The sequence below is a fragment of the Papio anubis genome, chromosome X, assembly GCF_008728515.1.
Source record: "Papio anubis isolate 15944 chromosome X, Panubis1.0, whole genome shotgun sequence".
Classification (NCBI taxonomy): domain Eukaryota; kingdom Metazoa; phylum Chordata; class Mammalia; order Primates; family Cercopithecidae; genus Papio; species Papio anubis.
Genome location: NC_044996.1, coordinates 89,764,613 through 89,908,791, shown reverse-complemented (window position 1 = coordinate 89,908,791; position 144,179 = coordinate 89,764,613). Strand labels below are relative to the sequence as shown.

General features: G+C 41.0%; 1 protein-coding gene and 1 pseudogene across 2 annotated transcripts; one reads left to right on the top strand and one right to left on the bottom strand.

The window, feature by feature from the left end:
* Nucleotides 1-69,075: 69,075 nt before the first annotated feature.
* Nucleotides 69,076-138,392, top strand: NBDY (negative regulator of P-body association). Its single transcript, XM_021932545.2, has 3 exons — nucleotides 69,076-69,430; nucleotides 71,891-72,027; nucleotides 138,034-138,392. The coding sequence occupies exon 1, from the start codon at nucleotides 69,195-69,197 to the stop codon at nucleotides 69,399-69,401; it is 207 nt and encodes a 68-aa protein (XP_021788237.1). The 5' UTR covers nucleotides 69,076-69,194; the 3' UTR covers nucleotides 69,402-69,430; nucleotides 71,891-72,027; nucleotides 138,034-138,392.
* LOC100998624 lies at nucleotides 76,962-77,421 on the bottom strand (annotated as a pseudogene). The gene has a single exon (XR_641949.2). The product of XR_641949.2 is annotated as a cytochrome b-c1 complex subunit 7 pseudogene (transcript).
* Nucleotides 138,393-144,179: the final 5,787 nt, after the last annotated feature.

The following is a 144,179-nucleotide window of genomic DNA, read 5'->3' as shown; positions in this document are numbered from 1 at the left end:
GCTTTAAAGTAGTTTTTTCCAATTCTGTTAAGAAAGTCATTGGTAGCTTGATGGGGATGGCTTGAATCTATATATTACCTTGGGCAGTATGACCATTTCCACAATATTGATTCTTCCTATCCATGAGCATGGAATGTTCTTCCATTTGTTTGTGTCCTCTTTTATTTCGCTGAGCAGTGGTTTGTAGTTCTCTTTGAAGAGGTCCTTCACATCCCTTGTAAGTTGGAATCCTAGGTATTTCATTCTCTTTGAAGAAATTGTGAATGGGTTCACTCTTGATTTGGCTCTCTGTTTGTCTGTTATTGGTGCATAAGAATGCTTGTGATTTTTGCACATTGATTTTGTATCCTGAGACTTTACTGAAGTTGCTTATCAGCTTAAGGAGATTTTGGGCTGAGATGATGGGGTTTTCTAAATATACAGTCATGCCATCTGCACACAGGGACAATTTGACTTCCTCTTTTCCTAATTGAATACCCTTTATTTCTTTCTGCTGCCTGATTGCCCTGGCCAGAAATTCCAATACTATGTTGAACCGGAGTTGTGAGAGAGGGCATCCCTGTCTTGTGCCAGTTTTCAAAGGGAATGCTTCCAGTTTTTGCCCATTCAGTATGATATTGGCTGTGGGTTTGTCATAAATAGCTCATTATTTTGAGATATGTCCCATCAATAACTAATTTATTGAGAGTTTTTAGCATGAAGGACTGTTGAATTTTGTCAAAGGCCTTTTCCGCATCTATTGAGATAATCATGTGGTTTTTGTCTTTGGTTCTATTTATATGCTGGATTACAGTTATTGATTTGCATATGTTGAACCAGCCTTGCATCCCAGGGATGAAGCCCACTTGATCATGGTGGATAAGCTTTTGATGTGCTGCTGGATTTGGTTTCCCAGTATTTTATTGAGGATTTTTCATTGATGTTCATCAGGGATATTGGTCTAAAATTCTCTTTTTTTGTTATGTCTCTGCCAGGCTTTGGTATCAGGATGATACTGCTCTCATAAAGTGAGTTAGGGAGGATTCTCTCTTTTTCTATTGATTGGAATAGTTTCATAAGGAATGGTACCAGCTCCTTCTTGTACCTCTGGTACAATTCAGCTGTGAATCCATCTGGTCCTGGACGTTTTTTGGTTCATAAGCTATTAGTTGTTGCCTCAGTTTCAGAACCTGTTATTGGTCTATTCAGGGATTCAATTTTTTCCTGGTTTAGTCTTAGGAGGCTATATGTGTCCAGGAATTTATCCATTTCTTCTAGATTTTCTAGTTTATTTGCATAGAGGTGTTTATAGTATCCTCTGATGGTAGTTTGTATTTCTGTGTGGTCAGTGATGATATCCCATTTATCTTTTCTTATTACATCTATTTGATTCTTCTCTCTTTTCTTCTTTATTGGTCTTGCTAGCGGTCTATTAATTTTTTTGATCTTTTCAAAAAACCAGCTCCTGGATTCATTGATTTTTTTGGAGGGTTTTTTGTGTCTCTATCTCCTTCAGTTCTGCTCTGATCTTAGCTATTTCTTGCCTTCTGCCAGCTTTTGAATGTGTTTATTCTTGCTTCTCTAGTTCTTTTAACTGTGATGTTTGGGTGTCAATTTTAGATCTTTCCTGCTTTCTCTTGTGGGCATTTAGTGCTAGAAATTTCCCTCTATACGGTGCTTTAAATGTGTCCCAGAGATTCTAGTATGTTGTGTCTTTGTTCTCATTCGTTTCAAAGAACATCTTGAATATCTTTATTTCTACCTTCATTTCGTTCTGTACCCAGTAGTTATTCAGGAGCAGGTTGTTCAGTTTCCATGTGGTTGAGCAGTTTTGAGTGAGTTTCTTAATCCTGAGTTCCAGTTTCATTGCACTGTGGTCTGAGAGACAGTTTGTTATAATTTCTTTTCTTGTACATTTGCTGAGATGTGCTTTACTTCCAACTATGTGGTCAATTTTGGAACAAGTTTGATGTGGTGCTGAGAAGAATGTGTATTCTGTTGATTTGTGGTGGAGAGTTCTGTAGATGTCTATTATGTCTGCTTGGTCCAGAGCTGAGTTCAATTCCTGGATATCTTTGTTAACTTTCTGTCTCATTGATCTGTCTAATGTTGACAGTAGGGTGTTAAAGTCTCTCATTATTATTGTGTGGGTGTCTAAATCTCTTTGTGGGTCTCTACAGACTTGCTTTATGAATCTGGGTGCTCCTGTATTAGATGCATATATGTTTAGGATAGTTAGCTCTTCTTGTTGAATTCTTCCCTTTACCAATATGTAATGGCCTTCTTTGTCTCTTTTGATCTTCATTGGTTAAAAGTCTGTTTTATTAGAAACTAGGATTGCAACCCCTGCCTTTTTGTGTTTTCCATTTCCTTGGTAGATCTTCCTCCATCCCTTTATTTTGAGCGTATGTGGGTCTGTGCATATGAGATGGGTCTCCTGAATACATCACACTGATTGGTCTTTATTCTTTATCCAATTTGCCAGTCTGTGTCTTTTAATTGGAGCATTTAGCCCATTTACATTTAAGGTTAATATTGTTATGTGTGAATTTGATCCTGTCATTATGATTTTAGCTGGTTATTTTGCTCGTTAGTTGATGCAGTTTCTTGCTAGCATCGATGGTCTTTACAATTTGGCATGTTTTTGCAGTGGGTGGTGGTGATTGTTCCTTTAGGAGCTCTTGTAGGGCAGGCCTGGTGGTGTCAAAATCTCTAAGCATTTGCTTGTCTATAAAGGATTTTATTTCTCCTTCACTTATGAAGCTTAGTTTGGATATGAAATTCTGGGTTGAAAATTCTTTAAGAATGTTGAATATTGGCCCCCACTCTGTTCTGACTTGGAGAGTTACTGCCGAGAGATCTGCTGTCAGTCTGATGGGCTTCCCTTTGTGGGTAACCCGACCTTTCTCTCTGGCTGCCCTTAACATTTTTTCCTTCATTTCAACTTTGGTGAATCTGGCAATTATGTGTCTTGGAGTTGCTCTTCTCGAGGAATATCTTTGTGGCATTCTCTGTATTTCCTGAATTTGAATGTTGGCCTGTCTTGCTAGGTTGGGTAAGTTCTCTTGGATAATATCCTGCAGAGTGTTTGTCAACTTGGTTCCATTCTCCCTGTCACTTTCAGGTACACCAATCAGACGTAGATTTGGTCTTTTCACATAATCCCACATTTCTTGGCAGCTTTGTTCATTTCTTTTTACCCTTTTTTCTCTAAACTTCTCACTTCATTTCATTCATTTGATCTTCAATCACTGATACCCTTTCTCTGAGCTGATCGAATCAGCTACTGAAGCTTGTGCATTTGTCACGTAGCCCTAGTGCCATGGTTTTCAGCTCCATCAGGTCGTTTAAGGTCTCCTCTACACTGATTATTCTAGTTAGCCATTTGTCTCATCTTTTTTCAAGGTTTTTAGCTTCTTTGCAATGGGTTTGAACTTCCTCCTTTAGCTCAGAGAAGTTTGTTCGTCTTAAGCCTTCTTCTCTCAACTCATCAAAATCATTCTCCGTCCAGCTTTGTTCTGTTGCTGGTGAGGAGCTGTGTTCCTTAGTATGGGGAGAAGCATTCCGATTTTTGGAATTTTTAGCTTTTCTGCTCTGTTTTTTCCCCATCTTTGTGGTTTTATATACCTTTGGTCTTCGATGATGGTGATGTACAGATGAGGTTTTGGTGTGGATGTCCTTTCTGTTTTTTAGTTTTCCTTCTAACAGTCAGGACCCTCAGCTGCAGGTCTGTTGGAGTTTGCTGGAGGTCCACTCCAGACCCTGTTTGCCTGGGTATCAGCAGTGGAGGCTGCAGAATAGTGAATATTGCTGAACAGTAAATGTTGCTGCCTGATCATCCCTCCGGAAGCTTCATCTCAGAGGAGTACTTGGCCATGTGAGGTGTCAGTCTGCTCCTACTGGGGGGTGCCTTCCAGTTAGGCTACTTGGGGGTCAGGGACCCTCTTGAGGAGGCAGTCTGTCCGTTCTCAGATCTCAAACTCTGTGCTGGGAGAACCATTACTCTCTCAAATCTGTCAGACAGGTACATTTAAGTCTGCAGAGGTTTCTGCTGCCTTTTGTTCGGTTATGCCCTGCCCCCAGAGGTGGAGTCTACAGAGGCAGGCAGGCCTCCTTGAGCTGTGGTGGGCTCCACCCAGTTTGAGCTTCCTGGCCACTTTGTTTACCTACTAAAGCCTCAGCAATGGTGGGCGCCATCCCCCAGCCTTCCTCCGGCCTTGCAGTTCGATCTCAGACTGCTGTGCCAGAAATGAGTGACGCTCTGTGGGCATGGGACCCTCTGAGCCAGGCGTGAGATATAATCTCCTGGTATGCCGTTTGCTAAGCCCATTGGAAAAGCACAGTATTAGGGTGGGAGTGACCCAATTTTCCAGGCGCCATCTGTCACAGCTTCCTTTGGCTAGGAAAGGGAATTCCCTGACCCCTTGTGCTTCCCGGGTGAGGTGATGCCTCACCCTGCTTTGGCTCACGCTTGGTGGCCTGCACCCACTCTCCTGCACCCACTGTCCAACAAGCCCCAGTGAGATGAACCCAGTACCTCATTTGGAAATGCAGAAATCACCCATCTTCTGTGTCACTCACGCTGGGAGCTGTAGACTGGAGCTGTTCCTATTTGGCCATCTTGGATCTGCCCATTCTTAAAGAGAAGGAATTCCAACCGAGAATTTCATATCCAGCCAAACTAAGTTTCGTAAACAAAGGAGAAATAAAATATTTTCAGACAAGCAAATTTTAAGGTAATATGTTACCACCAGACCTGCCTTACAAGAGGTCCTTTAAAAGGGAGTACTAAATATGGAAATAAAAGACCGGCCACCACAACACGCACTTAAGTATATAGACCATTGAAACTATAAAGCAAACACAAAATGAATTCTGCATAATAATCAGCTACCAATGCAATGACAGGACCAAGTTTGCACAAATCAATATTAATCTCAAATGTAAATTTCCCAATTAAAAGGCAAAGTGACAAGTTGAATAAAGAAACAAGACTCAAATATATGCTGTCTTCAAGAGACCTGTCATACATGCAATGACTTCAACACCCCACTATCACTACTACACAAAACAATGAGGCAGACAGCTAGCAAAGATATTCAGAACTTGAACTTGACACTTGACCAAATTGACCCAACAGACATCTACAGAACTCTGCACCCCCAAACAAAAGAGTATGCCTTTAATTTTCCTTTGTTTCTTTTTTTTAACTTTTAATTTAGGTTTGGGGTTACATGTGAAAGTTTGTTATATGGTTAAACTCATGTCATGGGAGTTTGTCATACAGATAAGTTCATCATCCAGGTAGTAAGCCTAGTATCCAATAGTAATGTTTTCTGCTCCTCTCCCTTCTCCTACCCTTCACCCTCAAGTAGACTCCAGTGTTTGTTCCTCCCTTCTTTGTGTCAATGAGTTCTCATTATTTAGCTCTCACTTAAGAGTGAAAACATGCAGTATTTGGTTTTCTGTTCCTGCATTAGTTAGCTAAGAATAATAGCCTCCAGCTTCATCCACGTTTCCACAAAAGACATGATCTTGTTATATGGCTGCATAGTATTCCATGGTGTATATATACCACATTTTCTTTATCCAATCTGTAATCTATGGTCATTTAAGTTAATTCCTTGTCTTTGCTATTGTGACTGGTGCTACAATGAGCATGTGTGTGTCTTTATGTGTGTGTCTTTATGGTAGAATGATTTATATTAGTCTGGGTATATGCCCAGTAATGCGATTACTGGGCCAAATGGTATTTCTGCTTTTGGCTCTTTGAGGAACCACATACTGCTTTCCACAATGGTTGAACAAATTTACACTTGCAGCAATAGTGCATAAGTGTTCCCTTTTCTCCACAATCTTGCCAGCATCTGTTGTTTTTTGACTTTTTATTTCTAGCCATTCTGTCTGGCGTGAGAAGGTATCTCGTAGTTTTGATTTGCATTTTTCTAATGATTAGTGATATTGAGATGTTTTTCACATGCTTGTTGGCTGCATGTTTGTCTTCTTTTAAGAAGTGTCTGTTCATGTCCTTTGCACATTTTTTAATGGAGTTGTTTGCTTTTCTCTTGTAAATTTGTTTAAGTTTCTTATAGATGTGGATATTAGAACTTGGCCAGATTCATAGTCTGAAAAATTGTTTTCATTCTTTAGATTGTCTGTTTACTCTGCTGATAGTTTCTTTTGCTGGGTAGAAGTTCTTAAGAAAATTAGATCCCATTTATCAATTTTTGCTCTTGTTGCCATTGCTTTTGGTGTCTTTTTCATTAAATCTTTTCCCAATCCTATATCCTGGATGTTATTGCCTAGGTTGTCATCAAAGGATTTTATAGTTTTGGGTATTACATTTAAAACTGAAATCCATCTTGAGTTGATTTTTGTATGTAGTGTAAGGATAGGGTCCAGCCTCAATCTTCTGCAGATGGTTAACCAGTTATCCCAGCACCATTTATAGAATACGGATTCTTCTCTCGATTGCTTGTTTTTGTGAGCTTTGTTGAAGATCTAATGGTCATAGGTGTGTGGTCTTGTTTTGGTCTCTATATTCTATTTCACTGGTTTATGTACCTGTTTTTGTACCAGTACCATGCTGTTTTGGATAACATATCCCTGTAGTATAGTTTAAAGTTGGGTAACATGATGCCTGTAGTTTTGTCCATTGTGCTTAGGAATGCCTTGGCTATTCAAGCTCTGTTTTTTATTCCATATAAATTCTAAAGTAGTTTTTTTTTTCTAGTTCTGTGAAGAATTCCATTGGTAGTATGATAGGAATAGCATTGAATTTGTAAGTTGTTTGGGCAGTATGGTCATTTTAATGATATTGATTATTTCTATTCATGAGCATAGGATTTTTAAAATTAGTCTGTGTCTTTTCTGATTTCTTTGGCAATGTTTACCTGGTTAGCTATATTTGCAAGTATTTTTGTGGCAATTATGAATGGAATTGCTCTGATTTGGCTTGCAGTTTGGCTGCCATTTGCATATAAAAATGCTAGTGAGTTTTGTACATTAATTTGGTATCCTGAAAATTTGCCAAAGTTGTTTTTGCGGGCTGAAGAAGCTTTGGGGCTGAGACTATGTGGTTTTCTAAATATAGAATCATGTTGTCTGCAACCAGAGATACTTTGAATTCCTCTCTCTTATTTAAATGTCCGTTGTTTCTTTCTCTTGCCTGTTTGCTCTGGCTAGGATGTCTAATACTGTGTTGAATAGAAGTGGTGAGATAAGACATCTTTGTCTTGTGCTTGTTTTCAAGGGGACAACATCCAGCTATTGCCCATTCAGTATAATGTTGGCTGTGGGGTTGTTATAGGTGGCTCTAACTATGTTGAAGTATGTTCCTGCAATACCTAGTTTATTGAGAGTTTTTGCATGAAAAGATGTTGAATTTTATCAAAGGATATTTTTGTATCTATTGAAATATTCATGTGGTTTTTGTCTATAGTTCTGTTTATGTGATGAATCAAATGTTTTGATCTGCGCATGTTGAACCAACCTTGCATCATGCAGATTAAGCCTACTTGATCATGGTGGAATTAGTGATTACTTTTTTTTTTTTTTTTTTTTGAGACAGATTCTCACTCAACCTATCACCCATGGTGAAGTGCAGTGGCATGATTTCGGCTCACAGCAAACTCCACTTCTGGGGTTCAAGCAATTCTCCTGCCTCTGCCTCCCAAGTAGCTGGGATTACAGTCATGTGCCACCACACCTGGCTAATTTTTGTATAGATAGTAGATACAGGGTTTCACCATGTTGGCCAGGCTAGTCTTAAACTCTTGACCTCAAGTGATTCACCTGCATCAGCCTCCCAAAGTGCTGGGATTACAGGCGTGAGTCACCATGCCCAGCCTGGATTAACTTTTTGATGTGCTGCTGGATTTGGTTAGCATGTATTTTGTGGATAATTTTTGCATCAATATTCATCAAGGATATTGGCCTAAAGTGTTTTATTGTTGTTATTGTGTCTCTGCCACATTTTCATATCAAGATAATGCTCACCTCATAGAATGATTTGAGAAAGAGACCATCCTTCTCAATTTTTGGAAGAGTTTCGGTAGGAATCGTACCAGCTCTTCTTTGTACATCTGGTAGCATTTGGCTGTGAATTCATCTGGTCCTGGGTTTTTCTTGGTTGTTAGGCTATTTATTATTGACTCAGTTTCAGAGCTCATTATTGATCTTTTCAAGTAATTAATGTCTTTTGATTCCGTGTTGGGAAGTTGTATGTGTCCAGGAATTTATCCATCTCTTGTAGGTTTTCTAGTTTGTGTGCATAGAGGGGTTTGTAGTAGTTTCTGGTGCTTATTTTTATTTCTGTTGGGTCAGTGATACTATCCTATTCATCATTTCTAATTGCTTTTATTTGAATTTTCTTCCCTTTCATTTTTAGTAGTCTAGGTAGTGGCCTATCTTATTAGTTGTATATATACAAAACCAACTCCTAGATTTGTTGATTTTTTTTATGGCTTTTCGTGTCCTGATTTCCTTCTGTTCAGCTACGATTTTGGTTACTTCTTGTCATCTGCTGGGTTTGGGGTTGATTTGTTCTTCTTTCGCTAATTCTTTCAGTTGTCATGTTAAGTTATTAACTTGAGATATTTCTGTATTTTTTATGTGAGTATTCAGTGCTATGAATTTCCCTCTTAACACTGCCTTAGTGGTGTCCCAGAGATTCTGGTATGTTGTATCTTTGTTCTCATTAGTTTCAAAAAAATTTCTTGATTTCTGACTTAATTTCATTATTCACCTATAAATAATTCAGGAACATGTTATTTGATTTCTATGTAATTGCATGAATTTGAGCAAGTTTTTTTAGTCTTGACTTCTATTATTATTGTGCTGTGGACTGAGAGTGTGTTTGGTATGATTTTTGAATGATTGCAATTCCTGATTTTTTCTGTTTTCTATTATTTTGTTTTCTTTTGCCTTTACTGAAGATTGTTTTATACCCAACTATGTGGTAGATTTTACAGTATGTGCCATGCGATGATGGGAAGAATATATATTCCATTATTTTGCATGCAGTGTTCTTAGAGGTCGATCAGATCCATTTGGTCCAATGTTAAGTTCAGGCCCTCAATATGTTTGTTAATTTTCTGCCTCAATAATCTGTCTGATATTGTTTGTGAGCTCTGAAATCTCCCACTATAATTGTGTGAGAGTCTACATCTCTTTGTATGTCTCTAAAAATTTGCTTTATGAATCTGGGTGCTCCTATGTTGGTTGCATATGTATTTAAGATAGTTAAGTCTTCCTGTTGAATTAAACTCTTTATTATTATGTAATGCCCTTCTTTGTCTTTTGTTATCTTTGTTGGTTTCAAGTCTGTTTTTTCTGAAGTTAGAATTGCAATACCTGATTTTTTCAGTTTTCTATTAGCTTGATAGATTTTTCCCCACCCACTTATTGTGAACCTATGGGTGTCATTATGTATGAGATGGGTCTGCTAAAGACAGCATACAATTGGGTCTTCAATTTTTATCCAGCTTCCCCCTCTGTGTGTTTTATTTATCTATTTATTTATTTTTACAGAATATGCATTCTTATTGAAATTATCTTTTAATATATGTATCCAACAGCTGAGTGTGAGAGTATGCATTTCCCATATTATTGCCAAATTTTACATTATCACATTTTAAAATGTTACCAATCTGATGGGTAAATGTAAATGTGTACCATGGTGGTTTGCTGCTCAAATCATCCCATCACCTAGGTATTAAGCCCAGCATCCATTAGCTATTCTTCCTGATACTCTCACTCCTCCCACTGACCCCCAGCAGGACCCAGTTTGTGATGTTGCCCTTCCATGTGTCCATGTGTTCTTATCATTCAGCTCCCATTTATAAGTGAGAACATGCAGTGTTTGATTTTCTGTTCCTGCATTAGTTTGCTAAGGATACTGGCATCCAACTCCATCCATGTTCCTGTGAAAAACATGATCTTGTTCCTTTTCATGGTTGCATGGTATTCCATCATGTATATGTACCACATTTTTTTTTTTTTTTTTTTTTTTTTTTTGAGGCGGGTCTCGCTCTGTCGCCAGGCTAGAGTGCAGTGGCCGGATCTCAGCTCACTGCAAGCTCCGCCTCCCGGTTCACGCCATTCTCCTGCCTCAGCCTCCCAGAGTAGCTGGGATTACAGTACCACCTACGCCCGGCTAGTTTTGTATTTTTAGTAGAGGCGGGGTTTCACCCGTGTTAGCCAGGATGGTCTGATCTCCTGACCTTGTGATCGCCGGTCGGCCTCCCAAAGTGCTGGGATTACAGGCTTGAGCCACAGCCCGGCCTATGTGCACATTTTTATCCAGTCTGTCATTCATGGTCATTTGGGTTGATTCCATGTCTTTGCTATTAGGAATAGTGATGCAATAAACATATGCACGGGTGTGTTTTATAGTAGAATAATTTATATTCTTTTGGATATATATCCAGTAATGGGATTCCTGGGTCCAGTGGTATTTCTACTTCTAGGTCTTTGAGGAATCACTACACTGTCTACCACAATGTTTGATCTAATTTACAGTCCCACAATGTAAAAGCTTAACTTTTTCTCTGCAACCTCACCAACGTCTGTTGTTTGTTGATTTTTTAATAATCACCATTGTGACTTGCATGACATGGTATCTCATGGTGGTTTTGATTTGTATTCCTTTGATAATCAGTTATGTTTAACTTTAAAAAATATTTTTTGTTGGCTGCATGTAGTCTTCTTTTGAGAAGTGCCTGTTTATGTTCTTTGCCCACATTTTATTTTATTTTATTTATTTAGAGTCTCGCTCTGTTGCCTACTCTGGAATGCAGTGGCACGATCTCGGCTCACTGCAACCTCCACCTGCCAGGTTTTAGCAATTCTCCTGCCTCAGCCTCCCAAGTAGCTGGGATTACAGGCGTGTGCCACCACACCTGGCTAATTTTTTGTATTATTAGTAGAGGTGGGGTTTCACCATGTTAGCCAGGATGGTCTCGATCTCCTGACCTCATGATCCGCCTGCCTCGGCCTCTCAAAGTGCTGGGATTACAGGCATGAGCCATCGTGCGTGGCCCCTTTGCCCACTTTTTAATGGAGCTGTTTGTTTTTCTCTTATAAATTGTTTAAGTTCCTTGTGGACTCTGGATATTAGACCTTTGTTAGATGTATAGATTGCAAAAATTTTCTCCCATTCCGTAGGTTGTCTGTTCACTGCTGATGATAGTTTCTTTTGCTGTGGAGAAACTCTTTATTTAATTAGATACCATATGTCAATTTTTGCTTTCATTGCAATTTATTTTGATGTTTTCATTATAAAATCTTGGCCTGTGCCTATATCCTGAATGATATTGCCTAGATTTACTTCTAGGATTTTTATAATTAAGGGTCTTATATTTAAATCTTTAATCCATCTTCAGTAAATTGTTTTATGTTGTGTAAGGAAAGGGTCCAGTTTCAATTTTTTAAGTAGAGATATCCACTTCTCCCAGCACCCTTTATTAAATAGAGAACTATTTCCCCATTGCTTGTTTTTGTCAGGTTTGAAGATCATATGGTTGTGAGTTTGGGTATATTTCTGAGTTCTCTATTCTGTTCTAAATATTTACATCTCTGTTCTTGTACCAGTACCATGTTCTTTTGGTTGCTATAGCCTTGTAGTATTGTTTAAAGTCCTGTAGCGTGATTCCTCCAGCTTTATTCTTTCTTCTTAGGATTGTCTTGGTTATATGGACTCTTTTTTGGTTTCATACGAATTTTAAAATAGTTTCTTCTAATTCTGTGAAGAATATCAATGATATTTTAATGGGAATAGCATGGAATCTATAAATTATTCTGGGCAGTATGGCAAATTTCATGACATTGATTCTTTATATCTATGAGCATGGAATTTTTTATTTGTTTGTGTCCTGCCTGATTTCCTTGAGCAGTGCTTTGTAGTTCTCCTTGAAGAGGTTCTTCACTTCACTGTTTAGCTGTATTCCTAGGTATTTATTCTTTTTGTAGCAAATGTGAATGAAAATTCATTCATAATTTGGCCCTCTTCTTGCCTGTTTTTGGAATATAAAAATATAGTGATTTTTGCACATTGATTTTGTACACCCAGACTGCTGAAGTTGCTTATCAGCTTAAGAAGATTTTATCTGAGGTGATGGGGTTTTCTAGATATAGAATCATGTGATCTGCAAAGAAAGATAATCAGACTTCCTCTCTACCCGATTGAATAACTTTTATTTATTTCTCTTGCCTGATTGCCCTGGCCGGAACTTCCAATATTATTTTAACAGAAGTGGTGAGAGAAGGCATTCTTGTCTTGTGTCAGTTTTCAAGAGGAATGCTTCCAGCTTTTGCCTACTCAGTATGATATTGGCTGTGAGTTTGTTATATATAGCTCTTATTATTTTGAGGTATATTCTTTCAACACCTAGCTTATTGAGAGTTTTTTGAATGAAGGGATGCTGAATTTCATTGAAGGCTTTTTCTGTGTCTATTGAGATAATACCGTAGTTTTTATCTTTAGTTATGTTTGTGTACTGAATCAAATTTATTGATTTGCATATGTTGAACCAACTATGCATTTCAGGGTTAAAGCCAACTTGATCATGTTGGACATGGTTTTTCATATGCTGCTGGATTCCATTTGCTGGTATTTTGTTGATTATTTTTGCATTGATGTTTATCAAGGATATTGGCCTGAGATTTTCTTTTTGTTACATTTCTGCCAGATTTTGGTATCAGGATAATCTTGGCTTCATAGAATGAGTTAGGGAGAAGTCCCCTTTGTTTTCATTTTTTTGGAATAGTCACAGTAGAAATGGTACCAGCTCTTCTTAGTACCTCTCATAGAATTGAGCTGTGAATCCATCTGTTTCTGGGCTTCTTTTGGTTGGTAGGTATTTATTGCTGCCTATATTTCAGAATTCATTATTGGTCTCTTCAGGGATTCAATTTCCTCCTGGTTCAGCAGTGAGAGGATGGATGTGTTCAGGAATACATCAATTTCTTCTAGATTTTCTAGTTTATGTGCATAGAGGTGTTTATAGTATACTCTGATTGTTGTTTGTATTTCTGTTGCATTAGTGGTGATATTCCCCTTATCTTTTTGGATTGTGCTTAATTGATTCTTCTCTGTTCTCTTCTTTATCAGTCTAGCTAGTAATCTATTTTATTACTTTTTTCAAAAAAAAAAAAACCTACTGGATTTGTTGATTTTCTGAAGAGTTTTTGTGTCTCTATCTCCTTCATTTCTGCTGTGATCTTTATTATTTCTTGTCTTCTGCTAACTTTGGGATTTTCTTGCTCTTGGTTCGCTAGTTCTTTTATGTGAGATGCCAGGTTGTTAACTTGAGATCTTTCTAGCTTTTTGATGTGGGCATTTAGTGCTATAAACTTCCCTCTTAACATGGCTTTAACTGTGTCCCAAAGATTCTGATACATTTTCTCTTTGGTCTCATTGGTTTTCTGCCTTAATTGTATTATTGACCCAAGAGTCCTTCAGGAGCATGTTGTTCAATGTCCATGCAGTTGTTCGGTTTTGACTGAATTTTTTGAATCTTGTGTTCTAATTTGATTGTGCTGTGGTCTGAGAGACTGTTTGTTATGATATCAGATATTTTGCATTTGCTGAGGAGTACTTGACTTCTGATTATGTGATTAATTTCAGAGTAAGTGCTATGTGGCGATGAGAAAAATCTGTATTTTGTTGTTTTTAGGTAGAGAGTTCTGTAGATATCTATCAGGCCCACTTGATCCAGAGCTGCATTCAGGTCCTTAATCTCTTTGTTAATTTTCTGTCATAATGATTTGTCTAATATTGTCAGTGGGGGTGTTAATGTCTCCCACTATTATTGTTTGGGAATCTAAGTCTCTTTATAAATTTGTAAAAACTTGCTTTTTAAGTCTGGCTGCTCCTGTATTGGGTGCTTATATATTTAGGATAGTTAGCTGTTCTTGTTGAATTGAACACTTTCCCACTAAGTAATGTCATTTTTTATCTTTTTGTGATCTTTGTTGGTTTAAAATCTGTTTTGTCAGAAGCTAGGATTGCATTCCTTGCTTTTTGTTTTCCATTTGCTTGGTAAATTTTTCTTCATCCCTTTATTTTGAATCTTTGCATGTGAGATGGGTCTCTTGAAGACAGCATACTGATAAGCCTTGGCTCTTTATCTAGCTTGCCATTATGTATCTTTCAATTGGGGCATTTAGATCATTTACATTCAAGGTTAGTGTTGTGATGTGTGAATTTGATTCTGTCATCCTGATGTTAACTGTTTATTTTGCAGACTCGTTTTTGTGGTTGCTTCATAGTTTACTTTTCTGTGTACTTTAGTGTGTTTTTGTAGTGGCTGGTAATGGATTTTTCTTTCCATATTTAGTGCTTCCTTCGGTAGCCCTTGTAAGGCAAGCATCGTGGTGACAACTTCCTTCAGCCTTTGCTTGTCTGAAAAGGATCTTATTTCCCTTTTGCTTGTGAAGCCTAATTGGCTGCATATAAAATTCTGGGTTGGAAATTTCTTTCTTTAAGAATATTGAATATTGGCCCCAATCTCTTCTGGCTTGTAGGGTTTCCCCTGAGAGGTTCACTGTTAGTCTGATGGGTTTCCCTTTGTAGGTGAGCTGACCTTTCTCTCTGGTGCCCCTAACATTTTTTTCTTTATTTTGACCTTGGATAATCTGATGATTATGTGTCTTGGTGTTGATCTATTCATGGAGTATGTTACTGGGGTTTTCAGCATTTCCTAAATTTGAATGTTGACCTGTCTTCCTATGCTGACGAAGTTCTACTGGAAGCATGCTCTCCTGAAGCATGTTTTTCAACTTGGTTCCATTCTCCCCATCTCTTTCAAGTACCTCAATTACTCATAGGTTCAGTCTCTTTACATAATCTCATATTTCTCAGAGGTTTTGTTTATACTTTTTCATTCTTTTTTTATTCTTCTTTATTGTTGTCTGCCTGTCTCATTTCAAAAAATAATCCTCAAGCTCTAACATTTTTTCCTCTGCATACTCATTTCTACTAGTGATACTTGAGATTGCATTGTGAAGTTGTTGTTCTTTTCATCTCCATCAGGTCATTTATGTTTCTCTCAAAATTGGCTATTCTGGCTATCAGCTCCTGTGTTATTTTATTATAATTCTTAGCTTTTTTGCATTACGTTACAACATACTCCTTTAGCTCAGAAAAGTTTGTCATTACCCACTTTCTGAAACCTTCTTTGGTCAATTCTGCCATCTCAACCTCAGCCCATTTCTGTGCCCTTGCTGGAGAGGTGTTGTGGTCACTTGGAGAAAAGGGGGCACTCTGACTTTTTGAGTTTTCAGCATTTTTGTGTTGATTGTTTCTCATCTTTCTGGGCTTATCTACCTGCAACCTTTGAAGTTGCTGACCTTTGGATGCGGTTTTTGCGGAGTCTTTTTTGTTTATATTGTTGTTGTTTCTTTTTGTTTGTTTGTTTTCCTTTGAACAGTCAGGACACTCTACCAGAGAACTGCTGTGGTTTTCTGGAGGTCCACTCCAGATTCTAGTTGCCTCAGTCCTTCCCATTCCAGGAGGGATCACCAGTGAAGTCTGCAAAACTGCAAAGATGGCAGCCAGCTTCTTTATCTGGAATCTCCATCCCAGTGTGGTAGTGACATTTTTCTGGCCTGAATGCACCAGTATGAAGTGGTTGGAGACCCCTGCTCAGAATTCTCACCTAGTCAAGAGGAAATGGATCAGAGACTTGCTTAAATAAGTAGTCTGGCTGCTATGGTAGGCCAGTTATGCTGTGTTGGGGGGTACCCTTTCTTGTCTTGACCATTTATGTTCTCCAAAGCTGGCAGTCTGGAATAGCTAAGTCAACTGAATTGCAAAAATGGCAGCTGCTCCTCTCCCTGTGAGCTCTTACCCAGGGAGAGATCAGAGCTCTGTACATAGAACCATGGCTGGAGTGGCTGAAGCCCCCACAGAGAGGTCCTGCTCAGTGAGTAGCAATGAACCAGAGTCCTGCTTAAAGAAGCAGTCTGGCCATAATCTGACAAGGAATCTGTGCTACATTGTCGGGGACCCTTCCTCTTTTGGACGATTTGTATTCCCTAAAGCTGCAGGCTGAAAATCTGAGTCTACCAAACCACAGTAATGGTTGCAGCCCCTCCCCCTGGGAACTTAAACCTGTCTCAGGCAGATTCTAGCCTGTTGCCATTGGCTGGCTAGAATTCCAAATCAGAGAGTCTTAACTTGTGAGGTGCTGTAAAGTGGGGCCTGCAGAATGATGCTGCTTGGCTCCCCAGAATCAGCCCACTTTCTATGGATATGGATGGATGGATTTTTCACCTTGCCAGTGATTCTGGGGCAAGAATATGTAAAATTCCTGGGTCCCTGTGTGTGCCTGAGTGGCAGCACTACTGAGACTTTACACAGCTCTGTGTATTGCACCAAAGGCCCTGGTAGTGTGGGCTTATGATGGTATCTCCTGATCTGTGGGTTGCTAAGATCCATGGGAGAAGCATAATTTCCTGGGCTGGGTCACACAATCACTCACCACTTCCCTTGGTTGGGCATGGGGGTTCCTTTGGCTCCATGGGCCATTGCTCCCTCTGCTTTTCTCCATTATCTGTGGGTTGAGTTGTTTGCCCAATCACTTAGTAGTGTTAGGCACTACAGAGAACACGGAGTAGTATTCTCTGTATTTGCTGAATTTTAACGTTGGCCTGTCTTGCTAGGCTGGGGAAGTTCTCCTAGATAATACCCTGAAGTGTGTTTTCCAATTTGGTTCCATTCTCACTGAGAATGCAAGAACCAAAGTATATCAGTTGAAGGTGTTGAATTAACTTGCGTCTTTTTATTTCTCTCTATGAGTACCCTAGACCATAGCTAATTGGCCATCTTGCATTCTCACTCTGTTTTTAAATGGGGCATTTAGACTGTTTGTATCAAGGTTAGTATTGATAAGTGTGGATTTTATCCTGTCATTGTGTCATTAGCTGGTTTTCATGCTGACTTCTCACTCTGTTTTTAAATGGGGCATTTAGACTGTTTGCATCAAGGTTAGTATTGATAAGTGTGGATTTTATCCTGTCATTGTGTCATTAGCTGGTTTTCATGCTGACTTTTTGTGTATTTGCTTTACAGTGTCTATATGTTTAAGTGTGCTTTTGTTTTAGCTGGTAGTGGTCTTTCCTTTCTCTATTTAGTGCTCTTTTCAAGATCCCTTGTCAGTTTGTTCTGGTAGTAACAAGCATTCTCAACATTTGCTTATCTAAAAGGGATCTTTTGTTATTTTACTTTAAGTTCTGGGATACATGTGTAGAAATTGCAGGTTTGTTACATAGGTATACATGTGTCATGGTGGTTTGCTGCACCTATCTAGATTTTAAGCCCCACATGCATTAGGTATTTGTCCTAATCCTCTCCCACCTCTTGACCATCACCCCATGACAGGCCCCAGTGTGTCATGGTCCCCTCCCTGTGTTCGTGTGTTCTCATTGTTCAACTCCTACTTATGAATGAGAACATGTGGTGTTTAGTTTTCTGTTCCTGTGTTACTTTGCTGAGAATGATGGCTTCCAGCTTCATCCATGTCCCTGCAAAGGATATTAACTCATTCATGTTTATGGCTACATAGTATTCCATGGTGTACATGTACTACATTTTATTTATCTACTCTATTGTTGGTGGGCATTTGGGCTGGTTCCAAGTCTTTGCTAATGTAAATAGTGCTGCAATAATCATACGTGGGCATGTGTCTTTATAGTAGAATGATTTATAATCCTTTGGGTATATACTCAGTAATGGGATCGCTGGGACAAATGGTAATTCTGGTTCTAGATACTTGAGTAATCACCACACTGTCTTCCACAATGTTTGAACTAATTTACACTCCCACCAAGAGTGTGAAAGCATTTCTATTTCTCCACATCCTCACCAGCATCTGTTGTTCCCTGACTTTTTAATAATTGCCATTCTAACTGACATGAGATGGTATCTCATTGTGGTTTTGATTTACATTTCTCTAATGACCAATGATGATGAGCTTTTTTTCATATGTTTGTTAACCATATAAATGTCTTCCTTTGAGATGCATTTGTTCATATCCTTTGCCCACTTTTTGATGGGATTGTCTGTTTTTTTTCTTTTAAATTTGTTTAAGTTTCTCTTAGAGTCTGGATATTAGATCTTTGTCAGATGAGGAGCTTGCAAAAATTTTCTCCCATTCTGTGGGTTGCCTGTTCACGCTGATAATGGTTTCTTTTGCTGTGTAGAAGCTCTTTAGTTTGATTAGATCCCATTTGTTAATTTTGGCTTTTGTTGCAATTGCTTTCAGTGTTTTAGTCATGAAGTTTTGCCCTTGCCTATTTCCTGAATGGTATTGCCTAGGTTTTCTTTCTTTCTTTTTTTTTAAATTTCACTTTAAATTCTGGAATACATGTGAAGAATGTGCAGGTTTGTTACACAAGTATACATGTGCTGTGGTGGTGTGCTGCACCTATCAACCCATCATCTATGTTTTAAGCCCTGCATGCATCAGGAATTTGTCCTAATGTTCTCTCTCCCCTTGCTCCCCACCCCCTGGCAAGCCCTGGTGTGTGATTTTCCCCTCCCTGTGTCCATGTGTTCTCATTGTTCAACTCCCACTTATGAGTGGGAACATGCAGTGGTTGATTTTCTGTTCCCATGTTAGCTTGCTGAGGATGATGGTTACCAGTTTCATCCATGTTCTTACAAAGGACATTAGCTCATTCTTTTTTATAGCTGTATAGTATTCCATGATGTATATGTGCTACATTTACTTTATCCAGTCTATTATTGATGGGGATTTGGATTTGGTTCCAAGTCTTTGCTACTGTAAATAGTGCTGCAATAAAACACATCTTTATAGAAGAATAATTTATAATCCTTTGGGTATATACCCAGTAATGGGATTGCTGGGTCAAATGGTATTTCTGGTTCCAGATCCTTGAGGAATTGCCACACTGTCTTCCACAATGGTTGAACTAATTTATACTTCCACCAACAGTGTAAAAATATTTCTACTTCCTCACATTCTTTGTTTCAACCTTGGAGAATCTGATGATTATATGTCTTAGGGTTGCACTTTTTGAGGAGTAACTTAGTAGTGTTCTCTGTATTTGCTGAATTTTAATGTTGGCCTGTCTTGCTAGGTTGGGGAAGTTCTCCTGGATAATACCCTGAAGGTGTTTTCCAATTTGGTTCCATTCTCGCTGTTAACTTTCAGGTACATCAATCAATCGTAGTTTGGGTCTTTGTACATAGTTGCATATTTCTTGGAGGTTTTGTTAATTCTTTGTTATCCTTTTTCCTCTAATCTTGTCTTCTTGCCTTATTTCTGTAAGTTGATCTCCAATCTCTGATATCCTTTCTTCTGCTTGATTGATACGGCAATGGACACTTTGTGTATGCTTCACAAAGTTCTAGTGCTGTTTTTTTCAGCTCCATCAGGTCATTTATGTTTCTCTTGAAACTGGTTGTTCTAGTTAGCAGTTCCTGTAATCTTTTATCGAGGTTCTTAGCTTCCTTGCATTGGGTTAGAAAATGCTCCTTTAGCTCAGAGGAGTTTGTTATTACCCACCTTCTGAAGCCTGCTTATGTCAAATTGTCAATCTCATTTTCCATCCAGTTTTGTGTCCTTGCTGAAGAGAAGTTGTGATCATTTGGAGGAGAAGAAGCATTCTTGTTTTTGTAATTTTCAGCATCTTTGTACTGGTTTTTTTTTTTTTTTTTTTTTTCCCCCCCTCATCTTTGTGCATTTATCTACCTTTGATCTTTGAGGCCGATGACCTTTGGATGGGGGTTTTATCTGGATTCTTTATGTTGATGTTGGTGTTGTTGCTTTCTGTTTGTTAATTTTTCTTCTAACAGTCAGTGTTCTCTTCTGCAGGTCTGCTGCAGTTTGCTAGGGGTCCACTTTAGACCCTGTTTGCCTGGGTATCACCAGTGGAGGCTGCAGAACAGGAAAGATTGCTGGCTGCTCCTTCCTCTGGAAGCTTCATCCCAGAGGGGCCTGGCCTGATAACAGCCAGAGCTCTCCTGTATGAGGTGTCTGTTGACCCCTGTTGAGAGGTTTCTTCCAGTCAGGAGGCATGGGTGTCAGAGATGCACTTCAGGAGGCAATCTGTCTCTTAACAGAGCTTGTGCACTGTGCTGGGAGAATCCCTACTGTCAGGATCAGCTGCTCTCTTCAGAGCTGACAGGCAGTAACAATTAAATCCGCTGAAACTGCACCCACAGCTGCCCCTTTCCCCAAATGCTCTGTCCCAGGGAGATGAGGGTTTTGTCTCTAAGTCCCTGGCTGGAGCTGTTACCTATCCTGCCCAGTGAGGAGGAATATAGAGAAACAGTCTGGCCACAGATGCTTTTCTGTGCCCAGTTCAGACCTCCCAGCCTCCTTAGCACTGTCAGGGGAGAACTGCCTACTAAAGCCTCAGTAATGGTGGATGCCCTTCCCGCCACTGAGCTTGTTCCTCCCAGGTCAACTGCAGACTGTTCTGCTGGCAGTGAGAATTTCAAGCCAGTTGTTCTTAGCTTGCTGGGCTCCATGGGAGTGGGACCCACTGAGCGAGACCACTTGGCTCCCTGGCTTCAGTCCCCTTTCTGGGGGAGTCAACGGTCTGTCTCACTGGGATTCCAGGTGCCACTGGGGTATGAAAAAAAAAACCTTCAGCTAGCTGAGTGTCTGCCCAAACAGCCACCCAGTTTTGTGCTTGAAAACCAGGGCCCTGGCAGTGTAGGCACATTAGGGAGTCTCCTGATCTGAAGATTGCAAAAACCATGGAAAAAGAGTAGTAACCTGGCTGGGTAGCACAGTCCTTCATGGCTTCCCTTGGCTTGGGGAGGGAGGACCCTGGCTCCTTGCACTTCCCAGGTGAAGCAATACCCCACCCTGCTTCTGCTTGCCCTCAGTGGGTTGGATCCACTACCTAACCAGTCTCAATGTGATGAACTGGGTACCTCGGTTGGAAATGCAGAAATCATCTGCCTTCTGTATTAGTTTCACTGGGCGCTGCAGACCACAGTTGTTACTATTTGGCCATCTTGTCCCCTCCCCCTCTAAAAAGAATCTTATTTCTCCTTCGCTTAGGAAGCTTAGTTTGGCTGGATATAAAGTTTTTGATTGAAGATACTTTTTCTTTGAGAATGTTGGATATAGGCCCACAATCTCTTCTGGCTTTTAGGTTTTCAGCTAAGAGGTCTGTTGTTAGTCTGATGAGGATCTCTTTGTAGGTGACCTGCCCTTTCTCTCTAGCTGCCTTTTTCATTCTTTCCCATTCTTTCCTTCATTTCAACCTTGGAAAATTTAACTATTAGATGCCTTGGGAATGATCTTCTCATGTAGAATCTTGCAGGAGTTCTCTGTATTTTTTGAATTTGACTGGTGGCCTCCCTAGCAAGTTTGCAGTTTTCTTGGATAATACCTTGAAATATTTTTTCCACATTGTTTGCTTTATCCCTCTCCCTTTCAGAGGTGCCAATGATTCATAGATTTAGCCTCTTTATATAATCCCATATTTCTTGGAAGTTTTGTTCATTCTTCATTCTTTTTTCTTTTCTTTTTTTTTTTTTCTTTCTATTTTTGTCTGACTGTCTTATTTCAGAGATGTAGTCTTTAAGTTCTGAATTTCTTTTTCTCAACTTGGTCTGTTCTGCTGTTAATACTTGTGATTTCATTGTGAAATTCTTTTATTGTGTTTTTTGGCCCTTACAGGTTTGTTGGGGTGTGTGTGTGTGTGTGTGTGTGTGTGTGTGTGTGTGTATATATATATATATATATATATATAATTTCATTGTTCAGCTCCTGTATTATTTTATTGTAATTCTTAGTTTCCTTGGGTTGGGTTTTGCTGTCATACTGAATCTCAGTGATCTTTGTTTTTATCCATATTCCAAATTCTATTTCTGTCATTTCAGTCAGCTCTGCCTAGTTAAGATCCGTTGGAGAACTGGTGTGGTCATTTATAGGACATATGACACTTTGGCTGTTTGAGTTACTGGAGTTCCTGCATGGGTTCTTTCTCATCTGTGCATGGGGGTGTTCTTTTAGCTGCAGTGTAGATTGAGTAAAATCAATAGACTTCTTTTCTGGATGTTTTCACATGGTTAAAACTTTGTGCAGGGTCTTTATTTGAAGCTGACTTCTTGTATTTGCTCTCACTGGGACGGTATTTCAGTGAGTTATTTTTGGTGTTGAAGCTTTGGGGGCATGATCCAGTAGTTGGTGCCTAGGGTTTTTGGTCAGTTGATAGACTCTTGTTCAGCTGTGTAGCTCCACTATGTTTCCTCACAGTTGCAGCTGTATTCCATCTCAAATATCTAGAAGGGTGGGCTACTATCCCCCTTGAGTGCTGAATTAATTTTTGTGTAAGGTGTAAGGAAGGGATCCAGTTTCAGCTTTCTACATATGGCTAGCCAGTTTTCCCAGCACCATTTATTAAATAGGGAATCCTTTCCCCATTTCTTGTTTCTGTCAGCTTTGTCAAATATCAGATGGTTGTAGATGTATGGTATTATTTCCGAGGGCTCTATTCTGTTCCATTGGTCTATATCTCTGTTTTGGTACCAGTACCATGCTGTTTTGATTACTTTAGCCTTGTAGTATAGTTTGAAGTCAGGTAGCAGGATGGCTCCAGCTTGTTCTTTTGGCTTAGGATTGTCTTGGCAATGCGGGCTCTTTTTTGGTTCCATATGAACTTTAAAGTAGTTTTTTCCAATTCTGTGAAGAAAGTCACTGGTAGCTTGATGGGGATGGCATTGAATCTATAAATTACCTTGGACAGAATGGCCATTTTCACAATATTGATTCTTCCTATCCATGAGCATGGAATGTTGTTCCATTTGTTTGTGTCCTCTTTTATTTCATTGAGCAGTGGTTTGTTCTCCTTGAAGAGCTCCTTTACATCCCTTGTAAGTTGGATTCCTAGGTATTTTATTCTCTTTGAAGCAATTGTGAATGGGAATTCACTCATGATTTGGCTCTCTGCTTGTCTGTTATTGGTGCATAAGAATGCTTGTGATTTTTGCACATTGATTTTGTATCCTGAGACTGCTGAAGTTGCTTATCAGCTTAAGGAGATTTTGGGCTGAGATGATGGGGGTTTCTAAATATACAATCATGTCATCTGCAAACAGACAATTTGACTTCCTCTTTTCCTAATTGAATACCCTTTATTTCTTTCTCCTGCTTGATTGCCTTGGCCAGAACTTCCAACACTATGTTGAATAGGAGTGGTGAGAGAGGGCATTCCTGTCTTGTGCCGGTTTTCAAAGGGAATGCTTCTAGTTTTTGCCCATTCAGTATGATATTGGCTGTGGGTTTGTTATAAATAGCTTTTATTATTTTGAGATATGTCCCATCAATACTGAATTTATTAAGAGTTTTTAGAATGAAGGGCTGTTGAATTTTGTCAAAAGTCTTTTCTGTATCTATTGAGATAATCATGTGGTTTTTGTCTTTGGTTCTGTTTATATGCTGGATGATGTTTATTGATTTGCATATGTTGAACCAGCCTTGCATCCCAGGGATGAAGCCAAATTGGTCATGGTAGATAAGCTTTTTGATGTGCTGCTGGATTAGGTTTGCCAGTATTTTATTGAGGATTTTTGCATTGATGTTCATCAGGGATATTGGTCTAAAATTCTCTTTTTTTGTTGTGCCTCCTGGCAGAAGAAATTTCTAAGCAGAAAAGCATTCAAGAGGAAACAGAGCACAAAAGTTTGCAAAATGTGCAGCCTGCTGATGCTACAGTAAAGAAAAATCAATTTTCTGGGGAGAAATTCAAGCCTGCTGTAGAAATTTGCATAAGTAACAAGGAGCTGAATGTTAATCATCAAGACAATGGGAAAATATCTCCAAGCCATGTCAGAAACCTTCACTGAACCCCTCCCATCACAGACCCGAGGCCTAGGAGGAAAAAAATGGTTTCATGAGCCCAAGGCCCTACTGCTGTGTGCAGCCCAGGGACTTTGTTTTCTGTATCGCAGCTGGTCCAGTTGTGGCTAAAAGGGGCCAAGGTACAGCTCGGGTCATTGCTTCAGAGAGTGCAAGCCCATAGCTTTAACAGCTTTCACATGGTGTTGGGACTGCAGGTGCACAGAAGTCAAGAATTGAGGTTTGGGAACCTCTACCTAGATTTCAGAGGATTGTAGAAATGCCTGGACATCCAGGAAGAAGTTTGCTGCAGGGGCAGTGCCCTCATGGAGAACCTCTGCTAGGGCAGTGTGGAAGGAAAATGTGGGGTTGGAGCCCCCACACAGAGTTCCCACTGGGGCATTTCCTAGTGGAGCTGTGAGAGGATGGCCACCATCCTCTAGACCACTGTCAGCTTCCACTGTGCACCTAGAAAGGCCCAGAAACTCAATGCCAGCAAGTGAAAGCAGCTAGGTGGGGGAAATGTACCCTGCAATGCCACAGAGGCAGAGCTGCCCAAGGCCATAGGAGTCCAACTCTTGTATCGCAATGGGAGCCCACCTCTTGTATCAGCATATCCTTGATGTGAGACATGGAGCCAAAGTAGATTATTTTGGAACTTTAATTACTGCCCTGTTGGATTTTGGACTTGGATGGGGCCTGAAGCCCCTTTGTTTTGGCCAATTTCTTTCATTTGGAATGGGTGGATCTACCCAATGCCTGTACCCTCATTGTATCTGGGAAATAACTAACTTGCTTTTAATTTTACAGGCTCATTGGCAGAAGGCACTTGCCTTGCCTCAGCTAAGACTTTGGACTTGGACTTTTGAGTTAATGCTGGAATGAGTTAAGGCTTTGGGAAACTGTTGGAAGAGAAAAATTTTGTTTTAAATTGTGAGGACATGAGATTTGAGAGGAACCAGAGGTGGAATAAAATGGTTTGGCTATGTCCCCACCCAAATCTCATCTCAAACTCCAGTTACCATAATACCCACATGTGGTGGAAGGGACCCAAGTGGGAGATAATTGAATCATGGGGAAGTTATCTCCATGTTGTTCTCATGATAGTGAGTGAATTCTCCCAATATCTGATGGTTTTAGAAGGGGTTTTTTCCCTCTTCACTCTGCATTTTTCCTTGCTGCCACCATGTGTAAAAGGATGTGTTTTCTTCCCCTTCTTCCATGATTGTAAGTTCCCTGAGGCCTCCCCAGCCCTGTGGAACTGTGAGTCACTTAAACCTCTTTCCTTTATAATTTATCCACTCGCAGATATAACTTTGTAAGCAGAAAGAGAACAGATTAATACATGAGGTCCTGGCCAGTGAGGAGAAATGGAATCGGAAACCCAGACTACTTAAAAAGTAGTCTGGCCATATTTTCATAGAGCAGCTCTGTTGTGCTTGGAGTCTACTTCAGACTCCTATTTTCTCAGACTCTCCAAAGCCCAAAGACCAGAATGGCTCCATCACCAAAATAGCTAAAAATTCAAGATGGTGGCCTGCCTCTCCCCCTGGGAGCTCTGTCCTGGGGAGGTTTGAAATCTCTGTTAGCTGGAGAACACTGTCAGGGTAGCTGGAGATTCTAGCTGGGAGGTTTCACCAAGTGAGGAGAAATGGGATTAGAGACCTGCTTCAAAAAGCAGTCTGGCCACATTTTTGAAGAGCCACTGTGCTGTGCTGAGGGTTCAATTATACATTCTTCTTCTCTGCACATGGAATATACTCTGAAATCAACTACATGCTGAACCATAGGGCAATTTTCAGAAAATTAAAAAAAACTGAAATCATACTAACCACACTCTTGGAATACAGTGAAATAAAAATTAAAATCAATACTAAGAAGATCACTCAAAACCTAATAATTACATGGAAATTAACCTGTTACATAATTACTTTTGTGTAAACAATGAATTTAAGACAAAAATCAAAAAGTTGTTTGAAACTAATGAAAGCAAAGATACAACATACCAGAATGATGGGAACACAGTGAAAGCAGTGTTAAGAGTTTATGCCACTAAATGCCCACATCAAAAAAGGCAGAAAGATCTCAAATTAACAATGTTACATTAAACATAGATGGACTAGAAATACAATAGCAAATCCAGCCTAAAGCTAGCAGTAGACAAAAAAAAATAAGCAAAATCAAAGTTGAACTAAGAAATTGAGATGTAATAAACTATGTGAAAAAGTAAAAAAATCAGGCTCCTAGGTCTAATAAACAACTCCAGCAAAGTTTCAGAATAAAAATCAATGTACAAATGTAAGTGGCATTTCTATACACCAATAATACCAAAACTGAAACTCAAATCCAGCAATCCCTTTAACAATTGTCACACAAAAGAAATATAAAATATATATAAAAGAAATATACCTAGGAATATAGCTAACTAGGGAGGTAAATGACCTCTATAACGACAACTACAAAACACTGCGGAAAGAAATCAGAAATGAAACAAACTCTTAAATGCTCGTGAATAGGAAGAATCAATATTGTTAAAATAGCTATATTGCCCAAAACAATTTATAGATTTAATGTTATTTCAATTAAGCTACCAATTGCATTTTTTAAGGAGTTAAAGAAAACTTTTCAAATACACATGGAACCAAAAAGAGCCCAAATAGCCAAAGCAATTGTGACCCAAGTTAAAAAAAAAAAAAAAAAAAAAAAAACACAAAACTAAGGGCATCACATCATCCAACTTTAAATCATACTATAAGAATACAGCAATCAAAAGAGCATGGAACCAGAACAAAAATAAACACACAGACCAAGGGAACAGAATTGAGATCTGAGAAATAAAGCCACACACCTACGACTATCTTATATTTGACCAAGTTGACAAATACAAGTAAGGTGGAACCTATTCAATAAGTGGTGTTGAGATAACTGGCTAGCCATATGCAGATCAAACTGGATATCTTCCTTACACCATACAGAAAAAATAACTCAGGATGGATTAAAGACTTAAATATAAAACCTAAAACTAAAAATCCCCTTGAACAAAACATAAAACAGAACATTCTGGACATATACCCTGGCAAAGGTTTCATGACAAACATGCCAGAAGCAATTGCAACAAAAGCAAAACTTGACAAATGGCACCGAAGTAAGCTAAAGATCTTCTGCACAACAAAAGGAATTATCAACGGAGTAAGCAGATAACCTACAGAATTGGAGGTTAGTCCATATTTTACAAACATTATCTGACAAAGGTCTAATATCCAGAAACTATAAGGAACTTAAACAAATTAACAAGGAAGAAACAAATTACCTTAATAAGAAAGTGGGAGTATTAGTGAGGATTCTCTAGAGGGACAGAACTACTAGAATAGATGTATATATAAAAGGGAGTTTATTAAGGATTATTGACTCACACGATCACAAGGCAAAGTCCCACCACAGGCTGTCTGCAAGCTGAGGAGCAAGAAAGCCAGTCCGAGTCCTAAAACCTTAAAAGTAGGGAAGCTGACAGTGCAAACTTCAGTCTGTGGCCAAAGGCCCAAGAGCCCCTGGAAAATCACTGCTGTAAGTTCAAGAGTCCAAAATCTGAAAAACTTGGAGTCTGATGTGTTCAAGGGCAGGAAGCATCCAGTACAGGAGAAAGATGAAGGCCCGAAGACTCAGCAAGTCTGTCCATTCCAGTTTCTTCTGCCTGCTTTATCCTGGCCACACTGGTAGCGGATTAGATGGTGCCCACCCAGATTCAGGATGGGATTGTGTTTCCAAATCCACGGACTCAAATGTTAATTTTCTTTGGCAACACCCTCGCAAACACACAGAGGAAAAATACTTTGCATCTTTCAATTCAATCAAGTTGACACTCAATATTAACCATCACAAGTCCACCCCAGTCACTTCAACCAACACTCATCTCCTGAAATCACACATAATCTTCAGATAAAGACAATAATAAAGTCATAATTATGCCTAACATAATACACTTATCCTTTGTACAACCAGAAGCGCACTTAACCTAAATGCTATTACATAAACTTAACAACACTTAAGTGCTGATACGAAGTCTTATGTCACATGATAAATCTTATGTCACATGATAAGAAAAAGAAAGAAAATAAAATGAAGATATTTTCTAAGTACAAGTGTGTACATGCACAAACATGTTCTTAACAAAATGAGGAGGAAATACTCATGAAAATTACAGTCTTCATTTCTGCCACTGGTCACTGGTCACATGGTCATAGCTGGTACTGACGACTACTTTCTACTACCCATTCTGTATTTTCTTTGCCTTCAGCAAGCATCTCAGTGAATTGTGGTTTTTCACCTGGTGGAATGACCAAAACTTTCATTCGTGAAGGATCTGAGCCATTTGTAGTCTTGCCTGCATTGGTCTGTTGTAGTTTCCCATTGACTTTAATTACTGGGCATGGTTCTACTAAGAGACACCCCAAAGGATCTTCCGTGCATATTCTTTCTTACCTCCATTGTGGAGTAGTAGATTGATTTCATCTTGATAGTCCAGGTAAATCACCCCAGCCAACACTAACTCTTTTCTTTCCCTGTTGACCTAGAGGTAGGAAGAGCCCAAAATGGCCAGGTGGTAATCCTAATCTCCAATTTAATGGAATCATTGTTGTGTCTCCTTACGGCAGCATTTCTCCTCTGGGACCAAGACTTCTAAGTCAGCAGAACATAATGTCATGCGAACAGGAAGCAAAAATTTTGCTAGTGGGTAACTAGGGGTGATGGTGAGTAGTGCCACTTCCAATTCCACCCCTTGATTCCTGGACCCATGAATCCTAGCAATGGGAGAAACAGTACCATATATTGGACGCTGATTCAGGGCATGCACCACCCTGCAAAGTATTGTCATCTAATTGTGATTGTAACTGTCACTTCAAAAGGCCATTCCACCACTCTATCAATCTGGCTGTTTGAGGATGATGGGAAACATGGTAAGACTGATAAATTGCATGACAATGAGCATATTGCTACACTTCTTTAGCTGTAAAGTGAGTGCCTCAGTCAGAGACAATGCTGTGTGGAATACCATGACAGTGGATAAGGCATTTTGTGAATCCACGGATGGTAGTCCTGGCAGAAGCATTGAGTGCAGGATAGGCAAACCCATTGAGTGCAGGATAGACAATATACCCAGAGTAATTGTCTATTCCAGTGAGGACAGACCACTGTTCTTTCCATGATGGAAGAGGTCTAATATAATCAACTTGTCACCAAGTAGGTGGCTGATCACACCAGGGAATGGTGCCATGTTGAGTGCTCAATTTTGGTCTCTGCTCCTTGAAAATTAGGCACTTAGTGGTGGCATAACCAGGTCAGACTTGGTGAGTGGAAGTCCATGTTGCTGAGCCCATGTGTAACCTCCATCCCTGCCACCATGACCATTAGGCAATGACAGGGGTGGCTGGGGAAAGAGACTGTGTGGTGTCCACAGAACAAGCCATTCTATCCACTTGATCATTGAACTCCTCCTCTGCTGAGGTAACTTTGGCAAGCACTCACAAGGGATACAAATATATTCACAGTTTTTGACCGCTCAGAGAGGTCCATCTATATTTCTTCCCCAAATTTCTTTGTCACCAATTTTCCAATCATACTTCTTCCAAATCCATGACCATTGAAATCATTGGCTACAGCCCATGAATCAATAAATAATTGCACATCTGACCACATCTCCTTCCAAGCAAAGTGCACAACTAGCTGTACTGTTTGAGGTTCTTCTCACTGGGAAGATTTCCTTTCACCTCTCTCCTTCTGGGATGTTCTAGAAAAGGGCTATAGTGCTGCAGGTGTTCACTTTCAGGTGGTGCCTGCATATCATGCAGAACCATCTGTGAAACAGGCCCTAGCCTTCTTTTCCTCTGTCAAGTAATCATAGGGAACTCCCCATGAGGCCATTGGTGCAGGCTGGGGTAGAGAAGGCAGGATGGCAGGAGTAGAGACCATGGATATGTGAGCCACTTCCTCCTGTAACTTACCTGTGCCCTCAGAGCCTGCTTAAGGATGATCACCTACATAACACTTTCATTTGATGATAGGATGCTGCTGTGCAGTTCAATGATAAGCAGTTCAGGTCACATGGAGACTTGATGACCCAAACATTCATTTATACCAAAGCCCAGTAACAGGCCAAGAACTGTCTTTTAAAAGAAGAGTAGTTATCTGCGGAAGATAGCAGAGTCTCGCTCCAAAATCCTAGAGGCCTCCACTGTGATTCACCTACAGGGGCATACCAAAGGCTCCAAACAGCATCCCTATATGCCACCAACACCTCAAGCACCATTGGATCTGCTGGGTTAATATGGCCCAAGTGGCAGAGGGCTTGCACAGCAGCCTGGACCTGTAGCAGAGCCCTCTCCTGTTCTGGACCTACACAAAACTGGCAGCTTTTTGGGTCACTCAATAAATGGGCCAGATTAACACATCCAAATGAGGAATGTGCTGCCTTTAAAACTTAAATAGACCAACTAGACGTTGTGCCTCTTTCTTGGTTTTAGGAGGAGCCTAATGCAGCAACAAATCTTTCACCTTAGAAGAAATATCTAGACAGGCCCCATATTACTGGACCCCTAGAAACTTTACTGAGGTAGAAGGTCCCTGGATTTCAGTCAGATTCATTTCCAGTTGCCTGGCATGCAAATGTGTCACCAATAAGTACAGTGTGTTTGCTACTTCTCACTCATTGAAGCCAATCAGGATAATGTCATCCATCGGTTTTTTGTTTGTTTGTTTGTTTTATTTTTTGTTTGTTTTTTGAGAAAGAGTTTCACTCTGTTGCCCAGGCTGGAGTGCAATGGATTGATCTCGGCTCACTGCAACCTCCGTCTCCTGCGTTCAGGTGATTTTCCTCCCTCAGCCTCCCAAGTAGCTAGGATTACAGGCATATGCACCACCATGCCCAGCTAATTTTGTATTTTTAGTAGAGACGGGGTTTCTCCATGTAGATCAGACTGGTCTCGACTCCCGACCTCAGGTGATCCACCCGCCTCAGCCTCCCAAAGTGCTGGGATTACAGGCGTGAGCCACCATGCCTGGCCAGCATAATGTCATCAATGTAATGGATCAGTGTGATATCCTGTGGAAGGAAAAAACAATCAAGATCTCTGCAAACAAGATTATTACAAAAAGCTGAAAAGTTGATGTACCCCTGAGGTAGGACAGTAAATGTATATTGCTGGCCTTACCAGCTGAAGTCAAATTGTTTCCAGTGGACCTTATGGACAGGAATGAAGAAAAAGGCATTTGCCAAATCAATGGCTGCATACCAGGCATGAGGACATGTTTCAATTTGTTCAAGCAATAAATCCACATCTAGTATAGCAGCTGCAATTGGAGTCACCATTTGAGCTTATGATAATCCACTGTCATTATCCAAGATCTAGCTGTCTTCTGCACAGGCCAAACAGGAGAGCTGAATGGGAATGTGATGGAAATCACCACCCCTCCATCTTCCAAGTCCTTGATGGTGACACTAAGCCCTGCAATCCCTCCAGGGATGTAATATTATTTGTGACTTACTATTTTTCTAGGTAGAGGCAGCTCTAATATCTTTCATTTGGCCTTTTCCACCATAATAGCCCTCACCCTACCAGTCAGGGAGCCAATGTGGGGATTCTGCCACCTGCTAAATCTATGTCTATGCCAATTATCCATTCTGGCATTGGGGAAATGACCACAGGATGATTACAGAGACCAACTGGACCCACCGTAAATCAAACCTGAGCTATAATTCCATTTAATTACCTGACCTCCATAAGCCTCAACTTTAACGGGAGAACCACAATGACGTTTTGGGTCCCGCGGAATCAACATCAGTTCAGAGCCAGTGTCCAGTAGTCCCTGAGAAATCTGATTTTTCTCCTGTCCCCAGTACAGTTACTCTGGTAAAAGGCTGAAGGTCTCCTTGAGGAAAATGGAAGAAAGATTAACAGTATAAATTGTCAGTAGAGCAGTGGGACCCTACCTCAAAGGGACACTGCCTCCTCTTCATTCAAGGAGTTCTCGGTCTGTAAACCCGTTCAAGTCTGGAAATTCATTGAAGGGCCATGATTCTATATTTTTATAATTCAAATTAGTGTTTTGTTCAATCGACCTGGAAGATTTCTGCTTATACAAACTAAGTAAGAATGCAGGCTTCCTATTAATTTCATTCTAGGAACACTGTGATTAACCAGTGCCAGAGCTCTACACATGTCAGACTATTTTGATTGCTGTTTTACTTCTGCTGTCCATTATGGTAACTATGCTCATGTAGCCTTTGACAGTTGAGTACTGCCACTTTGCCTCTGCCTCCCCAGGATACAATTATTCCCATTGCACTTAAATTTTGTGGTTGAGTGACTGCAGTTCCCACTGTAAGATCTGACATACAGAGAAGAGCAATCACAGAGGTTTTCAAGGATGCAGGTGCTGCCCTCACAAATCTATTTTGCAAAGTTTGGTCAAGGCTTTGTCTTTTGGAACCACCACCCACCCCCTGCCCGGGATGAGTAGGTCTAAAGTGACTAATCCACTCCAGCATTCCAATCTCCCTAAGCCTTCGGATCCATCCCTCTACATTAAACCAAGGGAGATCAGACATTTCCAGCATGCTCACAATGGGCCATCTTTTGTTCCATATTTCAATAAATTCAGCCTGATCCATCTTTATTTCCCTTCCACCATTATTCCATATCCTTAATATCCATTCCTGTGCCTGTTCTCCAGATTTCTGCTTACATAAATTAGAAAACACAGTCACTTCCAAGATGGCCAAATAGAAACAGCTCCAGTCTACAGTTCCCAGTGAGATTGATGCAGAAGATGGGTAATTTCTGAATTTCCAACATAGGTAACTGGTTCATCTCATTGGGACAGGTTGGAAAGTGGGTTCAGCCCACAGAGGGCAAGCCAAAGCAGGGCAGGGCATCACCTCACCCAGGAAGTGCAAAGAATCAGGGGACTTCCCTTTCCTAGCCAAGGGAAGCCATGAGTGACTGTACCTGGAGGAGTGGTACACTCCTGCCCAAGTACCATACTTTTCCTATGGTCTTCACAACCGACAGACAAGGAGATGCCCTCCCGTAACTGATTCAGTGGGTTCCACCCCCACGGAACCTTACTCACTGGGATGTGGGAGCTTGGCAGGGGGAGGGGCATCCACCATTGCTGAGGCTTGAGTAGGCCGTTCTATGTTCACAGTGTACACAAACTGGCAGGGAAGCTCGAACTGGGCAGAGCCCACCACAGCTGAGCAAGGCCTATTGCCTCTCTAGATTCCACCTCTGGGGGAAGGGCATATCTGATCAAAAGGCAGCAGACAGCTTCTCCAGACTTAAACGTCTCTGCCTGACAGCTCTGAAGAGAGCATAGGTTCTCCCAGCATGGCATTCGAGTTCCGATAATGGACAGACTGCCTCCTTAAGTGGGTCCCTGACCCCCATGTAGCCTGACACCTCCCAGTAGGGGCCAACAGACACCTCATGCAGGTGAGTGCCCCTCTGGGATGAAAGCTCCCAGAGGAAGGATCAGGCAGCAATATTTGCTATTCTGCAGCCTCTGCTGGTGATACCCAGGCAAACAGGGTCTGGAGTGGACCTCCAGCAAACTCCAACAGGCCTGCAGCTGAGGAGCCTGTCTGTTAGAAGGAAAACTAACAAACAGAAAGGAACAGCATCAACATCAACAAAAAGGACATCCACACCAAAACCCCATACATAGGTCAAAAACATCAAAGACCAAAGGTAAATAAAACCACAAAGATGGGGAGAAACCAGAGCTGAATGGCTGAAAATAACAAAACCCACAATGCCTCTTCTCCTCCAAAGCAACACAACTCCTCACCAGAAAGGGAACAAAACTGGAAGGAGAATGAGTTTGACAAGTTGACAGAAGTAGGCTTCAGAAGGTCGGTAATAACAGACTTCTATGAGCCAAAGGAGCATGTTCTAATGCATCACAAGGAAGCTAAAAACCTTGAAAAAAGGTTAGACGAACAGCTAACTAGAATAACCAGTGTAGAGAAGAGCTTAAATGACCTAGTGGAACTGAAAACCATAGTACGAGAACTTTGTGAAGCATACACAAGCTTCAATAGCTGATTCAATCAAGTGGAAGAAAGGATATCAGTGATTGAAGATCAAACTAATGAAATAAACTGAGAAGACAAGATTAGAGAAAAATGAGGGAAAAGAAAGAAACAAAACCTCCAAGAAATATGGGACTATGTGAAAAGACCAAATCTACATTTGATTGGTGTGCCTGAAAGTGATGGAGAGAATGGAACCAAGTAAGAAAACACTCTTCAGGATCTTATCCAGGAGAACTTCCCCAAAGTAGGAAGGCAGGACAACATTGAAATTCAGGAAATACAGAGAATAGCACAAAGATATTCCTCGAGAAGAGCAACCCCAAGACACATAATTGTCAGATCCACCAAGGTTGAAATGAAGGAAAAAATGTTAAGGGCAGCCAGAGAGAAAGAGTCCTGTTACCCACAAGGGGAAGCCGATCAGACTAACAGCATATCTCTCTGCAGAAACTCTACAAACCAGAAGAGAGTGGGGGCCAATATTCAACATTCTTAAAGAAAAGAATTTTCAACACAGAATTTTGTATCCAGCCAAACTAAGCTTCACAAATGAAGGAGAAATAAAATCATTTCCAGACAAGCAAATGCTGAGAGATTTTGTCACCACCAGGCCTGCCCTACAAGAGCTCCTGAAGGAAGCACTAAACACAGATAGGAACAACTAGTACCAGCCACTGAAAAACATGCCAAATTGTAAAGGCCATCAATGCTATGAAGAAACTGCATCAATTAGCAGGCAAAATAACCAGCTAGCATCATAATGACAGGATCAAATTCACAAATAACAATATTAACCTTAAATGTAAATGGGCTATATATACCACAATTAAAAGACATGAACTGGCAAATTGGATAAAGAGTCAAGATCTATCAGTTGCTGTATTAAGGAGACCCATCTCACATGCAAAGATATACATAGGCTCAAAATAAAAGACTGGATGAAGATCTGCAAAGCAAATGGAAAGCAAAATAAAGCAGGGGTTGCAATCCTGGTCTTTGATATAACAGCCTTTAAATCCACAAAGATCAAAAGAGATAAATAAGGCCCATACATATTGCTAAAGGGATCAATTCAACAAGAAGAGCTAACTATCCTAAATATATAAGCACCCAATACAGGAGCACCCAGATTTACAAAGCAAGTTCTTAGGGACCTACAAAGAGACTTGGACTCCTGCACAATAATAATGGGAGACGTTAACACCCCACTGTCAATATTAGAGAGATCAATGAGACAGAAATTAACAAGGATATCAAGGACTTGAACTCAGCTCTGGACCAAGCGTACCTAATAGACATCTACAGAACTCTCCACCCCAAATCAACAGAATGTACATTCTTCTCAGCACCACATCGCACTTATTCCAAAATTGACCACATAATTCGAAGTAAAACACTCCTCAGCAAATGTAAAAGAACAGAAATTACAGCAAACTGTCTCTCAGACCACACAGCAATCAAATTAGAACTCAGGATTAAGAATCTCACTAGAAACTTCACAACTACATGGAAACGGAACAACCTGCTCCTGAATGACTACTGGGTAAATAGCGAAATGAAGGCAGAAATAAAGATGTTCTTTGAAACGAATGAGAACAATGACACAACATAGCAGAATCTCCGGGACATATTTAAAGCAGTGTGTAGAGGGGAATTTGCAGCACTAAATGCCCACAAGAGAAAGCAGGAGAGATCTAAAATTGACAATTAACATCACAATTAAAAGAACTAGAGAAGCAAGAGCAAACAAATTCAAAAGCCGGCAGAAGATAAGAAATAACTAAGATCACAGCAGAACTGAAGAAGATAGAGACACATACAAAAAAATGCTTCAAAAAATCAATGAATCCAGGAGCTGTTTGTTTTTTTAAAGATAAAATAGATAAAATGCTAGTAAGACTAAAAAAGAAAAAAGACAGAAGAATCAAATAGATGCAATAAAAATGATAAAGGAGATATCACCACCAATCCCACAGAAATATAAACTACCATCAGAGAATACTATAAACACCTCTACACAAATAAACTAGAAAATCTAGAAGACAAGGATACATTCCTGGACATATACACCATCCCAAGACTAAATCAGAAAGAAGTTAAATCTCTGAATAGATCATTAACAGGTTCTTAAATTGAAGCTGTAATTAATAGCCTACCAACAAAAAAAAAAAAAAAAGAAAAGAAAAAGAAAAAGTCCAAGATCAGATGGCTTCACAGCTGAATTCTACCAGAGGTACAAGGAGGAGCTGGTACCATTCCTTCTGAAGCTATTCCAATCAATATGAAAAGAGGGAATCCTCCCTAACTCATTTAAGAGGCCATCACCATGTGACACCAAAGCCTGGCAGAGACACAATAAAAAAAGAGAATTTTAGGACAATATCTCTGATGAACATCGATGCAAAAATCCTCAATAAAATACTGGCCCAAACAGAATCCAGCAGCACATCAAAAAGCTTATCGAACACGATCAAGTTGGCTTCATCCCTGGGATCCAAGGCTGGTTCAACATACTCGAATCAATAAATGGAATCCATCACATAAACATAACCAATGACAAAAACCACATGATTATTTCAACAGATGCAGAAAAGGCCTTTGACAAAATTCAACAGCCTTTCATGCTACAAGCTCTCAATAAACTAGGTATTGATGGATCATATCTCAACATAATAGCTATTTATGACAAATCCACAGCCAATATCACACTGAATGGGCAAAAACTGGAAGCATTCCCTTTGAAAACCGGCACAAGACAAGGATGCCCTTTCTCACCAGTCCTATTCAACATAGTATTGGAAGTTCTGGCAAGGGCAATCATGCAAGAGCAAGAAATAAAGGGTATTCAAATAGGAAGAGAGGAAGTCAAATTGTCTCTGTTTGCAGATGACATGATTTTATATTTAGAAAACCCCATTGTCTCAGCTCAAAATCTCCTTAAGCTGATGAACAACTTCAGCAAAGTCTCAGGATACAAAATCAATGTGCAAAAATCACAAAAATTTCTATACACCAATAACAGACAAACAGAGAGCCAAATCATGAGTGAACTCCCATTCACAATTGCTACTAAGAGAATAAAATACCTAGGAATCCAACTTACAAAGGATGTGAAGAACCTCTTCAAGGAGAACTACAAACCACTGCTGAAGGAAATAAGAGAGGACACAAACAAATGGAAAAACATTTCATGCTCATGGATAGCAAGAATCAATACCGTGAAAATGGCCTTACCATCCAAAGTAATTTAAAGATTCAATGCTATTCCCATCAAGCTACTACTGACTTTCTTCACAGAATTGAGAAAAACTACTTTAAACTTCATATGGAACCAAAAAAGAGCCCGCAAAGCCAGGGCAATTTTGGGCAAGAAGAACAAAGCTGGAGTCATCATGCTACCTGACTTCAAACTTTACTAGAAGGCTACAGTAACCAAAATAGCATGGTACTTGTACCAAAACAGATATGTAGACCGATGGAACAGAACAGAGGTCTCAGAAATAACACCACACATCTACCACCATCTGATCTTTGACAAACCTGACACACACAAGCAATGGGGAAATGATTCCCTATTTGATAAATAGTGTTGGGAAAACTGGCTAGCCATATGCAGAAAAGTGAAACTGGACCTTTTCTGTACACCTTGTATAGAAATTAACTCAAGATGGATTAAAGACTTAAATGTAAGACCTAGGATCATAAAAATCCTAGAATAAAACCTGAGCAATGCCACTCAGGACATAGGCAAGGGCAAAGACTTCATGTCTAAAACACCAAAAGCAATGGCCAAAAAAGCCAAAATTGACAGATTGAATCTAATTAAATGAAAAAGCTTCTGCACAGCAAAGGAAACTATCATGAGTGAACAGGCAACCTATAGAATGGGAGAACATTTTTGCAATCTAGCCATCTGACAAAGGGCTAATATCCATAATCTACAAAGAACTTAAACAAATTTACAAGAGAAAATCAAACAACCCCATCAAAAAGTGGGCAAAGTATATGAACAGACACTTCTCAAAAGAAGACATTCATACAGCCAACAGACACATGAAAAAATGCTCATCATCACTCACCATCAGAGAAATGCATATCAAAACCACAATGAGATACCATCTCACACCAGTTAGAATGGCAATCATTAAAAAGTCAGGAAACAACAGGTGCTGGAGAGGATGTGGAGAAATAGGAACACTTTTACACTGTTGGTGGGACTGTAAACTAGTTCAACCATTGTGGAAAACAGCGTGGCGATTCCTCAAGGATCTAGAACCAGAAATACCATTTGACCCAGCCATCCCATTACTGCTTATATACCCAAAGGCTTATAAATCATGCTGCTATAAAGACACATGCACACGTATGTTTATTGTGGCACTATTCACAATAGCAAATACTTGGAACCAACCCAAATGTCCATCAATGATAGACTGCATTAAGAACATGTGGCACATATACACCATGGAATACTATGTAGCCATAAAAAAGGATGAATTCATGTCCTTTGTAGGGACATGGATGCAGCTGGAAACCATCATTCTCAGCAAACTATCGCAAGGACAAAAAACCAAACACCACATGTTATCACTCATAGGTGGGAAATGAACAATCAGAAAACTTGGACACAGGAAGGGGAACATCACACACTGGGGCCTGTCATGGGGTGGGGCAGGGAGGGATAACATTAGGAGATATACCTAATGTAAATGATGAGTTAATGGGTGCAGCAACCAACATGGCACATGTATACATATGTAACAAACCTGCCCGTTGTGCACATGTACCCTAGAACTTAAAGTATTAAAAAAAAAAAAAAAAACATAAAAAAAGAATGCTGAATATAGGCCTCCAGTTTCTTCTGGCTTGTAGTGTTTCTGCTGAATGGTCTGTTGTTAGATGAGGGTTCCCTTTGTAGGTGATCTACATTAGGTATTTCTCCTAATGTTATCCCTCCCCTAGCCTCTGCCCCCCACAGGCCCCGATGTGTGATGATCCCTTCCCTGTGTCCATGTGCTCTCATTGTTCAACTCCCACTTATGAGTGAGAACATGAGGTGTCTGGTTTTCTGATCTGGTGATAGTATGCTGAGGATGGTGGTTTCCAACTTCATCCATGTCCCTGCAAAGGACCTAAGTAACAAAACTGCACATTCTGCACATGTAACCCATAACTTAAAGTATAATTAAAAAATAATAAATTAGAAAACTCAAGCAGTTATTTTGAAGTGTAGTAAACCTCCTTGTGGGTCACACTCTGAACCTCACCTCTAGGGGAATGCCAGGACTTGTGTCTAGTTATAGGTCTAGAAGCAAACAGGGGTATTGGGGTGGGTCCTGAAAAGAATCAGCATTTTCTTACTTGGCAATTGCCTCAGTGTAGGCCATCACTGTTTCACTGGGCAGTGCATGATTAAATTGTTCTCAGACAAAGGTGGATAGGCTAATATCAGCATCGTAGGGCAGGGAATGTTGTCACCAGCTTTGTCAGGGTTTTTCCACAGGTCCCCATTCCAAGTTTCAGGGTCTCATTCTTTCCCAATTAATGTTCTCACTTTAAAAGTAGACACCTGGCAAGACTGAGTGTGTACCTTTTGTTGTAGGTCAGCCACTCTAATGATAGGAGCTTGTGTCTGATTTTCCACAATTTCAGCTTTCTGTCTATAGGAGATAAGACCCTCACTAAGGACAATCTTAGAAGACTTGGAGCTCAGTATGTGCTTCTGAAGCCAGAAGTTAGAATTGCTTAGCTCATCCTTTCCTTTCTTCATTTTGTTCAGCAAATATAGGAGCAACCAACCAACTTCATTATATTTCTTGGTTTGATACATATGGTCAATAGTATTATATAGAGAGTCAGTAAACTCATTGCCTTTCATGAGTGGTGAATCAAAAGTATCAAGGGCATTTTTTTATAACTCTCTAAACAGTTCATGCCAAGGACTATCAGTGGTCTCCACACTATTTAAAGTAGAGGCGTTAACATTTTGGGGTGTAATGCTATTAAGCAGCCAACTCCAAAACCCCCACAATCAATGAAAAATCCATTTTTAAAATTCTGTCCTGGTACCAAAATCTGTATTAGTCAGGGTCTCTAGAGGGACAGAACTAATAGGATAGAACTAATGGGAACTAATAGGATAGATGTATATATGATAGGATAGATATATATATGAAAGGAAATTTATTAAGGATGATCGACTCACACAATCACAAGGTGAAGTCCCAAAATAGGCTGTCTGCAATCTGAGGAGCAAGAAAGCCAGTCTGAGTCCCAAAACCTCAAAAGTAGGGAAACGGACAGTGTAAACTTCAGCCTGTGACTGAAGGCCCAAGAAAAGGCCCAGGGTTGACGGCCCTGGAAAAATCACTGGTGCAAGTCAGAGTCCAAAACCTGAAGAACACTGAGTCTGATGTTCAAAGGTGGGAAGCATCCAACACAGGAGAAAGATGAAAGCTGGAAAACTGAGCAAGTCGAGTCCATCCAACTTCTACCTGCTTTATTCTATCCACGCTTGATAACTGATTAGATGGTGCCCACGCAGATTCAGGATGTGTCTGCGTCTCCAGTACACTAACTCAAATGTTAATCTCCTTTGGCAACACCCTTACAGACACACCCAGGAACAATACTTTGCATCTTTCAATTCAATCAAGTTGACTCTCAATATTAACCATCACAGGAACCTCTGCCTAGATTTCAGAGGATGTATAGAAACATCTGGATGTCAGGCAGATGTCTGCTGCAGGGTTTGAACCCTCATGGAGAACCTCTACTAAGGCCATGAAGAAGGGAAATGTGGAGTTGGAGCCCCCCCACAGGGTCCACACTGGGGCACTTCCTAGTAGAGCTGTGAGAAGAGGGCCACTATCCTCCAGACAGCGGAATGGTAAATTCATTGACAAATTGCCCCATGCACTTGGAAAAGTCACAGGCACTCAAAACCAGCTTGGGAAAACAACCACAAGGGCTGTACCCTGCAGAGCCACAGGAGAGGGGCAGAGGAGCTGCCTAGGGCCCTGGAGCCCATCCCTTGCATCAATGTGGCCTGGATGTAAGACACGGAGTAAAAGGAGATCATGTTGGAGATTTAAGATTTAATAACTGTTCTGCCGGATACCGGGCTTGCATGGGGCCTATAGTCCCTTTGTTTTGAGCAATTTCTCCTTTTTCAAAAGGAAACATTTACACAATGCCTGTTTCCCCCATTGTATCTTGGAAGAAAAAAACTTGTCTTTTATTTTACAGGATCCTAGGTAGAAGGATGCCTCAGATGAGACATTGAACTTGGACTTTTGAGTTGATGCTGAAATAAGATTGGTTATGATTGATTTTGAAACAGTAGAAAAAAAAACTATTTTAAAATTCCTGTGGAGCCTTTTAAAAAGCCTGAATAGCCAAGTCAATACTAAGCAAAAGAAACAAAGCTGGAGACATCGCATCACCTGACTTCAAACCACACTGTGAGGCTACAGTATTCAAGACAGCATGGTACTGGTACAATAAAAGACTTACAGACCAATGGAACAGAATACAGAGCCCAGAAATACTGCCAAAAACTTACAAACATTTGATCTTCAGCAAGACCTACATGTGGCCAACAAGCATATAAAGAAATGCTCAACATCCATAATTATTAGAGAAATGCAAATCAAAACCACAGTGAGGTATTGTCTCACACCAGTAGGAATGGCTGTTAATTATAAGTCAAAAAATAACAGATGCTAGCGAGGTTTTGGAGACAAGAGCCCACTTGTTGCACTGCTGGTGAAAATGTAAATCAGTTCAGTCATTTTTGAAAGCAGTTTGTTAATTTCTCAAAAAATTTAAAACAGAATTACCATGTAACCCAGCAATTATATTATTGAGTATATACTGAAAGAAATATGTTATTCTACCATAAAGACGTATGCATGAATATGTTCATTGAAGCACTGTTCACAATAGGAAAGACATGGAATCAACCTAAATGCCCATCGATGGTAGACTGGATAAAGAAAATGTGGTATATATACACAATGGAATATTACACAGCAATAAAAAAGAATGAGATTATGTCCTTTGTAGCAACACGAATGAAACTGGAGGCCACTATTCTAAGCAACTGACACAGGAACAGAAAACTGAATATTGCATGTTCTCATTTGTAAGTGGAAGTTAAACATTGAGTACACATGGACACAAAGAAGGAAATGACTGACACAGGGACCTACTGGATGGTTGAAATTGGGAGGAGGATGAGGACAAAACAAACCTACCTATCGGGTACCAAGCTGATTAGTTGGTTGGTAGAATAATCTGTACACCAAACTTCCATGACACCCAGTATACCTATATAACAAACTTTCACTTGTGCTCCTGAACCTAAAATAAAAATTTTAAAAAGAGATTTTCAGTTTTTTCTCAATTCAATATGATGTTAACTGTGGGTTTGTAATATATAGCCGTTATTATGTTAAGATATGTTTCTTCGTTGCCTAGTTTATTGAAAGTTTTTTATCATGAAGAGGTGTCAAACTTTACCAAATGCTTTCTCTGCATCTATTGAAATGACTATACACTTCTTGTCATTTTTTTCTGTTGATGGAATATATCACACTCATAGGAATGCATATGTGTAACCATCCTTGCATGCCTGGAATAATTTTTTAAATTTTATTTTAGGTTCCAGGATACATGTGCAGAGCATGCAGGTTTGTTACATACATAAACGTGTGCCAAGGTGGTTTGCTCCACCTATCAACCCATCACCTAAGTATTAATCCCCACATGCATTAGCTATTTGTTCTGATGCTCTCCCTCTTCCTGGGCCCCAACAGGCCCTGGTGTATGTTGTTCCCCTCCCTGTGTCCATGTGTTCTTATTGTTCAGCTCCCACTTACAAGTGAAAACATGCAGTGTTTGGTTTTCTGGTCCTGTGTTAGTTTGCTGAGGATGATGGCTTCTAGCTTTTCCTGTGTCCCTGCAAAGGACATTATCCCATTTCTTTATATGGCTGAATAGTATTCCATGATGTATAAGTACCACATTTTCTTTACCCAGTCTATAATTGATGGACATTTGGGTTGGTTCCATGTCTTTGCTATTGTGAATACTGCTGCAATAAACATACATGTGCATGTTTCTTAATAAGAATTATTTATATTCATTTGGGCATATACTTAGTAATGGGATTGCTTGGTCAAATGGTATTTCTGGTTCTAGATCCTTGAGGAATTACCACATTGTCTTCCACGGTGGTAGAACTAATTTACAGTCACACCAAGAGTGTAACAGCGTTCCTATTTCTCCACAGCCTCCCAGGATCTGTTGTTTCTTGACTGTTTAATGATCATCATTCTGACTGGACTGAGATGGTATCTCATTGTGGTTTTGATTTGCATTTCTCTAATGATCAGTGATGTTGAGCTTTCTTTCATGTTTGTTGGCTGCAAAAATGTCTTCTTTTGAGAAGTGTCTGTTCATGTCCTTTGTCCAATTTTTGATAGGGTTTGTCATTTTCTTCTAAATTGGCAAAGTTCCTTCTAAATGCCGTTTTTTATTTTATTTTTATTTTTATTTTATTTTTTTGAGGCAGGATCTTGGTCTGTCACCCAGGATGGAGTACAGTGGCACAATCTCGGCTCACTGCAAACTCCACCTCCTGGGCTCAAGTGATTCTCCTGTCTCAGCCTTCAGAGTAGCTGGGATTACAGAGGCGCCACCATATCAAGTTAATTTTTCATATTTTTAGTAGAAATTGGGTTTCACCATGTTTACCAGACCGGTCTCAAATTCCTGACCTCAGGTCATTCACACTCCTCAGCCTCCCAAAATCCTGGGATTACAGGCGTGAGCCACCACATTCAGCCCAAGTTTCTTAAAAATTCTGGATATTAGACCTTTGTTAGACAGGTATATTGAAAAAGTTTTCTCCTATTCTGTAGGTGGCCTGTTTGCTCTGATGACAGTTTCTTTTGCTGTACATAAACTGTTAAGTTTAATTAGATCCTGCTTGTCAATTTTAGCTTTTGCTCCAATTGCTTTTGGTGATTTCATTATAGAATTTTGCTCATGGCTATTTCCTAAATGGCATTGCCTCGATTTTCTTTTGGGATTTTTATGATATTGGGTTTTTCATTTAAGCCTTTAGTCCATCTTTTTTTTTTTTTTAATTTATAAGAGAAAGAAGTTTAATTGACCCACAGTTCAGGATGGCTGGGGAGGCCTCAAGAAACCTACAGTCATAGCAGAAAGGGAAGCAAACACATCCATTCTTCTTCACATGGTGGCAGCAAGGAGAAGTGCAGAGCAAAGTTGGGGAAAAGACCCTTATAAAACCATCAGATCTCATAAGAACTAACCATCATGAGAACAGGATGGGGGAAAACACCCCCATGATTCAATTATCTCCACCTGGTCCTTCCCATGACACGTGGGGATTATGGGAACTACAATTCAATATGATATTTGGGTGAGGACACTGTCAAGCTATATTATTTCACCCCGGTCCCTCCAAATCTTATGTTCTCACATTTCAAAGCACAATTATGCCCTTCCGTCAGTCCCCCAAAGTCTTAACTTGTTCCAGCATTAACTCAAAAGTCCAAGTCCAAAGACTCATCTGAAACAAGGCCAGTTTCTTCCACCTGTGAGCCTTTCTGTGTGAGAGCTGTTCATGAAAATTCTCTGACCTTCCTCCCCTAAAAGTAGGTCATAAGAATTTCATGTGACAGATATCCTGCCCTACACCATTAGATCATCCTCTTTTTTTGTCTGTTCATATTTCTCCACAATTATCCACTTCTTTCATTAGATTTGGCCTAAAATTACAGTTTTTCCTGGGTCTTTGGGTCTTCATTTCTGAAGCCTCCTATATCACATTTACTTTGGTCAAATAAATATGGTATCTTTTTCTCTTGTCAATCTGTCTTTTGTTATAGGTGTGTGTGATGGTTAATACTGAATGTCAACTTGATTGGATTGAAGGTTACAAAGTACTCATCTTGGGCATGTCTGTGAGGGTGTTGCCAAAAGAGATTAACATTTGAGTCAGTGGGCTGGGAAAGGCGGACCGTCCCTTAATCTGGAATGGGCACAATCTAATCAGTTGCCAGCTCGGCTAGAATATAAGCAGGCAGAAAAATGTGAAAAGAGAGACTGGCCTAGCCTCCCAGCCTACATCTTTCTCCCATACTGGATCCTTCCTGCCCCCCCCCCCCAAAAAAAAAGAAATTGAAATAATTTATGATAAATTTATAGTTCATACTTTATTTTTGGTAGGTTTATAGTTTTCCACAAACCCATTTGAGCATATATAAGTGATAAAAATGTGAATTATACATAAGATACCGTGATGGTTATGTAGGGAAAATAAGTGACATGTTTTTCTCATCAGTTGAAAGATTCATGCCTGACACCCTGTGTTAGTCAGGTTTCTCTAGAGAGACAGAACTAATGGGATATATAAAATATATAATTAAGTGTTGACTCACATGATCACAAGGTCCCACAATAAGCCATCTGCAGGCTGAGGAACAAGGAGAGTCAGTCTGAGTTCCAAAACTGAAGAACTTGGATTCCATCTTGAGTTAATTTTTATATAAGGTGTACAGAAGGGGTTCAGTTTCAGTTTTCTGTATATGACCAGGTTTTGCAAAGATCAGATGGTTGTAGATGTGTGGCTTTAATTCTGAGGTCCCTATTCTGGTCCATTGGTCTATGTGTCCATTTTGGTGCAAGTACCATGCTGTTTTGGTTATTGTAGCCTTGTAGTATAGTTTGAAGTCAGGTAGGGTGAAGCCTCCAGCTTTGTTCTTTTTGCTTAGAATTGTCTTGGCTATTCATGCTCTTTTTATTTCCATATAAATTTTTAAGTAGCTTCTTTTAATTCTGTGAAGAATGTCAATGGTATTTTGATGCAAATAGTATTGAATATATGAATTAATTTGGGCAGTATGGCCATTTTCATGAGACTAATTATTCCTATCCATGAGGATGGAATGTTTTTCCATTTGTTTGTGTCCTCCCTTATTTCCTTGAGCAGTGGTTTGTTGTTCTCCTTGAAGAGGTCCTGTAGGTCCCTTGTAAGTTATATTCCTGTGTATTTTATTCTCTTTGTTGCAATCGTGAATGGGAGTTCACTCATGATTTGGCTCTCTGCTTGTCTATTGTTGGTGTATAGAAATACTAGTGATTTTTGCACATTGATATTGTATCCTGAGATTTTGCTGAATTTGCTTTTCAGCTTAAAGAGTTTTTGGACTGAAATGATGGGGTTCTCTAAATATACAATCATGTCATCTGCAAACAGAGACAATTTGACTTCCTCTTTTCCTATTTGAATACACTTTATGCCTTTCTCTTGCCTGATTGCCCTGGCCAAGACTTCCAATCCTATGTTGAATAGGAGTAGTGAGAGAGGGCATCCATGTTTTGTGCCAGTTTTCAAAGGGAATGCTTTCAGCTTTTGCCCAATCAGTGTGATATTGGGTATGGGTTTGTCATAAATATCTCTTATTATTTAAAGATATGTTCCATCAATACCTGGTTTACTGAGAGCTTTTAGCATGAAGGGATGTTGAATTTTATTGAGGGTCTTTTCTCATCTATTAAGATAATCATGTGGTTTTTGCCATTGGTTCTGTTTGTATGATAGATTATGTTTATTGATTTGCATATATAGAACCAGACTTGCATTCCAGGGATGAAGTCAACTTGATCTTGGTGGATAAGCTTTTTGATGTGCTGCTGGATTCAGTTTGCCACTATTTTATCAAGGATTTTCACACTGATGTTCATCATGGATATTGGCCTGAAATTTTCTTTTTTTTGTTGTGTCTCTGCCAGATTTTGGTATTAGAATGGTGCTGGCCAAATAAAATGAGTTATGGAGGAGTCCCTCTTTTTCTGTTGCTTGGAATAGTTTCAGAAGGAATGGTACCAGATCCTCTTTGTACCTCTGGTAGAATTCAGCTGTGAATCCGTCTGGTCCTGGACTTTTTTTGGTTTTGGTTGGGGGGCTATTAATTGCTGCCTCAATTTCAGAACTTGTCACTGGTGTATTCAGGAATTCGACTTCTTCCTGGTTTAGTCTTGGGAGGGTGTGTGTGTTCAGGAATTTATTTATTTCTTCCAGATTTTCTAGTTTATTTGCGTAGAGGTGTTTATAGTATGCTCTGATGTTAGTTTGCATTTCCGTGGGACCAGTCATGATATACCCTTTATTATTTTTTATTGTGTCTATTTTATTCTTCTCTCTTTTCTTCTTTATTAATCTAGCTAGTGACATATCTATGTTGTTAATATTTTCAAAAAACCAGCTCCTGGATTCATTGATTTTTTTTTTTAAGTCTTTTTTGTTTCTCTAACTCCTTCAGTTCTGCTCTCGTCTTATTTATTTCTTGTCTTCTGATTGCTTTTGAATTTGTTTGTTCCTGCTTCTCTAGTTCTTTTAATTGTGATGTTAGGGGTCAATTTCAGATTTTTCCAGCTTTCTAATGTGGGCATTTAGTGTTATAAAGTTTCCTCTTAAAGCTGCTTTAGCTGTGTCCCAGAGATTCTGGTATGTTGTCTCTTTGTTCTCACTGGTTTCAAAGAACTTCTTTATTTCTGCCTTAATTTCATTATTTACCTAGTAGTCATTCAGAAGTGAGTTGTTCAATTTCCATGTAGTTGTGCAGTTTTGAGAAAGTTTCTTAATGCTGAGTTCTAATTTGATTGCACTGTGTTCTGAGAGACTGTTATGATTTCTGTTATTTTGCGTTTCCTGAGGAGAGTTTTACTTCCAATTATGTGGTCAATTTTAGAAAACGTCTGATGAGGTGCTGAGAAGAATGCATATTCTGTTGATTTGGGGTGGAGAGTTCTGTAGATGTCTATTAGGTCCACTTCATCCAGAGCTCAGTTCAAGTCCTGAATATTGTTAATTTTCTGTCTCATTGATCTGTCTTATATTGACAGTGGAGTGTTAAAGTCTCCCACTACTATTGTGTGGGAATCTAAGCCTCTGTGTAGGTCTCTAAGAACTTGTTTTATGAATCTGGGTGCTCCTGTATTAGGTGAATATATATTTAGAATTGTTAGCTCTTCTTGTTGCATTGATTCCTTTACCATTATGTTATGCCCTTCTTTGTCTTTTTTTTTTTTTTTTTTAATCTCAGTTGCTTTAAAGTCTGTTTTATCAGAGACCAGGATTTCAACTCCTGCTTTTTTTTTGTTTTTCATTTACTTGGTAAATATTTCTACATTTCTTAATTTTGAGCCCATGTATGTCTTTGCACATGAGATAGGTCTTCTAGATACAGCACACCAATGGCTCTTGACTCTTTATCCAATTTGCCAGTCTTTGTCTTTTAATTGGGACATTTAGTCCACTTAAATTTAAGGTTAATATTATTATGTGTAAATTTGATCCTGTCCTCATGCTAGCTAGTTAGTTGGCACATTAGTTGAAGCAGTTTCTTCATAGTGTCATTGCTATTTATATTTTGGTGTGTTATTGCAGTGGCTAGTACTGGTTTTTTCTTTCCATATTTAGTACTTCCTTCAGAAGCTCTTGTAATCCAGGCCTGGTGGTGATAAAATCCCTCAGCATTTGCTTGTCTGGAAAGGATTTTATTTATCCTATGGTTCTGAATCTTAGTTGGGCTGGATACGAAATTCTGGATTCAAAATATTTTTCTTTAAGAATGCGGAATATTGGCCCCCACTCTCTTCTAGTTTCTGCAGAGATCACTGTTAGTATCATGGGCTTCCCTTTGTATGTAACCTGACTTTTCTCTCTGGCTGCCCTTAACATTTTTTCCTTTTTTCCAATCTTGGAAAATCTGACGATTATATGTCTTGGGGTTGCTCTTCTCGAGGAGTATCTTAGTGGCGTTCTCTGTATTTCCTGAATTTGAGTGTTGGCCTGTCTTGCTTGGTTGGGGAAGTTCTCCTGGATAATAATCTGAAGTGTGTTTTCCAACTTTGTTCCGTTCTACCCATGACTTTCAAGTATGCCAATCGGTCATAGGTTGGTCATTTCACATAGTCCCATATTTCTTGGAGGCTTGTCTTCAACCTTCTTTTATTAAGTTGATCTTCTCTTCCACCTTCTTTTATTAAATTGATCTTCAGTCTCTGATATCATTTCTTCTGCATGATCAATTCGGCTATTGATACTTCTGTGGGCTTCACAAAGTTCTCATGTTGTGTTTTTCAGCTCCATCAGGTCATTTATGCTCCTCTCTAAACTGGTTATTCTAGTTAGCAGTTCCTGTAATCTTTCGTCAAGGTTCTTAGGTTTTTTGTATTGGGTTTGAACATGCTTTTTTAGCTCAAAGGAGTTTGTTATTACCAACCTTCTGAAGCCTACTTCGGTCGATTCATCAATCTCATTCTTCATTCAGTTTTCTGCTATTCCTGGAGAGGAATTGTGACTATTTGGAGGAGAAGAGGCATTCTGGTTTTTGGAATTTTCTGTTTTTGTGCCTGTTTTCCTCATCTTCATGGATTTATCTACCTTTGATCTTTGAGACTGATGAACTCTGGATCAGACTTTTGTGTGGAGGTCTTTTTTGTTGATGTTGGTGTTGTTGCTTTCTGTTTGTTTTTTTTCTAACAGTCAGGGCCCTCTTCTACAGGTCTGCTGAAGTTTGCTGGAGGTCCACTCCAGCTGCTGTTCACCTGGATATTACCAGTGGAGGCTGCAGAACAGCAAAGATTGCCGCCTGCCTGTTCCTCTGGAAGCTTCATCCCAGAGGGGCACTGACCTGATGCCAGCCAGAGCTCTTCTGTATGAGGCATCTGTCAACCCCTGCTGGGAGGTCTCTCCCAGTCAGGAGACACGGGGTTCAGGGACCCACTTGAGGAGCAGTCTGTCCTTTAGGAGAGCTGGTGTGCTCTGCTGGGTGAATCCCCCTTGACAGGATCAGTTGCTCTCTTCAGAGCTGGCAGGTAGGAAACATTTAATCCACTGAAGCTGCACCCACAGCCGCCCCTTTCCCCAGGTGCTCTGTCCCAGGGAGATGAGAGTCTTATCTGTAAGCCCCTGACTGAGGCTGCTGTCTTTCTTTCAGAGATGTCCTGCCCAGTGATGAGGAATCTAAAGAACCAGTCTGGCCTCAGATTCTTTGCCACGCTGTGGTGAATTCCACCCCGTCCAAACCTTCCAGCCTCCTTAGCACAGTCAGGGGGAAACTGCCTACTAATGCCTAAGTAATGGCAGAGGCCCCACCAAGCTCAATCATTTCAGGTCAACTTCAGACTGCTGTGCTGGCAGTGAAAATTTAAAGCCTATGGTTCTTAGCTGCCTGGGCTCTGTGGGAGTGGGACCTGCTGAGTGAGACCACTTGGCTCCCTGGATTCAGACCCCGTTCCAGGGGGGCTAATGATTCTGTCTCACTGGGATTCCTGGCACCACTGAGGGACATAAAAACTCCTGCAGCTAGCTCAGTGTCTGCCCAAAAAACTGCCCTGTTTTGTGATTGAAATCCAGGGCCCTGGTGGTGTAGGCACACAAAGGAATCTCTTGGTTTGTGGATTGCAAGAACCATGGGAAAAGCGTAGAACCCAGGCTGGGTAGCACAGTCCCTCACAGCTTCCCTTGGCTCCAGAAGGGACGTTTTCTGGCTCCTTGCACTTGCCAGGTGAAGCAACACCCCACTCACCATGCTTCTGTTCGCTCTCTATGGGTTGCACCCACTGCCTAACCAGTCCCAATGAGATGAACTGGGTACCTCAGTTGGAAATGCAGAAATCACCTGCCTTCTCTGTTGGTCTCACCTGGAGCTACAGACCAGAGCTGTTCATACTCAGCCATCTTGACACCCAAATGGAATCTTAATTAAAAAAATAAAAACCTCATGGTAATACAGAGTAGAATAGTGGTTACCAGGGGCTAAGGAGTAGGTGAAAAGGGGAATTATTAATCAAAGGTAATAAATGTTTAATTATAAGATGAATAATTTCTTTAGTGTTAAGGTACAAAATGGTGATGTTAGTTAATAATGGTGTATTGCAGCACATCAAAAAGCTTATCTGCCATGATCAAGTGGACTTCATCCCTGGGATGCAAGCCTGGTTCATCATACGCAAATCAATAAATGTAATCTAGCATATAAACAGAACCAAAGACAAAAACCACATGACTATCTCAATAGATGCAGAAAAGGTCTTTGACAAAATTCAACAGTCCTTCATGATAAAAACTCTCAATAAATTCGGTATTGATGGAACATATCTCAAAATAATAAGAGCTATTTATGACAAACCCACAGCCAATATCATACTGAATGGGCAAAAACTGGAAGCATTCCCTTTGAAAACTGGTACAAGACAGGGATGCCCTCTCTCACCACTCTCATTCAACATAGTGTTGGAAGTTCTGGCCAGGGCAATCAGGCAAGAGAAAGAAATGAAGGGTATTCAGTTAGGAAAAGAAGAAGTCAGATTGTCCCTGTTTGCAGATGACATGATTGTATATTTAGAAAACCCCATTGTCTCAGCTCAAAATCTCTTAAGTTGATAAGAAACTTAGCAAAGTCTCAGGATACAAAATTAATGTGCAAAAATCACAAGCATTCTATACACCAGTAACAGACAAGCAGAGAGCCAAATCATGAATGAACTTCCATTCACAATCGCCCAAAGAGAATGAAATACCTAGAATCCAACTTACTAGGGATGTGTAAAGGACCTCTTCAAGAGAACTACAAACCATCACTGTTCAGTGAAATAAAAAGTAGCATTTCACAAACAATGGAAGAACATACCATGCTCATGATAGGAAGAATCAATATCATGAAAATGGCCATACTGCTCAAGGTAATTTATAGATTCAATGCTATCCCATCAAGCTTACCAATGAGTTTCTTCACAGAATTGGAAATCCGTTTAAAGTTCATATGGAACCAAAAAGAGCCGTGATTGCCAAGACAATCCTAAGTCAAAAGAACAAAGCTGGAGGCATCATGCTACCTGACTTCAAACTATACTACAAGGCTACAGTAGCCAAAACAGCATGGTACTGGTACTCAAACAGAGATATAGATCAATGGAACAGAACAGAGTCCTCAGAAATAATACCAATACATCTACAGCCATCTGATCTTTTGACAAACTGGAGAAAAATAAGAAATGGGGAAAGGATTCCCTATTTAATAAATGGTTGGAAAATTGGCTAGCCATAAGTAGAAAGCTGAAACTGGATCCTTTCCCCTTACTCATAATTTAAAATTAATTCAAGATGGATTAGAGACTTAAATGTTAGACCTAATACCATAAAAACCCTGGAAGAAAACCTAGTAATACCATCTGTACATAGGCATGGGCAAGGACTTATGTCTAAAAACACCAAAAGCAATGGCAACAAAGCCAAATTGACAAATGGGATTCATTGAATCTAAAGAGCTTGCACAGCAAAAGAAACTACCATCAGAGTGAACAGGCAACCTACAGAATGGGAGAAAGTTTTGCAATCACCATTTGACAAAGGGCTAATATCCAGAACCTACAAAGAACTCAAACAATGCATAAGAACAAAACAAACAACCCCATCAAAAGTAAGGCAAAAGGATATGAATAGACAGTTCTCAAAAAGAAGACATGCATACAGCCAATAACAGACACACGAAAAATGCTCATCATCACTGGCCATCAGAGAAATGCAAATCAAACCATATTGAGATACTCATCCACACCCAGTTAGAATGGCAATCATTCAAAAGTCAGGAAACAAATAGATGCGAGAGGATGTGAGAAATCGGCATTTTACAACTGTTGGTGGGATTGTAAACTAGTTCAACCATTATAGAAAACAGTATGGTTTTATCTCCTCAAGGATTCAGAACTAGAAGTACCATATGACCTAGCCATCCCATTACTGAGTATATACCCAAAGGATTATAAATCATGCTGCTGCTATAAAGACACATGCACACGATGTTTATTAAGTGGCACTATTCAATAAATAGCAAAGACTTGAATCAACCCAAATGTCCATCAGTGACAGACTGATTAAGAAAATGTGGCACATATACACCATGGAATTATGCAGCCATGTGATGCTTGTGTCCTTTAGGACATGATGCAGTTGGAAACCATCATTCTTAGCAAACTATCACAAGAACAGAAAACTAAACAATCGCGATGTTCTCACCATAGGTGGAACTGAAACAATGAGGATCACTTGGACTCGGAAGGGGAAATGATCAATACCGCCTATCATGAGGGGGAGGGGAGGGATTGCATTGGGAGTTATACCTGAGGGAATAATGAGCTGATGGGTGCTGACGAAGATGGTTGCAGCACGCCAATGATGGCACAGGCATACATATGTAACAAACCTGCACGCTTATCCACATGTACCCAGAACTTAAAGCATACTTAAAAAGAAAGAAAAACCAGCACACCAGGTCCTATTGTGGGGAGCGGGTAGAGTGGGGAGGGATAGCATTAGGAGATATTATATCTAATGTAAATGGTTTAATTAATGGGTGCAGCACCAACATGGCACGTATACATATGTAGAAGTAATCCTGCACGTCACACAGCACATGTACCCTAGAAATTAGGGAGCATAATTAAAAAGAAAGAAAGATGAGGGCTATATTCTGATCCATGAAACCATCACCAATGCTAGCCTCTGAGATGCTGCATTTTAATATCATTCAGAGATTGCAGCTCTAGAATTGATAGAGCAAACAAAACGATATCAAGCAAAAAAAGCCTGCCTTGTGGTGATACATGTGTTAGTAAAAAAAAAAAAAAAAAATACAAAACTTAACAATAAAAAGAAGATACATTCTTTAAATAAAGCATTGTTAAATAGGCCCACCAAATTATTTAATTCTCTCAGAGAATGTAGATAACTTTGCCTCTGCTATTTGATGTTAGTTAGAGCCTAGACTCTGTGAGGTTACATGTTAACTTGCAGACTTTTGTCTGATTATAAACATTGCCCCAAAGAGCATAGTTTATTGCTCTGTAGGATTTTAAACAGTGTTGTATTTAACATAACAGATTTATTTTAACATTATTTTTTCAATGCCTATAAATACCCAGTTCTGCAAATGTACTTTGAGGCAGCTTTATCCTGCACAGAGGCAAGCACCCTGGCACCCACTAGCACCCTGCCACAGCCAACGAGTGTGCATTATGTTGTGCTTCTAAGGCTGTGCTGATGACCTGTGTGAACAAGGACAGATCCTGCTGTCACTGCACTGTGAAATGCTTTGGGTGATACCATCCATCAGAGTGTTCTCACCAATGATCTGGTAACACCTCAGTCCACACAGGACCATGATTTTTTAAACTTGAGGAGCCAAATAACAAAGTGGGGGACGAATACAACTCCTCTAGAGTTAGAGCATGCAGTCCAAGAGTTGGGAACTCAGCATTGCCCCCATAAAATCTCCCAGAAATAAAGCTAGTCAGCTGAATCTACCTTACACCACAATCAAACTCTCAAGGTTATCAAATAGGACCAAAAAAGAAGCCCATCCAAAGGTCAGCAACTTTAAAGATTGAAGGAACATAAGTCCACAAAGATGAGAAAGAACCAGTCCAAGAATCTTGAAAACTTTAAAAGCCAGAATCACTTATTTCTTCCAAATGGTCATACCACTTCTCTATCAAGAATTCTGAACTGGGCTGAAAAGACTGAAATACCAGAAATACAATTCAGAATATGGAGAGAAGTAAAGGTCATTGAGATGCAAGAGTACCTTGAAACCCAATCCAAAAATGCTAAGAATTACAATAAAATGAGGCAAGAGCTGACAGACAAAATAGCCAGAATTAGAAAAGTACATAACTAACCTGATAGAGCTGACAAACACACTAAAAGAATTTCATTATGCAATCACAAGTATTAACAGTAGAATAGACCAAGTGGAGGAAAGAATCTCAGAGCTTGCAGACTGGCTGTCTAAAATAAGACAGCAAGAAAAGAAATGAGAAAAAAAGAAGGAAAAGAACAAAACCTCTAAGAAATATGGGGTTATGTAAAGAGACAAACGTATGACTCATTGGTGTCCCTGAAAAAAGACAGGGGAGTGTAATCAGCTTGGAAAATATTTCAGGATATAATCCACGAGAACTTTGCCAAACTAGCTAAAGAACCAACAATCAAATTCAAGAAATGCAGAGAACCCCAGTAAAATACTACTAGGTTAGTGCAAAAATAATTGCAGGTTTTGCCACTGAAAGTAATGACAAAACCTGCAATTACTTTTGCACCAACCTAATACACAAGAAGATAATCCCCAACGCAAATAATGATCAGATTGTCCCAGGTCAAAATAAAAGAAAAAATGTTAAAGGCAGCTAGAAATAAACATCAGGACACCTACAAAGGAAGCCCATTAGACTAACAGCAGACCTCTCAGAAGAAATCCTACAGGCCGGAAGAGATTGGGGGCTGATATTCAACATTCTTAAAGAAAATAAACTCCAAACCAGAATTTTACATCCAGCTAAATTAAGCTTTATAAGTAAAAGATAATTAAGACCTTTTTCAGACAAACAAATACTGAGGGAATTTGTTACCACCAGACCTGCTTTACAAGAGTTCCTGAAGGGAGCACTAAATATGGAAAAGAAAGCCCATTACCAGCAACTACAAAAACACACTGAAGTACACAGACCAGTGACATTATAAAGCAACCACATAAACAAATGTGCATAATAACCAGCAAACATCATGAAGACAGGAAAAAATCCACACACATCATTACTAACCTTGAATGTAAATGGGCTAAATGCATCAATTGAAAGGCACAGAGTGGCAAGCTGGATAAAGAACCAAGTCCCATTGGTATGTTGTCTTTAAAAGACCCATCTCACATGCAATAGGACCCACAGGCTCAAAATGAAGGAATGGAGAAAAATCTACCAAACAAATGGAAAACAGCAAAGCAGGGGTTGCCATTCTAAAACAGACTTTAAATCCACAAAGATCAAAGAAGGCAAAGAAGGGTATTACGTAATGGAAAATAGTTCAATTAAAAAAGACCTAACTATCCTAGATACATATGCACCAAATACAGGATCACCCAGATTCATAAAGCAAGCTTTTATAGACTTTTGAAGAGACTTAAACTCCAACACAATGATAATAAGAGACTTCAACACCCTACAGACAGTTATTAGGCAGATTATCAAAGCAGAAAATTAACCAAGATATTTAGGACCTGAACTCAGCACTGAATCAAATGGACCTGATAGACATCTACAGAACTCACCACCCAAAAGGAACAGAATACACATTCTTCTCATTGCCACATGGCAAATACTCCAAAATCAATTACATAATCAGACATGAAAAACTCCTCAGTAAATGCAAAGGAACTGAAATTATAACAACCAATCTCTCAGACACAAACAAATTAGGAATCAACACTAAGAAATACACTAAAAAAAAAAAGAAATACACTCAAAATCATAGTTATATAGAAGTTGAATAACCTGTTCCTCAATGACTTTTGAGTAAATAATGAAATTAAGGTAGAAATCAAGTTCTTTGAAACTAATGAGACAAACAAAATAGCATACCAGAATCTCTGGATTCAGATAAAGCAGTGTTAAGGGTGAAATTTATAGCACAAAATGTCCTCATCGGAAAGTTAGAAAGATCTCAATTTACTAAGCTAACATCACAACTAAAAGAACTAGTAAACCAAGAGGAAACCAACCTCAAGGCTATCAGAAGACAAGAAATAACCAAACTCAGACCTGAAGAAGATTGAGACACGATAAATTATTTAAAAAGTCAATGAATCCAGGAAGGTTTGTTTTGAAAAAATAAAAATAAAAATAAGTAGACCACTAGCTAGACTATTAAATAAGAAAAGAAAGAAAATTCAAACAAGCAAAATTAGAAATAAAAAAGAAAATACAAACATTGACTGCACCAAAATAAAAACAACCATCAGAGAATACTATGAACACCTCTATGCACATAAACTGAAACATATAGAAAAAAATAAGTTCCTGAACACATACACCCTCCCAAGACTGAACCAGGAAGAAACAGAATCCCTCAACAGACCAATAACAAGCTCTAAAATTAAATTAGTAATAAATAGTTTACTAACCGAAAACAGCTCAGGAACACATGAATTCACAGCTGAATTTTACCAGATGTACAAAGAAGAGCGGGTATCATTTCTGCTGAAACTATTTTGGAAAATTGAGAAGAAGGGACTCCTCCCTAACTCATTCTATGAGGCCACCATTATTCTGATACCAAAGCATGGCAGACACACACAGACACCAAAAACAAAAAAACACTTTAGACCAATATCCTTGATGAACCTCAATGCAAAAATCCTCAATAAAGTATTCACAAACCGAATCCAGCAGCACATCAAAAAGATTATCCACCATGATATAGTAAACTTTATCCCTGGGATGCAAGGTCAGTTCAACATATCAAAATATGCAAATCAATAAATGTATTTCATCACATAAACAGCACTAAAGTAAAAAACCACATGATTATCTCAATAGATGCAGAAAAGTCTTCTAATGAAATTCAACACCCTTCTTGTTAAAAAAAAAAAAAAACACTCTCAATAAGCTAGGTATTAAAGAAACATACCTCAAAAAAATAAGAACCTTATATTACAAACCCACAGCCAAAATTATGCCAAGTGAGCAAAAGCTGGAAGCATTCTCCTTGAAAAGTAGCACAAGACAAGAATATCCTCTCTCACCAATTCTATTCAACATAATTTTGAAAGCCCTGGCTGGGGCAATCAGGCAAGATTAAAAAATAAAGGGCATCCAAATAGAAATAGAGAAAGTCAAATTATGCCTGTTTCCAGATGACATAATTCTATATGTAGAAAACTTCATAGCCTTGACCCAAAAGTTTCTTCAGCTGATAAAAAACTTCAGCAAAGTCTCAGGATACAAAATGCATGTACAAAAGTTACTATCATTTCTATACCTCAACAACAATCAGGCTGAGAACCAAATCAGGAATGCAGTCCCATTCACAATGGCCACAAAAATAATATAATGCCTAAAAATACAGCAATCCAGAGAAGTGAAAGGTCTCTACAAGAGGAACTACAAAACACTGCTGAAAGAAATAAGAGATGACACAAACAAACGGAGAAACATTCCATGCTCATGGATAGGAATAATTAATATCATTAAAATAGCCATACTGTCCAAAGCAATTTATAGATTCAATGCTATTCCTATTAGACTACCACTGACTTTCTTCACAAAACTAGGGGAAAAAAAGCTGTAGGCATCTCATTACCTGACTTCAAACTATTCTACAGGGTCACAGTAACCAAAATAGCATGGTACTGGTACAAAAACAGATACACACACCAAAGGAACAGAATAAAAAAACCTAGAAATAAGACCATACACCTACAACTATCTGATCTTTGACAAACCTGACAAAAACAAGCAATGGGGAAATGATTCTTTATTCAATAAATGGTGCTGGGATAACTGGCTAGTCATATGCAGAAGATGAAAACTGGAGCCCTTCCTTGTACCATATACAAAAATTAACTCAAGATGGATTAAAGACTTAAATGTAAAACCCAAAACCATAACAAACCTGGAAAACAACTGACATAGTTTGGCTGTGTCCCAACCCAAATCTCATCTTAAATTGTAGCTCCCATAATTCTCACATGTTGTGGGAGGAACCCAGTGGTGGGGGCAGTTTCCCCCATACTGAATAAGCCTGGTAGTGGTAGTGAATAAGCCTCACAAGATCTGATGGTTTTATAAGGGAAACCCCTTTCACTTGTTTCCATTTATCTCTTGCCTGCCACCATGTAAGATTTGCTTTTCATCTTCCACCATGGTTGTGAGGCCTCCTGAGCCACGTTAAACTGTGAGTCTATTAAGCCTCTTTTTCCTCATAAATTACCCAATCTTGGGTGTGTCTTTACCAGCAGCATGAGGACAGACTAATGCTATTCTGGAAATAGAAATGGGCAAAGTTTTCATAACGAAGATGACAAAAGCAATTGCAATAAAACAGAAATGGACAAATGGGATCCAATTAAACTAGAGAGATTCTGCACAGCAAAAGAAGCTATCAGCAAACAGATGACCCACAGAATGAGTGAAAATTTTGCAATCTATGCTTTTGACAAATGTCTTCTATTAAGTATCTCTGAGGAACTTAAACAAATTTACAAGGAAAAAACAAACAATCCCATTAAAAAGTGGGCAAAGGACAGGAACACTATTCAAAAAAAGACATGCATGTGGCCAGCAAGCATATTTTTTAAAGCTCAACAAAAGATTTATAAAAATGGCAGACAGAAGGGTGGACTAAATTGCAGCTCCCAGTTGGATGGACAGAGCAGCGTGCGGAGACTCACATTGTTAACTTTTGCTCCAAGAACTACTGTGGGAATATACCAGGAAAGCTGTGAGGATTAACAGACCCTTTGAAAGAAAGCAGATTGCTTCTGCAGGACCCTGGAGACAGCCCAAGTACTCTGAGTGCCCAAACTGTGAGAGTGGGAAATGGGAATTGTTTACCCTCGAATACACACCCACACTGGGGAACCTGAAGGTCCAAATAACAGAAGGACTTGACCTTACTTGGAGCTGAGACAATTTGAAGAGCTTAGCAAAATACAGGGTTAGAGGAGGCAGCAGGGAAAGCCCTGTGGGCTCTCTGGGTACCCAGGGAAGCCATTTCTAACTTGTCTCACAGGGGTCCTTGGGGAGGACTGCCAGAGAAACTGGGAAAAAAACACAGGAAGAAGAAAATCTCCAGCTGGACTTCGTGACAATTCCAACCAAATTAAGTTTCCTGGCCAGAACGTAGAAGAGGGCATGAATCTGTTGTGCAGACTTGACAGGTGAGGAAGCACAAAAGCCCTGCCAAAGGAGACAAGTTTTCAGCCTTCGTTGCCCACTGCCTAGAAACAAACTCAGTGCTGTGGAGGGTAGGGGGCACAGTGAGAGTGACACCAGCCTTTTGGGTTGTGTGGATCCTAGGTGATGCCTGTAACTGCCAGCTGTCCGCCACTTCCGGGACAACCTGTATGACACAACAGAGGCAGCCATAATTCTGGGAACATAGCTCTATTGACCTGGGAACCACAACCTTATTCCTTATTCCTCACAGCAGCCACATCAAGCCCTGCCGAAGGAGAATCTGAGCTCAGACAGGCCTAACCTTGCCTCCACCTGATGGTCCTTCCCTACCCATGCTAGTAGCTGAAGACAAGGTCATAATCTCTTGGGAATTCTAAGGACCTGTCCACCACCGAATCCTCCCCTATACTACCATAGCTGATCCTCTCTTGAAAGCACCACTTCCTGGCAGGAGGCCAACTAGTACAAAACTAGTGCATTAAACAATTACAACTAAGGAGCCTCACAGAGTCCGGTTTACTCTCCTGCCACCTCCACTGGAGAAGGTGCAGGTATCCACAGCTAAGAGACCTGAAGATGGTTCATATCACAGGACTCTGCAGACACCCCCCAGTACCAGCCCAGAGCATGGTAGCCCTGCTGGGTGGCTAGATCCACAAGAGAAATAAAAATTACTACAGTTCAGCTCTCAAAAAGATATATCCCTAGGAAAAGGGGGAGAGTATTACATCAAGGGAGCACCCCATGGGACAAAAGAATCCGAACGCCAGCCTCAAATCTCAGATCTTCCTTCAGACATAGCCTACCCAAATGACAAGGAACCAGAAGAAAAATTCTGGTAAGATAAAACAAGATTTTTAGCAACCCCCCAAAAATCACATTAGTTCACTAGCAATGGATCCAAGAGGAAATGGTATGAAGAAGAAATCCCTGAATTGTCAGAAAAAGAATTCAGAAGGTCGATCATTAAGCTAATCAAGTAGACACCAGAGAAAGGTGAAGTCCAACTTAAGAAAATCTTCAGTGAAATGGATAGCATAAATATAAAACAATCACAACTTCAGAAATAAAGGAAAAACTTAGAGAAATGCAAAATGTACTGGAAAGTCTTAGTAATAGAATCAAACAATCAGAAGAAAGAACCTCAGAGCTCATACACAAGGTTTTCAAATTAACCCAATCCTACAAAGACAAAGAAAAATAATTTTAAAAAATGAACAAAGCCTCCAAGAAGTTTGGGAATATGTTAAATGTCCAAACCTAAGAATAATTGGTGTTCCTGAGAAAGAAGAGAAATTCAAAGTTTGAAAAACATATCTGAGGGATTCATCAAGGAAAACTTCCCTAGCCTTGCTAGAGATCTAGATGTCTAAATACAAGAAGCTCAAAGAACACCTGGAAAATTCAACACAAAAAGATGATTGCCTAAGCACATAGTCATGAGTTTATCTAAAGTAAGGATGAAGAAAAGAATCCCAAAAGCTGTAAGCCAAAAGAACCAGGTAATCTATAAAGGAAAACCTATAAGATTAACCACAGGTTTCTCAGCATAAACCCTACAGGCTAGAAGGGATTGGGGCCCTCTATTCAGCTTTCTTAAACAAAACAATTATCAGCCAAAAATTTTGTATTCAGTGAAACTAAGCTTCATAAATGAAAGATAGATACAGTCTTTTTCAGACAAACAAATGCTGACGGAATTTGCCACCACCAGGCCAGCACTACAAGAACTCTAAAAGGAGCTCTAAATCTTGAAACAAATCTTGGCAACATATCAAAACAGAACCTCTTTGAAACACAAATTCAACAGGACCTAAAAAACAAAAATACAATAAATGAATAAATAAATAAATAACCAAGATATTCAGGCAACAAATAGCACAATTAAGAAAATAGTACCTCACATCTTAATGTTAACATTGAATGTAAATGGCCTAAGTGATCCACTTAAAAGATATGGAATTGCAGAATGGATAAGAATTCACCAACCAACTATCTGCTGTCTTCAGGAGACTCACCTAACACATAAGGAAACAAATAAACTTAAGGTAAAGGGATTGAAAGAGATATTCCATGGAAATGGACACCAAAAGTGAACAAACTTTAAAGCAGCAGTAGTTTAAAAAGACAGAGAGACATTATATAATGGCCTTGTCAAACAGGAAAATATCACAATCTTACATATGTATGCATCTAACACTGGAGCTCCCAAATTTATAAAACAATTACTATTAGACCTAAGAAATGAGGTAGAGAGCAACACAATAACAGTGGAGAACTTCAATATTTCACTGATGGCACTAGACAGGTCATCAAGACAGAAAGTCAACAAAGAAACAATAAATTTACAGTATATCCCAGAATAAATAAACTGAACATATATTTACAGAACATTCTATGCAACAACCACAGAATATACATTCTATAAATCAGCACATGGAACTTTCTCCAAGACAGACCACATGATAGGCCACAAAACAAGTTTCAATACGTTTAAGAAAATTGAAACTAAATCAAGTATTCTCTCAGACCACAGTGAAATTAAATTGAAAATCAACTCCAGAAGGAACCTTCAAAACCATGCAAATACATGGAAATTAAATAACCTGCTCCTGAATGATCAGTGGGTCAACAATGAAATCAAGACGGAAATTAAAATGTTCTTTGAACTGAACAGTAATAGTCGCACAATCTATTGCAACATCTGGGATAGAGCAAAGATGGTGCTAAGAGAAAAGTTTATAGCCTTAAATGCCTATATCAAAAAGTCTGAAAAGTACAAATAGACAATCTAAGATCACACCTCAAGGGAATAGAAAAACAAGAACAAACCACACCCAAACCTAGTAGGAGAAAAGAATATAATGAAGATCAGAGCAGAACTAAAAGAAATTGAAACAAAAAAATTCAGAAGATTAAATGAAATAAAAAGCTGTTTTTTAAAAAAAAATAAATAAAATTGTTCGATCATTAGCAAGATTAACCAAGAAAAGAAGAGAGAAGATTCAAATAAGCTCAATTAAAAACAAAAATGAGAGATATTACAACTGACACCACAGAAATACAAAAGATCATTCAAGACTACTATGCAAACATTTACGTGCATGAACTAGAGTACCTACAGGAGATGGATAAATTTCTGGAAATATGCAACCCTCCAAGCTTAAATCAAGAAGAATCAGAAACCCTGAAGAGACCAATAATAAGTAGAGAGATTGAAATGGTAATTTTAAAAATTACCAACAACAACAAAAAAGTCCAGGAACAGACAGATTCACAGCTGAATTCTATCAGACATTCAAAACAGAATTGGTACCAATCTATTGACACACTGTTCCACAAGATAAAGAGAAACTCCTCCCTAAATCACTCCATGAAGTCAGTATCACCCTGATACCAAAACCGGGAAAGGACATAACAAAAAAAGAAAACTACATACCAACATCTCTGATGAGCATAGATGCAAAATTCCTTAAGAAAATACTAGTTAACCAACTGCGTGCGGTGGCTCATGCCTGTAATTCCAGCACTTTGGGAGGCCGAGGCGGGCAGATCACGTGAGGTCAGAGTTTGAGATTAGAATGGCCAACATGGAGAAACCCCGTCTCTACTGAAAATATAAAAATTAGCCAGGCATGGTGGCAGATGGCTGTAATCCCAGCTACTCAGGAGGCTGAGGTAGTAGAATCGCTTGAACCCAGGAGGAGGAGGTTGCAGTGAGCCAAGATTGTGCCATTGCGCTCCAGCCTGGATGACATAAGCAAAACTCCACCTCAGGAAAAAAAAAAAGAAAAAAGAAAGATAGAAAGATAGAAAGAGAGAAAAGGAAGGAAGGAAGGAAGGAAGGAAGGAAGGAAGGAAGGAAGGAAGGAAGGAAGGAAGGAAGGAAGGAAGGAAGGAAGGAAGGAAATAGTAGATAACCGAATCCAGCAACATGTCAAAAAGATAATCCACCATGATCAAGTGGGTTTCATTCCAAAGATGCAGGAGGATGCTTTAACATAGGCAAATCAATAAATGTGATACACTACATAAACAGAATTAAAAACAAAAATCACATTATCATCTCAATAGATGCAGGAAAAGCATTTGACAAAATCTAGCACATATTTGTGATTAAAACCCTCAGCAAAATCGGCATACGAGAGACATACCTCAATGTAATAAAAGCCATCTATGACAAACCCACAACCAACATAATACTGAACGGGGAAAAGTTGAAAGTATTCCATGAGAGAACTGGAACAAGACAAGGAAGCCCATTCTCACCACTTCTATTCAACATAGTACTGAAAGTCCTAGCCAGAGCAATCAGACAAGATAAAGAAATAAAGGCTATCCAGAGCAGTAAAGAGAGAGTTGAACTGTCACTGTTTGCTGATGATATGATTGTATACTGAGAAAACCCTAAATACTTCTCCAAAAAGCTCCTAGAACTGATAAATTAATTCAACAAAGTTTCAGGATACAAGATTAATGTACACAAATCAGTAGCTTTGCTATACACCAACAGTGACCAAGCTGAGGACCAAATCAAGAACTCAACCCTCTTTACAATGGCTGCAAAATAAATAAATAAACAAAATACTTGGAAGTATACCTAACCAAGGAGGTGAAAGACCTTTACAAGGAAAATTACAAAATACTGCTGAAAGAAATCATAGATGACACTAATAAATGGAAACACATCCCAGGCTCCTGGATGGGTAAAATCTAATATTGTGAAAATGACTGTACTGCCAAAGCAAGTACAAATTCAATGCAATTCCCATCCAAATAACACCAACATTCTTCACAGAAAGAAAAAACAATTCAGCCCACATAGCCAAAACAAGACTAAGCAAAAAATAGAAATCCCGAGACATCACATTACCTGACTTCAAACTATACTATAATGCCACAGTCACCAAAACAGCATGGTACTGGTATAAGAATAGGCACATAGACCAATGGAACAGAATAGAGAATCCAGAAATAAACCCAAATACTTACACCCAACTGATCTTCAATAAAGCAAACAAAAACATAAAGTGGGAAAAGGACACCCTAATCAACAAATGATTCTGGGATAATTGGCAAGCCACATGTAGGAAAGTGGAACTGTATCCTCATCTCAGGTTATACAAAAATCTACTTAAGATGGATCAAGGACTTAAATCTAAGACCTGAAACTATAAAAATTCTAGAAGATGGCCGGTTGTGGTGGCTTATGCCTGTAATCCCAGAACCTTGGAGGCCAAGGTGGGTGGATCACCTGAGGTCGGGAGTTTGAGACCAGCCTGACCAACATAGAGAAATCCCATCTCTACTAAAAATACAAATTAGCCGAGGGTGGTGGCGCATGCCTGTCATCCCAGCTGCTTGGGAGTCTCAGGCAAGAGAATCGCTTGAAACCGGGAGGCAGAGGTTACAGTGAGCCGATATCGTGCCATTGCACCCCAGCCTGGGCAACAAGAGCAAAACTCCATCTCAAAAAAAAAAAAAAAAAAAAAAAAACTAGAAGATAACATCTATAAAACCCGTCTATACATTGGCCTAGGTAAAGAATTCATGACCAAGAACCCAAAAGCAAATGTGACAAAAACAAAGATAAATAGGTTGAACTAAATACAAAGATAATAGGTGGGAATATTAAAACAAAAACCAAGATAATAAGTGGGACTATTAAACTAAAGAGCCTCTGCACAGCAAAAGGAAGAGTGAGCAGAGTAGACAGACAACCCACAGAGTGGGAGGCAGTTTTCGCAATCTATGCATCTGACAATGGACTAATATCCAGAATCTACAATGAACTCAAACAAATCAATAAGAAAAAATAACAAACAATCCCATCAAAAAGTGGGCTAAGGACACGAATAGACAGTTCTCGAAAGAAGATATACAAATGACCAACAAGCATAAAAAACTGCTTAACATCACTCATGATCAGGGAAATGCAAATCAAAACCACAATGCTATACCACCTTACTCCTGCAGGAATGGCCATAATCAAAAACTCAAAAAAATAATAGATGTTGGTGTGGATGCCATTGAAAAGGAACACTTCTACAATGCTGGAGGGAATGTAAATTAGTATAAACACTATGAAAAACAGTGTGAGGATTCCTGAAAGAACTAATAATAGAACTACAATTCGATCCAACAATCCCACTACTACACATCTGCTCAGAGGAAAAGTCATTATATGAAAAAGATACTTGCACATGCATGTTTATAGCAGCACAATTCACAATTGCAAAACTATTGAACCAGCCCAAATGCCCATCACACGAATGGTTAACAAAATTGTTATATATATATGATGGAATACAACTCAGCCATAAAAACAAACGGATTAATGGCGTTCGCAGCAAACTGGATGGAACTGGAGAGTATTATTCTAAGTGAAATAACTCAGGAATGGAAAACCAAGCATCGTATCTTTTCACTCGTAAGTGGGGTCTAAGATACGAGGACGCAAAGGCATCATAATGATAAAATAGACTTTGGGAATTCAGGGAAAGGGTGGGAGGGGCATGAGGGATAAAAGACTACAAACTGGATTCAGTGTATACTGCTCGGGTGATGGGTGCACCAAAAGCTCACAAATCACCACTAAAGAACTTACTAATGTAACTAAATACCACCTGTTCCCCAAAACACCTATAGAAATAAAAAAATTTAAAAATTAAAAAAACTTTAAAAAGAAAAGCTAATTTTCAAAAGAAATCAAATTAATCAACCAACTTCTCAATTTAAAAAACTAAATGAAAACAGTTTACTATCACTCAAAGGTGGGTTTAGTTTTATTTTCTATTGTCATCTTTTGAGCATTGTAAGTTATGAAAGAGAGTTGGATCTATAGCACTTCCCACATAGGCCTCTATGTTCCTTCAACCTAACAGTGCCCTCTTCTGGCTTCATGATTCACATTCAGCTGATTCATTGATGTTGGAAAAATGTTTAACGTGAAGATGATGGGAAAAAAACCTGTTTTGAAACCTGGAATAACAAAGGTTTTAGGTCTCCTTTTTAATATAATGAAAACAAACAAAATTCCAGTTGCAAGTATAATAGTGATTTCCAGCAGCTGGAAGGAGGGTAAAATGGAGTTGTTTGATAGGTATGGCAAAGTTCTGGAGATTGGTTGTACAACAATGAGAATATACTTTACCTTATTGAACTGTACATTTAAAAAATGTTAAGATGGTAAAGTTTATATTATGTATGCTTTACCACAAAGCATAAAAACAAACAAACAAATAAATAAATAAATAAATAAATCTAACTGTGGTATAAATAGTCCATGTTGATAGAAGCAGCTCTAAATTGGGACTGTTTTCACCTCAAGTCAAATGTTTACCATAAATTAAACCTAGCTGGAGTTGATAAAATTTTTAATTCCTGTTACTTTACTAACTAGGTGCATATTTCTCTAAATTTGCTAAAATTATCGCTACTGAACAACTTAATTGCAACTCTTAATGTCTTTAGTCTTGAAGATTTAGAGACCTATGTAAAAAGACTGTGAAATTGTTACTTCATTTACTTTAATAAATAATAAAATATTCTTCAGTTTCTAAAAAATGAAGACTCCAAGGTCTGACTTGTATATCTGAGTGGAAGGCATAACATTTCACTGAGATGAAAGAAAAAAAAAAAAACTAGGAAAGGAGCAAATTTGGTGGATTAAGGATAGAACAATGGTTCTCAACTGGGGACAATTGTGTACCCCAGGGACATCTGGCAATGTTTGGAAATCTTTTTGGTTATCACAACTCGAGGAGTAGGGAGTAGTACTGGCATATAGTTGGTAGAGGCTTAGCTTAGGACATTGCTAAGTGGTAAACTCTGGCTACCACTACAAAGATAGATTTGGCCTCAAATGTCAATAGCACCAAGGTTGAGAAACTGGGTTAGAATCTTCTTCGCTGACTTTGACCACTTTTTCTCAGCATTTGCAGCAGACTTCTTTTCTTCTATCTGTCTCTAATTACTCAATATTCTGTTTTTAGCTCAATTATCTTTTCTTTAGATTTTCTCTTGGGAATATCATCCATTCTCTTGTTTTTAACTATCACCTCTATGTTGCTGACTCCCATATCAGTATGTCTAGTTCCAACTACTCTTCTAGCTCTAAAATATTGCCTCTCTCAATACCTCCCTCACATCTTTTCATTAAGCTACAGCTACATCTGACTTTTCTGTCTTTATTAGTAGCATTTGGTACAAAACCACGGGGTCATTTATTTCCCAAATTTTTAGAGTACCTAATTTGTGTAAAGGGCTGTGCTGGTTACTTGGAGGAAGGTAGAAGGGTGGAGATAAGATAGTTATAGTAGTAAATGCTTTACATGTATTATCCCTGGTTATGGAAACACTTTTGCAAGGAAAAAATTATGGCCTGGAAACCAAAGTTCCAGGAATTTAAATAATTACTTAAAGAGCTCAGAGCTTGTAAACAGCAGAGTTTAATAGGCACTTCTACTCTGGCATTAAGGACTAAGCTCTCTCCATTTAAAACAACAAAAAACAAACAAACAAAAAACACTGAGGACAAAGCTGAAAAAGTGTGATCTAGTTTGTCCATAGCTAAAGGGAGACGGATGTGTAGGCTATTTTAATAATGAAGGTCTAAGAAGTTCCAGAAGCCTTTTCTTCTGAGACACGTGGTACTTTCTTCTGGTTACCATAAATCATAGAATATAACATATCATCAGTGGTAAGATGGGTCATTATTTTCCATACCTACAAGAAAGGAAAAAAAAGCTGTCAACTAAAGTATAGTGTACCATCAATTGTTAGGTCGCAGAGATTTCTTAGATATTCAAATTTGGGGAAAAATATAGTAAGCCTTCAAAAATTACAAATTTGCTTAAAAAAAAAGAAAAAATGATCTTAGATTCTATGACATACGGTGAATTCGTTTTCCACATTCAATTTCCATGGTTAGTGCTAGTGTGCTATTCTGCACTTTAGTCAACTTACATGTTTGCATATTTCTTTTTAAATATTTGTAGCTATTTTCATAGCTCTGTGATGTGCATCTGCAGCTGGCTTGTAAAGCTCTTCAATAATTTCTTTGGTTACCGCCCACCCCTGCATCCCTCCCACTCATATAAGCCATTCAGAGTTTACTACTTAAAGGTAAACTTGAATTTCTTCTCATCTTAAAATTGCATAAATTATATGAAATTCTCAATAAATTTATTTACATTTGGTGGGGGTGGGGCGCGATGGAAAAACACTATGTTAAATAATAACATCGGTTTTTAACACCCATCCTAATAGAAACGTTAAAATAGAATGGGGTAGGGAGGAGGGGTGGAGGCGGAGAAGGGATGTACGTCTCAGGATACAGGAAATACGGTAAGAGCGAAACAGGAGGAAGCCAGCTCTGTGCCTGGAGGGGACCCGCCGCCATCTCAGGTCTCTTGGCTTTGCCAGGGCCCACCGGAGAAAACTGAGGCCCCGTTTCTATAATCCTTATGGGAGACCAACCTTGTGCCTCCGGGAGATCCACTCTCCCACCTGGAAACGCACGGGAAGCCAAGCCTCCAAAAAAGCGCTGCCTCCTCGCTCCGCGTTGGGATTATCCGGAAGGAACTCCCAACGGAGGTAGTACCACTCTACCCTCCGCACCTCCTCCTGCATCAGCCGGCCTGAAGTCGCACCCTCCTCCTCCGGAGAAGTAGAGAAATAAATTTCTCCCACCGTAAACCAGGTCAGATTCTTTCTCATCTAGGTCGTCTAGGCTCTTTGAAACTTATTTGTGCATTCTCACAGATATCCTTCCCCTTTTCCCTGTTTTTTCCATGATTTCAAAATAGAAGAACATGCAGGGATTAAGCAGCTCTTTCACAAAATACGCTTGAGTGAAATGATGGATATTTAATGACATTAAATAATTATTTTTAATATTTTAGATGAAATACTTGTAGTTACATTTTCTAAGAAATAGACTTGAATGTTCTGATTTGCTTGAAAGTAAGTCATTGGTGCCAAGGTGGAGGGAAGGTGTAATAAAAATGTTCATGAGTTGATAATTTAAAGCTGGATGATGTATATGTGGGGATTTATTGTATTATTCTCTCTACTTTTGCGTGCCTTGGAGAAATTTTTTATTTAAAAAAACGATGCCTGGTTCAAGACCAATAACAAGCATCTATTGAAGGCCAGCCTTCCGAAGTGTATGTCTTTCTCTGTGTAAGGCAGGAGAGTTGAATAATTTTTTTTTTTTAAAGCAACAATGTGATAGTCAAATCCAAGTGCCATAATGTTTGCTTGTTCAAGGTATTCAGGAAGGGTGGAGGATGGACAAGTCACTGCCTGGTAGTAATCATGAGCTATCAAAAAGGAGGGGGTGGGGCAGACGCGGTGGCTCACGCCTATAATCCTAGCATTTTGGGATGCCGAGGCGAGCAGATTAGGTCAGGAGTTCGAGACCAGCCTGGCCAACACGGTGAAACCTCGTCTCTACTAAAGTTAGAAAAATTAGCCAGGCGTGATGGTGGACACCTGTAATCTCAGCAGCTCTGGAGGCCAAGGCAGGACAGTCGCTTGAACCTGGAAGGCAGTGGTTGCAGTGAGCCGAGATCACGCCATTGCTCTCCAGCCTGGGAGACAATAGCAAAAAACTACGTCTCAAAAAAAAAAAAAAAAAAAAAAAAAAGGAAGGAGGAACTTTGGGTGGACCTTAAAGGTTGAGTGACATCTGCCATGTGGAGGAGCAGGGAATGCTTTTCAGTCTGAGGGTTTCCAGAGAAAAGGCAGAGTTCTTCTGGAAACAGCTTGGCTATAATTTTGAATCTACAAGAAGGACTTAGGAGGTGAAGATAAAGTGCTTCAGGGCCTTAAATGTTATGCTGAGCGTATACTTCATTCCAATATCCATCAGGCGATACTATTTGTATTTTAAGATTCCTATTCTTACTATCAGAAAAGGAATCTCTGATATTTAGATGAACTTTATAGAATGCAAAATATAAAACTGAATCTGACCCAAGTTTTATAGATCCTTTTAATTCAAAGGAGAGAAGCATCTTTTTTTCATTCGTGCAGTAAACCTTTATGAAGCCCTTGCAATGGGTAGGAATTATTCTGAGAGCTATAGGGGATGGATGGCCAAGGCCTAGTACATAATAGGAGTGAAACAGATATTTCAATAAATAAATCAATGAATGATGGGACAGCATTGGTGACCAAAGAAGTTTTAGACATTGGGTTCGTTGGTAATGCATAGAAAAAAAAAAAATAGAGCTCTATTTTACTTGAAAGCATCTCCCTGTCATTCCACACAGCTTTACTGCTCACATGTTTACAAACTCTATTCAAAGGGGTGGTGGAGTGGAGGGTTGCAGGGTGTAGGGATAATATTGCGCAGATAGAAAACAAAAGAGCAACCCCCGGCGCAGTGGCTCACGCCTGTAATCCCAGCACTTTGTGACGCCGAGATGGGCAGATCACTTGAGGTCAGGAGTTCGAGACCAGCCTGGCCAATATGGCGAAACCCGTCTCTACTAAAGTAAAAAAAAAAAAAAAAAAATTAGCCGGGCATGGTGGTGTGTGCCTGTAATCTCAGCTACTCGGCATGCTGAGGCAGGAGAATCGCTTGAACCCAGGAGGTGGAGGTTGCAGTGAGCCGAGATCGTGCCACTTCACTCCAGCCTCGGTGACAGAGCAGGACTCTGTGCAAAAAATAAATAAATAAACAATTTTTAAAAATATAAAGAAAAAAAAAGAAAAGAAAAGCACAGAACAATAAGTGCAAGAACTACGTAATTTCCCCTCCAAGTGATTCAAATCACTGAAAATTGTAATAATAGCCAATATTTACTAAAGATTTATGTGCCAATTTTCTAAAGGGCTTTGCGTGTTATCATTTATTTAATCACAACTCTACTAGAGAAGTTTGTATAGGCCAAGGGAAGTCATATGACTTGCCACAAGTTACACAGCACAAAGTGGCTGAGCTGAGCTTTGAACCCAGAACATTTGATTCCAGAGTTTATGCTCTAAACTACTATATAATACATCCTTTCTAATACTATGTATACAACTGTTTTATAGGAATATGTCATTGAAATTGAGGTAGGGGAAGGATAATGATTTGAGGAGACCAGAGGACAAAGAGATGGACAAAAACAGAAAAAATGATGTCACAATATTTTTTATTATTTTTCAGTCTTTGAACGATTGCAGTATGACTCCATTTCCCTGGTGCATTCATATAATAGTTCACCTGGTGAAAATAATGAAGACTATTTACAATGCTACCCTGCTTTTTCTGATGTCCTGCACCTGGAAGTTGTGCTTTTTAAGGTAATCTCTTTACCAAAAATTATTCGGAGGAGGAAGAGAAAAAAAATAGTTGGTTTTGACACATTTAAAAGTAGCCAAACAAAACATAAAAAGATAGCAGCAAATGATAAAATTGAAACTGTATTCTACATTATATGAAAACATATTCATAATAATAGTGTAATCTGAAGAAATGCTTTGTTAGATTCACTTGTAATTACCTTATAGTTTCTATTATTACTGTGAAATATGCCATCTTTTTAACTATATCTTCTAATTGCTTCTAGTAAATGGGAATATGATTAATATTTTTGTATATTGATTTTATATGCTGTAACCTTCTTAAATTCTATTTATTCTAATAATTTATAGATTTTCTTGGATTATCTGTTAATTAATTATGTTTTGAATCATGACAGTTTCTTTCCAATATTTCTTTAGCTTGTATTACTGTGCTAGCTAGGATCTTCGGTACAAAGAGGAACAATATCATTGGTAGAGGATTTCCTTATTTTGTTCCTAAATTCTACAAAAGTTTCACCTCTTTTAGTAGATTGTCTTTCTCAAGTTAAGAACTTTTGTTATATTCCTAGTTTGCTGAGAGGTTTTATTACAAATATTATGAAGTTTTTTCCCGTCTATATGTACTGCCATGTTCATATCCTTTTTTTCACCATTAATATCACACTGTGACCATGAGGTAAATTACAGTAATCAATTTTCTAATGTATTTCTTGCTTTTGCTTTCATCAAGCCTCATCATTGGATATTTTGTTTCCTATTTTAATCATTTTGACTTTTATTTTTATATTGAACTTTCTTCTACTTTGCTTTTGTTGTTCTTTTTCTAATTTATTGAGTTGGATCTTTAGCTTCTTAATTTTCAATGTTCTTCTGTAAAATAAGAATTTAGAACTATAAATTTTCTTCTACCACTTTAGAAATATTTCACAGGCTTTTATATATAGTATTTTTATCATTCAACATTTATTATTTTTAAATTTCTCTTATAATTTTTTTGACCCATGAGTTTTTTTTTCAATTTGTAATCATATGGGATTCCTTTTTTAAAAATTATATTATGAAATCATTACTCCCATTCTAGTTTAATTTTATCTTTTTTTCTGCTTTAATTTTTTTGATATCTATAGACTTTATTATGTGCTCCTTATATAGTCATCTGGTATGTTTAAAGAGTGAGCAATCATATAAAAGGAAATATGGTCATAACTGATTGAAGTAATAAAATCCTGAAACTAAATAACTCATAATTAATTGCACAACATATATTAGATTTCATTACATCAGTATACAGCTTAGTAGTAAGGTCTCCTAATGGCCATAAACCTCTAAGGTGTTGTCATCCTGAAAAATGAAGGAGGAGAGAGAGTTATTGGGGTGCTAAATGGAGAAATCTTCCATAGTGCTGGTGTGATGTATCCTAAGTTGTAAAGTTATAGGGCATCGCCACCTAGTGGCAGAATTTCATGCCTTAAAGGGACTTTCCTTGTTTTCCAAGGAGCAATGTGTCTTGTTCACTTTCTAACCATCCCTCTCTGATGCTGTCCTTCCTAAAATCCATGCCTCCTCCCACACAGTGTAAACCCATCTGCTTTTCATCCATCAGTCTGTCAAGGATTTGGTTATGCCAATTTTTATGTTCACCCAACTTTTTAATTCCAAGTACTTTGGTTATTTTCAAAGCTACACACAGGATGCCCATATTTTTAAAACTCCATCCTATTTGTGAAGGATCATTACTTTGGGCTTTGGCCCAGTTTTTATTCTTACTGCTGAATCTTTTCATAAGTCAAAATTAGTGCAGAGTTAATGCTTTAAAAGAGAGTCCTTAAAGTAAATAGCTAAATGAAATAATTACCAAAATGTACACTTTGGATGTATTAAGATTCTAGAATTTAAAAACAGGAAAAGGTCCCATTAGTGAAAATTCCATCACTAACCTTTTGGTACCACTTGTAGAGCATCACATAAATATTCAGACCATGATAGCTCAGTGCAGGAATGTTACCAAATATTTCCATGCAATCTGGAACTAGGACCAGAGTTGGCAATTGGGGGTCTGAAGTCCCAGCATCCCTTATGCTGCTTCCTACACCTTGACAACAGGAAAGCTGAGTGATGCTAGGTAGTGCACTACAACAGTGAACGTAAGCCAGCCATCTGTTTTTCGCAAAGTATAGTAAAATAGAAAAACAGAACATAGACCACTTCAGAGTACAAACATATCCTTCTTCAAGATTTAGGAAAACCGTACATTCAAAACCAATCTCAAACTTTAAACAATAAAAGATATCAAACATTTTAAACTGTACAAAGCAAATTAGCAAGATTTTAATGTTGGCAGTTTTAAAATGTCACCTATCCAAAACACAAAACAGGGAGATAGCCAAGTCTTAGCTCCATCCTAATCAAAGCTGTCATGCAGATCCAGTTCCACTCTTCTCATCTCCAACAGGTACTTCACTCAAGCAGGTGACACCCAAGGGGAGTAGACGGACCAGAAACAAGAGTGCCACATAGAAGGAAGAAGAGAGGGGACCTTGAACCTTAGCTACTGGTTAGCTATTCAACTTTGATGATATTCAGCATTTTCCCAAGTTATTATTTCTCGTTTCTCATCACATAATTTACATTATGCATACTATGTGCCAGAGACTGTTAGTGCTTGACATGTAGTCAGTTAATTTTCACAACTGTGTAAAGTAGGTTTCTATCATTAGCTCTATCTTAGGGCCAAAGAAACGGAAGCACAGAGAGGTTAAATTGTATTCCTAAAGCACTACACAGTTAGCAAATAGATTCAGACCTGTACAATCTAACCCAGAATTAGCTCTGAATCACTCTACCATTCTGTCTACAGGACGACAAGCCTGTGTGTTTCAGGCACTCTCATGGTGATTTTTCACACAGGACAGCTTTTGATAATAGAAAGGCCCTCTCTTTCAAATGAAAGGACTTCACTGATGGATTAACAAATTCTCACCCATTCACCTATGTGAGTGAAATACTAGATCTACTTTCTTAGTCTTCATAACAAGCAGGACGATAACCGTAATTTATAATCAATACAAAACATTGATTTAGTGTTCAAAGAACTTTTGCACACTTGTTCTCATTTAGACGAGTGAAGTAATCTGGAGACATAGAATAGGCATTCACTTTGGCTTTAGGAAGAACTTTCACAAAATCAGAGGTTGCCCTACATAATACCACACTTTTTACCTTGAGCAGGTAGATAGCCTGGGGGTTCCGTTATACCTTAATCTTAGTCCATTCTATTTGTTCCCCTGTCCTTCAGCAGTGCCCTTAGACTTGCTTTAAACATTAATCGCATTCGTAAGCATGGTTTCTAGGGTCAGAACCCAGCCTCCCTCCACCCACCCAGCTCCCTACACACCTTGACAGTGCTTTTTGAGATGCCTCAGTTCTAGTCTCCTTGTAATTGTGCACAGTACATGTCTGAACAAATAGACCAGAGTCCTGCAAAAGTGATCTTGAAATCACAATTAAAAGAACCTTTGGAGAGATCTACTCAGGAAAATTTTCTGAATAGACAAATGCTTTTAAAGGGGATTCTAGACAGTCCATCTTCTCTGCCTCCTTCTGCAAAGTAGGACTACACTAAAACCTTGTCACAGTGTGACCTGAGCAAAACCATTATCAAGTGATCTAGTCATCTTGAACCAGACAGAAGAAAATTGACATGATTTCAAGATAGGTTTAGAAAAATAATCTGACTAGCAAAAAAAAAAAAAAAGGGGGGGGGGGGTGGGATTCTTAGGGAACTTAAGAGGCTTAATATTTTAGCAAAAATTTAAAGATGCTCTTTATGATACACACATTTCTCATTGCTTTACAAATTTTAAATGTAACTCAAATTTGTTTTTCACACCGTTTTGTTATTTGAGGTGTAAGGCATTCCTGCCGCACACAGCAATGACTTGTCCTGGAAAACCAGGGAGGCTGCAGGTCCTACTGTTCCTTCTCTACTAGCTGTGGCTCCAGACTCTCACCTCCACCAAAGAAAGCATTTCAGAATTTAGGAGTGGAAATGATGACAACATTGAATAATTCTAATTTTTTCTTTTTTTTTTTTTGAGATGGAGCCACTGTCGCTCAGGCTGAAGTGCAGTGGCGCGATCTAGGCCCACTGCAACCTCCACCCCCGTGGTCAAGCAGTTCTCCTGTCCCAGTCTCCCGAGCAGCTGGGACCACAGGCGCCCGCCACCACGCCCGGCCAATTTTCCGCATCCCTCGTAGAGATGGGGTTTCACCATGTTGGCCAGGGTGGTCTCGAATTCCTGACCTCAGGAGATCCACCCGCCTCAGCCTTCTACAGCGCTGGGACCACAGGCATGAGCCACCGCACCTGGCCAGTGATTCTAATTTATATTTTTAAAAATTACCTTACAATCTTAAAACTTTTAACTGATTAGTATCCAACCCTTAAACTTTATAACAATCATTTCCAAAGTGGAAAAGTCACTGGGATATGGGGACAAGTATGATTTGTCTTTGTACTTCTATTTTTCTAGTGTCTACTTTTTATTTTCTAGTCTACATGTTAGCACAGGAGTATATATATTACTTAAGTATACCTATGTTGGGGTGCAGACATAATTTCTTTTTAAATGATAGGATGCAAAATCAAATCTATTCAGATAGCAGTGAAGAGGCTGTTTCTGAATCCTGGCAAACTAGGGGATGCATACCCCCTTCTTTTATTTAGTAGCTTCCATAAGGATGTAACTTACTGAAGTTATATCCTTCCATAAACTGATAGGCTATCTAACCAGTGAGGAAAACTGATAAAGTGTCCTCTGAGCTCCAGAAAGCACTTAAACACGACGGAAAATATCTTGAAAGTTTGGAAAACAAATTTAACAGTAAATGGATTCAGTAGTTATTCAGTATAAGGTTTGGAATTCAAAAACTCCAGCCATTACAATAGACATTTATTTAAAGTAAAACATCTGCAGACCAAATAATTCTTAACATTGTTTGTTTCAGGTTTGACCATCTTCATAACAGCTGCATCCACATACTTCAACTACTTGATTACTTCTTTGCCCATTCTTCTCTTTCTTTTCTTTCCCGAATAACCTCTTTCAGATACAGTTCAAGGTAGAAATTTTCCTCTTCATATTTGGTCCACTGCTCTTTAGGCAAGATCTGATGCTTCATGGTCAGGTCCAGTGCCCTCTTAATGTGAAACATCTTGTCATTATAAAGGTTCTCAGGAAGCCTTCTTATGGCTTGTTTTATGTCTTCATCCTCATATATTGTATCATCTCGCATTAATCTCAGTTTATTGAATCCTGCAGCATTGTAATACCATTTTTTAATACGATCCAGCCACTTGCCTGATGCTGAAATGGCCTGCTTGCCAGCCATTTTGACTTGCTTTAATTTTTTTTAATCCTTCTTATAACAAGATACAAAAATTATACATTGGCTGCTCATCCCAACAGAATTTGGCAATAGAAAACATTTTCTTTCATTAAATACATAGAAAAAGTGTGGTTATTGATATTGATGTAGTTATTATTGAATTTTGTATTCATGTTTTTAAATTTTTTATTTTTATTTAATTTCACACTTGAAAAACTGGGAATATTACAAAGAACTCCCAAAGTGCCCTTTACCCAAATTCACCAATTAACATTTTATCACGTTTGCCTTATCATTCTGTTTTTCTCTTCCTCTCCTTCTCCTTCTCCTATTTGATAGTAATTTGCAAATATCATTCTCCTTTACCTCTTAATATGTCAGTATGTATTTCCTCAGAGTGATGATTCCCTCTTATACATCCTCAGTAAATGTGTCACAATCAAGAAATTTGACATTGTTTCAATATTATAATCTACGCCATATTCCAATGTTATCAGTTGTCCCAATAATGTCTTTTATGGTTATTTTCTTTCCTTGGTCAAAGTGCTAATCCAAGATGATGCATTGCATTTACTTGTCATGTCTCTCCAGTTTTTAATATGGAACAATTCCTTGACCTTTCTTTGTCTTTTATGTGTGTAGAAAAACAAACTCAGCTTCTGTCATTATATTCTCACAACCCCACTTCTGACGCTGATTGTGTGGAAAAAAACAGTTTTTCTTTGGCTCTTGTACCACAACAACCAACACAGAAAACTTGTGACCAAATGTATTGGGATTTCTTCTCACCAACAAGCAAGTAAACAATTCTGTAGTGGACACCAGCTGAGTGTTCTCCAATCCAATTCAATTCTGAAGCTATCTTCCTGCAGAAAGTATCAGATCCCACAGACTGAGGGCTTAGTCCCACGAGACTGCCTCAACTTTAGACATCAGTTTCAAATCTGGGCCTCTGGACCTTTTAACTGACCTGCTTCAAGTTAGGGTTCCCGCAACCCTTCTCTTTAGACTCAAATAATTTGCTAGAAAAACACACAGAACTCAGGGAAACACTTACTTACATTTACCCCTTTATTCATAAAGGGTATTTTAAAGGCTACATATAAACAGCCAGATGAAGAGATACATAGAGTGAGGTCTGGAAGGGTACTGAGTACAGGAGCTTCCATTCCTGTGGAGTTGGGGTGTGCCACCCTCCTGGCATATGGATGAGTTATTTTTCACCTTTCTACAATCCTCCACAAATTCAGTTGTACTTTGTCCTCTTGTGCTTTTTATGAAGACTTCATTCGATAGGCACTAATGAAACATGAACAGCCATGTAGAAATGTGACTGGACTAAAGGGTATGATCTAATACCAATAGACTTGGTGGAGAAACCCAGCAAGGCTTGCCTGTTCAGATTCTTCTTGGCTTCTTTGTGCAGCATTCCTTCCTCCTGGGTATGGGGCAGGACTCTTTCTGAAATGGGGGTCTTATGACCCACAGTCAAACTAGATAGGTCAGAGAATTTCTTTACATCCAGCTCCAAGACAGAAAGCCGGGTGAAGATTAGAGTGTATTTTTAGTTTCTATGGCTTGCCTTTGGGAGAAAAAAAAGCAGGTAAAAGGAGGGCAGGAGAAAGACAGAGATTCTGTTTTCTGAATCCTAAAGTGCCCCAACATTATACATATATATACATACACACACACATATATATATATATATATAGACTGTCTCTCACTTTTATTTCTCTGAAGCTGTTTCAAAGCTGCTTCAGGAACCAAAGACAAAAGACCAAATACTTTAACAAAAGATGTGCTTATTATTTTAGTCGCTTAGGAAATAACAAGAGATTTGGGAGTTATGAGCCAGGAACCATGGACAATTTCAATATATATATCACAATATCACACATTGGCAATTGGCTCTTGTGTAAATATAGGACACTTATTTCATAGATTGTCCTTTAATTTAAATTTGTTTGCCATTTCCCCATTATTTAGAGTACGCATATTAGCGAAAGCACCACAGAAGTGAAATGTTGTTCTCAGGGCATCATATTGGTGGCACATGATGCTGGTTTGACCCTCTAGTAGTAAAGTTAACTTTGATTACTTGGTTAACATTGTGAATAGTTGCTAGATTAATCCACTTTACAGTTACAATTTTCCTCTTTATAATTAATGATTTTGCTGGGGATACTTTGAGACTGTGTAAATATCCTGTTCCTCATTAACTATCATCCACTAGTTTTCAAATCCATTGATAATTCTTGACTGAATCAGATATTGCTATGATGAATGCAAAATGGTGATTTTCAAATTCCATCATTTTTATTACATTTATTAGTTTATATTCTACATCAATGTAGAGCTTTTTCTCCATTTATTTGTTTATTAATTACTTTGGACACATAGATTTTTACTTTATTTTTAAAATACCCTGTTGTTATTATTTATTTTAATACCCAAATTGTCTCAGATTTAGTGACTGGCTGCCCATTTAAGTTGGCTCACCTGTCTTTTGACATGTCTCATCATTCTTAAACACACATTTTACTTACTTTAAAATTTTTTTACTTCCTTACTTTCAGGCTTGTGTTTTACTTCCTACCCCATTAATCATTTCTTTCTGGAGACAGTATTTAGAAACTAAGTCATTGTATATAGCTGTGTTTTAGCTTAACGTTTTGTTATTTTCCATTTAAGAGACAATATTGCTTATGTGATAATGATTATTTAATGTTTGTTGAAACTTGCTTTATGTCCCAGAGAACATGATCAACTAATGTTTTATGTGTGCCTGGAAAGACTGTGTATCTGATTTTTGCATGTAGTGTTCTGTTCATTAAATTTAATTGTGTTGTTTAAATCTTCTCTATTCCTAAGTTTTTTGTTTGCTGGACCTATCAGTTACCGAGAGAGTTAAAATCTCCCACTGTATTTATGGATTTGTCAAATTATTACACTTTTGACAATTTTTGCTTTGTACACTTGAGGCATTGTTAGTATGTACATACAAGTCTAGAATAGGTACATATTTTACAATTTTAGGAACTCTTTTTATCTTTTTGAATGTAAGATTTTTTGTTTGCTGGGTCTTTTAAATTCTTTTTAAACCTTTCTGGGTACCTAGTAGTTGTATACATTTATGGGATATATGAGATGTTTTGATACATGCGAAGTGTAATAATCACATCATGTACAATGGGGTGTCCATTATTTGAAGCATTTATCCTTTGTGTTACAATTTAATTATACAGTTATATTATTATTGACTATAGTCACCTTGCTGTCCTATCAAATAATAGGTCTTATTCATTCTTTTTTCCTACCCGATAACCATCCCCACTCTCCCCCACCACCCATTACCCTTCCCAGTCTCTGGTAACCATCCTTCTACTCTCTATCTCCATGAGTTCAATTGTTTTGATTTTTAGATTCCACAAATAAGTGAGAACATGTGATGTTTGTCTTTCTGTGCCTGCCCCATTTCACTTAATATAATGATCTCTAGTTCCATCCGTGCTGTTGTAAATAACTAGATCTCATTCTTTCTTATGACTGCTTAGTACACCACTGTGTATATGTACCATATTTTCTTCATTCATGTATCTGTTGGTGAACACTTTGGTTGCTTCCAAATCTTAGCTGTTGTAAACAGTGCTGCAACAAACATGGGAGTGCAGATATCTCTTTGATAATACTGATATCCTTTGTTTGGAGTATATACCCAGCAGTGGGATTGCTGGATCATATGGTAGCTCAATTTTTAGTTTTTTGAGGAATCTCCAAATTGTTCTCCATTGTGGTTGTACTAATTTACATTCCCATCAACAGTGTACAAGCATTCCCTCCTCCTCACATTCTCGCCAGCATTTGTTATTGCCTGTCACTTGGATATAAGCCGTTTTATTGAAGTGAGATAATATTCCATTTTAGTTTTGATTTGCATTTCCCTGATGATCAACTATATTGAGTACTTTTTCACATTCCTGTTTGCCATTTGTATATCTTCTTTTGAGAAATGTCTATTCAAATCTTTGTCTCAATTTTGATCAAATTATTAGATTTTTTTCCTATTGAGTTGTTTGAGCTCCTTATATATTTTGGTTATTAATTTCTTGTCAAAAGGGTAGTTTGCAAATATTTTCTCCCATTGCACCTTTACTTTGTAGACTGTTTCCTTTGCTGTGCACACACTTTTTACTTGATATGATCCCATTTGTTCATGTTTGCTTTGATTGCCTTTGCTTGTGGGGTACTAGTTAAGAATTTTTTGCCCAGACCAATGTCCTGGAGACTTTTTCCTGTATTTTTTTGTTGTAGTTTCATAGTTTGAGGTGTTAGACTTAAGTCTTTAATACATTTTGATTTGATTTTTGTATATGGCAAGAGATAGCTATCTAGTTTCATTCTTCTGCATATGGATATCCAGTTTTCCCAGCACCATTTATTGAAGAGACTGTCTTTTCCACAGTGTATGTTCTTGGCACCTTTGTGGAAAATGAGTTCTTTAGGTGTGTGGATTTGTTTCTGAGTTCTCAATTATCTTCCATTCGTCTATGTGTCTGTTTTTGTGACAATACCATGCTGTTTTGATTACTGTAGTTCTGTAGTATAATTTGAAGTCAGGTAATATGATTCCTCCAGTTTTGTTCTTTTTGCTTAGGATAGCTTTGGCTATTCTGGGTCTTTTGTGGCTCCGTATAAATTTTAGGATTCTTTTTTCTATTTCTATGAAGAATGTTTTTTTGTATTTTGATAAGTATTGCACTGAATTTGTAGATTGCTTTTTTGCAGTATGGACGTTTTAGCAATATTGATTATTTCAATTCATGAACATGGACTATCTTTCCATTTTTTTTGGTGTCCTCTTCAATTTCTTTCATCAGTGTTCTACAGGTTTTATTACAGAGATCTCCCACTTCTTTGGTTGAGTTAATTGCTAGGTATTTAATTTTATGTTTGACTATTGTAAGTGGAATTATTTTTAAATTTCTTTTTCAGATTGTCCAATGCTGGCATAGGGAAATGCTACTGATTTTTGTATGTTGACATTGTATCCTGCAACTTTACTGAATTTATCAGTTCTTATAGTTTTTTGTGAAATATTTATGCTTTTCCAAACACAAGATCAAATCCTCTGCAAGCAAGGGTAATTTGACTTCTTCCTTTCCAATTTGGATGCCCTTAATTTCTTTCTCTTGTCTGATTGCTCTAACTAGGACTTGCAGTACTATGTTGAATAACAATGGTGACAATGGGCATCCTTGTCATGTTTCAGATCTTAGAGGAAAGACTTTCAGTTTTTCCCCATTTGGTATGATACTAGCTGTGGGTCTGTTATATATGGGTTTTATTATGTTGAGGTATGTTCCTTCTATACCCATTTTTTAAGGTTTTTATCGTGATGGCATGTTGCACTTTATCTAATGCTTTTTCGGCATCAAGTGAAATGACCATATGGTTTTTGTCCTCCATTCTGTTGATGCTATATATCACCATTGTTGAACCATCCTTCCATCCCAGGGATAAATCCCACTTGGTCATGATGAATAATCTTCATGATGAATAATCTTTTTAATGTGTTGTTGAATTTGATTTGCTAGTAGTTTGTTGAAGATTTTTGCATCAATATTTATCAGAGATAGTGGCCTGTATTTTTTTATTTGTTTTTGTCTGATTTTGGTATCAGGCCTCGTGGAATTAGTCTGGAAGTATCCCTTCCTCCTGTATTTTTCAGAATAGTGTGAGTAGGATTGGTAGTAGTTCTTTAAATATTTGGTAGAATTCAGCAGTGAAGCCAACAGGTCCCAGGCTTTTCTTTACTGGGAGACTTTTTATTACAGCTTTAATCTTGTTACTTGTTATTGGTCTTCTCAGGTTTTGGATTATCTTTGTGGTTCAGTCTTGATATGTCATATGTGTAGAGGAGTTTCTCTATTTAGTCTAGATTTTCCACTTTATTGGCATATAGTTGCTCATAGTTGCCATTAATGATCCTTTGAATTTCTGCAGTATCAGTTGTAATCTCTCCTTTTCATCTCTGGTTTTATTTATTTGGATCTTCCCTCTTTTTTTCTTAGTCTGGCTAAAGGTATGTCAATTTTGTTTAACATTTCAAAACACCAACTTTTTATTTTATTTACTTATTTTATTTCTTATTGTTTTCTTCATTTCAATTTCATTTATTTCTGCTCTGGTGTTTATTATTTCTTTTCTTCCTCTAATTTTGAGTTTAGTTGGCTCTTGCTTTTCTAGTTCTTTAAGATTCATTATTGGGTTCTTTATTTTAAGTTTTACCTTTTTTTTATTTAGGCACTAAATAACTAAACTTATATATAACTAAACTTTACAGCTATAAACTTCCCTCTTTATAGCTATAAACTTCCCTCCTTTTGCTGTATCCTATAGGTGTTTGTATGTTGTGTTTCCATTATCATTAGTTTCAATAAATTTTTCAATTTTCTTCTTGGTTTCTTCATTGACCCACTGCTTATTTAGGAACATATTGTTTAATTTCCAGGTATTTGTATAGTTTCGAAAATTCTTGTTATTGATTTTTATTTTTATTCCATTGTGATCAAAGATGCCTGATATTATTTCATTTTTTTTGAATGTTTTAAGACTTGTATCGTGACCTAACATATGGTCATGTGACCTAACATAGTGGCTTTAGAGAATGATCCATGTGCTGAGGAAAAGAATGCATATTCTGCAGCCATTGGATGAAATGTTCTGTAAATATCTGTTAGGTTCATTTGGTCTATAGTACAGATTAAGTCTGATGTTTCTTTGTTGATTTTCTGTTTGGAAGACCTGTCCAATGTTTCCTTGCTGTTAACATAGTTACTCCACCTTTTCTTTTTTGGTGGCATTTCTTTTTCCATTCTTTTACTTACTCACTTTTTTTCTTTCTTTTATCTTTTACAAAATGTTCTGCCAAAAAAATCAATGCATGAATTTGTTTGTTTCTGAATTTACCGATAGAATTTATAATTAGTATTAAGGATAAGCTTTATATATCCAAACATTATCTTTATTTACTAATTTTTTATTTTATAGAATTTAAACTCTACAGAAAAGTCAAAAGATATCTTTCATATATTGTAGCGCCATTCTTATTCAAGGCAGATACTTTCCAAAATCCCCAGTGGATGCCTGACATGGAGAGTAATTAATCCTATATACACTATGTTTCTTTCCTATACATATATATGTATGATAAAGTTAAATTTATAAGTTAGGTACAATACAAGATTAACAACAACAATAATAAAATAGAACAATTATTACAATATTCACAGTTTCACGGATAGAAGACTCATTCTTACAACAGGTCTTAGCAACTTCAACATATGATTTTTTTTCTTCCCTTATTAAGTTGAAAAGTTTCTCCTTTTCACTTAAAGGAAACACTTTACAGCTTCTCTTTAGCATATGTGAACTACCAGCATTATCATTCTTACACTTTGAGGTTACTATTAAGTGAAATAATGATTACTTGAACACAAGCACTGTGATACTGCAACAGTTTATTGGATAACCAAGATGGCTAGCAAGTGACTGAAGGGTGGGTAAGGAATATAACATTGATATGCTGGACAAAGGGATGATTCACGTCTAGAGCAAACATGAGATTTCATCACACTACTCACAATGGTGTGAAATTTAAAACTTATGAATTGTTTATTTATGGAATTTTCCATTTAATATTTTCAGACTGCAGTTAATCATGGGTAACTGAAACCGTGGATGAGGGGGGACTACTTTAGATTCATCAGTGCATCAATTTGGCTACATATGGCCTATCTCTCTTTCTAAATACTATATACATATATGTATACATACATACGCACATTTTTTTGCTGAACCATTGGGAAGTAGCTTGCAGATATCATGACACTTCAACCCTAAACACTAAATCATATATCTCTTAAGAACAATTAAATTGGCTGGGCGCGGTGGCTCAAGCCTGTAATCCCAGCACTTTGGGAGGCCGAGACGGGCGGATCACGAGGTCAGGAGATCGAGACCATCCTGGCTAACACGTGAAACACCGCCTCTACTAAAAAATACAAAAAGTTAGCCGCTGTGGGAAGGGCGCCTGTAGTCCCAGCTGCTCGGGAGGCTGGAGGCAGGAGACACGGCTGGAACCCGGAGGCGAGGCTTGCAGTGAGCTGAGATCTGGGCTACTGCACTCCAGCCTGGGCAACAGGGCTTAGACTCCATCTCAAAAAAAAAAAAAAAAAAAAGAACAATTAAATTACTATTACACCCAGAGAAACTTAACACTGATACAATACTATTATCTAATATACCATCCATATCAAATTCCCACAATTTTCCTAACAATATCCTTTATAGCTTTTTATTTGTTTTGGTCCAGGATCCAGTCAAGGGTCATGCATTGTATTTAGTTGTCATGCTCCTTTTTAGTCTTTTTAAATCTAGAACAGCACCCTCCCCTTTTTTCTTGTCCTTTTTTTTGTGACATTGGCATTGTTGGTGAGTCCAGGTAGTTTTCTTCTATATGTCTCACAGTATGAAATGTGTCTGATTGTTTTCCCGTGATTAGTTTAAGCATTTTTAGCAAGAAGACTACATGGGTGATGTTCTGTCCTTTTTAGGCACAAAATGCCAGTTTATCCCAAGAGCATAGATACTTTTGGGGATTTTACAGATAGCTAGGGAGGTATTTTTTACTTGCCCATTAAAAAAGTTACTTTTCTGGACACAGGTCAAATTATGGTTTATAATTTGCACCATATTCCCTGTCTAGGTTACCTGTGTACAAAAATGCTGAGCATTAAGAGGAGTTTGTGTATCTATTCTGCCATCACATTTTCCTACCTCAGAGCATTTACTTAGTCCAGCTGGTTGTATGTCTGTATGTTCACAAACTTTCACAATCAACTCAATAGGAAATAAAGTTTTTTTTTCAGCAGCTTCATGTGCCGTCTCCTTAAGTACTTTCTCCTATGACTTGGTCACTTTTCCCCCTCTCATTGTATGAAGACTTTCTCATACTACTCTATATTGATCATTTTTAAGAGGCAAATGTGATATGATCAAGTTCCTCTCCTGTTATTCTTACCTCCTGACATGTTATCATAGCATCTGGGTCTTTTGTCTCTTTGGGGAAATAAGCCAGATTTTATTGCATGGATTCTGTATTAGTTTTATATTTCTACCATAACAAAATGATCACAAATTTAGAAATCTAAAACAACATATTTATTACACTTCTGGAGGCCAGAAGCCTGCTATGGGTCTCATCAGACCTGATGAGAAGTCAAGCTGTTGGCTGGCTGCATTCCCTTCTAGAGGCTCTAGGAGGGAATCTGTGTCCTGCTTATTTGGTTATTGGCAGAATTCGGTTCCTTGCCACTGTAGATCTGAGATCTGTAGATCTCAGTTCTTTGCCACTGTAGATCTGTAGATCTGAGATACCTTTCTTGCTGGCTATGAGCTAAGAGCTGTTCCTAGCTTCCAAGGCCACCTGAATTCCTTAGATTGTCATCTCTTTTCTCCATCTTCAAAGCCAACCATGGCAAATTGAGTCCCTCTCATACTTAGAATTTCTCCATTTTCTTTTGTCATTACATCTTTCACTGACTTAGCTGGGGAAAGGTTCTCTGCTTTTAAAGATACATGCAATTAGAGTATGCCTACCCAAATAATTCAGAATATTCTCCCTCATCTCAAGATCCTTAACTTAATCACATCAGTAAAGTTCCTTTTGCCTTGTAAAATAATATAGTCATGCATTCTTGGAATTGCGGTGTGGACATCTTTGGGTGGCCATCACTTTGCCTACCACAGATTTTATTATAGCAGCAAGCCATAACCTGACACCCAGTGTATGATTCATCCATTTTTTTATTCAACCAACACAAATATTAAAGAATACCTATTAAATTGAGCATGTATTAAATTCCAGGCATTGTTTTATGTGCGAGGGTTACAAAAATACAGCATGTAACTCATCAAGGAGTTCATAAACTGGTTTGGTAAGTTCTGTAGATAGAGATTGGCACAGAGTTCTGTAAGAGAACACAAGAAGGCATATGAGCAAGACTAGAAAAACCAGGAATGGCCTCCTGTATTAATCAGTATCTAAGCTCAGTCTTTGAAATGAAATAAGGTATTAAGTAAGGATGGATGATTGCAGATGGGTAAAGAACTTCAAGCAGTGAGAAAATAATGACCAAAGTTACAGAGTTTGAGGTAGGCTGGTTTTTGGAGGAGGTGGAGATGTATGGTAGGTAGTTTTCCCGGAGTGGAGAGATGGAGCTAGATCAGCAAGCTGAAGCATAAACATGAAGACTTTGTGCGCTACAAAGGCTCAAGATAGATCTGCAGGAAGTGGGAAGTGACTGACGATCTTGAAAGAGAGTGCTGTGTTCACATTTATATTTTATATAGGTCATACTAGTGGCCATGTGGAGGATAGTATAGTAGAACAAGATTGGGGTAAGAAGATCATTTAAGATGCTTGTATGAAAATCCTGACAAAAAGTGATGGAGGCTTGAACTCAGGCAATGGTAGTTGGGATGGAGCACAGATCAGTGGATTTGAGAAAGTTTTATGAAATATTATTGATTAGATGGTATATCAATCAGGGTTCAACCAGAGAAATAGAACCAGTGGGAGATATATATTAAGAAATGTATTGTAAAGAATTGGCTTGTGGGGGCTGTGTAGGAGAGTGGGCTTTCAGGAAGGACAAACTGGAACTCTTGGATATGGGCTGAAGCTGATGTCCGCAGGTTAAATTTATTCAGGGAAGCCTTAGCCTGGTCTTAAGATCTATCAGCTGATTGAATCAGGTCTACCCAAATTATTTAGGATCATCTCCTTTATTTAAAGCTAACTGATTATAGACAGTAATCACACCTACAAAATAACTTCACAGCAAAACCTAGTTAAATTGATAACTGGGGACTCTAGCCTAGCCAAATTGACACATCAAAAGACAATCACAGATGGGATGTCAAGGGAAGCAGAATAATAGAGGGTAGTTCTCAAGTATGTGGCTCGAGTATTATGTGAAATCACTAACTGAGTTATAGAACACAAGAGAAGGAGCAGGTTTTCAACATTTTCGGTAAGATACCTAGATGGAGGTTCCTGGCAAGCAGGTAAAGATCTGACATTGCAGGAGAAGTGTTGTCCATATAAATATATTTAGAAAACTGTCAGCATAAAGGTGATAGATGAAACCAGGAGAGTAAATTAAATAATCTAGAAGAAGGTATATATAGAGAAAAAGTTGTGGATTGAGAAGGAAATTCTGGGGACCACTAACATTTAAGGATTATCTAGAGGAAGATGAACAGATAAAGGAGTAATAGGGTGAGGGGAAAACCTGAAAAAGTTTGATGCCAATTAAGAAAAATGTAGTGAACAGCAGCATTATATACATTAGAGCGTTCAGTACTGAAAAATACTTATTAATTTGTAAATTAAGTTTATTGGTGAATTTAGCATTAACGGTTTCTGTGTTGTGAGAGCAGAGGCCAGATTACAGTGGGTTGAAGAGTTACTAGGAAGTGCCAAATTGAGGGTAGCTGGCATACAAGATGGGATGAGAATGGAGGATAAAAATCTGACAATATTTATAATTAAATGATAACTGTGAGAAGATTAAGAGCCAAATGAGTATTAAAAAATAATGGTAGGACCTTGCACAGTTTTATTGACTTAAAGTAACAAGAAAAAGGGTAGAGATTGAAGATATAGGACAGAAGAGAATTCAAAGTTACTGAGAAAGAAAAGAAATAGGCCTGGTTGTTAGAGAGGGTGCAGTGCCAAGAGAAGGACTTGTTTTATTCTTTGGATAAGACTAGGATATTGGTACTCAGTGGAGGTAGTATATTCCTGAGAGGGTGATTGGAAAGTTTGTGAAAGACATTTAAGATAATCATTATGGAAGGGCTTCCTGACATATTGTGGGCAGGGTCAGTATTGCTAAATAACCTGCAATATGCAAGACAGCCTGCACAATGAGCTTTTTCTATATCCCATACAACTTTTGAATTATATCATCGGATTGAACACCTATTTTTGTTAATCTAGACCTTGAATTGAACTCCATTCTATATATAAATAAGCAAGTTTTTAATACACACTGACATTTCCAGGAATGTAACTACCATGTAATCCAAGGTAAAAACCTTTGTTTTGTTCAGAATCTTATCAAGAATGTTTATCATTTTGGGAAATCATGATACCTACAAAAATGCTGCTCTTGGCTGTTTGAAATCCAGATGACAACACACATGCATCAGTCAGTAATTGGAGCTGCCACATTTACAGGCATTCTTTCTTTATTTTTTGCATACTTCATTGTTTTTTAGTGTTGTCATGTCCCCACATTTGCATCCTTTTTTTTTTTTTTTTTTTTTGAGACAGGGTCTCACTCTGACACCCAGGCTTGAGTACAGTGTCACAATCCCAACTCACTGCAGCCTCGACCTCCCGGTTTCAAGCAATCCTCCTGCCTCAACCCCCCAAGTAGCTGGGACCACAGGCACATGACGTCATGCCCAGCTAATTTTTGCGTTGTTTGTAGAAATAGGGTTTTGCCATATTACCCAGGCTGGTCTCAAACTCCTGAGCTTAAGTGATCTGCCCGATTCAGCCTCCCAAAAGTGCTAGGATTACAGGCATGAACGTCCGTGCCTGGCTGCACATTTACATCTTAAAATACATTGTATTTTATTATAAATTACTTTCTTGTCATTTCTATTTCATATTATAGATTTTTTTTATTTTAATATAGTAAAGTAAGCATTAAAATATTTAAGAAAGGGAGTCAGATGGAATTGGAAACCATTGGCACAGAAGAAATAAGATAAGAATGAGTGAAAATGCCGATGTTTTAAACAACAATGAAGAGATTTGTGAGAATGGCTAATGCATTATACTTTGTGGAAGAGGTTACCATAGCTCTAATTCCCAAATCCAATGACCAGATTTCAGGCTTTATCTTGATCCTTCTGCAATGTTTAAAATTCTCTGCTTTCTTCCATTCTACAACATTCTCCTCTTCTAGTTCTTCTTTTATGTATTTGACCATTGTTTCTATTTTTTTCTGAATACCTCCTCAGCCTAGATCCTTAAATTGAGTGGTTCCTGAATCTTCCTATTTCAATCCTCACTTCTGCTTGGCAGTCTCACCCACTGTCCTGGGTTAAATAAAAAAGATATATGCAGATGGCCTCCAAATCTGTATTTCTAGCACAAGCTTTCTGCCAGGCTCAAACTCGTGCAGCCACCTGTCTGCTGACTCTTTCTGTGTGATTGCCTTATCACCTTAGACTGAATGTGACCAAAACTGAACTCTTCATCACCCCACCAGCAGCACCACAAACCTCTTTATTCTTTATTGTTGGTACTAGTACTCCTAAGGCAAAAACTAGGGCATATATCATGTTTCTTCTGTCTCTCACTTCCTCTTTTTAATCTGTCACCAAGTCATAATGGTTATTTCTTCAAAATATTCCACGATTTTTTCTTCTGTTTTTCATTTCCAAAACTCTAGTCCCATTCCCCAGTTTGGACCCTCAACATTTTTCTCCTGAATGACAATAATAGTTTTCTAACTGATCTCCTGCCTCCAGTACTGCATACTGACTCTTGGTACAGCCTTTAGAATAGCCTCTAAAATAAATATCTGATCACATAGCTCCCTTACTTAAAATCCTTTAATGATTTTTTGCTTTCTATGAAGATCCTTTAATGATTTCTAGCTTTCTATGATAACGTCTAAAGTCTTAGCATGACCTAAAAGTTTCTCTGTGGCATACCTCTTACTCAAGCCTTATCTGTTGCCACCAATTCCTACACCTCATCCCAAACTCACACAACTCTTTTTTTTGTTTGTTTGTTTTGTATTTTATGCGCCACTGGGGTTTTCTTGAACATACTGTTATTTCATGCAGATTTCTTTGCACATTTGACTCCCTCTAACACCTTTACACCCTTGTTTACCTAGTGAACTTCATTCTTCAAATTCCTGCTCATTTGTTATAGCCTCAATAATTTTTTTCCTCATCCTATATCTTCAGCCTCTAAAAATAATTGCTTCCTCTTTACTATTTCTATGCCTGGTATTTGTCTGCTGTTGCACATGTCAAACAATGACTTGGTGAATGAATGTACATTGAATTCTCAGTGTGGTACCTTTCCATCTGGTTGATTAGGAATTTTAAAAAGAATTACAATGCACAACAGAAGTTACTTCATTTGTTTTTAGGTTTTTGCTTTTTATTGTGGTATGAGTCATAGTAAAGTACATAAATCTTAAATATATAGTTCAGTGAATTTGTACATATACGTATATACTAGTGTAATCAACACCTAGATCAAAATATACATCACTTCCAATACCCTAGAAAGCACATTTGTGTCCTTTTCAAGTTAACATCCACAAAAAGTAACCACTATTCTCACATCTGTCACCATTGATTGGTTTCGCATATTCTTGAACTTTATATAAATGGAATCACAGAATATGTACTCTTTTTAAAATTTTAACTATTATTTTACTTGTAGGGGCTACATACACAGGTTTATTACATGGATATATTGCACTGACATCCACTCCTTCCTGCCTCTAGTAATCTGCAGTGTTTATTGCTCTCATGTTTATGTCCATATGTGTTCAATGTTTAGATCCCACTTGTAAGTGAGAACATGTGGTATTAGATTTTCTGTTTCTGCATTAATTAATTTAGGATTATGTACTCCAGCTCCATCCATATTGCTGCAAAGGACATGATTTCATTGTTTTCTGTGGCTGCATAGTATTCCATGGTGTACATGAAACACATTTTCTTTACCTGGTCTACCACTAATGGGCACCTAAGTTGATTTAATGTCTTTGCTATTGTGAATAGTACAGTAGTGAACATACGAGTGAACACAGAGAGCTTGTGTCTTTTTGGTATAATGATCTATTTATCGTCAGTTATGTATACAGTAGTGGGATTGCTGGATCAATTGGTAGCTCTGTTTTAAAAATTTCTTTGAGAAATCTCAACTGCTTTCCACAGTGGCTGAACTAATTTACATTCACACCCCCAATGTATATGTGTTCCCATTCCTCCACAGCCTCAACAGTAGCTATTGTTTTTTTGACTTTTTTTTTTTTTTTTTTTTTTCCGACTGAGTCTTGCTCTTTCACCCAGGCTGGAGTGCGGCTCACTGCAAGCTCCGCCTCCCGGGTTCACGCCATTCTCCTGCCTCAGCCTACTGAGTAGCTGGGACTACAGGCGCCCACCACCATGCCTGGCTAATTTTCTGCATTTTTAGTAGAGACGGGGTTTCACCGTGTTAGCCAAGATGGTCTCGATCTCCTGACCTCGTGATCCATCCGCTTGGCCTCGGCCTCCCAAAGTGCTGGGATTACAGGTGTGAGCCACCGCATTTTTTGACTTTTTATAGCAGCCATCCTGATTGGTGTGAGATTTTTTTAATTGTGGTTTTGATTTGCACTTCACAAGATTGTACTCTTTTGTCAGATAGGTTTTTATTTGAAGCCTTATCAGTACCTTAGAACTCTGCGGCACCCTAATGGTATCTGTGAGAAAAGAGATATGGAAACAGCTCTTGAGGGGATGCTCCAAGAGGAAGGCAAGGCTTCAACAACTCTTCTTATTTTTATTTTATTTATTATGATTTTTTTTTTGAGATGGAGTCTCGCTCTGTTGTCCAGGCTGGAGTGCAATGGCACGATCTCAGCTCACTGCAACCTCCACCTCCTGTGTTCAAGCGATTCTCCTGCCTCAGCCTCCGAGTAGCTGGGATTACAGGTGCGCACCACTATGCCCAGATAATTTCTTGTGTTTTTAGTAGAGATGGGGGTTTCACCATGGTGGCCAAACTGGTTTCGAACTCCTGACCTCAAGTGATCCACCCGCCTCGGCCTCCCAAAAGGCTAGGATTACAGGCATGAGCCACCGTACCTGACCAACAACTCTTGAATCATAAAAATCAGAAAGTCTATGATTATTTGGATGGGCATCCTCACAGTGAAATAGAATGTTTATCTAATGTGTTATCTACTTGAAGATGAAATGAAATATCCAGAAATTTGAAGGGACTGTGGAGGAAGAGATCTTAAAACAGTTCAAAGAAAGAAAGGGTGTTAATTTGAAATTAACTCAGTTCTATTCAGTCAACACTTACTGAAAACTTGATGTGTCAGGCACTATATGAGACAAAGGGCACACCCAGATTACTAAACCATGCACCTGTTCTTGAAGACCACTCAGTCTAGTGCTGGAGACAAAATCATTCTGTAAGGAAGAAGCTAAAGCTAGGAAGCACGAAGGATGAATAGTGATCCCAGACAGAGAAGGCTTCTTGGAAGATATAGTGCTTGAATTAAACTTACATTATAAGTGGGAGGCATTCTGGTGAAGAAAGTTGGCAAGGTATTTAGTTTTCAGTCATGTGAATTTGAGGTACCTGTGAGATATTCAAGTGAAGATGTCCACTAGAATGTCAGAAATATAAATAAAGAATGCAGACTTGAATGGCAATCAGCATATAGATGAGAGCTGTCATCATATAGATGAGAGTTGAAGCCATGGGAAAGTGTATATTGTGAGAAGAAAAAGTGGTCAAGAAGAAAATTTTGAAGAACACAAACATTAAAATGACTGGGAGAGGAAGTGGGTCCTGGAAAGGAAACTGGATTGCCAAAAATAGTGAAAAAGGAAAGCAGAAAATGAGGTGTCCTGAAACCTAAGGGAAGAAACTATCTCAAGAAAAAGGTTGTGGTTAACAGTGTCAAATATTTTTGTAAGACAGAGATTTAACAGCATCCATTGGTGGTGGGGACAGAAGGGAAGGAAAAAAACACTGAGTCTATCAAAGGAGGTCCTTTATTAGTGACTTTGGTAAGAGAAGATTTATTGGAGTAGAAGGGACAGAAAAAAGATTGTAGTGGATTGAAGAGTGCATGGAGGAGTATGAGGAAGTGGGTAAAGATAGGGAAGACATTGTTTCCAGGAATTTGAGCTGTGATGAGTAGCAAAAGGGGAAGAGAGTTATAATGGGAGGGGAACAAGGTTAAAGGAATCATCTTTTAAGATGGAAAAGACTTAAACTTGTTCAAATGTCAGTGGGAAAGATTAAATAGAGAGGAGTAGCTGAAGAAAGAGGAAAAAGTGGGTATAATGAATAGTTTGAAGGAAGCGAAGATTCTATGGGATCCAGAGCAGAGATGGAAGAGTATGCCTTAGGAGAGGAGGAGAATTGAAGGGAGAAATAAACAGTTCCACAATAATAGTTGGAAACTTAAATACCTTAGTTTCAATAATGGATAGGACATGTAAGAAGATCAATAAAGCAATAGTGGACTTGAACAGCACTGTAACCCAGTAGATCTGACAGAGTGTATAGACCTAACAGCACTGTCCCATAGACCTAATAAACATGTATAGAACACTTCATCTAACAACAGGAATATACACATTTTTCTCAAGTGCCATGGAACATTCTCCAGGATAGGCCATATGTTAGGCCACAAAACAAGCTTCAATAAATTTAAAATGATGGAAGTCATACAATATCTTTTACAACCACAATGGAATGAATCTAAAAATCAATAACAGAGGAAAACTGGAAAATCATATAACACATTCTAAATAAATGGTTCAAAGAAGAAATCTTAAGGGAAATTAGATAAAATTGTGAAATAAATGAAAATGAAAACATGCCAGAACTTAAGGGACACGGTAAGATCAGTGCTCAGAGGGAAATTTGTAGCTGTAAATGTCAACATTAGAAAAGCAGAAAGATCTTGAAACCTGACTATACACCTAGAGGAACAAGAAAAGTAATAGCCAAACAAACCCAAAGGTAGAAGAAGGAAGGAAATAATAAAGATTAGAGTGGAGATAAACAAAATAGAGAATAGAAAAACAATAAAGGGGAAAACTGAAACCAAAAGTTGATTTTTTGAAAATGTCAACAAAACTGACAAAATGTTACCAAATACCTAAAATAATAACTAAATCATAAATGAGAATGGAGATGTGATTACCTTACAACAATAAAAGTATTATAAGAGCATAGTATGAACAATTGCAGACAAACAGGTTAGATAACCTAAATGAAATGGACAACTTCTTAGATGTACAAAAATTACTGAAACCGACTCAAGAAGAAACAGAAAATCTGAACAGACTTATTAGAAATGTAATCGAATCAGAACCTACCAACAAAGAAAAGACTGGGAACAGATGGCTTCACTGGTGAATTCTATCAAACATTTAAAGAATAATTAACACTAGTCATTCTCAGAGTCTTCCACAAAACAGAACAGGAGGGAACACGTCCAAAGCCAGACAAAGACACCACAGGAAAAGGAAACTACAGATAAATTTTCCTTATGAATGTAAATATAAAAAATGTATTAAAATATGAGCAAATAGAATTCAACAGCATATTATACGTGAATATGTATACATGGATTATACATTATGACCAAGTAGGATTTATCTCAGGAATAAAAGGGTGACTCAACATATGAAAATCAATCAATGTAATGCACCATATAAATTCAAAAAAAGTATTTGACAAAATTCAACACCATTTCATTATTTTTTAAAAACTCAGAAAAGTAGGAAAAGAGAGAACTTCCTCATCATAATTAACAGCATTTATGAGCAACAAACAGCAAGCAACTAAATCATCCTTAATGTTGATTGGCTTGAAGCATTCTTTGGAAGATCATGAACAAAGAAAGAATGTTTGTTTTCACCACTGCTTGTACTTGAAATTCTAGACAGGGCAATTATGAAGAAAAGAGAAATAAAAAGTTTTCAAAATGGAAAAGAAGCAAAACTATATTCACAGATAATATGATCCTATATATATAAAATACCAAAAGACTCTCAAAAAATACACTGTAGTTAATAAATGAATTCAGCAAAGTTACAGTGTACAAAATCAACATGCAAAAATTTCACTTGCATTTCTGTACACTCACAATCTGAAAAAGGGAATTAAGAAAATAATTCCATTTACAGTAACATCAAAAAGAATAAAATACTTAGAAATAAACTTAACCAAGAAGGCAAAAATTTGTACAGTGAAAACTACAAAACATTGCTGAAAGAAAGGAAAGATACAAATAAATGCAAAGAAAGTTTGTGTACATGGATTGGAAGACAATACTATTAAGAAGTCCACACTATGCAAAGCAATCTGTAGATTCAACACAATCCCTGTTAAAATCCCAATGGCACTTTTTATGCAGAAATAGGAAAATTTATCCTAAAACACATATGGAACCTCAAAAGACCCACAATTGCCAGAACAATTTTGGAAAAGAAGAACAAAAATGGAGGACTCAACATTTCCTGATTTCAAAACACATTACAAAGCTACAATAATGAAAACAGTGTGGTACTGTTATAAAAACAGACAAATAGACAATGGAATGGAATAGAGAGTGTAGAAATAAACCCTTGCCCATATATGGTCAGATTATCTTTAACGAGGGTATCAAGACCACTCAATAGGTAAAGGACAGTCTCTTGAACAGATAATATTGAGGAAACTGGATATTCACATGCAAGAGAATGAAGTTAGACCTTTACTTCACGCTATGAAAAAATCAATTCAGAGTGGATTAATGGCCTAATTACAAGACCTAGAACCATAAAGCTTAAATAAATCAAAAATGTAAATATTTACAATGATGTTTAAATATTACCCCCAAAACACAAGCAACAAAATAAAAATATAGATAAACTTGACTTCATCAAATTGACTTTTGTGTACCAAATGATATTATCAAGAAAGTGAAAACATAGAGAACTGGGATGAAATGCATGCAAATTATATATATGATAAGGGTCCATATCTGACATGCAATTCAAAAACAAAAAGGTAAAAAATCCAATTAAGGTTAGATAATATGAACAAATATTTTTCTAAAGAATGCATAACAGGCCAGGCACATTGGCTCACGCCTGTAATCCCAGCACTTTGGGAGGTTGAGGTGGGTGAATCACCTGAGGTCAGGAGTTCAAGACCAGCCTGGCCAACATGGTGAAACCACGTCTCTACTAAAAATACAAAAACTAGCCGGGCATGATGGCAAGCATCTGTAATCCCAGCTACTTGGGAGGCTGAGGCAGGAGAATCACTTGAACCCCAGAGGCGGAGGTTGCAATGAGCCGAGATTGCACCACTGCACTCCAGCCTGGGTGACAAGAGTGAAACTCTGTTAAAAAAAAAAAAAAGAAAAAGAAAAAGCATAACAATGACCAACAAAAACATGAAAATATTCTGGACATCATTAATCATTAGGGAAATGCAAATTTAAATGCAAACCCCACAAACCCACTAAGATGACTATAATTAAAAATAACAAGAGATGAGTGATGGTGAGGATATGAAGAAAGTGGAATTCTGATACATTACTGGTGGGACTGTAAAATGGTGTAGATGCAATGGAAGAGTTTGATGGTTCCTTAAAGAGTTATCATAGAATTACCACATGATCCAACCATTTCCCTCCTAGGTACATACTCCAAAGAATTGAAAACAGGGACTCAAATACTTGTAGACTACTCTTCATAGGAGCACTGTTTGCGATAGCCAAAATGTCAAAGCAGCCCAGAGAAATGGATTACTTGATTCAAAAATTGAGGTGTATACATAAAGTTAGTTCTTCTGATATCCAGCCAAAAGGGAAATGAAGTACATGCTCTGCTGTGGATTAACCTTGAAAACATTATGCTACTTGAAAAAAGACGAAAAGGGTTACATATTGTGTGATTCTATTGCTATGAAATATTCAAATTAGGTAAGCACCTGTTGCTATGAAATATTCAAATTAGGTAAGCCCATACAGACAGAAATTAGATAAGTGGTTGCTAGGGGCTGCGACACAGTATGGAAATGTTAGAGACTTCTTAAAGAATACAGGGTTTCCTTTTGGAGTGATAAATAGAATGCCTTTGAACTACGTACAGGTGGTGGCTCCACAACATTGTAAATGCACTAAATACTACTGAAATGTTCACTTTAAAATGGATAAATTTATAATATATTAATTTCTCCACAGCTAAATAAAAAACAATTAAAAGATTCATTTGGAAAGGGATACACCCTATTAAAGTAAGCCTGATACATGAGACAAAAGCTAAAAAAGAAAAAAAAAGGAACACAATTGACAAACTAAATAAAGAAAATACTTATACTGAAAGCAAGCATAAACAGACCGAGATCAGGTTGTAAGAAAAGAGTTAGTGTATGATGTACATAAAAACATTGCCTCTGTCAATGAAAAAAAAGAATAACATATTAGCAAAGTGCATTAAGGAAGGCAACAGATGAATAGGAAAAAAATGTGTAAGATTTAATAAATAAATATAGGAAAACTAAAATGGCCAGGCATAGTTGCTCACTCCTGTAATTCCAGTGTTTTGAGAGGGCAAGGTGGGCAGATCACTTGAGGTCAGGAGTTCGAGACCAGGCTGTCCAACATGGTGAAACCCTGTCTCTACAAAAAAATAATGGGCTTGGTGGTACATGCCTGTAATCCCGGTGAATCTGGAGGCTGAGGCATGAGAATCACTTGAACCAGGAGGCGGAGGTTGTAGTGAGCCGAGATTGCGCCACTGCACTCCACCATTGGAGTGCAGTGAGATTGAGTCTCTTCGAAAAAAAAAAAAAAAAAGGAAAAGAAAAGAAAATGACCCTAGACACCTTTTAGTATTTACATAATGTAAATTATTTAATACAACGGTACTGATTAAACTGTGTAATAGCAATGATAAATAATAATGAGACTGACTTTTGTTTGTTTTTTTTTTTTTGACCGGAGTCTTGCCCCCTGCCTACTTCCAGGTTGGAGTACAGTGGTCGGATCTCAGCTCACTGTAAGCTCCGCCTCGGTTCACTTTCTATTCTCCTGCCTCAGCCTCGGTAGCTGGGACTGCCAAGGGCTCGGCCACCTCGGGCCTCGCTAGTTTTTTGTATTTTTAGTAGAGACGGGGTTTCACCGTGTTAGCCAGGATGGTCTCGATCTCCTGACCTCGTGATCCGCCCATCTCGGCCTCCCAAAGTGCTGGGATTACAGGCTTGAGCCACCGCGCCCGGCCGAGACTGACTTTTGATCAATGTAATTCTCAAATATGATCAGAATTAGAATATATTGCTAAAGAACTTTAGGAAGTTGTTAATTGAAAATTCTAATTATGAGAATTCAGTGTCCACAAGAGACATGTTCTACTTCATAATACATTAATATATTTCCTTATATTAGATTTTTCTGAAGGTTTGTAGAAGTGCATCTTGTACTCTGCAGAGGAATAGGATGACAAATGAACTCAGGGTTAATTGGAATAATTTTACAATTCATGTTGATTAAATAAGAAGGCAGCATTGATTTCACAGCAACTATATATAACTATTCATTGTGGTTTCATAAACAACAGAAATTGTAAACACTCAACAAACTCTAATTCTGGACATCTCTTCATTCGCTTCGTGCACCATCAATTCAGTGGCCCTTTGCAGTGAGCACTTGACATCCGAAAAACGAAACAAAACCTAAAAAACAAAATGAGGAACCAACTAAGGAACACCCATCTCGTTTCAGCAGGGCTCCCCCGACTTGATCACATTGGGGAAACCTGCAAAAGTAGGAGGATTCTCTGCTTCCATCATTCCCTCTAGATTATTCTCTCGGAAAGGGAAAAAGAAGGGAAGAGAAAGAGAAGGGAAGGGGAGGTGAGGTGAGGGGAAGGGAGGGGAGAGGGAGGGGCGAAGGGAAGGTTTGTCTTCAAAAAATCCAACTGCTGGGACTGTAGCATGGTGGCGGGAGCTTGTAGGAAGGAAGGAAGGAATGCTTGTCTTCAAAAAATACAACCACTGGGGCTGTAGTATGGTAGGGGAAGCTTGTATTGCCAGGAAACAGGGGAGGTGTGTGTGGGTATTGGAGGGAGGTGGCTACAGAATCCTCTATTAACCTGCTCAGGTCTCATAAACAGGAAAACAGGCCACTTGCTTGTGTGCACCACACTTGTCCCTAGGCAGCACACTCCCTTCTGGGAAAGAGATCAAAGTTTGGATCAAAAGCAGCCAGGTCCGCTAGGCACGGTGGCCAATGCCTGTAATCCTAGCACTTTGGGAGGCCAAGGTGGGCAGATCGCTTTAGGCCAGGAGTTTGAGACTAGCCTGGCAAATATGGCTAAACCCTATCTCTACTAAAATTACAAAAATTAGTCAGGTGTGGTGGCACATGCCTGTAATCTCAGCTACCTTGGGAGGCTAAGGCAAGAGAATTGGTTCAGGAGACAGAGGTTGCAGGGAGCTGAGATTGTGCCACTGCACTCCAGCCTGTGTGACAGAGTGAGACTCTGTCTTGAAAAAAATTTTAGAAAAAGAAAGAAAAAAAGAAAGGCAGCCAGGTCCAACAGGCATCTGCACATTGTTGACCCATCCAGCAGAACAGGATTGGGAAAGACATCTGTCGGGATGGGGCAGGACAGGACGAGACACACTATTGTCCGAGGCCTTCGGCTACCTTTCTGACTGGAACCCAGGCACTCATATGTGCCCAGGAATGGGTGGGATATTCCGGATGGGTTCCACAGGTGGATCTCCTAGAGAGACCCACTTGGCATATTTGATGATGGAGCATGCAGGCTCACTGGAACGTGACGGCTCACCAGTTAGTTCCCCTGGCATCTTGGTCATTCTGCGCATGGGTAGCCAGGCCCCTGGCCATGCTCGGTTTCTCCTGGGCCCCTCTGTGTTCCCATGGTGGGTGTGGAAGTGGAGGTTGAGGCTAGAGTGTCTTTGAGGGTGTTGGGGCAGCTGTGCCTTGATTTGATACAGAGCTTTCTGGGCTCCTCAAGCTAAACTCTGGTGCTTGCCGGATATTCAGCCCAGATAATGAATGAGACGGTGGAGGACAAATTATTCTGCCCCTTTAGGGTCTCCAGGTAGACATGCAAAAGCCTGGTGCAGGGCCTTCATACAGAGCCCATGTTGGGATGCAAAGCCATGACTCCGTTGCTCTAAAGGTTGCGTCTCCTGCCCATACCGCTTGGTACCTGGAGATCAGCATGGAACACAGTGCTCTCAGAATATTTCAAGTGTCTTCAGTCTTTGTTTGTTACAAGTCTTCCTGAATGTGTAGGCCACACTGGGAATGGGCAGAGCTTCATAGGACAGAAAATTCATCCTGTGGGTAATGATTCCCACACTCAGGTGTGTGACCTACTCTCACAAACATCAATCTCATGTGTGGGTTTGTGCTCTCAGGGTCCAGGAAGAAGGGCGACATTACCATGGAACAGGAGTCACCCGCCTTTCTGTCACTTGTCAACTAATGTGGATCCTTTCCTCCTATGTAGTATCCACCACAGGGTCACCTCTAGCCCTTCCTAGGGAAAAGGCGGGAAGAAAGGAATGTAGAAAAATCTGGGTCCCATCGTCTAAGTAACTGAGTGGGCAGGGTTCCTCAGCTTCCAGGTTCCCTCTTGTTCATCTTTTTTGTCCCTTTCTGTCTGGCCACGGGAGGCCACTCGGGCTACCAGCTGTCCACCTTGGGCACTTTGCATTCCAGTTCACTCTCAACCTCATTGCCCACTCTGATTCTTTGTGTGCTTTCGGAGTTTTTCTCCCCTCACTTTTTTCTTCTTCACTTTCTTTACTTTTAGTCCAGTTCTGTTTGTGAAGGTCAGGATCCGCCTGGAAGGCAGGGTCAGGTGGGCATGGGAACATCCTTAAGGAGAACACGCTTACTTTTCCTAAGGAAATTAGTAAGACCCCGCCTGACCCCTGCAGGGAGTAATTGGCGTCCTGCTCTCCTTTCTGCCCTATCTCCCTAGAGCATAGGTGTCTGATAACCTCTTTTCCCTGGTGTCTGTTTCATTTCTGTTTTTCGTCTCTCCTCTCAATTCTGGGATCCTTCTCTGCCTGGCCTTGTTGAATAGGGACTTGGTGGCCCCTTGCAGTGTGCTGATTACATCCAGAGGGCATGATTCAGCTTGCACCTTTGTCCTCTGTAGCTCCTGCAGGCCTACTTATGGATCAGAGCTCTTGATCCCGCTCAGAAGAGACCCCATCAACAAGAAGCCTCTTGGTGGTGTGTACTTTAACTGGAATGTCACTGGTGTCTCCTTGCCACTCGTTGTGTATGTCACCATGCACTGAGGTGCCCCTGAACTAGATCCCTCAGGACAGCTGTGGTGGCATGAAGCAGCCACTTCTTGTTTTCTTTCTGGTTCTTCTTCCTCTTCCTCTTCCTCCTCCTCCTCTTTTTTCCCTTCCTTCCCCTCCCTTCCCTTCCCTTCCCCTCCCCTCCCCTCCCTTGTTTCTTTCTTCCTTTCTTTCGTCTTCATCTTTGACTTCTTCCTTCTTTCTTCTTTCTTTTTTCTCTTTTTCCTTTCATTTTCAGCTCTTGGCGGGAAAAGTGTTCTATGGAGACTGCTGCTCCTTGGTGATGGGCGATGTCCCTTTGTAGCAGTAGGCCTGGAGGGAGGCTTCACTTTTCTTCTTCAGGGAGCAGAGATGAAGGTCACCAGTTCAGTCCCTCTGCTGCTCCAGAAAGCTGCTCAGGTGTTATTTTAAATGAAATGTCATCATGAACTCACTCCTTAGCCACCACCTCATGACTTGTCATTCTACCCTGTTCTCTTTATAAACACTCTAAATGTCAAATCCTGAACCACTAGGAGCCTCGGCAAGTTGTCCCCTGTTGCCTTTTTTTCCAGTCCAGCCACGTGAACACAACGATCTGGATTTTGGTATGTACAGGCAGGTTGTCTCTGCCACCTGCCCATTTGCCCACTCTGACTCACACAGGTAGGCACCCAGAGACCACAGGCACAGACACACATGCACGCATTCATAAGGGACCTCACAATCAGAAATGTAATCACAAACACAGGCAAATGCAGAAACAAACACAGACACACCCACACGCGGACACACACACACACACACACACACACAAGGTCACACCAACACAGGGGTGTGGTCCCCAGCATTCTGCCACACAGACACACATGCACACACATGGCCACAAGCACGAGACTGGCCACAAACTCTCCATACGGGCTCTCAGTCAGCGACTGGCAACAGGCAACAGGCAACAGGCAACAGGTAAGGATTCCTGGCTTCAGGCCAGTGTCATCATGCCATTGATTGGGCAACTCAGGCCTTCTCCTGAGAATGAATGTGGAAGTCTGTTATCAGATAGGCCCAAGCAGCAGGTGTGAAAATGGAGCATCCTGGGTCAAGCTGCTTAAAAAGGGACCCCACTTTGTGGTAGAAGCAGAGAGAGTTCTCTTGGGAGCCTTGGCCCTGTGTGATGCCATGAGAAGCTGTGGTGCATGGTGGCCTTCCATAGGCCCCCTGAGCCACCCTCTTCCCACCCTCGCCTCTATGAAAGCCAGGACAACCTGTGCAGAGTCAGACTTGAGTGAGTTGCTAAGTGTCTCCACTGAGGGATACTCCTGTCTCAGGCCCTCTGGCTGCCTATTCAGCCATCGGCCCATTCTGGTGACCTCCATGTGCCAGGACAATGTGGTAATCTCAACCCGGAGCTCCAGGCTTACGTAGGCCCCCAGTCCTTGGACAAATCCTCATGTAAGCCAGCTGGGTGGCCAGCACTTTCTCCTGGAATGGCAGCCTTATGATCCCAGTCTACCTGTGGTGTCCCAGTGGCCATGATTATGTGTCCTTTGTCATTACTTTCTGCACTAGTCAGCCATGAAACCTGGAGAGGGCCAAAGGAAGGGCAAAGGCTGGATGCCTAAACAGGATTCCCGCAGGGTCTCTAGCCTACCAGGCCTTGGTCATTGGGACTTCTGAGTTTGGTGGTCAACCTGGGACCTGGTGGCTGTTTTCTTTTTCTTCCCACTTTTTCTCTTTCTCCTTTCTATTTTTTTTTTTTTTTTTTCCACTTCAGAAAAGGTGGAGGCCCTCGGGGTGGAGGAGCAGGGTTACAGTTATAGTTGGTGTTTGTGGAGCCATACTGCCATCAAGCGGAAATAGTTTCTGGCAACAGGATGCAGCTGAGCACCAGTGCTGCGGAAAGCCCAGAAGCGCTAAACAGATGGCATCAAGCTGTCCACAGGCTGAAGCGGGAGGAGAGAGGAACTCCTGACTGGCCCTTGGCCTGTGCTTATTCCCAGGATGGCGCCTTGGCTCCACAGCTCTCTCCGAAAGAAAGGGCAGGCAGGGGTACCCCACCATGGGCTCCCCTGGCAGTCTCCAGGGACTGCCAAGCATGAGTCACCCCACCCCCAGCACCCTGAAGTTCCTTTGTTCCCAGGAAGAATAAGAACCTCTTGGCCCCAGCTTGGACCAGCCAAGGGCACTTCGGAACTCCCCACAAAGGAGACCAGAGTAAACAGCCCCAGTCTCGACCATCAGTACCCAGTGGCTTCCCTTATGCCTATCACAAGAAAGGGCGTCTCTACCCAGTGGGTAGACTGGTTTGAGGCTGCTGGGCTGTTCTGTCCTGGGACCTCTAGAGTTGCTGCTTCTCCATGGGGTCCCAATTGCAGGTACACTTCCTTCAAGGGCTTTGAACCCTGGTGGGGGAAACCCTGGCTTGGGCTGAGTCTACCCAGTCGGGCACATCCTCACTGATGTCTGCCTGGAATAAGGCAAGTTTGTTTGCAGCCTGTAGTCCTGTTCAGAAACATCTTCTGCTGGATGTCACTGTGGCTCCACAAATGATGGTCACCCCTTTCCCTTCCCCCATCTTGCTTTCCTCTCCCTCTTTTTGCTGGCAACCAAACAAAACAAAAACCAGAAAACAAAGAAACTGGGACCGGGCGCGGTGGCTCATGCCTGTAATCCCAGCACTTTGGGAAGCCAAGGCGGGCAGATCACCTGAGGTCCGGAGCTCGAGACCAGCTTGACCAACATGGAGAAACCCTGTCTCTACTAAAAATACAAAATTAGCCAGGCGTGGTGGCACATGCCTGTAATCCCAACTACTGGGGAGGCTGAGACAGGAGAATCACTTGAACCCGGGAGGCCGAGGTCGTGGTGAGCCGAGATTGCACCATTGCACTCCAGCCTGGGCAATAAGAGTGAAACTCTGTCTCAAAAACAAACAAACAAACAACAACAACAACAAAACAAAGAAACTGGCCAAAGAGCACCCACCTCATCTTCAGCACTGCTCCTCACCTACATGGTCACTTTGGGGAAACTTGCAACAGTAGGAGGGCTCTATACCTTCCTCCTTCCCTCTGGATTCTTCTTTGTGCAGGGGTTCCCAGCGAACCAGCCTATCCTCAAGAAATCCCACCCTTGGGACTGTGGCATGATATGGGGAGGTTGCACTGGGGAAGGTGTGAGTGGGTACAAGGGAGTGGGTGTGTGGGTGTGTAGGTCTGCGTGTGAGCCACTGCAGATTTCTCTATGAATCTGCATAGGCCTCCTAAGAAGCAGACTGGTGCGTGCCTAGAGAAAAAGCAGGAAGATAAGAATGCGGGAAGATCTGGACTGCATCCTTAGGGGTGGCATTATGACTCTGTCAGAGGTCCCTGTTTTTAACGTTTAATTCCCATCACATCTCAAATTTTTCCTGTGTTCACCTGTGCTTCCAAATGTCCTCAGGCACCTATATGTATCCCTACTCATACTCACTCACAAACATCTGCCCAGGCACCTCCACTCATATCCGAGTCCTGTTGTGCAGGCACCTCTCAGAGGGCAGGGTTCTTCAGCTCCCCAGTTCCCTCTTGTTCATCTTCCTCATCCCTTTTTGTCTGACTGCCCAATATTTGCTGGCAGAGGGTGCAGGATGTGGTGGGGGTGGGGACAGCAGGGAGCAGGGCAGCCTTCTGGCCCAACAGGCCTCTGTGCACACGCAGTGCAGACCTGGGCATAAGGGGCTGACACTTTCTCCTGGCTGGTGGCTCTTTGTCTATGAAGCCACAGAAGGTCACTCGGGTTGCCACCTGTCCATCTGGGACATTCTGTATTCTAGTTCACTGTCATCCTCATTGCTCACTCTGATTCTTAGTATACTTTTGGAGTTTTTCTTCCTTCACTTTTTCCTTCTTCACTGTCTTTACTTCTCATCCATTTCTGGTGCGGGGAGGTCAGGATTCACCTGGAAGGCAGGGTCGGGTTGGCAAGCGAACATCTTTAGGGAGAACATGCCTTCTTTTCCTAAGGAAATTAGAAAGACCTCAGCTGACTCCTGCCAGGTGTAATTGGAGTGCCCCTCTCCTTTCTGCCCTCTCTCCCTAGTGCCATAGGTGGCTGATTACCTCTTTTCCCTGGTCTCCTTTTCCTCTCCGTTTTTCCTCTCTCCTCCCATTTCTGGGGTCCTACCCTTCATTGACCTTGTAGACTAGGGGCTTATGGCCCCTTGCGGTTTGTAGATGACATCCGGAGGGTATGGTTTAGCCTGCCTCTTTGTCCTCTGTAGCCCCTGCAGACCTATTTGTGGATCAAAGCTTTTGATCTGACTCATAAGGGATAGCATCAACAAGAAGCTTCTCGATGGTGTGTCCTTTCACCTGGACGTCACTGTTGTCTCTTTGCCACTCGTTATGTATGTCACTACACATTGAGGCACCCATGAACTCTATCCTTCAGGACAGCTGAGGTGGCATGAAGCTGCCACTTCTTGTTCTTGTTATCCATCTGGTTCTTCTTCCTCTTCCTCCTCATCCTCTTTCTTTTTCTTTCTTTTCTTTCCTTTCTTTCTCTTTCTTTCTTTCTTTCTTTCTTTCTTTCTTTCTTTCTTTCTTTCTTTCTTTCTCTCTCTCTCTTTCTTTCTTTTCTTTCCTTTCTTTTTCTTTCTTTCTTTCTCTCTCTCTTTCTTTCTTTTTCTTTCACTTTCTTCTCTTTTTCTTTCCTCCTCCTCCTTCTTTTTTTCTTCTTTCCTCCTCCTCTTCCTCCTTTTTCCTTTCACTTTCAGATCTTGGTGGGACAAATGTTCTATGGAGACTGCTTCTTCTGCTGCTCCTTGGTAATGGGGGATGTCCCTCTCTAGGCATGGAGAAAGCTTCACTTTTGTTCTGAAAGGAGCAGAGATGAAGGTTACCTGTTCAGTCCCTCTGGTCCTCCAAAAAGCCACCCATGTGTTACTTTTAAGTGAAATGTCATTCTGAATGCACTTCTTACCAGTACCTCATGGTTCGTCCTTCTACCTTGTTCTCCTTGAGGATGATCTAATAATGTAATCTTGGCCAGGAGGAGCCTCAGCAAGGTGTCCCCCATCTCTTCTTCTTCCAATCAAGCCATGTGAACACAACTGTCCGAATTTCAGTGTATGCATGCAGGCTGTCTCTGCCATGTGCCAGTTTACCCACTCTCACACAGGAAGACACCCACAGACCACAGACATAGATACACATACACGCACTCACTAGTAACCACAGAAATGAAATCACAAACATGCCTGCACACAGAGACACATGCAGACACACACACACACCTAGACACACAAATAAGAAACCTCACAGGGGCACAGGGGTGCAGGCCCAAGCATTCTCCCACACAGACACATACACACCACCACAGGCCCAAGACTGCCCACAATCTCTCCCACACAGGTTTTAAATGTGCAAAGGGAACAGGAGACAGGGAGCATTCCTGACTCCAGGCCTGGGCCATTATGCCATTGGTTGATGGACAACTCTGGCCTTCTCCTGAGAATGAATGCGGGAAGTCTGTTATCAGATAGGATCCAGCAGCCGGTGTAAAACTGGAGCATCCTGGGTCAAGCTGCTTAAAAAGGAACCTCATTTTGTGTTAGAGACAGAGAGAGTTCCCTTGGGAGCCTTGGCACTGTATGATGCCATGAGAATTTGTGGTGTGTGGTGGCCTTCCCCAGCACCCCTGAGCCACCCTCCTCCCACCTCCATCTGTGTGAAACTCAGGACACCCTGAGTAGAGTCAGACTTGAGTGAGTTGCTGAGTGTCCTCTCTGAGAGATACTCCTGCTACAGACCCTGTGGTTTCCAGTTGAGCAGTCCACCCATTTTGATGACCTCCAAGTGCCAGCCCCAAGGTGGTAAACTCTACCTGGAGCTCCAGGCTTTCGTAGGACCCCCAGTCCTGCAGCAGAACCTTGTGTAAGCCAGCTGGGTGACCAACACCTTGTCCTGGGGTAGCAGCCCCTATGATCCCAGTCCTCCTGTGGTGTCCCAGTGATGATGATCATAATGTTTTTGGTTGTTTACTTTCTGCACGAGCAGGAGCCATGAAACCTTCAGAGAGCCAAAGGAAGGGCAAAGGCTGGCTCCCTAACCAAGATTCCCACAGGATCTCCAGCCTACTGTCCTGGTCCTTGGTCACACGGTCCCATGAGTTTGGTGATCAATCTGGGACAAGGTGACTGATTCCTTTCACTCCTCTGTCTTTCTTTTGTTTCTCCTTCCTCTTTACTTTTTTTCACATGGAAAAAGGCAGAGACCCTCAAGTTGGAGGGGCAGGGTTATAGTTTTAGTTGACGTTTGTGGAGTCATACTGCCATCAAGCGGAAACTGTATCTAGAAACCAGAGGCAGTTGGGCACAAGTGCTGGGGAAAGCCCAGGAGCGCAAAAGAGATGGCAGCATGGGGCCTCCAGGCTGAAGCAGGACAAGAGAGGAACTCAAGAGAGGAAGCTGGCCCTTGGCCTATGCTCATTCCCAGGATGCCTCCCTGGTTCCACAGCTCTCTCCGAAAAAAAGGGCAGGCAGGGGTGACCCTCCATGGGTTCCCCTGGCCATCTCTAGGTACTGCCATGTCCCCAGCATCCTGAAGCTCCTTTGTTCTCTGGAAGGATAGGGGCCCCCTTGCCAACAAGTGGCTCCAGCCAAGGGAACCCCGGAACTTCCCACAAAAGACACCAGATTAAACGGCCCCCGTCTTGGCCAGTGGCTTTGCTTATGCCCATCTCAAGATGACTGCCGGGCCAGCTCCGCCCCCTGGGCTGACTGGTCTTGTGGCTGCCTGACTGCTCTGTCCCGGGGCCCCTAGAGTAGTTGCTTCTCCAAGGGGTCCCAATGCCAGGTACACTTCCTTCAAGGGCTCAGAACCCCAGTGGGGGAAACCCAGGCTTAGACATAGTCTAAGCACATCCTTACTGACCTCTGTGTCTGGCAGAAGGCAAGTGTTCCTGCAGCCTTTCGTGTTCAGAAACAACTTCTGCTGGATGGCACTGTGGCTCCAGAAATGGCGGTCAGTTCTTTCCCTTCCCCCACTGGGCCTTGCTCTCTTTCCTCCTTTTGCCAACAAAACAGAACAAACAACAAAAAACAAAGAAATAAATAAAGAAACTGGCCAAGGGACACCCACCTCACCTTCAGCAGGGCTCTCCACCTACGTGGTCACTTTGGGGAAACCTGCAACAGTAGGGGGGATCTCTGCCTTCCTCCTTCCCTCTGGATTCTTCTCTGGGCAGAGTTCCCAGTGAACCAGAGGAGCCTGTCCTCAAGAAATCCCACCTTTAATGCTGTGGCATGGTGAGGTTAGGTCACACTTGGGGCAGTGTGAGGGGGTACAGGGGAAAGGGTGTGTGGGTGTGTGGGTGTGTGGGCCTGTGTGCAGGCCACTGCAGATTCCTCTATGAATCTGCACAGGCCTCCTAAGCAGGAGACCAGGCCGCTTGTTTGTGCCACCGCACTTGTCCCTAGGCAGCACACCGCCTTCGGGGAAGGGATCAAAGCTTGGATGGAAAGCAGCCAGGTCCAACAGGTGTCTGTATATTGTTGACCCATCCAGCAAAAGGGAGTAGGATCAGGCATCTGTTGGGGCTGGACTGAACAGGATGGACTTCTGTCTGAGGCCTTCAGCTACCTCTCTCCCTGGAGCCCGGGCACTCATCTGTGGCCAGGGGTGGCAGGGGTGTGCTGGGTGGCTTCTACAGGCAGCTCTCCTAGAGAAAGCCACTTGGCATGTCTGATTGAGCATGCATGCTCACTGGAATGTGGTGGTTCACCAGTTAGTTGCCCTGGCATCTTAGTCCTTCTGCCGAAGCGCATGGGTAGCCAGGCCCCTGACTGACTGTGCTCGTTTTCCCCTGGGCCTTGCCTGTGTTCCTGTGCTGGGTGTGGAAGTGGAGGTTGAGCCTGGAGTGTTTTTGGGGTTGATGAGGCAGCTGTACCTTGGTTTGACACAGAGCTTTCTGGTTTCTTCAAGCTAAACTCTGGTGCTTGCCACATATTCACCAGGAAAAATAATTAGACGGTGGAGGACAAATTATGGCGCCCCTTCAGGGTCTCCAGGCAGACACGGGAAAGCCTGGTGCGGGGACTTCACACAGAGCCCTTGTTGGGATGCAAAGCAGTGTCCGCATGGCTTTAAAGGTTGCATGTCTTACCCATGCCACTCATTGCCTGTGGAGCAGCATGGAACTTAATGTTCTCAGAGTATTGCAAATGTTTATGTTTTTCCTTATTACTAGTCTTCCTGGATGTGTAGGCCACAATGGGAATGGGCAGAGCTTCATAGGACAGAAAATTCACCCGAAAGGTAATGATTCTTACACTCAGGGGTCTCACAAGAGGAATGTCAATCTCGTGCGTGGGCTTGCACTCTCAGGGCATTCCAGGAAGAAGGGCAACATCAACATGAAACAGCAGTCATCTCCTTTCTGTCACTTGTCAACTAATGCAGATCCTTTCCTCATATGTAGTATACACCACAGGGGCAACTCCAGCACTTGCCTAGGGAAAACGCCAGAAGAAAGGAATGCGGGCAGATCTGGGCTGCATCTTTAGGGGTGGCATTGCAACTCTGAGTGTCAGACATCCTCGTTTTTAACATTTAACTCCCATTTCTTCTCACATTTTTCCTGTCTTCATCTGTGCTTCCATACGTCCTCAGGCACATACATGTATCCCCACCCATACTCACTAACAAGCATCTGACCAGGCACCTCCGCTCACACCCACGTCCCATTGTCTAGCCGACTCTCAGTGGGCCGGGTTCTTCAGCTTCCTGGTTCACTCTTGTTCATCTTTCCTGTCCCTTTCTGTCTGGCTTCCCAATATTTGCTGGCGGAGTGTGCAGAATGGGCTGCAGGTTGGGGCAGCGGGGAGCAGGGCAGCCTCCTAGCACAACAGGCCTCTGTGTGGACACGGTGCAGACCTGGGCTTAAGGGGCTGATGCTTTCTCCTGGCTGATGGCTCTTCTGCTGTGAGGCAATAGGAGGCCAACTGGGCTGCCAGCTGTCCGCCTGAGACACTGCATTCCAGTTCGCTGTCATCCTCATTGCTTACTCTGATTCTTAGTGTACTTTTGGAGTTTTTCTTTTTTCCCTTTTTCTTCTTTCTTTATTTTTAGTGGACTTCTGGTTTGGGGAGGTCAGGATCTGCATGGAAGGCAGGGTCGGGTGGGTGCAGGAAGATCCTTTGGGGGAAGAAGCCTACTTTTCTAAAGATACCAGAATGACCTAGGCTAACATCTGGGGAGAGTAAGCGGCATCCCCCCACCCTCTCTCCTCTCTCTCCTCTCTCTACCTCTACTCCAAACAGGTAGTTCATTACCTGTTTTTTTCTGGTGTCCATTTCTTCCCTGCTTTTCATCTCCCCTCCCATTTCTGGAGTCCTTCTCTGCCTCAGCCTTGAAGACTAGGGGCTTGTGACTCCTTATGGTGTGCTGATGACATCTGGAGGGCATGGTTCAGCCTGCACCTTGGTCTTCTGTAGCTTCTGCAGGCCTACTTGGTGGCTCAAAGTCCTTGATCCCACTCAGAAGACATCCCATGGACAAGAAGCTTCTCGGTGGTTTTTTCTTTCACTGGAATGTCACTGGTGTTTCCTTGCCTCTCGTTTTGTATGTCATCACAAAGTGAGGCATCCCTGAACTAGATGCTTCAGGACAGCTGCTGTGGCAAGAAGCTGCCACTTCTTTTTCTTGTTCTCTTTCTAGTATTTCTTCCTGTTCCTCCTGCTTCTCCTCTCCTCCTCCTCCTCCTCCTCTTCTTCTTCTTCTTCTCCTCCTCCTCCATTTTTCCATCTCATTCTCCTTTTCTTTTCCTTTTTCCTTCTCCTTGCTTCTCCTTTTCCTTTTTCTCCTTCTTCATCTTCTTCTTTTTTTCCTTTTACTTTCAGCTCTTGGAGGGATAAGTGTTTCATAGAGACTGCTTCTTCTGCTCCTGGTGATGGGAGATGCCCCTTTGCAGCACTAGACCTGGAGAAAGGCCTGACTTTCATTCTTAAAGGAATAGAGATGAAGGTCACCACTTAAATTACTCTGGTGCTCCAAAAAGCCACTCATGTATTACTTGTAAGTGAAATGGCATCGTGAACGCAGCCCTTAACACAGTAGCTCATGGCTCACCGCTCTTCCCTGCTCTTTTTGTAGATGCTCTATATGTGTAATCCTGAGCAAGTAGGAGCCAAGTAAAGTTGTCCCTGTTGCATATCCTTTCAGTCCAGCCATGTGAACACAATGATCATATTTCAGTGTGTACAGGCAGGCTTTCTCTGCCACATGTCTTTTGCCCACTCTCACTCACACAGGCAGGCTTCCAGAGACCACACACGCACGCACTCACGAGGGACTCCTACTACCAGAAACATAATCACAAACACACGTGCACACGGAGACACATGCACACGGAGATACATATACACACAGAAATAAATGCACACGAAGACACACCCACATGCAGACACACACACACATAGACATACACACACTCACAAGAAACCTTACACGGCACAAGGTTGCGGGTGGACGCATTCTCCCACACAGATGCAAACACACAGACTGCCACAAGCAGGAGACTACCCACAAACTCTGCCTTAGGGGCTCTCAATTGGTGAGATGCAATGGGCAGTGGGTAACCTGTGAGCATTCCTGGCTCCAGGCCTGGGTCATCATGCCATTGATTGGAAAATGTGGGCCTTCTCCTGAGAATGAATGCAGGAAGTCTGTTACCAGATAGGCCCTGACATAGAGTTTCCTGAGTCAAGGACTTAAAAAGGGACCTGACTTCGGGGTAGAGGCAGAGAGAGTTCCCTTTGGAGCCTGGGCCCTTTGTGATGCCATGGGAATCTGTGGAGCATGGTGGCCTTACCCAGCCCTCCTAAGCTACCCTCCACCTACCCCACTCTGTGTGAAAGCCAGATCAGCCTGTATAGAGTCAGACTTGAGTGAGTTGTTGAGCATCCCCTCTGAGGACTACTCCTGCATCAGGCCCTGTGGCTGCCTGTTGAGCCGTCGGCCCATTCTGGTGACCTCCATGTGCCAGCCCAAGGTAGTAAACTTTACCTGGAGCTCCAGCCTTTGGGAGGATCCTGCAGCAAATCCTTGTGTCAGCCAGCTGGGTGGCCAGCGCCTTGTCCTGGGGCAGCATCCCTATGATCCCAGTCCTCCTGTGGTTTCCCAGTGGCCATGATTATGTGTCCTTTGTCTTTTACTTTCTGCACCTGCAGGACCCATGAAACCTGGAGAGGACCAAAGGAAAGGCAAAGCCTGGTTGCCTAAACAGCATTCCCGCAGGGTCTCCAGCCTACTGGTCTCTGGTTATAGGGTCCCCTGAGTTTGGTGGTCAACCTGGGACCAGGTGGCTGGTTCCTTTCTTTTCTCCCTGTCTTTTTCTCCTTCTCCTTCTTTTTTCACATGGCAAAGGGTGGAGGCCCTCAGCTTGGAGGGGCAAGGTATGGTTGTAGTTGGCGTTTGTTGAACCATACTGCCATCAAGTGGAAACTGTTTCTGGAAACGGGAGGCCGCTGGACACAATTGCTGGGGAAAGCCCAGGAGTATGAAAAAGAAGGTGGCGTGGGACACCCAGGGTGAAGCTGGGCGAGATAAAAACTCCTCACTGGCCCTTGGCCTGGGCTCATTCCCAGGAATGGGCTCTGGCTCTACAGCTAACTCCGAAAATAAGGGCAGGCAGAGGCGGCCCTCCATGGGTTCCCCTGGCAGTCTCCAGGAGCAGCCAGGCATGAGTCGCCCCCCCTCCAGTTCTCCGAAGCTACTTTGCTCCCCGAAAGGATAGGGGTCCCCTGGCCCCAGGGTGGCCCCATCCAAGGGCACCCCGGAACTCCCCAAAGATTAAATGGTCCCACTCTTGACCGTCAGAGGCCAGTGGCTTCCCTTATGCCCATCTCAAAATGGCTGCCGGGGCAGCTCCAACCTGTGGGCTGACTGGTCTTGAGGCTGCCTGACTATTCTGCCTCCAGGCCACTAGAGTGCCTGTTTCTCCAAGGGGTCTCAATAGCAGGTACTCTTTCTTGAAGGGTTCTGAACCCAGTGGGACAAATCCTGCCATTGGCAGAGTCCACCAAGCCTGTCACATCCTCGCTGATCTCTGTGCCTGGCAGAAGGCAGGTGTCCCTGCATCCTGTCCTGTTCAGAAACAACTTCCGCTAGATGGCAATGTGGCTTCACAAACAGCAGTCTTGTCTTTTCCCTTCCCCACCTTTCCCTCTTTCTTTTTTTGGTGCCAAAAAACAAAACAAACACACACATTCACAAAAAAACAAGAAGGGGGGGAAAAAAAAAAAAGAAAGAAATTGGCCGAGGAGCACCCATCTCACCTACAGCAGGGCTTCCCATCTATGTGGTCACTTTGGGGGAACTGGCAACAATAGGATGGGGTAGGGGTGGGGGCCGCAAGGAGCAAGGCAGCCTCCTGGCCCAAAAGGCCTCTGTGCCAACGCAGTGCAGACCCGGGCCTAAGGGGCTGATTTCTCCTGGCTGGTGGCTCTTCCTCTGTGAGGCCACAAGAGACCACTCACAGTGCTGCCAGCTGTCCACCTGAGGCACTTTGCATTGCACTTCACTCTCAACCTCATTGCTCACTCTGATTCTTTGTGTACTTTTGGAGTTTTCCTCACTTCACTTTTTTCTTCCTCACTTTCTTTACTTTTTCTCCACTTCTGTTTGAGGAGGTCAAGAGCAGCCTGGAAGGCAGGGTCAACTGCGCTTGGGGACACTGTTAGGGAAAACAGGCTTACTTTTCCTAAGGAAATTAGTAGGACTCCAGCTGACCCCTGTGAGGAGAAATTGGCATTTCCTCGCCTTTCTGCCCTGTCTCCATATTGCCGTGGGTGGCTGATTACCTCTTTTCCCTGGCGTCCAATTCCTCCTCGTTTTTCATCTTATTCTTTTTTGGGCAGTCCTTCCCTGCCTTGGCCTTGTAGCCTTGGGGCTTGGTAGCCCCTTGCAGTCGGCTGATGACATCCTCAGGGCAAGGTTCAGCCAGCACCTGTGTTCTCTGTAGCTTCTGCAGGCCTACTTGTGGATCAAAGTTTTTGATCTTACTCAGGAAATACCCCATTAACAAGAAGCTTCCTGGTTGTGTGTCCTTTAAGCGGGAAGTCACAAGTGGCTCCGTGCCCTTCGTTGTATATATCACCACGCATTGAGGACCCCCTAAACTAGATCCTTTGGGACAGCTACAATGGCATGGACCTCTCACTTCCTGTTCTTCTCCTTCTGGTTCTTCCTCTTCCTTCTCCTCCTCCTCCTTCTTTTTCTTTTTCTTTTTTTTCCTCCTCCTACTCCTCCTCCGCCTCCTACTCCTCCCCCTGCGCTTCCTTCTCCTTTGCCTCTTTTTCTTTTTTGGCTTTTGCTTTTGCTTCTGATTCTGCTTCTGTTTTTCCTTTCACTTTCGGATCTGGGTGGGCATGTGTTCTAGGAAACTGCTTCTTCTTTTGCTCCTTGGTGATGTGGGATGTCCCTCTGCAGAACTAGGCCTGGAGAAAGTTTCAAAATTCATTCTTTAAGGAGCACAGATGAAAGTCACCAGTTTAGTCCCTCTGGTCCACCAAAAGGCTGCCACGTGTTACTTTTAAGTGAAATGTCATGGTGAATGCACCCTTTACCCAGTACCTCATGGCTTGTCGTTATTTCCCATTCTCTTTCTGGATGCTCTAATCCTGAGCCAGTAGGAGCCTTGGCAAGTTGTTTCCTGACTCCTTTTTTTTCTAGTCAAGCCATGTGAACACATTGATCCGAATTTCAGTGTATGCAGGCAGGATGTCTCTGCCACTTATTCATTTGCCCACTGTCAGTCACACAGTCAGGCACACACAGACACACATGCAGGCACTCACAAGAGACTCCCACAAGAAGAAATAAAATCACAAACACACACGCACACAGAGATACATGCACACCCTGACAAAAACACACACGCTTACACATACCCACCCAAACACACACACACACAAAGTAAGCTCACAAAATCAAAAGGGTACCGGCCCAAGCATTATCGGACACAGACACGCATCACCACAGGCACACGACTGCCCACGTTCTCTCCCACTCGGGTTCTAAATATGCAAAGGGGAAGGGAGACAGTTGAGCATTCCTGCCTCCAGGCCTGGGTCATTATGCCATTTATTGGGCAACTAGGGCCTTCTCCTGAGAATGAATGTGGGAAGTCTGTTATCACATAGGCTCAAGCAGCAGGTGTGAAACTAGAGCATCCTGGGTCATGCTGCTTATAAAGGGCCCCCAAGCCTTGGCCCTGTGTGATGCCATTAGAAACTGTGGTGCGTGGTGGCCTTCCCTAGTCTCCCTGAGCCACCTTCCTCCCACCCCTACCTGTGTGAAAGCCAAGACAGCCTGAGCAGAGTCAGACTTGAGTGAGTTGCTGAGTGTCCCCTGTGAGGGAGACTCCTGCCTCAGGCCCTGTGGCTGCCAGTTGAGCTGTCAACCCGTTATTCTGACCATGTGCCATCCCAATGTGGTAAACTCTAACTGTAGCTCCTGGCTTTGGGAGGACCCCCGCTCCTGCAGCAAAACCTTATGTAAGCCAGCTGGGTGGCCAGAGCCTTGTCCTTGGGTGGCAGTCCTTCTGCGGTTTCCCAGTGGCCATGATTATGTCTCCTTTCTCTTTTACTTTCTACACCGGTGAAAACCATGAAACGTGGAGAGTTCCAAAGGAAGGGCAAAGGCTTGCTGCCTCCACAGCATTCCCACAAGGTCTGCAGCCTACTGACCCTTGGTCCTTGGGTCCCCTGAGTTTGGTAGTCAACCTGGGACCACGTGGCTGGTTCCTTTCTCTTTTCCCTGTCTTTTTTTTTTTTTTTTTTTTTTTTCCTCCTTCTACTTTACTTTTTTCACATGGGAGAGGGCAGAGGCCCTTGGATTGGAGAGGCAAAGTTATAGTTGTAGTCAGCATGTGTGGAGCCATACTGCCATCAAGCGGAAACTGTTTCTAGAAATGGGATGCAACTAGGCACAAGGGCTGGGGAAAGCCCAGGAGTGCAAAATACAGGACGGAGTGTGGCCACCAGACTGAAGCGGGACGAGAGAGGAACTCCTCGCTGGCCCTTGGCCTGGGCTCATTCCCAGGATGGCGCCCTGGCTCCACAGCTGTCTTTAAGAAAGGGCAGGCCAGGTTACCCGGCATGGCTTCCCCTGTCTGACTTCCCCATGTCAGTCTCCAGAAACTGCCAGGCATGAGTAGCCCCACACTCAGCACCCTGAAGCTCCTTTGGTTCCTGGGAGGATAAGGGCTTCCTAGCCCCAACGTGGATCCAGCTAAGGGCATCCTGGAACACCCCACAAAAAAGACCAAACGGCCCCATTCTTGGTCACGGCTGGCCCGTGACTTCCCGTATGTGCATCTCCAAATGGCTGCTGGGGCAGCTCCACCCTGTGGGCTGACTGGTCTTCGGGATGCCTGGCTGATCTGTCTCGGGGCCTCTAGTGTAGCTGCTTCTCCAAGGGGTCTCAATGGCAGGTACGCTTTGTTCTAGGGCTGTAAATGACAGTCAGGGAAACCCTGGCTTAGGCAGAGTCCCTCATGCCCGCACATCCTTGCTCATCTTGCTGCCTGGCAGAAGGCATTTGTCCCTGCAGCCTGTTGTCATGTTCAGAAACACCTTCCGCTGGATGGCACTGTGACTTCACAAATGGTGGTCACGTTTTTTCCTTCCCCCACCTTGCCTTTGTCTTTCTCCATTTGCTGCCAACATAATAAAATAAACACAAAAAACACAAGGCAAAGAAACAAATCGGCCAAGGAGCACCCACCTCATCTACAGCAGGGCAGGCCACGTATGTGGTCACGCTGGGGAAACCTGCAACAGTAGGAGGGTTCTCTGCCTCCCCTCTTCCCTCTGGATTCTTCTCTGGGCAGAGTCCCAGTGAACAAGAGTAGCCTATCTTCAAGAAATCCCACCCTTAAGGGCTGTGGCATGGTGGGGGTAGGTCGCACTGGGAACGGTGTGAGGGGGTACAGGAGGAGGGGTGTGTGGGTGTGTGGGCCTGCTTGCCTGCCGCTGCAGGTTTCTCTAGGAACCTTCCCAGACCCCCTAAACAAGAGACCAAGCTTCATGCTTTTGCGCACCACACTTGACACTAGGTAGCACTTTTCTGTCTTGGGGAAGGGACCAGAGTTGGATCGAAAGCAGCCAGGCAGACAGACATCCACCCACTGTTGACCCATAGAGCTGCAAGGAGTCGGGCCGGATGTTTCTTGGGATGGGACTGACCTGCATGGACTTCTGTCTGAGGCCTTCAGCTACCTCTCTGTCGGGAGCCGAGGCACTCATCTGTGCACACTGGAGGGAGGGGTATTCCAGGTGGGTTTCACAGGTGGCTCTCCTAGACAGAGAGTATCCGTACACATTGGAACATGGTGGTTCACCAGTTAGTTGCCCCGGCATCTTGGTCATTCTACGGAAGTACATCGCTGGGCCAAGACTGTGTTCGCTTTCGCATGGGCCCTATCTGTGTTCCTGTGCTGTGTACCGAAGCACAGGTAGAGCACTGAGTGTTTTTGGGGGGCAGAATGGGGGAGCTGTGCCTTGGATTCATACAGCTTTCTCTGCGCTACTCAAGCTAAACTCTGGTGCTTGAAAAATATTCAGCCTGGAAAATGAAAGAGACAGTCAAGGACAAACTATGCCGCATCTTGGAGTCTCCAGGCAGACAGAAGAAAGCCTGAGGCGGGCCATCATACGGTGCCTACGTTGGGATGCGAAGCCGTGACCGCGTTGCGCTAAAGGTTACATATGCTACTCAGGCCGCTGGGTGCCTGGGCAGCAGCATGGAACACAAGGCTCTCCGAATATTGCAAGTGTTTTCTGTCTTTGCTCCTTACAAATCTTCCTGGATGTGTAGGGCAGGCCCAATCCTGGTGCGCACATTAGTTGTCTCTAGGCAGCAGTCTTTCTCTTGTGGAAGGCATAAAATCTTAGATTCAAAGCAGCCAGTTCCAACAGGTATCCAGAGATTGTTAACCCATTCAGCTGCAGGGATTTGGGCGGGATGTTTCTTGCGATGGGAGTGGATGAGAGGGACTGAGTCCTTCAGCGACCTCTGTCTGGAGCCCAGTCACTCATTTGTGCCCAGAAGTGGTAGGGGTATTTCCGGTGAAGTTCTGAGTTGACTGTTCTGGAGAGAAAGCCACTTTCTCCATGTCTGATGGAGCATGCATGCTTACTGGAACTTGGTGGTTCACCAGTTTGTTGTTTTGGCATCTTGGTCATTCTGTCAAAGTGCATGGGTAGCCAGGGCGCAGTCTGTGCTCGCTTTCACCTGGGCCCCGTCTGTTTTCCTGTGGTGCGTGTGGAAGGAGAGGTTTCACATGGAGTGTTTTAATTGGTGATTTGGCAACTGTGCCTTGGTTTGATACAGAGCTCTCTGGGGTCCTCAAGTTAAACTCTGGTGGTTGCCGGATATTCATCCAGAAAAATGAATGAGACAGTCGAGGACAAATTATTCCTGCCCTTTAGGGTCTCCATTCAGACATAAGAAAGCCTGACATGGGCCATCATACAGAGCCCATGTTGGGATGCAAAGCCATGACCGTGTTGCTCTAAAGGTTACATAATCTATCCATGCCGCTCGGTTTCTGGGCAGCAGCTTGGATCACAGTGCTCTCTGAATACTGCAACTGTTCTCTGTCTTTGCTTGTTACAAATCTTTCTGGATGTGTAGGCTGCACTGGGAACAGACAGAGTTTCATAGGACAGAAAATTTACCCCATGGGTAATGATTCCCACCATCAGGTGTATGTGAACCACTCTCACAAGAGGAAGGTCAATCTTGTGTGTGGGCCTGCACTCTCTGTGCATTATATGGAGAAGACTCACATGACCATGGAACAGGCATCACCCCGTTTCTTTCAATTGTCAACAAATGTGGGTCCTTTTTTCATATGTAGGTAGCATCGTGGGGTGCCTCTGGCCCTTCCTAGGGAAAACACGAGAAGAAAAGAATGCAGGAAGATCTGGACTGTGTCTTTAGGGTTGGCATTGAGACTCTGAGTTTCAGAGGTTCTCATTTTTAACCTTTAACTCTCTTCATGTCTGAAGTTTTTCCTGTCTTCGTCTGTGCTTGTATAGGTCCTCAGGCACATCCATGTATCCCTACCCATACTCACAAGTGTCTGCCCAGACACCTTTATTCACACCTGTGTCTGGTCTTCTAGGCTGCTCTCAGTGGGCAGTTTTTCAGGTTTCCGGTTCCCTCTTCATCTTTCTTGTCTCTTTCTGTCTGACTTCCCAGTATTTGCTGGCATAATGTTCAGGATGGGGTTGGGGTGTGGGCAGCGGGGAGCAGGGCAGCCTCCTGGCCTAACAGGCCTCTGTGCGGACGCGGTGGAGATCTGGGCTTATGGGACTGACTCTTTCTCCTGGCTGATGGCCCCCTCTGTGAGCCCACAGGAGGCCACTTGGGCTGCCAGCTGTCCACCTGAGGCACACTGCATTCCAGTTCACTCTCAACCTCATTGCTCACTCTGATTCTTTGTGCACTTTTGGAGGTTTTCTCCCTTCACTTTGTTCTTCGTTACTCTCTTTACTTTTCATCCACTTTTGTTTGGGGAGGTCACGATCAGCCTGGAAGTCAGGGTCGACTGGGCTAGGGAACACCCTTAGGGAAAACAGACTTATTTTTCCTAAGGAAATTGGAAGGACCCCAGCTGATCCCTGCAAGGAGTGATTGACATTTGCCTCCCCTTTCTGCCCTCTCTCCATATTGCTATTTGTGGCCGATTATCTCTTTTCCCTGATATACATTTCCTCCCCGTTTTTCATCTTCCTCTTTTGGGGGGTCCTTCCCCGCCTTGGCCTTGTAGGCTTGGGGCTCAGTGGTTCCTTGCAATCTGCTGATGACATCCTCAGGGCACTGTTCAGCCTGCACCTGTGTCCTCTGTAGCTCCTGCAGGCCTATTTGTGGATCAAAGCTTTTGATCACATTCAGGAAAGATCCCATTGACAAGAAGTTTCTCGGTTGTGTGTCCTTTAAGTGGGACGTGACCGGTGGCTCCCTGACACTCGTTGTGTACGTCTTCACACATTCAGGCCCCCTGAACTAGATCCTTCAGGAGAGATACAGTGGCATGGACCTCCCACTTTCTATTATTTTTCTCCTTCTGGTTTTTCTTCTCTTCTTACTCCTGTTCCTCTTCTTTATTCTTTCTCCTCTCCTCCTCCTCCTTCTTCTTTCTTCCCCTTCTCCTTCCCCTTCCCCTCCTTCTCCTCCTCCTCCTTCTTCTTTTCTTTTTCTCCTTTTTCTTTTCTTTTTCTCCTTCTGCTTTTCTTTTTCTCCTTCTTTTTCTTTCTCTCCTTCTTCTTTTCTATTTCTCCTTCTACATCTTTTTTCTACTTTTCTTTTTCTTCTACTACTTGTTCTTCTTTCTTTCTTTTCTTTTCTTTTCTTCTTTTTATTTTTTTTTTCACTTTCGGATTTCTGCGTGCAAGTGTTCTAGCAGATTGCTTCTTCTTCTCCTTGGTGATGGGGGATGTCCCTCTTCAGCTCTAGGCCTCAAGAAAGGCTTCACTTTTCTTCCTAAAAGAACAGCGATTAAGGTCACCAGTTCAGTCCTTCTTTTCCACCAAAAAGCTGCCCTCGTGTTACTTTTAAGTGAAATGTCATGGCAAACACACCCTGTACCTAGTACCTTATCGCCCACCGTTCTTTCCTGTTCTCCTTTTGGACTCTCTAAATGTGTAATCCTGAGTCAGTAGGAGCCTCAGCAATTCGTTATGTTGTTCCCCCATTGCCTTTCCTTCTAGTCAAGTCAGGTGAACAAAACGATACGTATTTCAGTGTGTACAGTCAGCCTGTCTCTGCCACATGCCAATTTGCCCACTCTCACTCACACAAGCAGGAACCCACAGACCACAGACACAGAACACATGCACGCACTCACAAGAAACCCCACAACCAGAAATGAAATCACAAATCCATACACACATGGAGATACACGCAGATGCAGACACAAACACACATGCAGACACACACATGCGGGCACACCGACACACAAAGTCACACATACACAACACAGACAAATAAACAGGTAACCTCACATGGGCACAGGGGTTTGGGTTCAAGCATTCTCACACTTAGAGCTAAACAAACATACAAAGCCACAGCATGAGACTGCATGCACTCTCTCATACAAGCTCTCAATCGCTGACAAGCAACGGGCCATGGGCAAGCATTTCTGGCTTCAGGCCTGGGTCCCCATGCCGTTGATTGGGCAACTTGGCTTTCTCCTGAAAATGAATGTGGGCATTCTTTTATCAGAAAGGCCACAGCAGTGGATGTGAAACTGGAGTGTCCTGGGTCAACCTGCTTAAAAACGGACTCCCCTTTCAGGTAGAGGCAGAGAGTCCTGTTGGGAGCCTTAGCCCTTTGTGATGTCATGGGAATCTGTAGTGTGTGGTGGCCTTTTTGAGTCCCTCTAAGCCACCATCTTCCCACCCCTGACTGTGTAAAAGCCAGGACAGCCTGTGCAGTGTCAGACTTGTGTGAGTTGCTGAGTGTGCTCTCTAAGGGATACACCTGCCTCAGGTCCTGTGGCTCCTGGTTGAACAGTCTGCCCATTCTGGTGACCTCCATCTGCCAGTCCAAGGAGGTAAACTCTACCTAGAGCTCCAGCCTTTGGGAGGACCCCTACTTCTGCAGTAAAACCTTGTGTAAGCCAGCTGAGTGACCAGCACCTTGTCCTGGAACAGCAGCCCTTTAATCCCAAGTCTCTTGTGGTGTCCCAGTGCCCATGATTATGTGTCATTTGTCTTTTACTTTCTGTAGGAGCAGGAGATGTGAAACCTGTAGAAGGCCAAAGGAAGGGCAAAGACTGTCTGTCTAAACAGGATTCCCTCAGGGTCTCCAGCCTACTGGTCCTTGGTCATTGGGACCTGTGAGTTTGGTGATCAACCTGGGACCAGGTGGCTGGTTCTTTTCTCTCCCCCGTCTTTTTCTCTTTCTCCTTCATATTTGCTTTTCTCACATTGGAAAAGACAGAGGCCTTCAGAGTGGAGGAGCAGGGTTACAATTGTACTTGGCATTTGTGGAGCCATACTGCCATCAAGTGGAAATCGTTTCTGGAAATAGGAGGCACCTGATCTCATGTGCTGAGGAAAGTTCAGGAGTGCCAGACAGATGTTGGTGTGGGGCCCCCAGTCTGAAACTGAGAGTACTCCTGTCTGGCCCATGGTCTATGCTCATTCCCAGGATAGAGCCCTGGCTCCACAGCTCTCTTTGTAAGAATGGACAGGCAGTGGCGGCCCACCATGGGTTCCCCTGGCAGCCCCCAGAGACTACTTGGCATGAGTTGCCCCACCCCAACATCCCAAAACTTCTTTGTTCCCAGGGAGGATAGGGTGCCCCTTGCCCCTGCGTGGTCCCAGCCAAGGGCACCCCTGAACCCTCCACAAAAGAGACCAGAGTAAATGGCCCCAGTCTCAGCCATCAGTGAACAGTGGTTTTTCTTAAAACCCATTTCAAGATGGGGAAACTCCACCCACTGGGCTGACTGGTCTTAGGGCTGCCAGACTGTTCTGTCCCCGGGCCTCTAGATTAGCTGCTTCTTCACAGAGTTCCAATAGCAGGTACACTTCTTTAAGGGCTCTGAACCCCGGTGGGGAAAACCCTGGCTTGGGCCTAGTCTACCCAGCCCAGCACATCCGCACTGATATCTATGCCTGGAAGAAGGCAAGTGTACTTGCAACCTGTTGTCATGTTAAGAAACACCTTCCGCTGGATGGCACTGTGGCTCCATAAATGTCAATCACCCCTTTTCCTTCCTCCACTTTGCCTTTCTTTCCTTCCTTTTGCTGCCAACCAAACAAAACAAACACCAAAAAACAAAGAAACAAAGAAACTGCCCTAGGAGCACCCACCTTATCTTCATCAGGGCTCCCCACCTATGTGGTTACTTTGGGGAAACTTGTAACAGTAGGAGTGATCTCTGCCTCTCTCCTACCTTCTGGATTCTTCTCTGGGCAGGGGGTCCCAGTAATCCAGAGGAACCACTTTTGCTGTGGATTTGTAGCACTGGGGGCAGTGTGAGCGGGTACGGTGGGAGGGGTGTGTGGGTGTTTAGGCCTGTGTGTGGGCCACTGCAGATTCTTCTATGAATCTGCACAGGCCTCCTCAGAAGGAGACCGGTGCCTGCCTAGGGAAAACATAGGAAGACAAGAATGCAGGAAGATCTGGACCATGTTCTTAGAGGTGGCAAGGTGACTCTGAGTGTCAGAAGTCCTCGTTTTTAACATTTAACTCCCATCCCATCTAACTTTTTTCCTGTCTTCATCTGTGCTTCTATATGTTCTCAGGCACATACTTGTATCCCCAATACTCACTGAAAGGTGTCTGCCTAGGCATCTCCATTCACACTCAGCTCCCCACATCTAGGTAACTCTCAATGGGCAGGGTTCTTCAGATTCCCAGTTTTCTCTTGTTCATTTTTGTTCTCCCTTTCTGTCTGGCTTCCCAATATTTGCTGGTGGAATGTGTGGGATGGTGTGGGGGTGGGGGCAGTGGGGAGCAGGGCAGTCTGTTGACTCCACTGGCTTCTGTGTGGACCCAGTACAAACCCTGGCCCAAGGGTCTGATGCTTTTTTCTGGCAGGTGACTCTTCTTGTATGATGGCACAAAAGGCCATTTGGGCAGCCACCTTTCTACCTGGGACATCCAGCATTTCAGTTCACTCTCATCCTCATTGTGTACCCTGATTCTTTGTGTACTTTTGTAGTTTTTCTTCCTTCACTTTTTTCTTCTTCACTCTCTTTGCTTTTCATCAATTTCTGGTTTGGGGAGGTCAGGATCAGCCTGCAAAATCAGGGTCGGGTGGGCACAGGAATGCCCTTAGGGAGAGTAAGCCTTTTCCTAAGGAAATCAGAAGGACCCTGGCTGATCCCTGGGGGTGTAAGCAGCATCCTCCTCCCCTATCTTCCTTCTCTCAGTATTGCCATACGTGGCTCATTACCTCCTTTCTCTGGTATCCATTTCCTCCCCGTTTTTCATCTCTCCTCCCACCCATTTCTGGGGTACTTCCCTGCCTAGGCCTTGTAGACTAGAAGCTCGTGGCCCCTTGCAGTGCGATGACATCTGGAGGGCATGGCTCAGCCTGCACCTCTGTCCTCTGTAGCTTCTCTAAGCCTACTTGTAGATCAAAGCCCTTGATACCACTCGGAAGAGAACCCATCAACAAGAAGTTTCTTGGTGTTGTGTCATTTCACCGGGACGTCACTGGTTTCTCCTTGCCACTTGTTGTGTATGTCACCATGCAGTGAGACACCCCTGAACTAGATCCTTCAGGACAGCTCCTGTGGCATGAAGCTGCCACTTCTTGTTCTTGTTGTCTTTCTGATTCTTCTTCCTCTTCCTCCTCTTTTTTCTTTGTCTTTTTCTTCTCCTTCTTCTCTTTCTCCTTCTCCTTCTCATTTTTCTCCTCTTTCTTCTTATTCTCTTTTTCCTTTTACTTTTGGCTCTTGGCGGGTCAAGCATTACGCTGAGACTGCTTCTTCCTCTGCTCCTGGTGATGCAGGATGCCCCTTCGCAGAATGAAAGTGAGAAAGGCCTCATTTTTGTTCTTAAAGGAGCAGAGATGAAGGTCACCAGTTCAGTCCCTCTGGTGCTCCACAAAGATGCCCATGTGTTACTTTTCATGAAATGTCACCATGAACCCACTCCTTAACCTGTTCCTCGTGGCTCACCGTTCTTTCCTATTCTCTTTGTGGATGCTCTAAATGTGTAATCCTGAGCCAGTAGAAGCCTCAGCATGTTGTCCCCCTTTGCCTTTTCTTTCAATCCAGCCATGTGAACACAACGATCCAGATTTCAGTGTGTACAGGCAGGCTGTCTCTCCCATGTGCCCATTTGCCTACTCTCACTCACACAGGCAGGTACCCAGAGACAACAGACGCAGACACAATCACAGGCGCTCAAAGGGAACCCCCCAACAACCACAAATATAATCACAAACACACATGCACAGGGAGATACACAGACACAAACATATACACTAACACATGCACACACGCACAAACTCATAGACACACATGCACACACACACACACACAAATCCTCACACAGGCACAGGGTTGTGGGCCCAAGCATTCTCCCACACAGATGCACACACACATGCGTCGCCACAGGCACGAGACTGCCCACGAACTCTCCCATAAAGGCTGTCTGTCGGCCACAGGCAATGGGTTATGGGTGAGGATTCGTGGCTCCAGGCCTGGGTCACTATACTGTTGATTGGGCAACTAGGGCCTTCTCCTGCCAATGAATGTGGAAGTCTGTTATCAGATAAGCCCCAGCAGCCAGTGTGAAACTGGAGCCCCCTGGGTCAACCTGTTTAAAAAGGGACCACACTTTGGGTAGAGGCAGAGAGTCCCCTTGGGACCCTTGGCCCTCTGTGATGCCATGGGAATCTGTGTTGCATGGTGGCCTTCACCAGCTCCCCTAAACCACCCTCCTGTCACCCCATTCCCCCTCACACCCCATGTGAAAGCCAGGGCAGCCTGCACAGAGTCCAACTTGAGTCAGTTGCTGAGTATCCCCTCTGAAGGAGACTCCTGCCACATGCCTTGTGACTGCCTGTTGAGTCATTCGCCCGTTTTGGTGACCTCCATGTGCCAGCCCAAGGTGGTAAACTCTACCTGGAGCTCCTGGCCCTGGGAGAGCCACCAGTCCTGCAGCAAAACCTTGGTTAATTCAACTGGGTGACCAGCACCTTGTCCTGGGGCGGCAGCCCCATGATCCCAGTCTTCCTGTGGTTTCCCAGTGGCCATGATTACGTATCATTTGTCTTCTATTTTTCTGCATGAGCATGAGCCATGAAACCTGGAGAGCGCCAAAGGAAAAGCAAAGGCTGGCTGCATAAAGAGGATTCCCGCAGTGTCTCGGGCCTACTGGTCCTAGGTCATAGGGTCCCTTAAGTTTGGTGGTCAACCTGAGACCAGGTGGCTGGTTCCCTTTTGTCCTCCCTGTCTTTTTTTGTTTCTCTTTCCCTTTTCTTTTTTCACATTGGAAAGGGTGGAGGCTGTCGGACTGCAGGGGCAGAGTTAAGCTTGTAGTTCGTGTTTGTAGAGCCATACTGCCATGGAGCGGAATCTGTTTCTGGAAACTGGAGGCAGCTGGGCACTAGTGCTGGAGAAATCCCGGGAGCACGAAAAAGATGGTGGCGGCGTGGGGCCCACAGGCTGAAGCCGGACGAGAGAGGAACTCCTGGCTGGCCCTTTGCCTTTTCTCATTACCAGGATGGCGCCCGGGCTCCACAGCCCTCTCCGAAAAAAGGGCAGGAAGGGGCGGCCCTCCATGGGTTCCCCTGTCCATCTCCAGGAATTGCCGGGCAGGAGTCGTCCCGCGCACAGCACCCCAAAGCTCCTTGGTTCACTGGGAGGACAGGGGACCTCTGGCCCCAGCGTGATTCCAGGCAAGAGCACCCCAGAACTCCCCACAAAAGAGACCCGTGTAAGCGACCCCAGTCTCAGCCGTCACTAGTCAGTGGCTTCCCTTAAGCCCACCTCAAGATGGCTGCCGGGGCACCTCCGCCGCCTGAGCTGACTGGTCTTGGGGCTGCCTGGCTGCTCTGTCCCTGGGCCTCTAGATTAGCTGCTTCTCCATGGGGTCCAAATGGCAGGCAGACTTCCTTCAAGGGCTCGGAACCGCGAAGGGGGAAACCCTGGCTTAGTCAGAGTCCACCCAACCCGACATATTCTCCCTGGAGTCTGTGCCTGTCAGAAGGCAAGTGTTCCTGCAGCCTGTCGTGTTCAGAAACAACTGCCTCTGGATGGCAGTGTGGCTCCAGAAATGGCAGTCACTTATTTCCCTTGCCTTTCTCTTTCTCCTTTTGCTTCCGACAAAACAAAACAAACAACAATCAAATAAAATAAAACAAAAAGAAAAGAAACAAAGAAACCGGCCAAGGAGCACTCACCTCACCTACAGCAGGACTCCCCACCTACGTGGTCTCTTTGGGGAAACCCGCAACAATCGAAAGGCTCTCTGCCTCCCTCCTTCCCTCTGGATTCTCGGGCAGTGGTCCCAGTGAATTAGAGGAGCCTATCCTCAAGAAATCCCACCCTTGGGACTGTGGCATGGTGGGGATAGGTCACACTGGGGGCAGTGTGAAGGTACAGTGGAAGGGGTGTGTGAGTGCGTGGGCTGCTTGTGGGCCACTGCTGATTACTTCTCTGAATTTGCACAAGCCTCATAAGGAGACCAGGCTGCCTGCTTGTGCGCAGCACACTTGTCAATAGGCAGCACACTCTTTCTTGGGGAAGGGACAAAAGCTTGGATCAAAGCAGCCAGGTCCAACAGGTGTCCATAGATTGTTGACCCTTCTAGCAGAAGGGAGTCGGGCAGGGTGTCTGTATTCTCTGATGGTAGTTTGTATTTCTGTGGGATCAGTGGTGATATCCCCTTTATCATTTTTTTATTGCATCTATTTGATTCTTCTCTCTTTTCTTCATTAGGCTGGCTAGCAGTCTATCTATTTTTTTGATCTTTTCAAAAACCGGCTCTTGGATGCATTGATTATTTTTTGACGGGTTTTTCCTGTCTCTGTATTCTTCAGTTCTGATCTGATCCTAGTTATTTCTTGCCTTCTGCTAGATTTTGAATTTGTTTGCTTCTGCTTCTCTGTTTCTTTTAAATGTGATGTTATGGTGTTGATTTTAGATCTCTCCTGCTTTCTCTTGTGGGCATTTAGTGCTATAAATTTCCCTCTACACACTGCTTTAAACGTGTCCCTGGGATTCTGGTACGTTGTGTCTTTGTTTTCATTCGTTCAAAGAACATCTTTATTTCTGCTTTCATTTCATTATTTACCAAGTAGTTATTCAGATGCAGATTGTTCTGTTTTCATGTAGTTGTACAGTTTTGAGTGAGTTTCTTAATCCTGAGTTATAATTTAATTCACTGTGGTCTTAGAGACTATTTGTTATAGTTTCCGTTTTGCATTTGCTGAGGAGTGTTTTACTTCCAACTGTGTGGTCAGTTTTAGAATAAGTGCAATGTGCTGCTGAGAAGAATGTATATTCCATTGATTTGAGGTGGAGAGTTCTGTAGATGTCTATTAAGTTCACTTGGTCCAGAGCTGAGTTCAAGTCCTGGATATCCTTGTAAATTTTCTTTCTCATTGATCTGTCTAATACTGACAGTGGGGTGTTAAAGTCTCCCACTATTTTTGTGTGGGAGTGTAAGTCTCTTTGTAGGTCTCTAAGAACTTGCTTTATGAATCTTGGTGCTCCTGTATTGGGTGCACATATATTTAGTATAGTTAGCTCTTCTTGTTGCATTGATTTCTTTACCATTATGTAATGTCCTTCTTTGTCTCTTTTGATCTTTGCTCATGTAAACTCTGTCTTATCAGAGACTAGGATTGCTTTTTTTTTGCTTTTTTTCCCCTGCTTTATTTTGCTTTCCATTTGCTTCGTAAATATTCCTCCATCCTTTTATGTTGAGCCTATGTGTGTCTTTGCACATGGGATGGGTCTCCTGAATACAGCACAGCAATGGGTCCTGACTCTTTATCCAATTTGCCAGTCTGCGTCTTTTCTTTGGGGCATTTAGCCCGTTTTCATTTAAGGTTAATATTATTGTGTGTGCATTTAATCCTGTCATTATGATGCTAGCTGGTTATTTTGCCTGTTAATTGATGCAGTTTCTTCAGCATGTTGATAGTCTTTACAATTTAACATTTTTTTGCAGTGGCTGGTACTGGTTGATCCTTTCCATGTTTCGTGCTTCCTTCAGGAGCTCTTGTAAGGCAGGCCTGGTGGTGACAAAATCTCTCAGCATTTGCTTGTCTGTAAAGGATTTTATTTCTCCTTTGCTTATGAAACTTAGTTTGGCTGAATATGAAATTTTGGGTTGAAAATTCTTTTCTTTAAGAAAGTTGAATATTGGCCCCACTCTTTTCTGGCTTGTAGGATTTCTCCCGAGAGATCTGCTATTATTCTGATTGTCTTCCCTTTGTGGCTAACCCAACCTTTCTCTCTGTCTGCCCTTAATATTTTTTCCTTCATTTCAACCTTGGTGAATCTGATGATTATGTGTCTTGGGGTTGCTCTTCTCAAGGAGTATCTTTTTGGTGTTTTCTGTATTTTCTGAATATGAATGTTCGCCTGCCTTGTTAGGTTGGGGAAGTTATCCTGGGTAATATCGTGAAGAATCTTTTCCAACTTGGTTCCATTCTCCCCGTCACTTTCAGGTGCACAAATCAAATGAAGTTTTGGTCTTTTCACATAGTCCCATATTTCTTGGAGGCTTTGCTCGTTTCTTTGGTCTCTTTTTTCTCTAATTTTGTCTTCTTGCTTTATTTCATTGAGTTGATCTTCAATCTGTGATATCCTTTCTTCTGCTTGATTGATTCAGCTATTTATACCTGTGTATGCTTCACAAAGTTCTCCTGCTGTGTTTCTCAGTGCCATTAGGTCCTTTATCTTCCTCTCTAAACTGGTTATTCTAGTTAGCAATTCATGTAATCTTTTTTCATCTAAACTAGCTTCCTTGCATTGGGTTAGAACATGTTCCTTTAGCTTGGAGGAGTTTGTTATTACTCACCTTTTCTTTTTTTTTTTTTTTTTTTGAGATGGAGTCTCGCTCTGTCGCCCAGGCTGGAGCGCAGTGACCAGATCTCAGCTCACCGCAAGCTCTGCCTCCCGGGTTTACTCCATTCTCCTGCCTCAGCCTCCCAGGTAGCTGGGACTACAGGCGCCCGCCACCTCACCCGGCTAGTTTTTTGTATTTTTTAGTAGAGATGGGGTTTCACCGTGTTAGCCAGGATGGTCTCGATCTCCTGACCTCGTGGTCCACCCGTCTCGGCCTCCCAAAGTGCTGGGATTACAGGCTTGAGCCACTGTGCCCGGCCTTACTCACCTTTTCAAGTCACTTCTGTTAATTTTTCCAAATCATTCTCAGTTTTGTTCCTTTGCTGGCGAGGAGTTGTGATTCTTTGGAGGAGAAGAAATGTTCTGGTTTTTGGAATTTTCAGCATTTTTATGCTGGTTTCTCCCCGTCCTCACGGATTTATCTACCTTTGGTCTTTGAAGTTGGTGATCATCAGCTGAGGTCTCTGATTGAATGTCCTTTTTGTTGATGTTGATACTATTCCTTTATGTTTGTTAGTTTTTCTTCTAACAATCTGGCCCCTCTGCTGCAGGTCTGCTGGAATTTTCTGGAGGTCCACTCCAGACCCTGTTTGCCTGGCTATCACTAGTGGAGGCTGCAGACCAGCAAAGATTGCTGCCTGTTCTTTCCTCTGGAACCTTTGTCCCAAAAGGACACCTGCCAGATGCCAGCCAGAGCTCTTCTGTATGAGGTATCTGTCGGCGCCTGCTGGGAAGTGTCTCCCAGTCAGGATACACGAGTGTCAGGGACTCACTTGAGGAGCCAGTCTGTCCGTTATCAGAGCTTGAATGTTGTGGTGGGAGATCTGCTGCTCTAGTCAGAAGTACCAGGCAGGGATGTTTACGTCTGCTGAAGCTGCACCCCCAACCGCCCCTTCCCCCAGGTGCTCTGTCCCAAGGAGGTGGGGTTTTATTTATAAGTCCCTGACTGTGGCTGCTGCCTTTCTTTCAGAGATGCCCTGTGCAGAAAGGAGGGAATCTGGAGAGGCAGGTTGGCTGCAGTGGCCTTGCTGAGCTGCGGTGGGCTCCACCCAGTTCAAACTTCCTGGCAGCTTTGTTTACACTGTGAGGGTAAAACCGTCTACTTAAACCTCAGCAATGGCAGATGCCCCTCCCCCCACCAAGCTCCAGCATCCCAAGTCAAACTCAGACTGGTGTGCTAGCAGCGAGAATTTCAAGCCAGTAGGTCTTAGCTTGCTGGGTTCCATGGGGTTGGGACCCGCCGAGCCAGACCAGTTGGCCCCCTGGCTTCAGCCTCCTTTCCAGGGGAGTGAATGGTTTTGTCTGACTGGACTTCTGGGTGCCACTGGCGTATGGAAAAAAAAAAAAAACAAAAAAAAAACACTTCTGTGGCTAGCTTGGTGTCTGCCCAAATGGCCATCCAGTTTTGTGCTGGAAACCCAGGGTCCTGGTGGCATGGGTACCGGAGTGTATCTCCTGGTCTGCGGGTTGTGAAGACCATGGGAAAAGTGCAGTATCTGGGCTGGAGTGCATGGTACATTCCCTAATGGCTTCCCTTGGCTAGAAGAGGGAATTCCCTGACGCCTTGCACTTCCCTGGTGAGGTGACACCCCCACCCTGCTTTGGCTCACCCTCCTTAGGCTGCACCCACAGTCCAACCAGTCCCAGTGAGATGAAGCTGGTACCTCAGTTTGAAATGCAGAAATCACCCATCTTCTGCGTTGATCTCGCTGGGAGCTGCAGACTGGAGCTGTTCCTATTCCACCATCTTGCCAGCCTCCCACTTTTTTTTATCTTCACTGTCTTTACTTTTAGTCCACTTGTGGTTTGGGGAGGGTTGAATGGGCATGGACACATAACCAGGGAGAACATGCTTACTTTTCCTAAGAAAATTAGATGGACCCTGTCTGACCCCTGAAGTGCATAATCAGAATCTCCCTCCTCTTTCTGCCCTCTCTCCCTATTTGCCATAGGTGGCTGATTACCTCTTTTTTGGGGGGTCTGGTTTCTCCCCCTTTTCATCTCTCCTCCCATGTCCAGGGTCCTTCCCTACCTTGGCCTTGTGTACTAGGGACTTGGTGGCCACTTGAAGTGTGCTGATGACATTCAAAGGGCAAGATTTTGCCTGCACCTTTGTTCTCTTTTGCTCCTGCAGGCCTACTTGTGGATCAGAGCCCTTGATCCCACTCAGAAAGGACCCCATCGATGAGAAGCTTTTCAGTGGTGTGTCTTTTCACCTGGATGTCACTCGTGTTTCTTTGCCACTTGTTGTGTATGTCATCATGCAGTGATACACCCCTGAACTAGATCCTTCAGGACAGCTGTGGTGGCATGAAGCTGCCACTTGTTCTTTTTCTCCTTCTATTTCTTTGTTCTTCTTCTTCCTTTTTCCTTTCACTTTCAGCTCTCTGCGGGACAAATGTTCTATCCAGACTGCTGCTTCTTCTGCTCATTGGTGATGGGTGTGTCCCCTTGCAGCACCAGGCCTGGAGGGAGGCTTCCCTTTCATTCTTAAAGGAGCAGAGATGAAAGTCACCAGTTCAGTTTCTCTGGTGAACAATGAGAACAGTTGGACACAGGGTGGGGAACATCACACACCGAGGCCTGTTGTGGGGTAGGGGTAGGGGGGAGGGATAGCATTAGGAGATATACCTAATGTAAATGACGAGTTAACGGGTGCAGCACACCAACATGGCACATGTATACATATGTAACAAATCTACACGTTGTGCACATGTACCCTAGAACTTAAAGTATTAAAAAAAAAAAAAAAAAGAGAGAGAGAGAGAGCCACCCAGGTGTTACTTTTAAGTTCAATATCATCGTGAATTCATGAATTTTCCAGTACCTCTTGGCTCGTTGTTTGTCCCCATTCTCCTTGTGGACTCTGTAAATGTCCAATCCTGAGCCAGTGGGAGCCTTGGCAAGTTGTGTCCTGTTGCCTTTCTTTCCAGTCCAGCCATGTGAACACAACAACGATTCACATTTCAGTGTGTACAGGCAGGCTGTCTCTGCCACGTGCCCATTTGCCCACTCTCACTCATACAGGCAGACGCCCACAGACCACAGACAGAGACACACACACACGCACTCTGAAGGGACTCCACACCCCGAAATGTAACCACAAACACACAAGCAGAGACACAAGAAACCTCACACGGGGCACAAGGGTGTGGGCCCAAGTGTTCCCCCACACAGACATGCACGTAAACATACCACCACTGGCATAAGACTGCCCACAAACTCTCCCATACAGGCTCTGAATCACCACTTGCGATGGGCATGCTTTTCTGTCTCCAAGACTGGGTCATCATGCCATTGATGGGGTAACTTGGGCCTTCCTTTGAGAATGAATGCAGGAAGTCTGTTATCAGATAGGCCCCAGCAGTGGGTGTGAAACTGGAGCTTCCTTGGTCAAACTGCTTAAAAACTTACACTCAGAAAGGATCCCATTGTCACAAAGCTTCTTGGTTGTGTGTTTTCTCGTGGGGATGTCACTGGTGTCTCTTTGCCACTCCTGTTCGTTGTCATTGCTTCTTCTCAGTCTGATTCTTTTGTCTTTCTTTTTTTGTTTTTCTTTTTTTACGTTCACTGCTTTACATTGATCTTAACATAATTGGTATCAGTTTCATTTTTTTTTCTTTCGTGTTTTTCAATTTCTTCTTTTACTTTTTTATTTAGTACTTTCAGATTGTAATTGATTTTTGTATTTTCTTTCTATCATTTTTTCTGGACCAAAGGTAGTCATTTTAGGTGATGAATTTTTCTTCCCAGTGGTGGATTCATAGTGATATTTTATCTTCTTTTAATTTCATGGTTTTTGAGTCTTTTTTTATTGAGTTGTTTTTTAGTGGTTACTGAATGGCTTTATTGAGTGTTATATGAAATATTTTTCTCCATTTATTTTACTCTAACTTTTTTTTCATGGCTTTTCAGGGCATTTAAGGAACTTAGTTTTATTAAAGTTGATTATGTATCAATGAGGGATTATTAAGTTGTTATTTTGGAAAGATCATTTCTCTTTTGCATTGTATGTTTTAATTTTCTTTTGCTTATTGTTTAAGTGACCCAAGTTATGAACCACATTATTATTATTATTATTTTTTTGAGAAGGAGTCTCACTCTATTGCCCAGGCTGGAGTGCAGTGGTGTGACCTCGACTCACTGCAACCTCTACCTCCCAGGTTCAACCGATTCCCCTGCGTCAGGCTCCTGAGTAGCTGGGACTACAGGTGCATGCCACCATGTCCAGCTGATTTTTTTGTACTTTTAGTAGAGATGGGGCTTTACCATGTTGGCCAGGATGGCCTCCATCTCTTCACCTCGTGATCTGCTCACCTCGGCCTCCCAAAGTGCTGGGATTGCAGGCGTGAACCACTGCAAGCGGCGAACCACATCTTTTCTTTTGCTGTTCACCTTAGACTCTTGATCATATTTTGGGGTATTTCTTTTTTTTTAATTTGATCAAATGTGATAGTAAGAAATGTCATATTTTGTGTCATTAATAGCTAATAGAGAATATATTTTTGTAATATATATTTAACCTTTACCTCATTCTATAATACTTTTTATATTTCTGTCTTATCTTATACACAATTTTTACTACATTGAGAAATTTATTCTTAAAGTAGTGATAAATCAACTCATTTTAATATAAATTCATGATTTTATAGATTATATGACTTGGCTTAAATAGATCTTTCTGAGAAATCAGGAAAGTTTGAAAATCATCAACAAATTATGCTTTGATAATGAAAATATTTTAATAAAAATGCTAAAAACACTTAATTTTAAACCAAAACACAGTATAGCATCTGGTAAAGAGATTTAAACCTATGTTGCAAAGATTATTAAAATCATTCATATACAATGACCCTTTATAGAGATTCATTTAAATGAAATTTTATTTTTCTGCATCAAAATGAGGAGATAATCATGACTAAGAAATTTTGGATTACTAAATTCTTAAAAAATTGTCCACTTTTATAATTCTATTAAGGTACAATAAATCAAACATATGCCATATTTTCTGTATCTTTTGTAGAAATTTAAAGTATGACAACACGCTCCTGTTATGATTGATGTTTGAAAAATTGTTTACTACAACATTTGAAATAGTAATCCACAAACTGTTTAACTTTTTTATTATACCAGCTGAGAATATATTTGCATAGTTGTGAAAACAATTGGAAACTGTCTCAGTTCTGTTCATTTTGAGAAATACTATGTTTTGGTGGACCCATCTGGTGGAATTTTGTGCAGATATTTTAAAAATATTTAAGTTTATGTGGTTACTATGAGATATTATTAAATAAATAAAACATGTCTGGAGTAATGTGTATAATACAAACTTATTTTGTGTAACAACACACAGAAAGAGTTACATGTTGGTAAGTATATATGTCTTTGATTGGTTATGGAAAAAATTATTAGGCATTTATTCCATACTTTTAACATCTTTTAACTTCCACAGATTTAGAATTGTTTTTCTGGAAGAAATTGTTAATTTTCTCTTTTATACATTTTATATTGTTTTCCTCATTTTAATGCCTTTGTATTATATTTCTAAATACAATTTTCTTTTATAAAACATGCAAACTTTATATGAAGAAAAACATCATAAGTAAACTTAAAGACTATTTATATACAGTATGGTTCCATTTAAAAGATAGTTAATGGATGTCATTAATTCCTAGAATATATAATACACTTTTTTATGTTAATACAGAAACAAAGCCTGATAGAAATATAGTCAAAGAACAGGCAATTCATAGAAGACAAAAAATATATGGCCAATAATAATAACAAATATAGTTGACTTTAATATTAGGTCATCATATTTGCCACAATCGAAAGTCTCCAGAATTCTCAGTTTTAGAAAGGATTTGGTTAAATATCTATACTCTATAAAATTATACACTTCTAAAGTATTTTATCTGTATCATAATTTTAATGTTTGTAAGTTTTAACTTGTGTTTTATTTGTAGAATATATGGAAATAATTCTACAGATGAACAAATTGGCTTTATTGTTTGTAATAAAAATGTTGCAATCATATTAAATGTCTTTCAACAGAATGATTTTAAAATTATACTGTAATACAATGCAATATTTTGAAACCATTGAAATATTGAGACTGATCTATTTTTATATTAAAAATTATTAAGACATTTATAAAAATAAAAACAAATTGCAGAAGTGCATGCTAGGATGATCTAATTTATATTATAAACTCCAAATCTAAATTATTATGTAATTATAAATACTATGTATGTGTACATTTAAATAGAAATAAAAAGGTCTAGAAAGAAGTGATACCTATGTTTTCTTATGGAAATAGGAGAAAGACTGAGGAATGGTAAAAGTTCAGCAGTAAGAAGAATTCTGTCTATGTTGTTTGAATTATATACAGTTAGATTTTATTCATGTATTTATTCATGTATTATTTGTGTAAATAAATAAATATAAAATTTCCAAGGAATATAGCAGTTTGTCAAGGGGCTATGAGGGAACAATAAGCCTGACTGATCAGTTTTGGAAGCCTAATAAAACATGAGTAACAGCAGTAGACATCCCTGTACTTTTTGGGGGAGAAATATGCCTAGGATAATAGAAACATCTAGTCCACCTAACACATAAATTATTTTGCATTCAAATACATTAGATACCAACAAGATGCAGGTTATCATCATTGTATGCCTTTGATTTAATATTTATTAAGCACTCATCGAATAATTTTGCATTCTCTTTAACCTGCTTAATAGGGAAAGTGAGGTGTTTTCTGCTCAACAGACATATCTGACCCGTATGATCATGGAATTTCTCATTATAAGTCAATAAACTTTTGTTCTCTTTCTGTATCTTTCAGTCTTATGAACAAGCATGATTTCACTACCTGAATTTCGATGAATTATAAGACATGGGCAAGATCGGGTTGTAAGACCTCTGCGATTTAAGGCCATGGCCTGGATCATGGTGAACTTACCAAAGCAAATAATGCCTGTGAGATGGTCCTGCAGCAGCCAACCAGTGCGATCTTTTGGTGACATCCAGTTCTTGTTGTATAACTTTATATTCCTATAAATCCATTAAGGCCCCAATAAAGTTTGTCTCTAAGTGCTGTGTTAGATCTATATGACTACATGTAGTAAATTGTGAAATTTAAGTAAATATTTTATAAGAACTCCATATATATAAAGCTTTACTAAAATTGGTGTTGAAATATGACCTTCTTCCTACATTTATTCATTTATTTATGTCTATTTGTTCATTTATTTCAGTGAAAAATACAAGAAAAGAGAGGAAGGTCAAATCCAAGAAAAGAATTAAGTTTCCAGTACACTTTCTTTACCTTGCTGTCAATTTTTTCATGGAATCTACATCTTTTTATGCTAATCCTCATCATAGTATTTTACATCTTAACTATTTTTTTCTTACTAAAATGGTTAGTGGTCTTGTTTTTTTATAATTTTCTACTTTCCTTCTAAAATGCTTAGTATTGAACAAATAGAATATCCTAATTAAAAACAGTAATAAATATTATGGTGAAAAAATACAAGTAAATTGGAAAAACATTAGATAGCAGCTTTCAATATTTCATATAGTTCATAAATTTTTCAGGAATTAGAGGGTTATAGAAAAAAATTTATAGACTATAATAATTACCAGGGATATAAAAAATAAAACTTCTACCTCCGAATTGTAATAAAAGATAAACAGATTCAAAAGCATATATTATATCTGAAAATGTCAGATAAACTTGGCCTATAAATTAAAATATAATAATACAATTTGTTCAAATAAGTAATTAAAGCTGACATTATAAAATGAATATTTAGGGAGATTGCGAAACCTGAATATTTTACACAGTCCTCTGAAATTAGTCCCTAGTGTCAGAATTAAAGAATCTGAAAAATCACAAATGGAGGTATGGTGACATTTACGTATATTCTAGAGTTATGTTATGCACACTTAATAAATTATAGACAATTATTTTAAAGATAGTATAATATTACTAATCACACATTAGAGTTTTAAGACTTTTGAGCCAGCCTGAACATCACAAACAGTAATCACAGACTTCTTTAAACTGACATCTGGTGAAAGGCATTTTATGCATCAGAAGGCATAGTATTATAAAGATGATGACACTCTTCAAAATAATCAAAATATTCAATGAAATCCTCATCAAAAATAAGGTTGTCTACTTTGAAGAAATTTATAACCTGATTCTAAAGTTCATATGAAAATGTAATGGACCCAGAATAGCCAAAACAATCTTGAAGTATACAAAGTTTGAAGAGTCACATTACCAAATTTTAAAACTTATTACAAAGCTACAATAAACAAGTCTATGTGGTACTGGCATAGGATATAAGTATTGATCGATGAAATAGAATCCAAAGTCCAGACATAAGCCCTCACAAAAGTTAATTTTCAGCCAATTAACTTCTAACAAGGGAGGCAAGACAATTAAAAGGGGAAATAACTATTTTCAACAAATCGTCCTGGGACAACGTGGTATCCACATGAAAAAAAAAAAAGAGAAAGAAATGCAAAATACAAAAATTAACTCAAAATAGGCCAAAGACTCAAATATAAGTGTTACACTATAAAACTCCTAGGAGGAAATACAGAATAAATTTTTGTGACCTTGAATTAGGCATTGGATTTTTAGTTCTTACACCAAAAGCACAAGTTAATAAAGGAAAAAATAGATAAACTGGACATAATTAAAATTTTTAAAAAAAACTTTTGATTCAGTGAACACAGTAAAGAAATTTGAAAGACAGCCACAGCAAGAATATTTTTTGCATACAATATGTCTCATTAATGACTTGTATCTAAAATATATAAGGCTGGGCATGGGGCTTATGTTGTAATCCCAGCACTTTGGGAGGCCAAGGCGGGCAGATCACTTGAGGTCAGGAGTTTGAGACCAGCTTGGCCAACATGCTGAAACCCTACCTTTACTAAAAATACAAAAACAAACAAACAAACAAACAAACAAAATTAGCCGGGTGTGGTGGTGCATGCCTGTAATCTTAGCTACTCAGGAGTCTGAGGTGGGATGATTGCTTGAACCCAGGAGGCAGAGGTTGCAGTGAGCTGAAATTGCACCAATGCACACTCCAGCCTAGGCAACCAGGCGAGATGCCATCTCAAAAAATAAAATAAAATAGAATAATAAAATAAAATAAAATAAACAGTAATTATGGCTAAATAATAAAACAAACAATAAACCAATTTTATAATGATGAAAGGATCTGAATAGATTCTTCTGTAAAGAAGACATACAAATCACAAATTACACATGAGAAGATGCTCAACACTATAAGTCATCAGGGAAATGCAAATCAAAATCACAGAGAGATAGCAATTGATACCCAGTAGGATACTTACTATTTTTTAAAATAGCAAAATAATAAATGTTGGAGAGAATGTTGGAAAACAGGAACATGCGGCATTGTTGCTGGTAATGATAAATGGTGCAGCCACTGGGCAAACAATTTTGTGGTTCCTCTCTAAGTTAAACATAGAAATAACGGCCAGGCATGGTGGCTCACACCTGTAATCCCAACACTTTGGGAGACCAAGGTGAATGGATCACCTGTGGTCAGGTGTTCCAGATCAGCCTGACCAACATGGTGAAACCCCGTCTCTACTAAAAAATACAAAAAATTAGCCCAGCTAATCAGGAGGCTGAGGCAGGAAGTTCCTTGAACTTGGGAGGCAGAGGTTGCAGTGAGATGAGGTCTCGTCACTGCACTCCAGCCTGGGAGTGGCAGAGCAAGACTCCGTCTCAAAAAAAAAGAAAAAAAAAAAGAAAGAAAGAAATAACATGCTACCGTGCAATTTTACTCCTGATACATAGTCAAAATAACTAAAAAACAGGTGTTCAAACAAAAATTGTACAGGACCATTTACAGCAGAAATATTTGTACTAGGAAAATGTGGAAACAATTGAAATGCCCATCAACTGGTGAATAGAAAACAAAATGTATATTCACACAATGGAATATTAATTTGGTCATATACAGGAAATAAGTATAGATACTGCCAGAATAAACCTTGAAAGCATTATGCCAAAAAAAAAAAAAAGGAAAAAAAGGAAAAAAATTCTTGCCTGGTGGTCCGGGAAAAGCAAAAGTATTATGCTATGTGAAAAAAGCCAGTCATACAGTAGCATATATTATATAATTTCATATACATAAAATTTCCACAAGAGGCAAGTCTATAGGTTCAGAAAAATTGTTATTTGCTTAAGAATGGAGTTTCCCTTAAGTTATGATTGAGAATTGATGTCTAAGGACTGTGTGATTTTATTCAGGGTTAGTGAAAATGTATAAGAATTGACTGTAGTGATATTTACACATATCTATGCATATCTATAAATATCCAAAACCATTGAATTGTACACTTTAAATCATGGATTGTACTATATGTGCATATCTCAAGTTGTTTAAAACAATAGGTGTCTGGCTAGCACCTCCCAAGTCAGCCTCTCCCAACATATTAAATTCCTATGCAGCAAGATGGCAAAATGGAACTCTTCAGAACTCATAACTTTGCAGAAGTATCCATTTGAACAACAACTATTCATGCACAAAATTACCTTTACAAGACCTAAAGAAGCCAGATGAGAGATTACAGCACCTGGGTGTAGCAAATAAAGAAAGATGCATTTAAGAGAAGAGAAACGGTGGATCATTTGAAGTCAGGAGTTTGAGATCAGCCTGGCCAACATGGTGAAACCCCGTTTCTACTAAAAATACAAAAATTAGCCGGGTGTGGTGGCAGGTGCTTGTAATCCCAGCTACTCGGGAGGCTGAGGCAGGAAATTTGCTTGAATCTGGGAGGCGGAGTTTGCAGTGAGCCAAGATTGCCCCACTGCACTCCAGCCTGAGCGACAGAGCAAGACTCCGTTTCCAAAGGGGAAAGAAAAAGAATGGGAAAAGGACAGTTTTACATTACCCACATCACCCCTCCCCCAACTCTAGGTAGCACAGCATGGAGAAAGATACCCAGCTATGAGGGGAAAAAGAAAAAACTTAGTACTGGATTGCCTCTAACCCCCAAACTCGGCCCATTCCAGTAAAACCTTGCACCAGAGAGGCCGCCATAACCCCAGGTTACAGGCTGGTACATGTGGACTGAACTTCCAGGCCCATCTTGGCACCAGGAAGAATCCTGCAGACCCAGGCTCTAGGCTTGCACAATAGACTTGGACTCCAAAACTGCCCCAGCAGCAGGTTGGCTCCAGTGGCCCCAGGCTTCAAACTGGTACCAGTACCAGACCTCAGGCCTGTCCCAGTGCCAGGTTAACACTGGCCTCAAACACCAGGTGGGGACCCATGAAGATATGCTTAATGCCTTCCCAGTGCCAGAATGGTCTCATGGTCCCACCTTTCAGCTAACCCAGGGTCTAGGCCCTCCCAAATAGACCTCAGTGCTCGGCAGGTTCTCATAGACTTAGACTCCAGAGTTGTCCCTGTGTACTCATATACCAGACCAGTATCCAAGGCCCCAGGATCTAGACCAGACTTTGCTATCCTAGAATCTAGGCCAGCAACTGTATACTCAGCCTCAAGGCTGACATCAATGGACAAGACTCTAAGCTTGTCCCCATATTCCCAGGCTTCAAGCCAGCCCAGTGGGCCCCCAGGCTCCAGATTAGCCCCTACAGACCCAGGCGCCACACTAGACTTAGCAGTAGACCACCCTCAGGCTCCAGGTTGGTCCCTGTGGGCTTACACTTCAGAGAACTCAGAGTCCAGGCCTGTTTCAGGAGACCCAGTGTTCAGGCCTATTCCTGTATACTCCATGCCCCTTGGACTGAAGTTCCAAGAACACCCCTGTAGACTCAGAATCCAAGTCAGCTTTTGTGGATCCAAGATCCAGAGCCACTCCTGCATCCTTAGGTTCCTGGCTGGCCCAGTGTCAGTCCAGTTCCTGTGGACTCAGACTTCAGACTCATCCTAGTAGAAACAGATGCCAAAGTGCCTGGCCAGCTCCTGCAGACTCAGGGTCAAGTCTCAACCCAGCTCCAGGTCAGCCCTTGTGGACTTAGGCTTGAGGTTGGCCATCATAGATACAGGCTCTAGGCCTTCCCTCATGTACCCAGTCTTCAGATTCATCCCTGCAAACCTCACCTTTGTTGAAGTCTACTCCATTGGATCCAGGTGTCAGGTCCGATACCACAGATGTTGACACCATACTCAGCTGCCTGCTGACCCAGGTACAAGACCTACATGCCTGAGGACTCTGGAAGCAAGCTCATCCTCAAATGTTGCCAGATGGCCTGCTCAGAATCCCTGGATAGGCTGACTGCTGAAGGGTTTTACCTGCTAAAGCCAGTCTGCAAGAACTGGAATAAGCCCTTACTTCAGATTTGTAGAAATAAACATACTGCAGTAAGAAATAGGAAAAGCCAGGTGTGCCCAAGATGGCTGAATAGAAACAGCTATAGCCTCCAGCTCCCAGCATGAATGACACAGAAGATGGGTGATTTCTGTATTTTCAACTGAGGTACCAGGTTCATCTCACTGGGGCATGTCAGACAGTTGGTACTGGTCTGTGGGTGTAGCCCAACCAGCGAGAACTGAAGGAGGGCAAGGCATCACCTCACCTGGGAAGCACAAGGGGGAAGGGAATTCCTTTTAATAGCCAAAGGAAATTGAGACACACAACACCTGGAAAACTGGGTAACTCCCACTCTAATACTGCACTTTACCAAGGGTCTTAGCAAATGGCACACCAGGAGATTATATCCCACACCTGGCCCGGAGGGTCCCATGCCAACGGAGCCTCCCTCATTGCTAGCACAGCAGTCTGAGATCTAACTGCAAGGCGGCAGCGAGGCTGAGGGAGGGGTGCCCACCATTGCTGAGGTTTAAGTAGGTAAACAAAGCCACCAGGAATCTTGAATTGGGTGGAGCCCATGGCAGCTCAAGGAGGCCTGCCTGCCTCTGTGGACTCCACATCTGGGGACAGGGCATAGCTAAACAAAAAGCA

Excerpts from the sequence above, each read along its gene's own strand:
- NBDY (XM_021932545.2), top strand. The coding sequence starts at position 69,195 with ATGGGAGACCAACCTTGTGCCTCCGGGAGATCCACTCTCCCACCTGGA.